Source organism: Eucalyptus grandis, chromosome 10, assembly GCF_016545825.1.
Source record: "Eucalyptus grandis isolate ANBG69807.140 chromosome 10, ASM1654582v1, whole genome shotgun sequence".
NCBI lineage: Eukaryota > Viridiplantae > Streptophyta > Magnoliopsida > Myrtales > Myrtaceae > Eucalyptus > Eucalyptus grandis.
In genome coordinates this window covers 22,530,382-22,672,255 of record NC_052621.1, presented here as the reverse complement: position 1 = coordinate 22,672,255, position 141,874 = coordinate 22,530,382, and the positions used below count along the sequence as shown (strand labels likewise).

General features: G+C 39.0%; 10 protein-coding genes, 1 long non-coding RNA gene and 1 pseudogene across 18 annotated transcripts; 5 read left to right on the top strand and 7 right to left on the bottom strand.

The window, feature by feature from the left end:
• Positions 1-23,490: 23,490 nt before the first annotated feature.
• LOC104423783 (protein BPS1, chloroplastic-like) lies at positions 23,491-24,495 on the bottom strand. The gene has a single exon (XM_010036232.2). The coding sequence runs from the start codon at positions 24,493-24,495 to the stop codon at positions 23,491-23,493; it is 1,005 nt and encodes a 334-aa protein (XP_010034534.2).
• Positions 24,496-26,390: 1,895 nt separating this feature from the next.
• Positions 26,391-26,871, top strand: LOC104416473 (annotated as a pseudogene).
• Positions 26,872-33,773: 6,902 nt separating this feature from the next.
• On the bottom strand, positions 33,774-34,784 carry LOC108955588 (UPF0496 protein 4-like). The gene has a single exon (XM_018863602.2). It carries the CDS (start codon positions 34,782-34,784, stop codon positions 33,774-33,776), a length of 1,011 nt encoding a protein of 336 aa, XP_018719147.2.
• Positions 34,785-41,878: 7,094 nt separating this feature from the next.
• Positions 41,879-51,849, top strand: LOC104422290 (importin-5). The gene is made up of 21 exons (XM_010034568.3): positions 41,879-42,780; positions 43,399-43,957; positions 44,830-45,033; positions 45,904-46,008; positions 46,097-46,162; positions 46,236-46,400; positions 47,039-47,113; positions 47,208-47,362; positions 47,637-47,772; positions 47,851-47,920; positions 48,009-48,136; positions 48,245-48,301; positions 48,976-49,161; positions 49,261-49,353; positions 49,439-49,524; positions 49,609-49,675; positions 49,754-49,820; positions 49,901-50,037; positions 50,402-50,493; positions 50,565-50,631; positions 51,214-51,849. Exons 1-21 carry the CDS (start codon positions 42,110-42,112, stop codon positions 51,373-51,375), a joined length of 3,348 nt encoding a protein of 1,115 aa, XP_010032870.2. The 5' UTR covers positions 41,879-42,109; the 3' UTR covers positions 51,376-51,849.
• A 3,272-nt stretch (positions 51,850-55,121) lies between these two features.
• LOC104422289 (mitochondrial dicarboxylate/tricarboxylate transporter DTC) lies at positions 55,122-57,796 on the top strand. The gene is made up of 6 exons (XM_010034567.3): positions 55,122-55,377; positions 55,605-55,688; positions 56,092-56,153; positions 56,405-56,766; positions 57,091-57,305; positions 57,450-57,796. Exons 1-6 carry the CDS (start codon positions 55,258-55,260, stop codon positions 57,504-57,506), a joined length of 900 nt encoding a protein of 299 aa, XP_010032869.2. The 5' UTR covers positions 55,122-55,257; the 3' UTR covers positions 57,507-57,796.
• A 2,272-nt stretch (positions 57,797-60,068) lies between these two features.
• LOC104422288 (elongation factor P) lies at positions 60,069-67,254 on the bottom strand. 2 transcript variants are annotated; one of them, XM_010034565.3, is made up of 11 exons: positions 66,957-67,253; positions 66,075-66,105; positions 65,960-65,973; positions 65,823-65,873; positions 64,065-64,134; positions 62,866-62,932; positions 62,691-62,758; positions 62,190-62,313; positions 61,345-61,384; positions 60,563-60,630; positions 60,069-60,419 (listed from the first exon to the last, which is right to left on the bottom strand). In XM_010034565.3, exons 1-11 carry the CDS (start codon positions 67,191-67,193, stop codon positions 60,407-60,409), a joined length of 783 nt encoding a protein of 260 aa, XP_010032867.2. In that variant the 5' UTR covers positions 67,194-67,253; the 3' UTR covers positions 60,069-60,406. The 2 variants fall into 2 exon arrangements, with proteins under 2 accessions (XP_010032867.2, XP_039159920.1); XM_039303986.1 differs by lacking the exons at positions 62,691-62,758; positions 62,866-62,932 and having other exon boundaries at positions 66,957-67,254.
• A 1,651-nt stretch (positions 67,255-68,905) lies between these two features.
• On the top strand, positions 68,906-89,911 carry LOC104422286 (mediator of RNA polymerase II transcription subunit 13). Of its 4 annotated transcripts, none has more exons than XM_039303764.1 (22): positions 68,906-69,335; positions 71,346-71,419; positions 71,547-71,686; positions 72,420-72,506; positions 72,752-72,839; positions 72,974-73,054; positions 73,211-73,288; positions 73,371-73,450; positions 76,512-76,590; positions 76,694-77,002; positions 77,372-77,431; positions 78,841-79,054; positions 79,770-80,033; positions 80,533-81,867; positions 82,889-83,192; positions 83,369-83,513; positions 84,309-84,396; positions 84,720-84,798; positions 85,624-85,919; positions 86,116-87,202; positions 87,544-87,915; positions 88,950-89,911. In XM_039303764.1, the coding sequence occupies exons 1-22, from the start codon at positions 69,312-69,314 to the stop codon at positions 89,552-89,554; spliced, it is 5,889 nt and encodes a 1,962-aa protein (XP_039159698.1). In that variant the 5' UTR covers positions 68,906-69,311; the 3' UTR covers positions 89,555-89,911. The 4 variants fall into 4 exon arrangements, with proteins under 4 accessions (XP_039159698.1, XP_010032866.1, XP_010032862.1 ...); XM_010034564.3 differs by having other exon boundaries at positions 68,907-69,335; positions 79,839-80,033; positions 82,883-83,192; XM_010034560.3 differs by having other exon boundaries at positions 68,907-69,335; positions 82,883-83,192.
• Positions 89,912-93,099: 3,188 nt separating this feature from the next.
• Positions 93,100-93,928, bottom strand: LOC104422285 (arabinogalactan protein 13-like). Its single transcript, XM_010034559.3, has one exon. The coding sequence runs from the start codon at positions 93,788-93,790 to the stop codon at positions 93,611-93,613; it is 180 nt and encodes a 59-aa protein (XP_010032861.1). The 5' UTR covers positions 93,791-93,928; the 3' UTR covers positions 93,100-93,610.
• Positions 93,929-99,967: 6,039 nt separating this feature from the next.
• LOC104422283 lies at positions 99,968-102,463 on the bottom strand. 2 transcript variants are annotated; one of them, XM_010034558.3, is made up of 5 exons: positions 101,940-102,463; positions 101,544-101,800; positions 100,764-101,034; positions 100,592-100,669; positions 99,968-100,271 (listed from the first exon to the last, which is right to left on the bottom strand). In XM_010034558.3, the coding sequence occupies exons 2-5, from the start codon at positions 101,798-101,800 to the stop codon at positions 100,221-100,223; spliced, it is 657 nt and encodes a 218-aa protein (XP_010032860.1). In that variant the 5' UTR covers positions 101,940-102,463; the 3' UTR covers positions 99,968-100,220. The 2 variants fall into 2 exon arrangements, with proteins under 2 accessions (XP_010032860.1, XP_010032859.1); XM_010034557.3 differs by having other exon boundaries at positions 100,764-101,031.
• On the top strand, positions 100,271-101,228 carry LOC120289046. Its single transcript, XR_005546989.1, has 2 exons — positions 100,271-100,407; positions 100,513-101,228. It is a non-coding gene; the product is annotated as an uncharacterized LOC120289046 (long non-coding RNA).
• An 878-nt stretch (positions 102,464-103,341) lies between the features above and the next one.
• Positions 103,342-123,146, bottom strand: LOC104422282 (calpain-type cysteine protease DEK1). Of its 3 annotated transcripts, none has more exons than XM_010034555.3 (32): positions 122,801-123,146; positions 122,447-122,587; positions 120,185-120,435; positions 117,201-117,383; positions 116,924-117,059; positions 116,355-116,485; positions 116,130-116,244; positions 115,031-116,036; positions 114,736-114,846; positions 114,331-114,389; positions 113,592-113,754; positions 112,807-113,080; positions 112,537-112,687; positions 112,292-112,403; positions 112,047-112,212; positions 111,857-111,927; positions 111,654-111,745; positions 111,387-111,549; positions 111,090-111,161; positions 109,737-110,111; positions 109,529-109,644; positions 109,143-109,440; positions 107,513-107,829; positions 107,021-107,372; positions 106,622-106,942; positions 106,412-106,516; positions 106,136-106,264; positions 105,202-105,582; positions 104,981-105,118; positions 104,582-104,818; positions 104,056-104,494; positions 103,342-103,846 (listed from the first exon to the last, which is right to left on the bottom strand). In XM_010034555.3, the coding sequence occupies exons 2-31, from the start codon at positions 122,569-122,571 to the stop codon at positions 104,189-104,191; spliced, it is 6,456 nt and encodes a 2,151-aa protein (XP_010032857.2). In that variant the 5' UTR covers positions 122,572-122,587; positions 122,801-123,146; the 3' UTR covers positions 103,342-103,846; positions 104,056-104,188. The 3 variants fall into 3 exon arrangements, with proteins under 3 accessions (XP_010032857.2, XP_039159414.1, XP_018719570.2); XM_039303480.1 differs by having other exon boundaries at positions 103,342-103,840; XM_018864025.2 differs by having other exon boundaries at positions 103,342-103,837.
• A 9,118-nt stretch (positions 123,147-132,264) lies between these two features.
• LOC104422281 lies at positions 132,265-135,826 on the bottom strand. The gene is made up of 7 exons (XM_010034554.3): positions 135,299-135,826; positions 134,496-134,582; positions 134,087-134,344; positions 133,742-133,906; positions 133,595-133,648; positions 133,365-133,511; positions 132,265-133,017 (listed from the first exon to the last, which is right to left on the bottom strand). Exons 1-7 carry the CDS (start codon positions 135,452-135,454, stop codon positions 132,640-132,642), a joined length of 1,245 nt encoding a protein of 414 aa, XP_010032856.1. The 5' UTR covers positions 135,455-135,826; the 3' UTR covers positions 132,265-132,639.
• Positions 135,827-141,874: the final 6,048 nt, after the last annotated feature.

Here is a 141,874-nt window from a genome sequence, read left to right as displayed (position 1 = left end):
GGGCAACGGAGGCAACTTGTGGAGGTGAAGGCGAAGGCAGAGGCATCGGAGTCAGGGGCGACAGAGGCAACCGGCAGAGGGGCATCGGCTTCGCGGTTCACTTGAAGAGAGGCACGATTTTGAGGAGGAAAGAGAGAAAGAGTGGATTAGAGGTCGCAAGAGGAAGGCAGGGGTGTCGGTGTCAGCGTCGCGTTGAGAGGTGGAGGCCGAGGTGGAGGCGTCGGCGGTGTCAGCAGCGTCGGCATCGCCGTTGGAGTCGGGGGCGACGGAGGCAACCTGTGGAGACAAAGGCAAAGGCGGAGGGGCGTCGGCATTATTCGGAGGAGCATCGGCAATGTCAGCGTCAAGGTGGGGGGGAAAATGGAAGCGACCATAGGGGAAGAGCATATGGAAGTAGATCTGAACAAAGAGAGAGAGAGAGAGAGAGAGAGAGAGAGAGAGAGAGAGAGAGAGAGAGAGAGGAAGAGGAGGAAGACCGTCTGCAGAGGAGAGACAAATAGAGAGAGAGAGAGAGAGAGAGAGAGGAGGAGGAAGACCGTCTGCATAGGAGATCAGAGGAGAGACAGCCTTGTAGAGGAGAGCTCTACAAGAGGTTGCGAGAGGGAGGCAAGGGCGTCAGCGTCAGCGTCGGGTTCGGGGGCGTAGGCGGAGGCGAAGGCAAAGGTGGAGGGTCGGTGGCGTCGGTGGCATCGGCGTCACCGTTGGAGTCAGGGGCGACGGAGGCAACCTGTGGAGGCGAAGGCGGAGGCGGAGGTGGAGGGGCGTTGGCGTCATGCGGAGGAGCGTCGGCAGCGTGGGCATCAGGGTGGGGGGAAATGGAAGTGACCAGCAGAGGAGAGAGAGCAGAGGAGGGGGGGAAGAGCATATGGAAGCAAATCTGTTATTTTTATTCTCACCGCAACAGAATGAAGAACGGGGGAGAGAGAGAGAGAGAGAGAGAGAGAGAGAGAGAGGAGGAGGAAGATCGTCTACATAAGAGATCAGAGGAGAGAGAGCGTCGCGGAGGAGAACAGAGGTGGGCCAGGACTATCGGAGAGAGAGCAGAGGCGAGGCGAGGGAAGCAAATTTTTAAATCGTTTACACGTGGTAACACGTGTCGATTTTTCAATGGTTTTACTCTTCGCCTACATGGAGTGTAAAACCCACCCACTATTTTCTCACAACGGAGACGAGAAAGTGGTGGAAAGTTTTGATAGGTACATGCTGTGAGCACAGCACATGCGGCATTTATATAGGGCGTTTATTCTCTTAGAAATGAAAGAAATATGTCATATGGAAAGAAAAACTCATAAAGACAATTCTTGGAAAGTAATTAAAAGATACACCCCCAATAAGGTGTTTTTCTGGATGCTAGAAATGCAAGAAAAATTCAAGAGAATTCTTGAGAAGTACTTGAAGACATGCTCTAATAACGTGTTTTTTTAGATGATAGGAATGCAAGAAAAATGTAATATGAAAAGAAAAATTCATAAGAGGATTCTTGAAAAGTAATTAAAAGACACGCCCCCAATAAAGTGCTTTTCTAGATGCTAGAAACACAAGAAAAATGTAATTTGAAAAGAAAAATTCATAAGAGAATTCTTGGAAAGTAATTAAAAGACATGCCTCAGTAAAGTGTTTTTTCTGGATGCTAGAAATGCAAGAAAAAACTAATATGGAAAGAAAAATTCACAAGAGACTTATTTTTTTCTTTTAGACGACACAAGAGACTTATTGAAAAGTAATTAAAAGACACGCTCCAATAAGGTTTTTTGTACCGGATGCTTTTCCAGCATCCTCGTAGACAAACTTGCAATTATTTCCTCTTTAAACTTTTATTTTATTTGACTTGCAATACCAAAGCGGCCCGTCACTGCCGCGTATAATTAAAAAAGTACCAATGTGATCAAAAAGTATTAGTGTGATCCCAGTAAGTTACACGTGGATGAAGGCGCTACAAACACTTTCCTTTTACTATTAGAACATTATTGACTTTCGCTATGTGCGGTGACACAAATGTGAGTGAATTTGTCAGTGACCGAATTAGATTTATAGGTACTAGCAATATGTTTAAAAAGCTAATATGCCGATGTGTTTAGTATTTATATTAACATTCCCAGCAAGTTGAGGCGATGAAAATAGCAGGTAATTATCGTGTGGAGTGTGACGTTGTGAAATCATTAATCAATAAGAGATTTCTTGGAATGTGGAAAAAAAAATTATTCATTAATTTGTACGAGAGTTCTTGGAAAGTAATTAAAAGGCATGGCTGAGTAAAGTGTCTCTCCTCATGTTTTTGACCTCTTCAAATCATTTGACGGGGTTCAAGATATACTTACCTTTTATTTCCTAAATAACCTTTACTTTTATTTGATTTACAGCAGTAAAAGCAAAACAGCAATTGCAGGCTGTCATATATGACAAAAAGTTAGGGTAAATTACATATAGTTATAGTTGAATGTAGTTGTTGAATGTAGCGCTGCCAACTTCCATTATATTTTTGGAACAATTACTTTCCTTCGCTTTGCATGGTGGCTAGTGGCGCAAATGATAGCGAATTTATTAAGGACAGAATTAGGAAAATAGACACTAGCAACATGTAAAAAGATTAAAATATATTTATAGCAACAAAGAAGAGTATCTGCTTATCTACTACTTTCATGGAAATTTTTTCTTAAAGTTGAGGGATTTTGGTTATATTAGGTAACAAATCAGAATGGCTAATTTCCATTTGGGAGGTAATTAGAAGCTGGGCCAAGGGGGAAGATTTCTCGTTATACTCTTTACGGCCCTTTTCAGCTATTGTAGGCGGTCTCCCAGGCCTTTTAGGTAGTAAGGCACTATGTAGCACAGACACGGTGACACGGACACGCGATACGACACGACACGCGACACGTCATTTTTCAAAAAGTACAGAATTTCAACACGTTCCGACACATTAAATATTAATTTTTATTTTTAATTAATTTGATTCAAATTCACAAATAAATAAATAAATAGTCTATAATGAATTTATACTAATAATATTAATAAATCTTACACTTTTTTATTTCATTATCCCAAATTTATATTTATTTTTCGAAATCCCCCCCTCTCCCTAAATTTAGTTTTATTTTTTAATCTCATTTATTTATTTTTCTGATTAAAAAAATTCCCATTAGAGTCCACCCAACTCTCTTCTTTTGCTTATCTATTTCCCCCATCCCCAAATTTATTTTCCTTTCCCTCCCCAGTCCCCACCATCGTCCACTCCCCCACCCAAATTTATTTTTTCCTTTCCCTCCCACAATCGTCCATTTCCCCCCATCTGTCCGTCACTTTCCCTCCCCCCAAAATAGGTACCCATAGACCCCCACTTTTTTAATTACTTTTGAGTTTCTCAGAAACCCTAGCTCCTTTACTCCTCCTCATCGCCGCTCGCGACCCTTCCTCTTCTCCTCCTCCCTCCTTGCCGCTCACCACACGACCTCCTTCCTCGCCGGTCGCCGCTCCTCGCCGCACGCACAACCCCCTTCCTCGCCGCTCGCTACTCCTTGCTGCATGCACAACCCCCTTCCTCACCGCTCACCACACGACTGCCATCGTCTCCTCTTCCTCTCACCTTTGGTCCTTTCTCCCTCGCAGCTGCAGCCTCATCGAATTTGTCGCAGCATCATAGGGTCGACCCTCACCTCAGTCTATGCTCGGCCGTCTCTTGCCGTCTACTCCCTCCCGGACACGCGTGTCAAAACGTGTCGGGCAAAGGTTGACCACGTGTCGGAAAACCCGACACGCGTTGACCGCGTGTCCAACCGTGTCCGAGCGTGTCGACGTGTCCGACACGCTCCGACACGTGTCGGACATGACACGGAAGTATGACAACGTGTCCATGCTTCATAGGTAAGGCAAGCTGTCTCCCATACAATTTCCTTTTGTTTCTAATGATAAATATCTGCACGTTGCCACAAATGGCAAAAAAACCATTTAACCTGAAATCCTTTATATTTTCTCAAAGACTTTCAATAGTAGCTTAACCGAACCAAACCTTAGACTTGACATTGATTTTTTTTTTTACTTTATTTGGAGTTATTTTGGTAATATTAGGTAAAAAAAAAAAAAAAAAACCCAATGGCTAATCACACCTTGAGAGGTAATTAAAAACATAGCTAAGTGGGAAGGATTCTCGTGTACTTGAGTTCTAAAACTTTCAAACAGTGCAATTAAGTCCTAAAGTTTATCACAAAATCTGACAACTTTCAAAAAGTGTAATCAAATCACCAAACTTATCAAATTAATCAAACTAAGTCATTTCAAAGAATTTGCAAAGTGATGGGAGAGCATCATCAAGAGGGCCCTGCCATTTCATTTGTCACGCCCCGACCCTTGGACGTGCGGCAACCCTTCTTCTTTGGTCATTTATTTGTGACATCTCAAGAAGTGTCATTAACCCATTCATTTTATCTTTTAATTATATGCAAAGGAGAGCAAAGAATTTACACCACCTAATCATTCATATTAATAGGAATAGCATAAAACACATCAACAAACACCTTCATACATACATTCCTAGCATAAAACACATCAACAAACACCTTCATACATACATACATACATACATACATACATACATACATACATACATACATATATATATATATATATATATTTACACCTTAGCTTAACAAAACAAAAGCTTCACATTTACATATCCGCAACACGGATTCCTTTCAGTCCGTTAAAAGGGGGGTTGAAATTAGCCTAGCACCTCTATACTATAAGGGCGACCTCAAAAAGTGATATCCCCTATGCGTCTAGTACATGTCTAGGTTATAGTACCGCAGCTCTAGCTTGGCATCCAAGTCCATCTCCGAGTCTGTGATGACACCATTGGGGACATCCACGTCCATAGGGTCCCAACTGGCTCCCTAGGTCCCTCACTTGGCGACTTGTCAAGACCCTGGAGAGGGTTGAAGAGCTCATCCCTGAACCATACACACCAGGCCAAGAACCAATGGGGTACTAGGTTTGTCAATCACTCATCCACTCAGATGGTGGTCAAATACTTCTTATATCTAACATCAGACCCCTCAATCAAGTAGCAGGTCACCTCAATGTCCTGATCAACAGGCACTCCAAAATGAACATGACGAAACGAGCTAGTCGTGCTTAGGGCTTGAAACATTTGAACAATAACGAGTGAGATATACTTAGTAAGTAAACTTCTTAAATCTCATGTAGGAGAGTACTTCACCTCAGAGATGCCCTATACATGCAGCTTAATTTTCAATGGTAGATCAATAGCAAAATAGAAAAGCCTAAGCTTTGCCTTAACTATAACATGAAGGGATCTAACTTCAACCTAAATTCATAAAGAGGGTTGCTCAAAGCATGCACACGCCACATTAGTCATTACAATAACATTAATTCATACATGTGTCTCATGCAACTCATAAATCCAGGCCATACATGGCACGCCATGACACCGCTCTCAAAGTATGCATTTAGCACTAATACATTTTGCACACGTTCAGCGCCGTAAGAATCACATAGTATCACATACTACGATGCTATTCTCAAGACCATAATTCCATATTATTACGACCACTCTCGGTGACAACTAACACTCCCATCAGTGGTCTTTCGGCATAACTAAGCATCGTCTTACCCCCATCGAACACAGCAATGTCTCAACCTAACCCGATGACGGCATTCCATTTAAGGAGCTTTGTTCCAAATCCTTTCGCGAATGGTATCTCGATGAGGGGACATTTTAAATCTATCAGGTATTGTCCCTCATAATCATACAAATACAAAACCATTTATATGATCACATAAGCACATCAACCACTCAAGCTAATTTTTATCTTTCTCATTAGCCAATATAAGAATGTTTAGTGCTCACACGCTTACACACTAGCAATCGTTGCACACAAAAATGCCATAAAATAAGTCCACGTGATCACTAATTTATTATTTACCCACCAAAATGATCATGCATTAACCCCATAGCATATAATATCACACCATAAGTTCACTTATCAACTTAGCACATCACCTTTTGAAATAATATTTCACAAGTACTTATCATTTATAAAAATAGGATTTCATAAGCACTTATCACTTTTAAATTTAGAATATCATAAGCACTTATCACTTTTAAATTTAGAATATCATAAGCACTTATCACGACTAAAATTAGAATTTAATAAGCACTTATCACTTTAAAAACTATAATATAATAAGCACTTATCACTTTTAAACTTAGAATATAATAAACACTCATCACATTTAAATTTGGGATTTAATAAGCACTTATCACATTTTCAATAAGTCATCACATGCACCATTCACTATTCACGATAACCTATCACTAGTACTTATCACTACTCACGATAACCTATCACATGGGCTTATCACCTGTCAATGATAACCTATCATATTAATCCACTTATCACATAATCTAACTATCATTAACCTTAATCTAACCCTAATTCTAAGCATAACTACCCCTCTAAATAAGGGTTAGGAAGTTACTCACAGTACGGTTCTTCAAAGTTGATAGCGACAACGGCAGCAAGGCTCACGGCTCATGGCAGTTTAGCACAGTTGTGACTTTGTGAGCATGTGAGGGTGCGGCGGTGAAGGCAACAAGTGGCTGCAGTGCTTGGCAAGATGCGTTGATGGTTCGGTGGCTTGCTGCGACTCCCAGTCGCTCACAGTGGAGGCAGCACAACGTGGGATCTCACGACAAGGAAAAAGCGTGAGGATGGCTTAGCAACGGCATGCGGACTCACGAAAAAGGTGCGGGGATGGCGGCTCAGCGAGCAGCGATGGACGGTGACTTGGCAACGGCGACGACAAGGGCGGCGAACAGTGGATGGCGATTCAATCGAGAGAAAAAAGGGAGAGATGAGGGGATGGGTGAGCTTCGTTGGTGAAGGGAAAAGAGAGAGAGTGCCGAGTGATAGAGAGATTGGGAGAGAAAGCGTGAGAGAAATGAGAGAATGAGAGAGAAGAATGAGCTCAATCAAGATTTTTCCTGTTCAACCATTAATGACCCTATGCACAACCTCCTTAATTTGCCATGGCCAGGCTTTTACATAGCCAATATTGCTTCGTGAAGCCTCCCCTATCCAAGCTCAATTAATACAAGATATTGGCATGTGCTCAAAATTGGAATTGAACTAGATGAGCAAACCAAGTTAGTTTTCTTCTCTATCCTCCTCCCTTTGGGCGCCACTTCCCCCTTGCACACCCACAAATTTTGTCTCATTACCCTAATTATCTTCTACAAGGGACAAATTGGGAATTAGAATAAACTATAGTCCAATCACTACTCATGCACATGGGCTTTAATGTGCATACTTCCAAAATTCATCAATGGGTTTGGATGACTTGGTGGGCCCCCATGGGCTGAACAAGGTGGACATGAGGCCCAATGGGCCTATCCATGGCTCAGGTCTTCATGACTCCTCGTTCACGGCCTATTTTCATTTTTTCGAAATTTCATGATTCGCTTATGAAAATTTGAGTTTTCATCCTAAGATGACCATCTCTAAATTTTCTATGGTTTTTGATTACTGTTGAAATTTTATTCCGTAGATAGGGGTTGGATTGAAGACGCCACATCCTTGATCAATAATGATATTACTGAGGAGGATCGAGGATGGATTTCATCATTTAAATTTGAGCTCATCCGCTATTTTTGGTTCTCTAATTTTTATTTCAATCAATCAGAACGCCTTCTTACTTTCTTCTTCTTCTTCTTTTGTTGGATCCGTGCGATTTGATTGTCTAAGTTTGATTTCGTACGATTAAGTCTATTCTTCTCGATTTGTGCAATAAGTCCTTTGGTCGGCCTGTCTAACTGGACCATCGAGTTAATTGATGACGCGACTTTATTTGTGTGATAACAAATGACATACAATGTTTTTTTTTTTTTTTTTTGGTGATTTGAAGAAATCAGAGACTTGATCTTTAGTTGATTTTACATTAAAAATAAATCGATGCGTAGTGTCTAGATCAAAATTAGATCCAACGCACTTTAGTTTAAAACTTACAAATGTTTTTTTCATTAATAACACAATGTAGTTTTTTCATATATTTATTTCAATTTGAACTCTATCATTGTATAATTTGATAGCAGTTTTTGAAGATTCAATTGCAATGCCGTAAGGCATGTTAGCTTTGCAGTGGACATTTCACCCACCTTCACTCACTTTAAGCGTGGGTGGCTATTATACCAGCCTACACAGTAGTAACTAAGGCATGCAAGTATACCATAACGTGGAGTCTACCTTCCCTACCATGAGGCCTCTTAATTTCTCGTCTATTTTTCTCTTCCCGACCGAGAGGAAATATAGAGGACAGCGCAGGGTCTCCCACTCTTGGGCGATTCTCCCGCCTGTTTCATCTTTAAGCCTTTTAAGGATCTGCTCAGGTCCGAAGAAAACAATATGTCGAGACGAAGCATAAGGAATCCATTAATTTTCACTTACTTTGGAATTTGGATCATATGGGCCATCATAGCTGTTCTCAAAATCCGATTTGCAATCAGGAAAGATAGGGTTTTCAGTCGTTATTGGTACTTCCTATTATTTTGTCTCAAAATAAACTATTTTACTATAAATTAACTTCTTTATCCGTATAAAATGATAGAGGATCACGTGTCATGTGGTCATGTGAGTCTTCTTAATCAACCAAACATTTGAGCTATATCAACTAAAGTTTGTATAGAAGTCAATCAAACGTCTTTTTTTTCTTCCAAACTTTAGCTTTATCTTGTAATGTTTTACGCCCTTGCATATCTTCATCTATGAGATTTGAATCAAAAGGGAATATCTTTCCTCTACTAATTCATTATTCATATTATAATCTTGTCTTTAATTCATCAGATATTATACAGAATAGATATTTCTTGACTTGATTTTAGGTCATCGAAGAATTCTTCGAGCCCAATTTGATTTGATTATAAATTATGAGGAGCCATTCAATGCACAATGATTTTGTTATAATTTAAAGTCAACATTTCAACTGTTTTTCATTTTTGAATTTTAATAGATCTCTCTTTAATGATTTCCTTCTAGTTAGTTTAATATTTCTCTACAAGTGATTAGCTATATTGCGGTATTTTTTTTATATTCAAGAAATTTCATTTACTGGATTCATGGAGTTCCTTTTTATGGTACATAAAAACAACAAAGAAAAATTGAACAGTAAGTCCAAAACCTCATGTACGGTATCCAATTAAGTGTTAAACTTTTTCAATAAACAATACCATAAATTACCCTCTTGTGACTCAAAAAGCGCTTATTTTACATCTTTGAATTGCACTTTTCAATATAATTTTAGGACTTGATTACATTTTTCGAACATGGTATAGGACATGATTGAACCAATTGAAAGGTTTAAACCTCGATTGCACTTTTGGTAAATGTTTAGTACTTGATTGAACAACTTAAAAGATTTAAGACTCAATTGCATTCCATATATAAGATTTAGGACTTGTAACACGATTTTTTCTAACAGCTCCTACATATTTTTCCTTGTGCTCAAATCATAGGCATCACCCTCTCCTATTTTTTTTATTTTATCAAAAGAAATTTTTATTCATTGTTCAAAATGATACATTAAAAATACATAAACTTCATGACAAAGTAAATTGAAAAAAAAAAAGGAACAAAGCCTAGATTACTACAAAACAAAATCAAATCCAAAAAACAAGATGGATCAAGGAAGCACTAGAGGCTCCAACACACACTTGTTCCACAAAAACGGATTTGTTAAGCAACATAATTGGTGGCCACCAATCAATGAATCTTGTATCTTCGTTAATGATGAGAACACACCGGAAATTCCTTCTCTAATAACTACGGCATTGCCCATAGGCGGTGCATGCCTATGTTTGATTTCATTTATACCATCAACATACAGGGACCACCGAAACAAGTTGAATAAACATAGATATAGCATTTGGAAGAACAAATTATCGTGGTTTAGCGAGATGCCAAAGCTCCTATGATTCCCATTGAAGCTGAAGGTAGAGGACCTGTACACAGACAAAACAAAGGGGTATCAAATTCCCAATAGCATATTTATTGAACTTTTAGATCTAGATCAAGAGATGCTAAATCTTGGATCTACAACTAGATCAAGAGAATTCAAAATCTCATATCTAGAACTAAACCGAAATAATAGAGCTCACAGATCTAAATTGTAAGAGAATAAATAATAAGAAAAAAACAATAAAACACAAACAAAATCAACAAGAGAGGGAGGGGGTGAGAGTAGCGCAAATCCTCCCCATAGCTGAAGGTTTAAGAAAATGATGGAGACAGAGACTTTTCAACTTTGGACGGAGGGTTGACAACAGAATTGAATGTGTTTTCTCGCCTGGCTTCAATAGCTTCCCTATGAATGGCCTTTTTCGTGCTCTTGCTCTGAATCACCCACTATTTTTCTCTTTATCCCAATCACTATCAAGAACAACCCGTTCAGCCCCTCCCCCAATCAGTCCATCCATTCGATATCGCCTCGGTCGCCTTCTCCAGCACAATTGCCTCCTCCCTCAACCTTGCGACCCTCTCTCCACCGCCTCTTGATGTTGTCGTCTGGTTGATCGCTTCAAGCACGTGCTTCACGCACACCTCTCTCCTAGTCTTTTTCTTCACCGGATCCCCTAGGGTGACTTTATCCAATTGAGTCAACGATTATCACAGAGTCAGGATGCGGCAAGGAAAGAGACAAGAAGACATGAGTCTCAAAGGAGCTCAATGACATGGAGGCATGCACAAGGCACGTGCTTGAGGCAATCAAGGAGATGGCAGCATGGGAGGTAGCGGAGAGAGGGTAGGGAGGCTAAAGGAGGTGGTGATTACGCTGGAGAAGGTGACCGAGCCGAGTGAATGGGTTATTACAGACAGTAGGGATAAGGAAAAGGAGGGTGGATGAGTTCAGAGCGAGGGCACGGAAAAAGGCCACCGCTCACTCGATCGCATGAAGTCGCACCAGGGGAACTTGTCGGGATGCAGATGCCAACGACCTTGAGGAATGTGCAATGGTGAAAATATGATTCTGGCGATGAGCGGGTAGCACTTATATAGGGTGTGTGTATTTTCCTAGGAGTGCCAAAAAAGTAACTATACAAAAAAAATCTGAAGCATTATTAATTAAGGAGAGACTTCTTGGAAAGTAATTATAAGACGCGGTCTGATGAAGTGTCTCATTTCATACTTTTCCGAACCCATCATGTCTCGGACGCGGTTCAAGATACACTTGACTTTTATTTCCTAACTAAACTTTCCTTTTAATTAACTTGCAGTATGAAAAACAATAGCAATACAAGGCCACGTCTATTATTATTGATAATATTATCAATTTTGGGCATATTATTTTGGGTGATGTTTGGTAACCATCTCAACAGTGACTGATTCTAATTTTTTGTTCTCGAGAGCAGTTTGGGAACAGAATCGCGTTTGGTAAAATTTTTGTTCTCGGAAACAAATTTGGAGTAAAATCAAAAATTAAAAAAAAAAAGTTAATTCTTGTTCCAGGAACAAATCTGAGAATTAAATCTTCTTCCATTTTCTCTTCTTCTTCTTCTCTTTTCTTCTTCTTCATCTACCGCCATCCCACGATTGCTGTCCGCCACCGCCGTCTACTGTCCACCGCCACCGTCCGCCACCACCGCCATTCGCTGGTCGCCGGCAACTAGTCCGACGAGCTCGCCGAAGGCTCGCCAAGCCAAGGCGAGGTCCGGTGAGCTCACCAAGGCTTGCCCAGCCCCGCTGAGTGGCCAGGTGGGGCTAGGCGACTCTTGCCAGTGGCCAAGTGGGCCTTGCCCAGCCCCAGTGAGGCCAACAGGGCTGGCCCTCATCCGGCCGGCTACCGCCACAAAGGAAAAAAAAGAAAAGAAAAAAAGTAAAAAAATTATTTAAAAATTAAAAATTGATTTGGAACATAATCAATGAGCACAATACCAAACGCAATTCTATTCCAGAATCAGAAATTTTGGACAGTTACCAAACGGCTTAAAATGCTTAGAAATTGTTCTCAGGAAAAAAATAAAAAAGAATCATTTCTGATCAGAATCTGTTCCCAAGAATATAATCGTTACTAAAAGCGCCCTTATTGCCCGATCCCAAAGCCCGTGAATCTAATACACATGCATTGTTGAATTATGTGTTTCCACCTCATTCAATAATCATGTGAACCTACATATATGAGTGGTCATCGTCATCGTTCAACCTCTCAACTCCCTATAATTCTTTCTGCAATGAAACTCAATCTCCTTTCCTTTATCCCATTATTTTAGTACATAACCACCCTTTTTGCTTGCACTCAAGTCTCAGGCATCACCTCCACTTTGTTGTGTTCTATGGCAAAAAAAAACCTTCGATGGCATCTTCAACATGGCCGTTTCAGTGAGCTCGCTCTCAACCATATTTTCTAGCAACATCAATGTGACGTAAAAGAGAGAAATTAATAAATAAATAAATAAATAACCACGTCAATATTTTTTATTAATCAAGTTAGACAAAATTAATGGAAAGACTTGCATCAATTTGACAAGTTTTATGATTTAAGTGTACTTTTTAAAAAAATTTGACAAAATTAAGTGTACTCGCATCAATTTGACAAGTTTTATGATTTAAGTTTACTTTTTAAAAAATTTAAGACTTAATTACATTCTGTGACAAGTTTTAGGACTTCCAGTGTACCTATCCCTTAAATTTACAAAAAAAAAAAAAGATCCATGTACATTGTCAACTTAGGAAGGAAAACAATTCATAATGTTTAACTACCACTTGGATTCTTGCATCATGGTTGTGTTGGGAAAACATTCCCACGGAATTCTGATGATTTCAAGATTATCTTTGGTACTGATATTTGTCATGTTGAATGCAAATGGTAAATTAGTATTACAAATATCTATGTCTCTTTCATATTTGCAAAGATGAGAAACAAAGCTATAATAGTTAAGGTGAACAAGCACCCATGTGAGTGTTGTCTCATGGTTAGAGGTACTTGTGTCAGGTTAGAGTTCTTGTAAATCATTGATTACTGGTAAAAATGAAAGGAAAAATTATCAAAAATGTCATAAACTTATTGTGATTTTTCTAATTCAATCTTAAACGCCCCCCCATTTTGGCCAATATAGTCCTAAACATTTTGTAATTGTGTCAATTCAATCCATCCAGTCAAATTTTGCCGACTGGCTCTAACGTAGACGCCAGCTAGCACCAACAATAATCTTTTAATTTTTTTTTGAATTTTTTTTCTTTTTTTTTCTTTTTTCCTTCTCCATACTTCTTCCTCTTTGCCAACGACCGGCCAAAGGAGAAGGCTAGTCATCTGGAATGAGGTGTCCCTCCTTCTTTCTCTTTGCCAACGACTAGCTAAAGGAGAAGGCTGGTCATCTGGACTGAGGTGATTGGCCAATGGCAAGCTCGCCTCTTTGTCACCGGGCGAGAATGAGGTTGCCCAGCCACTAGCTAGGGCTCATCTCAATAATGGCCGAGTAAGGCCAATCTCGCCCAAATTTGGTGAGGCAAGCCCTCACCAATGGATCGGCAAGCTTGACCTTGCCCAGCCCATGGCAAGGCTTACCTCATTGATCCATTTGTCAAGGCTTGCCCTCATCGGATCTAAGCAAGGTTAGCCTTGCCAATGGTCGAGCAAGCCCGCCTTCACCCGGTGATGATGAGATGAGCTTGCCACTAGCCAATCGCCTTAGTCCCATGATTACCCCCCCCCCCCTCTGGCAGGTCACCAAAGAAGAGGAAGAAGGAGGGAGGAGGAAAAAAAAGAGAGAGAGAGAGAGAGAGAGAGAGAGAGAGAGAGAGAGAGGGGGAGGGAGAGAAAGGAAAAATAAAATTAAAATATTATAAAAAATTGTCTATCGCATCGACTTGCCAAATTTGGTAGCTGGACTAAATTTGCACAATTGAAAAATATTTAGGACTAAATTGACCAAAAAAAAAAAGTTTGGGATTGAATTGGAAAAATTACAATAAGTTTAAGACTTTTTTATCATTTTCTCAAAAATGAAAAGATCATTGATCCTATCATCATGCATCATTTCATTGGTACTGTCATTAAATATTGTCATACAACTCACTTCTAACCTGCAAGTGATGAATTTTGGATCGTGCTACTAAGGACTTAACACTAATGATAGGGAGATACGCATCTAAGGGCGCGTTTGGTAACGATTCTGTTCCCGGAAACTGATTCTGACCAGAAATGATTATTTCTGATTCTGTTCCCGGAAACTGATTCTGAGTAAAAAAACGCATTTGGTAACAAATAAAATTTCTGATTCTGGAATAGAAAAAGAATAGAAACGCGTTTTGTAACTATATAAAATTTCTATTCCAATTCTTTTTTAATTACCTTTTTAGATTAAAATAAATTTGATATTGAATTTTCATAAACCATTCACTGATTAATTATATTTTTATACTAAGTAATAAAAATATTAACTAATCAATTTTTATTATATAGTAAATAATAAACCATAGTATAAACTATACTAATATCCCTACAATATGTAATAAATAAAAATACTAAATTATAACATAAAATTAAATATGTATTCTATATACAACAAATATATATTTCATACTAGGAAGAAATAAAAATAAAATATAGAAATAAATTTTTTTTTTTATTCGGCACTTTTGATTCTCTTTTTTGATTCTCGGACGGAGAATCATATTTTTTCTGATTCTGAATTCTTGTCCAAAACTGATTCCGGGAGTAAATTTATTCCCGAATCGTTTGGACAAAAAATTTACCAAACGCGATTATGTTCCCAAACGATTGGGAACAAAAATCAGAATCGAGCCTTTGTTTGGATGGTTGCCAAACAGGGCCTAAAGATAATCAACTACAGAAAAGAGTCGTTACAAGTGTTGGGTTCTGTAGCTAAAAAATGGAGAAAGATATCTGAAAAGCAATTGCCAGCTTTCAATTCTCAGGTGGTGGGACAAGAGTAGCAAACACCATTTTAAAACTTACGAAAATTTAAGGAATGCCACTAAATTAGCAATCTTAATTCTAGCATAGGTCTCCAGTGACTCTCAAGCAGCCAATTGTGCATCCTCAAAGGACTCCAACTGCTAGATAATCCTCTATGTTGATATCTCTCTACAAAGGTTTTGCTTGTGCCATAGTACATAGTCAAGCATACAAATTTTAGTGCAGTGATTATACCTAGGTAGTGTGATCTATCTTGTGAAAGGAAGACAATTATCAGTTATGACTTTCATTGCTAAATATTAGTAAAATCCAATTGTTGTTAAACTATTAGCTATAGAGTGAATGTAGGCTTGGCTATAAAGTTGAATCTCTATAAATTTGTCATATGATTGACTTTCAGTTTCCATTATCTGTACTCTTAGTACACTATTATCACACACTAGTTTACATACTTCACAATATGTTTTGCTGATTGTTGTGTTATTCCATAGAAATCTATTAATATCTCCACTCGGCCTATTTAACCCTCCTTTCTAGGTTTTATTTTAGCCTAATAGGTTGGTCACTAATTAAATTTTGTCGACTTATCAAATGAACTTCTCTAAGGTTACTTAATCTAAATTTTCTCCGTAGCATCTTAGTTAGCATTTTGATCTGCGCACTCATTGCAGTGGAATACGTTTCATTTCTTGCTGCTAATTGGCTGAATAGATTGCTTATAAACCCATTCAATCTTCCACTCACCACAATTATCATTTTATTGTGGCATAACCCACTCTTGCATCGCGTTTTTTTTTTTAAGTTAATAGTTATGTTATTCAAATCTTTTTTAAGAGCAACCCCATGCTAACTTTAAATTTTTGGATTGACTGGCGTATTTTGCCTTAAACCTCACTACAATTGGGAGTGGGCTTAGAAGCAATGTCAAGTGGGGAGGAAAAATCCTCATACTTGAGGTGCATGCCCTCGTTTGACTCAAGTTTTCCCAAACCTTAGCTCTCGCAATTTTTAGAAATTTCTAGTGATTCAAACCATTAAGTTTTATCTCATTTGGAGTTGCTACTAATCTATTAGGGCCGATTAAGAGCCAAGTGGACATCAATTTAGGAACATACTTCCAATAAGCCTAAATTACTAAATGCACTATATACACAACATATATATATATATATATATATATATATATATGTTGTGTTTCATTGATAAAATTATCCTTATAACTCCATTCATCAACCTTTCAACATCTTTACTTATGATTTGAAAAATAATGGTTCTTTTTTGTTCTTGATGTTTGTCCATTGAATTTCACTTCATAGCTTTATTAAAAGAGTTTTAGATTGTGTTTGGCAACAACTTTCCCAAAGACCTTTAAGCCTCTAAAGGCCCTTGGCTAAATGCTATGGCATTAAGCAAATTTTTTTGGAGAGCTTCGGGGAGATGTATTGCATTTGATAAGTCCTATAAAGTCCTTTAACCCAAGGCAAGTCCACAGGAATTTTGAGTTTTTGGCATTTCTAGAATGCTAATGCATTATTTTCTTCCAATTTTTCCCTCACTAAATTTTTGAAATTCAAAAAATGCCCTCACCATTTTCTACCTCTCCCAACATCACCAGCAGCCCTAGATCTAACCGCCAGCAAGCCTTGCTTGAAGTCATGTGACCCAAGGTAGCCCTCGCCAGAGGTCGATGGGAAGAGTGCAAACTCAAGCAACCAACCATCTCAAGTATCAAATCTAAGTTGCTGACGACCTAAGCCTCTCGTTGGCAGTCAATGAAGGTGTGAGGTTCATTTTTTTAATTAAAAAAACAAAATTCATTTACAAGTGTGCTTTTTTTTTTAAACACCATTTTACCAAAATTGCTTCCCAATACACTTTTATATTGCACATTCACAAACACTTTCGAAAAAAAAAAACTTTTTAACATAAAATCATTTACATTTCCCCAAAAGTCGAACTAAACATAGCATTAGACTTACATTGATACTTTTACTTTACCAAGATGTTTCGGTAATAGTGGGTAATAAATCACAATGGCTAATCACCCATTGGGATGTAATTAAAAGTTGAGCTAAGTGGGAAGGTTTCTCCTTATGCTTTTTATGGCCTTTCAGCGGATGTAGGTGGTCTCACAGGGCTTTCAGTAGTAAATTAAGCTTTCCCCAATATACTTTCCTTTTATTTTTACAATGATATTTTTGCTCTAATAAGAAATATACATACGTTGAGATTGTTGCTAATAGAATGATGCAAAGAATACCATTAACATTATTAAAAATTAAATTTATATATTAAGATTATATGTGATATCCCAGATTTTCAGTTGTATTTTCTATTAAATAAATTGGGTATTTCATCGACGTGCCTATAGGGTTGTTCTCAGAGATGATCACTCTTGAGATAACTAGACTATCCAGGGAAGCCATTAAGGAATTTTAATGCAATAGACTTGAGAATTCGACCAAGAATTGGCTACTCGACTGTGCTCATCTGCCAAAATCATTACGGCACAGTTAAAAATCAATTAGAAATCAGAGATAGGTCGGTTCGACTGAGATGTGTGGCCAAACATAGGTGACTCCACTAAATTGGAAAATTCTCATCGACCGGCACTAGTTTGATTTTTCAATCGTTTTGGTACCATGTGTCCGTATTTGAATCCTCGAGATTTTCACAATAACCAAGAGTCGCCAATGTGTCGAGTGGGTTTATTGTGGCTCGAAGAAAATCGACCACAGATCATTTGCACTAAAAATTTCTAATAATTATCCGGTAGCCTAGCTCATGCTAAAAATGCGCCTAAGTGAAATTAACCGCAAATTTAAATTCGATTTCAAAAATTGAAGATTTTTTCATGTCACAATAAATTCTAGAAAAGTCGACTCGTTCTCAAAAGATTTTTCTGCAACCCGAGACTTTTTGGGAAAAAGTCGTCCGAGGGTTGCCTTTGCTCAGAAAAAGGCAGGAATCGCTTTTGATCACAAAATTGGGAAGCAAGTGGGTTGAATTAGTGAGGAAAAATATCGATTTGATCGAAGACTCAACAATGGGATTTATTGAGACCGAATTGGATTGAATCAAGTGAGAATAAGAGTCCAATTGAGGGAGAAACTTAGCAAATTCGTAGCTCCCCCTTTTGGCTATGGTTTTGGATCATTTCAAGTGTCCAAGATGAGCATTGTTGGATGAATGAGGGCCAAGGAACCAGCTGTGGCTGAGGATGGTCAAGGAGACAAAGGATTGGAAAATTTGACCAAAGAGATCCCATAAAAGCTAAAGCTTGTCCCTCTCTCCTTCTTCTCTCCTCTGACCGGTCGGCCAGCCTCCTCATTATGCCTTGTGAGCGTCAAGTGCCCCGGAAGATCGAGCAGCCACTGTCCGAGCCTCCCATCACCGTTGCACACCCTCGTCTTCACGCTGAATCGCCACTCACTGCCTGCCAAAGTCACGCGTAAGCCTGCGAGAGCTACACCCTCCTCCGCCGCCCCATCTGTTCCATCCAACCTTGCTCGCCACCCTTCAAAGCCCTGGACCACCGCCGGAGCTCCTGCCACCACCGTGAGTCGCCGTCTCCCCTGTCCAAGACCAGTGTTATCCCCACCGGTCTTGCCTCGCCAAACTAGCCTTGTTTCCTCTCTTTTGTAGCTCAAAACAGAGGCTGAGGAAGTGGATATTCCAGCAGCTTCAAGGCTCGTTTTGAGGTGGTTTCTGATCCTGAAACCTAGGCCCGCTTTGGAGAGAATCGTCCCCCATCGCGTCTCCATCAATTTGAACCAACCGGCTCGCCAAACAAGTGAGTTTAACTCACTAATCCTCGCTTAGTAGGTTAATTATACTTAAGGGTTAATTAGATTTAATTAAGTGTGATAAGGTGGATATATTATATTAGAGTAATTAATTTAGTACCAATGCATGTTAGGTGGTTAGTTAGTATAGTTAACGAGTAGACACATTCTAATATTTATTGAACGAGTCTTGAAAATTTTTCGAATCCATTTCAATGACCAATTAGACATTACGGGCCTAAATTGGATTTATTGACATTATATTATTATTTTCCATAATTATTTAATTAATTAATTATTTCCGAAAATTAGACCAGGATAGCCGATGACCAAAATTTCGTGCTAATTGTAGTGGTGCTCTCTATTTATTTAATTGAGTACTGGAATGTGTAAATTGATTGTGATTTCTGTTGTGGGTATTTATTTCCAAAAATGGACAATTTTGGTAATTAACTAGAAAGTTATCGGGCATCGATCTATAACGCCAAAAATCTATTTTGGGACTGCTGAAAATAGTGAAAGGTTCAAAAGTGAAAACCTTATATTTTGACTAAGGCGGATTGTGTACCCACACATGTGTATTTTTATCAGGTATGATAAAAAAGAGAAATTGATTGTATGATTCGAGATGGTATATTATATCAGCCTACGGGCGATATGTCAACTTAAATTGAGAGTAGTATACCGGTATACTATATCAACCTACGGGCTCTGATATGTCAACTTAGCGAGAGCAGTATACATAATCAGTTTAGCGAGAGCATTATTAGTGTGCTATATCAACTTAAGGGATTGATATGTCAGCTTAGCGAGAGTAGTACACTATTTATCAGCTTAGTGAGAGCTATACTATCTATTTATCAGCTTAGAGCAAGTAGTCCTATTATGGGTGGACTTATAGATAGTATTGAATGGTCGACCATGAGATGGTCGTGATGACATGTAATCAACTGAGTCGATTGATTGATGATTCGATCTGTGGTAATTGATTGGATGTCTATTTGAATTGTATTGACATGTAGGAAGGAACAGAGGCCAAGGTAAGTCATCTGACCCATGTTGTGCTTAGGCAGCCCTAGGGTATATTGGCTTCCTAATCGGGTCTTATGGGGTAAAACTTACTAAGACATAGTCTCACCCTGTCGTGGAACAACATTTCAGGTCTGTAGATGGCAACACCCCCAACTCTTCCTGAGCATTTTGGTATACTTGAGGAAGTTACAGAAGTAAGTTATCATATTCCAATACACCCCCACCATGAAGGATTGGAGTACATCATGGTGAAATCCACTGTCTGGGTTGACATGGGTAAACCTGAAAAGGTACCCCATGAGTACCGGTCATGGTATCGTCACTACCATGATGGATGAAGGGAGGGTCTGGTACTAGAATCTGATGTGCCTTAGTATGTTTTGGAGGTTGCGTTTGGGAAGGATACAACCGATCCTAAAGGTGGATCAGTGGTGGATGCGAAAGATCCCAAGCTCGAAGGCGATTCTGACTCTCCGATGTACTCAACCGAAGGCGCGAATTGGAGAGAGGAAGAAGGAGAGGTCGACAAGGAGATGGAACAAGAGGAATTTAGCGATGATGAATAGTTGTGGTTGTTAGACCCCCGCCCCTATTCAAGAACCTGCTATGGTGTATATGTTTTTATATACCTAGACCAACTGGTATAATATATGACATGGTTTACTATGTATATATGTATATAAGTGTGGTTGGTGTGGTTTGAAATTTTATGGCCCTGCTTTCCTATCCTATTGTTTTATTGTATGGAGATTTATATCTGCTTCCGCTTGCATACATTAAAATCAACGGGTCAGCGATGCGTCCTAGGACATCGCTATTATATCGACCAAGCAGGATGGGCACGTACTCACCGGGTCGGGGCATGACAATATATAAATGTATTTAATGTACTTAGGATTGAAAAATAGTGCCTATCACCACTTGGGTTCTTCCATCATGCTTTGTTGCTTGTCAAATGGAAAAGACTAAATATCAAACTAATGTATAAAATTTTCGTAAGTTAGCTAATGCCATCTAAATTATGATAATTATCTGTAGTATCTTAGTTGGCATTTTGTACGGATTTATTAGGCAACCATATGCTAGTGAAATACTCTCAGACGATGGAAGCTTTGATGTTTAATTTCTTGCAGCTATTTGGTTTAAGGGATAACTTATAAACCAATTTAATTTTCCACTCACCACAATTATAGATTTAACCGCGCCAAAATCCACTCCGTTACATTTTTTTTTTTTTTTCCAGTTGTTAGTTACGTTATTCACGTTTTTCCAAGGGTAACTCCATCCTAACTTTAAATTCTAGGATTGTCCGGTGTATCTTCTATATTCTTGTTTTTAATGGCTAACTCGACAAATAATTAGTCCCTCTAAATGATCCATTTAATTTAAATTCCGATTAAATCCGCTCTATAGACATGCACTTTGCCATTGAGGAAAAAAAAACTTGCATTTACTTAACTATATTTTCATTTAGTCGGGGTTTAAGATTCAGGACTTGATTACACAAATATAATGTCTTAGGAATTGATTGTATTTTGAAAATTTTATGACTTAATCACTCTATCGCAATAAGATTTAAGATTGTTAGTCCGATTATCCTTTGAATTAATGAAGAGGCATAGCATCCCCCCCCTCCCAATGAATAAATCCACCCAAATTTTCACCAAAATTACAAAATTACCCTCTATCATTTTAATAGCAATTTAAATTGGTGGTCCCAAATTTATTTACTTTCCTTTTTAAGCTTTTCTATATCTATGTAAGATCTAGCCATTGTAATTATGAATTTTATATGTTTAATTTTTGTTTATTGTAGAATTTCCATGTAAATTAAATGCACGTCTTTTTTTATTGTTAGATATTACTTTCATAAAAATTTGTTTGGTCGAAAAGAGAGATTTCCAAGAAATCTACTTCTTTTCTAGATTGTTTATTAAAATTGTGGATAAATTGTTAAGTAAATGAAATTTAATTAAATAAAAAAATTACATAAAGTAAGAATTTCTTTTTTTGAAAATTCCAATGAAATTTCATTATTTTGGATTGACAAAAATTAATATCGTCGACAAACTGTGTACGAAAAAATATTAAGACACCTCATTGTACATAATGTTTTTAGTGTATTCTTAGATATTTCTCTAACTTTTTACATGCTCTGTATAAAAGTACTCGCCAATATAGTAAGGATAAAATAAAAGTTCTTTGATATAGTAAATAAAGAGAGTTGATATATATTTAGACTAATGAAATTAATAAAAAGTTCACCAAAAAATGTGAGCTTTTGACATAAGAGAAACGAAAAATAGATAAATTGTTAATAAAATTAATAATGAAAAAGGGACTTTTCAGTTTTATACTATATAAAAAATGTTTTTTTTGTTTACTATTAGCAAGATAATTTTACATGGAGCATGTAAAACGTTATAGGAATATTAAAGCTAATGAAACAAAAAATGTGAAATTCTTAAATATGACAACTGTCCTCAATAGAAAAAGGACAAAAATTGAAAAAAGAAGGATTGGGCCATTATCTAAAATTGCAATTGAAAGATTGAGGGTAATTTTTGTCTTTGAAGTATAAATGGGGGTGGATTTAGTCATGTAAGGGGTCGAAATAGCACCGCCCTAATGAAAAAGGAGAAAAGAAATGATAGTAAAACAGAGAAGATGAATAAGGAGAAAGAAGCTAGCAATGGATGAACCTTGGTCAATGGTCAATGTCTGGCCTAGATTTTACTTTCACTCAATTGAGCCCTCGAACTTTTTTGAAATTGTTCATCCTCGTACTTTTATGAGATGCGACTAGATGTTACGTGGCTGCGTGTATTTTCTCATTTTCTTGGAAGGGTGGATGACTCTATGCTGTGTTTGAGAGAAGGGCTGATGAAAATATGGGAAGAAAATACATAAACATAAACTTTTAAGCTCTTCCATTAAAATTTAAAAAAATTCCCGTGTCCTATTCAAAATGTCAATCCCCGTTTTTTTAGCTAGAAAATTTATGAAAACAATCATAAATATATTGTAATTATATCAATTCAATTGCAAACCTTTTTAATTAATTAAATTATAAATCTTTTGTGCTTATACAAATTAAATCCAACCAACTAATTTTGGTTGACCAGCGTTTGACATGAACACTAGCCATCCTGCATAGCGCAACTGGCACTAATATGGATACTTTTCAATAATATTTCAAAAATTTAACATTTCATTTTTTTTTCTTTTGATTTTTATCGCTCTTTCTTTTTTTTCTTCCCTTCATCTTCTTCCTCTTGCCGGTTACTACAACTCGGGAGTTGGCCATTGACAAGGCTTGCTAGGTGAGCTGGTGATTGGCCAAGGCCAAAGGTGAGGCCTTGTGAGAGCGAGCCTCACTAGATCTGTTACAAATCCGTTGCAAATAGATTTACAAAATCATTATAAAACTTACAAAACCGTTATAGATTAATGACAGATAAAAATCATTACAAATTGATGACAGTAAAAAGACCATTACAGAAACAATAGCTTTCAATACTGCAAAAGTCATTGAAATATACGACAGATACAACATTAAACTGGATAGTTCAAGAACACCATCGTCATCTCTATTCCCAGTTAATTTAGATCACTCTATTCATTTATTCCATTTTTTCAGTACATAACTATTACTCTGCATCCTTGTGCTTGTCGCTCCAATCGCAGGCATCACCTTCACTTTGTTGCATTCCATTTCAAAGTCACCTTTTCCTTAGTCGTTCTTGCCAATCTTTGATGGCTTCTTCGGCAATGGTCCTTCCCACAGGCTCGCTCTGAACTCATCTACCATTTCCTTCCTGATTTTCGTCACTCTCAGGAACAACTCCGTCAGCCCATCCCGCAGCTGGTACAACCCCTTCAACATCTCGTTAGTGGCCTTCTCCAGCCCAGCCGCCACCTCCCTCAGCCTCTCCACGACCTCTCCACCGCCTCCTGATGCCACCACCTCGTCAATTGCCTCCAGCACATGCCTCCTGCGTGCCTCCACGTCATCAAGCTCCCTCAAAACCCGCATCCTCCTGTCCGTTTCCTCGCCACGTCTCGACTCCACGATCATTTTCCACTCAATTGCGCGAACAGCGTCACCCCAGGGGAACTCCTCTGGGACACAGACGACCATCCCCAAGGAAGAGCGCAAGGCCGAAGATATGACCCCGGCAATGAATGCCGTCAAGAAATTGACAGCTTGGACCGCACGGCGAACAACTCTATCGACCGGCAAGACCTTCCCCCTCAGAGCCGCCATTCCAATGCTCGAGGCCAAGTCTCTAATTAGCTTCTCGATGTCACCAACGCTCTCGCCCTCCGAAGCTGCGAGCAAATCCCGTGCCTGGTGAATCTCCTCCTCCGATGGGCTGCCCTCTGAGCAGATGAGCTTCATCGCCATCCTCCGGTCCAGGTGGTGGAGACACAGTCGCTCGATCTCGGAGGACATGCAGTTGCAGACATCCAGGACCTTCACGCTATTGTCCAGATACCACGAAAAGAGGCTGTCATCACCGTCCGATTTCAGCTCATAGATCAAGGATCTCACCGCCGAGTGAGCAGTGGCGAGCACGTCGACAGCGGAGAAGAGCCAGGGCAGGCTGGCAGAGGCAGGGCTCAGGCCCCAGAGGGGAGAGCGGACGGACTCGTCGAAGGAACTGGAGATAGACTCTAGCTCCTCGGCAGTGAGCCTCGCTCCTTTGTCGCCTGGAGAGGAGAGGCGCGTATACATTTTCTGGAAGAATATGTAAAGGACAGAATATATTTTCTGTTTTTTTTTTTTTTTTTCTCAGGAAAACTGAGACGAGAAAGTGGTGGAAAGTTTTGATGGGTATGGGATGTGAGTTCATGCGGCATTTATATAGGGCGTGGCTTCTCTTAGGAAGGCAAGAAGTATGTAACATGGAAAGAAAAATTCATAAGAGAATTCCTGGAATGTAATTAAAAGGCATGCTCCAATAAGATGTTTTCTGGATGCTAGAATGCAAGAAGATTGTAATGTGGAAAGAAAAAGAAAATTCATAAGAGAATTCTTGGAAAGTAACTGAAAGACATGCCCAAATAAGGTGTTTTTCAGAATGTTAGAGATACAAGAAAGATATAAAATGGAAAAAAAAAATCATTAGAGAATTCCAGAAAAGTAATTCAAAGGCACGCCCCAATAAGGTGGATGCTAGGAATGCAAGAAAAATGTAAAATATTGAAAGAAAAATTCATAAGAAAATTCTTGGAAAGTTATTAAAAGACAAGCCCCAATAAAGTGTTTTTCTAGATGTTAGGAATGCAAGAAAAATGTAATATGGAAAGAAAAGTTCATTAGAGAATTCTTGGAAAGTAATTCAAAGACACCCTAATAAGATGATTTTCTGGATACGGGGAATGAAAGAAACATGTAAATATTGAAAAATAAATTCATAAGAAAATTCTTGGAAAGTAATTAAAAGACAAGCCCCAATAAGATGTTTTTCTAGATGCTAGGAATACAAGAAAAATATAATATGCAAAGAAAATTCATAAGAGGATTCTTGGAAAGTAATTAAAAGACACGATTCAATAAGGTGTTTTTTCTGGATGCTAGAGCATCCTCATAGACATACTTGCATTTTATTTCCTATTTAAACTTTCTTTCTATTCAGTTTGCAATACCAAAGCAGTGCAATGCTGCCACAGATAATAAAAAAGCATCGGTGATTGGAATGATCCAAATAAGTTACATATGGATGAATGTAGTCGAATGTGGCACTACAAACACTTTCCTTATACTTTCAGAACATATATTTACTTTCATTTTGCATGGCAGCGTGGCAGACAAAATTAGGAATATAAACACTAGCAATATGCTTAAAAAGCTAATGTGTAAACGTGCTTATTATTTATATTAACGTCCCTAGGAATTTTTTTTTTTTTTTTTTTTTGGTCGGTAACGTTCCTAGTTAGTTTAGGCTATGAAAGAAGCGGGTAATTATCATTTGGAGAGTTAGTTCATGAAATCATTTATTAATAAGGGATTTCTTGGAATGTGAAATAAAAATAACAAGCGAATCTTTAATTGATAAGAGATTTATTGGAAAGCTATCAAAAGACATGGGTAAAAAAAGTGTCCATCTTCATATTTTGACCTCCTCAAATCATTGGACGCAATTCAAGACATACTTACCTTTTATTTCCTAACTAACCTTTCCTATTGTCTGATTTGCAGCAGTAAAAATAAAACAGCAATAGCGTTGCCACATATAACAAAAAGTTTTGATAATTCAAATGATCCAAATGAGTTATATGTAGATGAATGTGATCGACTGTAGTTGTTGAATATGGTGCTACCAGCTTTCATTATATTTTTGGAACAGTTATCTCCTTTCGCTTTGCATGGCAGCCAGTGGTGCAAATGAGAGCGAATTTAATGAGGATGGAACTAGGTAATTAGATACTAGCGACTAGGGGTGTCAAAAATCGAATCGAAAACCGAACCGAACCGAAAAATTCAATTTTTTCAGTTCAGTTCGGTTCTCATTAAAAACCAATATTTTTTTATCAATTCGGTTTTTATCCGTTAACCGAACCGAACCGAACCACCAACCGATAAAATCTTCCTCTCCCGTTTCTCTCTCTCTTCTCTCTCTCTCAGGTTTGAACAACAGAGGAGCGAAGATGATGCACATGACGCTGTACTGGAGCAGGTATGTGACCCTCCTCTTCGATTCATGGCGGACCGACTCCTGGCCCAGCTACTTCCTCTCCCTCGCTGCCTGCTTCCTCGTCTCCGCCTTCTACCAGTACATGGAGGACTACCGCATCCACTTCAGATCCCTCGCCTCCTCCTCCGTCACCGCCATGGCGTCCCCCGCGCCAGCCGCCACCGCCGCCGCATCCCCACTCCTCCTGAAGGCCAACGCGTCCCGGCTGGCCAGATCCGCGAGGCTCAGGGCGGCGCTACTCTTCAGGCTCAACTCGGCGATCAGCTACCTCCTGATGCTGGCAATCATGTCGTTCAACGGGGGCGTGCTCCTGGCGATCGTCGGTGGGCTGACAGTGGGTTACTACGTGTTCAGGTTCGAGGATAAGGGGGTGGCCGTCGTGGTGTTGGACAAACCCGTGCGCTTGCGCTTGAGGTTTCCGCCGCCGCCGCTCCTCCTCAAAATTCTCCGGTTTCGACGTCTTTCTATTCCGTCTTCTCTGTTCCCTCATCGTGTAATTTCCATCTCTGAGGCATAGAGGGGGGTGTTTGAGGTCGGGCTTAGGTTCAGGTCGAAGAAGGGAAAATGGGTCAGGCGGAGGAGAGAGAGAAAGACGTGCAGAGAGAGAAGAGAGGGTGAGGGAACGAGGGCACAAAAAGCCGAAAACCAAAAGTTGAAAACCAAAAACCGAACCGAACCAAACCGAAAACCAAAATTTCGATTCGGTTTTGGTTCGGTTTCAAAAGATTTTTCTAACGGTTCGGTTCGGTTTGGTTTTGAAAAACCGAACTGAACCGAACCGTTGACCGCCCTACTAGCAACTTGTTTAAAGATTAACATAATGATGCAATTAGTATTTATAGCGAGTATTTATAGTGATAAACATGAGTATTTGCTTTTCTACTATTTTCATGGACATTTTTACTTTTTGTGAGATGTTTCGGTCATATTAAATAATAAATCACATTGGCTAATTTCCATTTGGGAGGCAATTAAAAGATGGGTCAAGTAGGAAGATTTCTCCATATACCCTTTCTGGCCCTTTCATAATTGTCGTCCGCAGTTTCACAAGCCTTTTCGTAGTGACTTAACTTTCCCCAATACACTTTCCTTTTATTCTGATAAGATATTCTTGTTCTAGTGATAAATGTCCACGGGTTACCGTAATTGGCAAAAAGAACCATTTAATCCCAAATCCTTTACGTTTCCCTGAAGGCTTTTCCCAATGGCCGATTCAAATGCAGTCTTAAACTTGACATTGATATTCTTACTTTATATCGGGACATTTTGGTTGGTAAAATTGGGTAATAAAAATCCCAATGGCTAGTCACCCCTTGGAAGGTAATTAAAAGCGGAGCTAAGCGGGAAGGATTCTCCTTATACTTCTTTGTGCCCTTTTGTCCTTGTGGTACACGATCTCGCACCCCTTTCAGTAGTAACGGAAGCTTTCTCCAATACACGTTCCTTTAATTTTTGCCATAATAAGAAATATCCACGCGTTGCAACGAATGAGAGATAATTTATTGCCAATAGATGATGAAAAAATGCTACTAACATTATTAACAATTAAATTTATATAATTAGATTATAGGTGAATGTATTTTATAAACTTAGGAATGAAAGATAGTGTCTAACAAGTAATTACCACTTGGGTTCGCACATCATGACTCGGTTGCTACTTAGAATTTGTCGAGTTGTCAAATATAAAAGAGTAAATATCAAACTAATATATAAGCTTTTCTAAGATTATTTGATGACATCTAAATTACAAAATTCTCTGTAGAATCTTAATTGGCATTTCGATCTGTGCAATCAGTGCCGCGGATTCATTTGCATGGATTTATTAGGTAACCATATGCAAGCGGGATATTCTCGGAGCATCGAAGCCTTAATGTTTAATTTGTTTGCAGCTATGTGGTTGATTGGATAACTTAGAAACCAATGAAATCTTCCATTCACCACAATTATCGATTTAATTGAGTGGCAAAACCCACTCTCGTCGTTAGATTTTTTCCAGTTATTAGTTACGTTATTCACATTTTCTCTAGAGCAGAGCCCCCGTGCTAACTTTAAATTCTTTCCAATCAGGTGTATCTTTCATATCCTTGTTTTTATGTTCTGATTGGATAAATAATTAGCTATCTATGATATAGTCAGGTTTAAATAATTAACTTTAAATGATCCACATAGTTTTAATTCCTATTAACTTCAAAGACGCGCTCTGCCATTGACAATGTAGTTCAGGTTTGAGATTTAGAGTTTAATTATACCAATTTAATAAGTTTTAAAATTTAAATGTACTTTCCCAACAAGTTTTAAGACTTTTGATCTAATTATTCCATCAATTAATGAACTAAAAGAACAGGATCGGTAGCAAAAGAAAAAAGAAAAGAAGGAGGAGGAAAGAAGCCAGTAATGAATAAACCTTTATCAATGGTCAATGTCGGTGCTGAATTTTACTTTGATTCGATTGAGCCCTTGAACTTTTTGAAATTGTAAGATTGATTATCTAAGGTGTGCAAACACCAATCTTAATAATAATTCCGCTTTTTGAAGTACGAAACTCAGTGCAATAAGTTCTAATAGCTATACTTCCAAGGTACTGTATACCATCTTCTTTATTATACACAGAATAATAGAAGGAACAAGAACAACGTTTTGTGTACAACCAAATAAAGAAAGGAAAGATAAGTAAAGAGAAGAAAGAATATTTTTATTTTGATATATTTATATTACCTTTTAATTATATTTGAAGTTACAATTTGTAGGTAAAAGAAAGAGATGACCATTTTCAATCTTCAATCCTTGCATTTATTAAAAAAACATTACAAATCCATTGCAAATTGATAGAAGTCAAAACCATTACAAAACTAGTACTGAACCATTATAAAACGTTACAGATAATGGCAAACAAAACCCGTTACAAATTAATGATAGTAAAAAAAAAAAATCAATAGTGCAAAACTTATTGAAATATATAAACTTCCCTAACATATTTCAAAAGGTTTTAAAAAGAAATGAAAGAATAACGATGGGTTATTAGAGTATAATGCACAGAAAGTTCAAAACTAGTGTTTGTTAGGCTATGAATTGGACCTAGAAAAAATGAAATATAATTCTAAAATTATTTGTGAAATTTGAAACTTCAATGAATCAAGAATCTCTTTTTGCGAATGATAATTTTCACCGCCCACATTACAGTCCCACATATTTTATTCTTCAACGCAATTCTATGTTAATAGGCCATGTGTACTTGGTTTATTCATAAGTGCTCTAGAGACTATTGCCGATGATTCTCATAGGAGCAACCCCCACTCCACACTTATATAGGTGATCCCATCAAATGTATTCTAAAATTTAATATCACATATAATGGCTCTTAGTAGGGACAAAAAATTTTAATAGTGTATTATTAGATCAACAAGTGACTTGTCATTACCCATACGAACGTAATTTATGGGATTCCCAATCACATAGGTTGGGTTACCATCACTGTTGATTTTCTTCAACTAACTTAAGTCCTATTCCCCTCAATGTGTAGTTATAGGATCGATCAAATTCACTGCTGAATTTACATAATAGGTGAACAAAGTTCCATCTTTAAGCAATTGATTTACTACATCATGTCTAAATCGGATTTGTCTATTTTTACCATTGAACACTTCATTCTTTGCAATGGCGCCTCTTGGCAATCACAATGTTTAGACATAGAAGGTGTCGTTCTTCCCAAAAGAACATCTACTAAGAAGTTCCTCAACCACTCAGCCTCCTTTTCAAACGTGAATAAGAGAAGAATTTTCTCTTTTTCAAGAACTTTAGCAGTCCTCAAATCACCAAGGTAAGTATTTTCTTCTCCTTCCCTACTAGAGTGCAAGAGGATAAAGCATTCTATTTTTACTTATATACCCGGTAACACCAAAGCCTACCACCCATTCTTTCACATTGGCCCAATATGGCTTGGGAAATTACCTCAACAATTATATCATCAGAATCATTTTGGTAAGACTATCACTTCCCTCACAAATTTTTTTCTCACTAATTTCCAAATTACAACACCTTCACCAAGAATGAGCACATATCCACTATTTGAAATTTTTTTTTTTCAAGTAACATCTCCATATAATGCTCTTGAGTATGTATCATGCCACTATCACTTCTAGTCAACCGCGTTATGTGTATCAGACTACTGATAATGTAAAAAGGGGCTTAAAAACTAGTTTGTACCTATGAAGCACCGACACTCTTCAAGAGCCTTCGTGTCATATCGAACACTTCGACACATGTTTAACACTCTTGGACACTCTCGGACACTCTCCGACACTCGGTCAACACGTGTCAGAAAATTCGACACCTAGTCAACTTTCTCAACACTCGAGTTGGAATTATGACATACGTGATTCCGATATCGATGTCAATTTTAAAAATTCAATAAATGAGAGGTTAAAATATATATATATGTGAAAAAATAAAACACAATAATAAGAATAATAAATGGAGAAAGAAGAAAAACCTAATCTTCTCTTCTCTTTTGACTCCTACTTCCTATGATATACAATTCATCTCTTAAGTGTTTTTTCTCCTCTTCAAGCATACCTAACATGCGAGTCCAAAATATAGATTGCTTGTTTTTTCTCCAAATTTTATAAATTATTGAAATAGAGTTGAATTTGTCAAATTGAAATAATGAATTATATTAATAAATGGCGGATTAGGGTGCGTTTGTTTGCGTTTCTGTTTAAAAATTGTTCCGGGAACAAAAATAAAAAAAAAAGTGTTTCTGTTCTGGAACAATTTCTGAACAAAAAAAAACGCGTTTGGTAAACTTGTTTGGGAACAAAAAATAAATAGAAACACGTTTGGTAAATTTGTATAATTTTTTTTTTTTTTTTTTTTTTTTTTTTTTTTTTTTTCCTTTTTTTCTTTTTTTTTCCTTTTTTTTTTTTTTCTTTTTTTTTTTTTTTTTTTTCTTTTGGCCGGTCGCCGGCCTCGGCCATGGCCGGCGACCGACCGACGAGGGCCGGCGGCTTCGCCCGAGGCACGGCGAGGCTCGCCGGCCTGGCGAGGCCGAGCCTCGCCGTAGCTAGGCGAGGGTCGGCCTCGCCTTGGGCTGGGGGCGAGCTCGAGCTCGCCCGGATCCGGAGGCCGAGCTCGCCCGGCGGCCGGCGAGGCTCGGCCTCGCCGGCCACCACCGGCGACGCCGACTGGCGGTGGCTCGGCGAGGCCGAGCCTCGCCGCCGCCGGGCGAGCTCGGCCTCGCCGGATCTGGGCGAGATCAAGCTCGCCCGGCCGACGCGCCGACATCTCGCCAAGGCCGGGCGAGGCCGCCGGCCCTCGTCGGCCGGTCGCGGCCATGGCCGAGGCCGGCGACCGACGAAAGAAAAAGAAAGAAAATAAGAAGAAAAAGAAAAAAAAATAAAAAAGTGTTTCTAAGTTTTGTTTTTGTTTTTTTTGTTCGCTGGGAACAAAAAAGAACAAAAAGGAAAGTAAATGCACCCAAACGCGTTTTGTTCCTTTTTGTTCCCAGAACAGAAATTTCTGTTCCCTGAGGAGCAATAGGGTGCAGCCAAACGCACCCTTAATGTTTTTAGTATATATTCATTCTAGGCTTTTTTTAAATATTTATTATTTATGAATTTGATTTAAATTAATTTGATTGAAATAATTATAAAAATAAAAATTATATATATAAAAATATATTTAATATACAACGTGTCTTAATGTGTTGGAATTTTTATTTTTTGAGAAATGACGTGTTAACATATCGTGTCGTGTTATATCGTGTCGTGTGTCATGTGTTAGTGTCGGTGTTACTTGGGTTTGTACTGCAAAAACTTGCACAACTCAAGAACAAGCATTTCTTAGTAAACAATCTATCAACGTACCATCCCGTCCACACAATTTCCCCAAGAATAGTACTTGAACTACCCCAAACAAGCACTTCTCGGTCAACATATTTCAAGCTTGCGATCTATTTTCTTAGTCAACTAATCAAATTACAATGAATCTCACAATACAACGATTTTCTTACGATCTATTTTCTCAAAGAAGGCAACATATTTTCTCACAAATCAAAACACTTCACAGCCACAGAAAAAGGGTTTATTTCAAGCTTGCCAATGAAAGAGGAGGAGCACATACCCGGTTCATCAACGATCACGACGAGCTTATTGTACTCTTTGCCATAGTTGATGAGAGCGACTCGAGAAAGCCTTTGTGCTCGATGCAAGAACTAATTGTGGGTTGGGATGAAATGTCAACAGCAATGGTACAACTTAGTCTACCTGCTAAAGACCATAAGCAAGGACCAAATATGAGGAAGGTGTATGGTGCTTCCTACTAGTTTTCAAACACCTCTGCGAATTAAAAATGTACATATGTAAACTAGAAATACAAACGCATAAGGTTACCAAAAATCAAAAGAACCAAATGTTGGACTTAGCATATTCGTTGGAATTGGAATCCTCTAATCGAGATGTGCGAGTTCCAACAATCCTCAATAGGAGAATCATAGTAGCTACCTCGAACATCATTCCGCAAGCCCTCAGAATCTACCGCTCGCACGCTATTGTTCCGCCTGACCTTCACCTCACTCATATTGATGTTCAAGCTTATCGCATCGCTTTCCCATTGCGACATCACCAAATAATGTTGGAGCTTAGGTCGTAATGCACAGTAGAAAAATTACCCTCAAAATTGTCGGAAATATATTGGATTATATGAAAATAAGAATTGTTGGAAATCTCTTAAAAAATACGAGAAAATAAGATTAATTGTCCGTATGCAAGCACTATCCTTCAAATTAATTCCACCTCTCAGAGTATGAAACTCAGTACTAGGCTTTAGTGACTATTCTCCCGAGATACAATAGACCTCCTCCTTTTTTCATAATGTTTTTTCCATATTACTATATATCTAGAGTTAATAATTTTATATAAGGAAATACTTATCTTAGGTCGGAACAAGTTGATAGATCTCTCAGGTCACCTGAATTCAAAGTATCCTACTTTCATGCAATCCACAGGGCTGACAGCAAGATTTTGAATTAACTTATTAGTCTTATGGTATATCTCAATTTGTAGTTAAAAGAAAGAGAGAGCCGTTTTCCATCATCATTTCTTGCATTCAATTGAAAGGCTTTACAAACCCAGACCATCGACAAACAATAACTAAATCGCTATAAAACTTACAAAACACGACGACAAAAACCGTTACACATTGCCGAAGCCGTTATGAAGCCATGAAACTAGATTGCTCAACATCACCATCATCATCTCTATACCCTACTCTGCCATTAAAGGTGACTTTGTCGTCCTCCATTTCATCGTCACCTTCTCCCTCAGTCGCTCTTGGTTGACGTGGACGGTCGTTTCCGAGCGCTCGCTGTGAACTCGTCCATCACCTCCTTCCTCATCCCCGTCACTGTCAGGACCAGCTCGTTTACCCCCTCCGTTAGCCGATACAACCACTCGGACATCGCCTCGGTTGCCTTGTCCAGCTCGATCGCAGCCTCCCTCAGACTCCCCGCAATCTCTCCGCCGCCTCCGAACGCCGCCACATCTTCGATGGTCTCGAGCGCGCTCCACACCCTCACCTCCACGTCGTAAAGCTCCCTCACTCTTCCCTCCAAGTCGTGGATCTCCTTTAGGATCTGTGCCAGCATGCCTGTTCCGTAGCTGAAATCCGAATCCACGCCCACTGCTGCCTGGATCGCGAGGACAGCGTCGCTCCAGGGAAAGTCCTCTGGGACAGGCATGTTGACGATTTCCCTTGACGAGGAGCGCAGGGCCGAAGTTATGACTCCGGCGAGGAATGCCGTCACGAAGCTGACAGCATGGATCGCACGGCCAACAACTCTCGCAGCCGGCGAGATCTTCCCCTGTGGCTCCGACATTCCCTTGCTCGCAGCCAAGTCTCTGATCAGCCCCTCGACGTCGCCCGCGGACGTCGCACGCCCATCACCACCCTCGCCCGCCCAACTTGCGAGCAAATCCCTCGCCTGGTGAATCTCCTCCTCCGAAGGGTTACCGTCCAGGCGGAGGAGGAGCTTGATGGCGTTCCTCAGTTTCGGGGGGCAAAGACACAGCCGCTCGACCTCGGCGGAGATGCAGCTGCAGATGTCCAGGACCTTCAGGCTGTCGCCCGAGTACCACGACGAGAGGCTGTCGCCGTCGTCCAGTCCCACCTGGTAGATCAAGGACCTCGCCGCGGAGTGGGCAAAGGCGATCGCCTTGACGGCGAAGGAGAACCAGCGCAAGCTGATAGAGGCGGGGCCCAGGCCCCAGAGGCGAGAGTCGAGGGACTCGTGAAAGGATTTGGAGATGGATTCTAGCTCCGGGGCGGTCAGCATCGCTGCCATCGAAGAAAAATGAGAACGAAAGAATTTTCGCTTCTGCTTTTCTTTTCTTTTCTTTTCTTTTCTTTTCTTTTCCCGGGAAAGTGAGGCGAGAAAGTGGTGGGAGGTTTTTGGTGAATTACGATCTGGGAGCACGTGCTGTATTTATACAGGGCGGCTTTTCTCCGAGGGTTGCAAGAAAAATGTGATTGTGGAAAGAAAATCCAGCGTTGATTTTCTTGTGCATTTCTGGCGTATTCATAATCTAGAACCCTATTTAAGATATACTTGCCTCTTATTTTCTATCTTAATCTTATCTCAATTTGACTTGTATCAATTATAGAAATAAACCAAATAAGAATTGTGTCAAATATTTCTAACTTAATCTTACTTCGATTTGACTCGAATCAATCATTGAAATGAACCGAATAAAAACGGTTTCAAACTTGACGCTACAAACACTTTTTCTCATACTTTCTCGGAGCAGTCATTGCTTTTGGCTTTGCACAGCGGCATGTCGGCGCAAACGAGAGGAAACTTGCTAGTGACAAGATTAGCAAGCTAGATACTAATAGATACTGATTACTGACAATACATTAAGAATTCGATACGTGGACATCTAGAAAGTTTGCCGAGGTGAATTAGAGTGCGTTTAGTTCGGCATTTTGAAAGCCCATTGAGAAAATGCAAAGCAGTTTAGCCTAAAAGACTTTAGGTAAATGCAAAGACCGTTTGGTAAACTATACTTTGAGAAGCGGCTTTGAAAGAAATGTCGTTTCGTAGAAAACACGTTTGAAAAGCTCTTTGGGCAATTAATATTGGTTTTTAATTTTATTTATTTAAAATTGAAAAAAAAAAAATAATGTATACAACTTTTTAAATATAAATTTTGACAATAATACTAAAAAAATCAAATACAAATATATATATATATATATATTTTTAAAAAAGACCAAATCCTTCGTCAAAATTTTTAATTTTTATTTTTTAAAATTTGAAAAAATAATGTATGCAACTTTTTGAATAAAAATTTGAAAATAATGCTAAGAAATCAAATACATATATATAATTTTATTTTTTTAAAAAGACCACACCCTTTGTCGGAATTTTTTAACTTTTATTTTGTTTAAATTAAAAAAATAATGTTATGCAACTTTTTAAATATAAATTTTGACAATAATGCTAAAAAAATCAAATATATAAATAATTTTTTTAAGAAAGACCAAAATATATTTAATTTTTTTAGCATTATTTTGGCATTTAAAAAAATAATAACGAGGGCAAAATCATAAATTTGAAGAATGAACGATGATAGTTTTAGAAGAAAAAAATAAGTTTCGGCATTTGGCCAAATGCTAAAAACTCAAAACTAGTCTTTATTAGCATTGGGTTTTCAGCCTTCCCAATACTGACTTTCATTTTAAAGCTATTTCAAAATGGTTGTCAAATAGTCCAATATTTCCTCAATGAGCTTTGGAAGCTGAAAGCCCATTAGGAATGCTGAACCAAACGCACCCTTAATGACTTCAAAATTATGGAATTCTTGTTGGCATTAGCAATCTATTTACATCCGTTATAATTCATTGATCCTTTAAAAAAAAAATCTACCGTCAACCTTAATGCTTTAAATAAAGATCTTGATGAATTCAAGGTAACCACTACTAGACCAAAAAATGGAAAAACTGACCACTGTAAGTTTAATACTAATGAAGGAGTATTTACTTATCTACTATTTTCCTTGATATTTCTCACTTTATATTGAGGTACTTTGGTTATATTAGGTAATAAATCACATTGACTAATTACTATTTGGGAGGTAATTAAAAGTTGGGCCAAGTGGGAAGGGTTTCTCATTATATTCTCTGTGGCCCGTTTTAGCTGTTGTACGCGGTCTCCAGGCCTTTTAGATAGTAAGGCCGGCTTTTCCCTAATACACTTTCCTTCTAATTTTTTTTAAAATAAATTTTTCTCTAAGAAATATCCATGCCCACAAACGAGAGAAAGTTTATTGCTAATAGCATGATGGAAAAAAAAAGCTAGTAACATCTTAGAAGATTAAGTGTATGCACTTAGTAAACTTAGGAATGAAAGAGCCTAATTAGTGATTACCATTTGACTTCCCATATCACGCCATGATTGTTACGTAAAATTTGTCGAGTTTTCAAATGGGTAAACTACTTTGATAAAACTACTTTTCAAACTAAAATATTGACATTCCGATGCTAGTTAATATCTATATGATGACAGTAACATCTTAGTTGGCATTTCTACCTCCGCGTTCATTGTGGCAGATTCATCAGCATGGATCTATTAGGCAACCATGTGCTAACGAAACATTCCCGAACCATAGAAGGCTTAATGTTCAACTTCTTGCTACTATTTGGCTAAATGAATAACTTATAGACCAATATAACAATCGTCTATTCATCACGAATATCGATTTTAATGTAGCAGAACTCACTCTCTTCATTGCAATTTTTTTCCAATAAATAGTTATGTTATTCACTTTTTAAAGAGCAATCCCGTTTTAACTTTAAATTCTTGGATTTGGGAGGCGTATTTTCTGTATCCTTATTTTTAATGTTCTGATTGGATAATTAATCGGCCCTACTAAATGAACCATTTATTTTTTTATCTTATTAACTCTACGCTAAAAACCCGCTTTGTCATCGGGAAAAAAATATTCCTAATTTACTATCATATACTTGGGGATTAAGATTTAAGGAATGCTAATATGAGATATTTATGATACTGCCCCTGGTGAGAGAGGTTTAGAGGAAAGTGATGAATATGGGCTCTACTTGCTTGTTCTGTCCCCCCTGCACGGGCCAAATCTCGAAGAACCTTTTCTTTTAATTCATTTTTTGTGGAATTAGTTGGGGATCTAGGTAATTCAACTAGTTCGACAAAAAAAAAAGTAATTCAACTAGTATCGTGATCTGTCTTGGGCCAAGAATGTCTCCATCGAGAAAAAGAGAAAAAAAAAATCTTATGGATTGAGAAATTGAATGTAAATTTCTAATGTAGTCTATTTCGAACATAGATGTTCTCATACTATACAATTTTGTATTAAAATTACAGGATATTACATCACATATCAAGATTGAAAATAAAATTGAGCATCATGATCATAGATTCTGCATAAAAAGATGGACCTATCGTCAGTAAAGTCTATACCGGTGTCTTGTAAAAGGTCTATTGGAGCCATGAAAGGACTGGCGAGTTTATAGATCAATTAAGATCCATGTGTTTCGAAAAGTGTGCAATACCGGGCTTGATTTTTTGTTTACGAGCTCTTGAACCTCATGAGGTATGGAGATGTTCTGGGAACACTCGGTAATAGCACACAAAGCCTAATAATCATTTGGGAGGAAATCAAAAGCTGGGCCAAGTGGGGAGGTTTCTCGTTATGCTTTTTTATGGCCCATTTAGTAGTAATGTAAACTTTGCCTGATACACTCTCCTTCTATTTCAGCAAAACATTTTTTTGGCTGTAATTCCCACAAATGAGAGAAAATACATTTCTAATATAGCGATGCAAATAATGCACGTGATATCTTTAAATATTTAAATTCATATATTTAGAATATAGATCTATATATTAGAAAATTAGGAATGAGAAATGGTGTGTGATTGGTAATGAACACTCAACTTCTTATGTCATGCCCCAATTGCTATTTAAAATTTGTCGAGTTGTTGAATGGGTAAGACTATTTTGCAGACTAATTTATTGAAGTTTCTAAGACTAGTTGGTAACTTATAAATTACGAAATTCATTGTAGCATCTGGTTGGCATTTTTACCTCCACGTTTGTCGTGGCAAATTCATTAGCAACGATTAATTAGGCAACAAATATGCCAGCGAGATCCGACCACATAAGGCTTAATGTTTTGTTTCTTATTACTATTTGGCCAATTGGGTAACTTATAAACCAATTAAATTCCCATTCATCGCAATTATTGATTTTACTATTGCAAACTCATTCTCTTCGCAATATTTTCCCTAATAAATAGTTGTGTTATCTATTATTTTGAGAGTAACCCCATCATAACTTTAAATTCTTCAATTTTCAGTTTTGTTTTCCATTTCTATTTGTCAAAAAGGTGTCAACGAAATACCTTTCCAAACATGGATCAATGAACCTATCAACAGGTGATGCGAGGGGTCCTCTGTTTATTTACCAACAAATAAAGCAATCACAAGCAAATTAAAATCATGGAGACGGGAGACTATCATGGCCAGTCATGGAAAAGAGTATTGATTTGTAAAGACAAACTTGAAGTAAAATTGAACCCCTGATATTTATTGATTAGTTGGTAGTCTATCGATAGTTATAAACTAAGACTCCATTACTCGACCATTATGTCGACGATGATATGAGTTCACTGCTTAACGATTACATCAATGGTTATATGACTACATTACTCGACAGTTACATCATCTCCACTACTCAACGATTTCATGACTCCATTACAGTTACAAAACTAAATTACTTAATGGTTACATGGACTCCACTACTTAACGATTATATCAATGGTCACATATCGACCTTTAAACAAATTTCTGTCGACCAAACTGAGTTATAACCCTTGGACATTTTTCGGTGCCAATAACATCCTTGTTTAAAATGTTCTGATTAGATAACGAATTGTGCCCGTCCAAATGACCCATTTATCCCTATTTCTTATTAAACTTTACAGGCACGCGCATGTGCCGTGTAATTCCCGGCATTGCCCCTGGTGGGCAGGGGCTTAGAGGGAAAGTAATGAATGTTGGGCTCAACTTTCCTTATCGTGTCCCTATATGGGCCAAATCTCGAACTCTTTCCTTTAATTTCTAATTTTTTAGTTCGCTTTTGCGGAATTAGTTGGGGATTAAAGGCGATTCAACTAGCATCATGAGCTGTCTTGGGCCAAGATTGCCTCCATTGAGAGCTACAAAAATCAGGGGTTATTACATTACATATCAAGTTCGAAAATAGAACGGGGTGTGATAATCATGGACTTTCCGTCAATGGTGGACCAATTCTTAGTACGTCAAAATGGGCATTTCATAAAAGGCTTATCGTTGCCATGCGAGGATCGGCGAGTCAATAAAGCAATTAATTGCAAACTCCTGGACCCCATTAGGTAATTTCTCATGAATCTTCGGTCTTGGTGTAGGTGGTTCATATTTTCATCCGATTGAAAATTAATTTCATTTTGTGTACATGTACAGGTCAATCGAAAATATCGCGTGGGAGAATGTGAAAACGGAAAGACATGTAGGGAAAAAAAGGTCATTTGATAGAGAAAGAAAGTATCATGCTAACTAAGATTGTGGATGATGTTGCTGTCGTGCACGAATTGTTCTTCCGAGGGATAAGAACATGGTACATCTAGAAGCGATCAGATATTGACCAGCTATGCATTAGACATTGAATTTGGTCAATCGAGTCCCCTTCTCGTTGAAGAATGTGCCATCGACTTTTACAATTGCGTTTCGGCCGTGACGCACGTGGATTGTTTTTAAGGTGTCCCAGGTTTTCCGATGTTATGTTCCGCGTGTGGTCACTAAAGTATTCAAAAAGAAAAGATTTTGGACTTAATTGCACAATAACTTAAACTTTAGGACTATTAAAAGAAATTTGATGTTTAGCTTTTGCAATTACTTACGGAATAATTTCTCGATTTTATAAATAAATTCACAATTTTACCACAAGATTTATTGGTTTCAAAACACTTATAATTCCCTTAGATGTAACTCCCAATCACGTGCACGCAATTGATTGTTGAGATCAAAAGCTCTTCTACTCTCTAAAGGGTAAAAACTAAAACATGCCTCTTACGTAGATTATATTTGGATTGAGAAAGGAAATTCCTTTTCAAGATAATCTATTCAAATTAGGAAATAACTCGAATTAAGAAATATGCTCAAATCATAAAATTTGCTTCGTTAGAGTTTGAGACCAACTCTGAACAAAATATAATTTGAGAATGATGCAAAAGGCTTGTGAAAGAAAAAAGAAAAATCTGGGTAACCCAAAAATCAATATCGGCCTCCAAAATAACATTTAGGAGTTATCCGGTTTGTTATAAGCCTCTTTTAATTTCCTTTTCGGTGGAAATTGAAAAGAAAAAAAAACGCGTCTTTAGGGCGTGGGCAAAAACAACAACGTGTGACCATAATTTAAGGAACAAAAGTTTAAGGAACAAAAGAGAGAGCTAACTACTCCTATAAAAGAATAATAATAATAATAATAATAATAATAATAATAATAATAAATAATATCTTTTCAGACCTGAAATTAAGAAAGAAAAGGTGGCGGCTGACGAGCGTGGGTTTTTGAATGGGAGTAGGGCATCGTCCTCCCGCACCTGCTGCAATGACAAATTCCATTTCCCTCCCAAAAAAATAAAAAAAATTAATTATTAATGCGCAAAAAGAAACCAAAGGACGCCACCAATCATGACTCGCATTTCACAGCTAAGCACCCATTTATCCCCTTGATTTGCCCTAATTAGCCCCCACCCCTCCACTTTTTGTTTTCTTATCCCCTAAAAAAATACAAAATAAAAGAAAAACTATCTTTTTATCTGAAAATGAAATAAATGATTAATACCATGAAAATTTTCAAAATGATAAATCCGAAACAAATTTGCTTCAAATTAATCTTCTAGCCACCAAACATCATAAATTGCTGTCAAATTAAATAAATATCATGAAAAATCACAAATCAGTACATCCAAATCGATATATTCATTAATCATCACAATTCGGCTAATTTAATAATTTAATAGTAAAATTTAATAAAAATTAACAAAGAATAAAATAAGCGTACTCGTTCAAGAGTTTTCAAGTACCCATCTATGATTTTTTTATAATATTAATCCTAAAAGTAAAACTCGAAAGATATTGCTAAAAATTCAAAACCTCAATGAAATAAAATAAAAATTAAATCAAAACCCAAAAGAAAAATCCCACTAAAAATCAAAACCCCACTAAAAATCAAAACCCAAAAGAAAAATTCCACTAAAAATCAAAACCCCACCTCTCGTTCTCTCTCTCTCTCTCTCTCTCTCTCTATAATTCCAACCCCTTTTGGCGATCGTATTGTTAGCACGATTAGGAGAGAGAGAGAGTTAGAGAGAGAGAGAGAGAGGCTCCTCCAATCTCAATAGTTTCTCTCTCTATAACCCTCACTCTCCTCGCCCCCCTTCGCCTCCCTCCCCTTCTCCCTCTCGTCTCCCTCGTCCCGCCACCGCAGCCGATAGAGGGAAGCGAAAACCCTAATCCGCCGCCGCCGCCGCCGCCCCCGCCGTCGCCGCCGTCGCCGCCGCTCCCGCTCCCCGCCGTCCGCCATGGATCCCCAATCGGCGCAGCTCCAGCAGGCGCAGCTCGCGATGGCGCTGGGGCCCGACCCGTCCCACTTCGAAACCCTAATCACGCACCTCATGTCCTCCTCCAACGAGCTCCGATCCCAGGCGGAGTCGCTGTTCAACCTGGCGAAGCAGACGGATCCCAACTCCCTCTCCCTGAAGCTGGCCCACATCCTCCACAACTGCCCCCGCCTGGAGCTCCGCGCCATGTCCGCCATCCTCCTCCGCAAGCTCCTCACCCGCGACGACTCCTACATCTACCCCCGCCTCACCCCGCAGACCCAGGCCTCCCTCAAGTCCGTCCTCCTCACCTCGATTCAGCGCGAGGAGGCCAAGACCATCACCAAGAAGCTCTGCGACACCGTCTCCGAGCTCGCCTCCGGCATCCTCCCCGACAACGGCTGGCCCGAGCTCCTCCCCTTCATGTTCCAGTGCGTCTCCTCCGACGTCCCCAAGCTCCAGGAGGCCGCCTTCCTCATCTTCGCCCAGCTCGCCCAGTACATCGGCGACTCGTTGACCCCCTACATCAAGGAGCTCCACGGCGTCTTCCTCCAGTGCCTCAGTTCCTCCAAGAACCCCGACGTCAAGATCGCCGCCCTCAACGCCGTCATCAATTTTATCCAGTGTTTGTCCAATTCCTCCGATCGCGACAGGTTTGCTTCGTTTCGTTTTATATATTGTCCGATTGGATATGTTGAATTCAATTTGGTCCTGCTTTACCGTAATCAGTTCGATTTTGTTCATCTCGTTATCACAATATCTAACTAGTTAGACCTATCAACACAAATTGTATTTTCGTCGTTACTGCCTGAAGAGAGCAGCGTTTGCTTTATTTAAACATTGTCCGATTGTATGTTCAATTCAATTAGGTGTGCTTTACTGTAATCGTTTTGATTTTATTCATCTCATTGTCATAATATCTCTTTGGTTAGACCTATTGACACAGATTGTATTTTGGTAGTCACTGCCTGAAGAGAGTAATGTCCACTGTTTACACATGGTATTGCTCAGCTGTCGGCAGCACCCTTTGGTCAACTTGAAGTATTAGTTTGTGTTTTTCTTTCATATACTATCATTTTTTAAAATGGCTCTTTGAAGTCACGACATCTGTTTGGACGATGCAATTAACGTTTTAGTCAGCATTTGCATTCAATGTTGGCTATGGGGGAAAACAATTTAATCTATGTGCACATCAATCATAGACTGTCAAAAACATTAGAATGTGTTATGGTTATACACCTTTTCTTGATGTTCAAAGGAAATTTGGGCAGATTTCAGGATTTGTTGCCTGTGATGATGCACACCTTGACTGAGGCACTAAATAATGGGAACGAGCCAACCGCACAAGAAGCGCTTGAACTGCTAATTGAATTAGCTGGAACAGAGCCCCGGTTCTTGAGGAGGCAATTAGTGGAAGTGGTTGGTTCTATGCTGCAGATTGCAGAGGCTGAATCATTAGAAGAAGGCACAAGACACTTGGCGATTGAGTTTGTGATTACCCTTGCGGAGGCTAGGGAGCGGGCACCTGGAATGATGAGGAAATTGCCGCAATTCATAAGTAGACTTTTTGCAATCCTGATGAAGATGCTTTTGGATATTGAAGATGACCCGGTTTGGCATAGCGCAGAGAGTGAAGATGAGGATGCAGGGGAGAGCAGCAATTATAGTGTGGGGCAGGAATGCTTGGATCGACTGTCCATCTCACTTGGTGGAAACACCATTATTCCCGTTGCTTCTGAACAGTTGCCTGCATACTTGGCCGCTCCTGAGTGGGAGAAGCATCACGCTGCTTTGATAGCAATTGCCCAGATTGCAGAGGGTTGTGCAAAGGTATTGCTTGACAAATTGTTGGATCACCTTCTGTTCTTGACATTTTTTTTTGCCTCAAATTTTGATTATCCATCCAGATATGGTGTTAAAATTGTGATTCCATGCAGAACTATTGTCTGCATATACCTTTTGGTATAAATGTCTAACTTATATCAATAGTCCATTTAAGAGCGCTCTTGCTCAATTGAAGGTCGAGTACTAAATCTAAGCAATATTGTAAAGGTGGGTGGGTGCCATAAATTACATGTGTCCTGTGAGTTTCTGATGCTGTGCTTTATGATACTTTCGTCTGTGCAATCAAAAAGTCAATCGGACCACTCATGCCGGGCAAGCACCGGCTGTTTGGAGACTGTAGGGCATAAGTTCTTCTTTTTTATTTTTTAAATTCAACATAGATAATATCCTGATATTATTTTGTCTGTCTGGCAGATTTCTCAGTGTTTATTATATATCAGCCAACCTTGACAGCTTTAAGGCTTGTTTCTTTGAGTACCTTTTTAGAGTAGTCGAAAGAATTATTAAGGATTTCAAACCTGAACTAGCGGTGTTGGTTTTCAATCCTTCGACAGAATTTGCCACCTGGCCGGGTACTGTACTTCTTTCATTGGTGATTCCTCAAATGCTTAGGTGAATGCCTTAGAATACTTGGGGCTTCTTGTTCACTACTCTTTGAGGCATTGTCACCTCAAGTAGCTCAAAGCTATTTTGTTTGATGGTTTTTTCCCCCCTTCCACAATGACGTGATAGTGTTGGTAACTTGGCATGAAGCATGCTGCTGAAGTTTTTAGCTTTTCTATTGTCAGAATAGCACGATATTCCTTCTGCTTGGCCTGATAATTTTTAATTCGTTAACCTCCTTGGTCTTGTTTTAGGTAATGGTAAAGAATTTGGAGAGAGTTGTTTCAATGGTTTTAACTTCATTTCAAGATCCACACCCTCGTGTAAGATGGGCAGCAATCAATGCGATTGGGCAGTTGTCCACCGATCTAGGCCCAGACCTGCAGGAGCAATACCATCAACAGGTCCTGCCAGCACTTGCTGGTGCTATGGACGACTTTCCGAATCCTCGTGTACAGGTTCGTTGCAGTTATGGATAATTTTATTTTTATTGGGTATCATTGTTTTGAGTAGGTGCACACAACTGTCTTGCATTGGTGTTTATGAGATTTGAACTTAAGTTCATTTAAACTACAAAAAAGAAATTTTAAGTTCAGTAGGTCAGCACATATGGTTTAGGAAAGGACTTTGTATGAGAAGCCACTTTATGTGTGGTAGTCCTACTAATTTGGCATAGAAGAACGTCAGAAGGGATGTTGGTCACTTTGAGGAAAACATATTTTTAAATTGATGAAATGGCCACTTTGTCAAGAAATTTTTCTCTAGGATCTTTCCTTCGCAGAGTCTTTTCTAGGTAGTCTTAGCTCTATATGTAATACCGAAGCGCACAATACCTGCAGAAACTGGAACTTCAGTTAGTTTACAGATCAGATGATTTCAAATCACTTCAGATGGCAGAGGGAGTTGAATATATGAATAGAGTAGATGTGATATTTGTTAAGCCTGGAATCTTTTATAGAACTAAAAGCACTGGATCTTTTGATGAATGCACTTCAAAATGGAGTCGCTACTACTTGCAGAGCCTTTAATATAACAATATGAATTCTGCCTTCTCTTATTTGCTCTTTTCAGTTTATTTTATATTTTAGTTTCTGGCAATTGGATGCCATCATCGATTGTGTGCACATTATTAAATTTTTTGTCGTTGAAACAGCCACATATATGTTGTGCTTGGTTTAGAGGACACTATGTAGCCTCTCCAAGTTGTCTGAATTGTTATATAGTAGGAAAAGTTCCTCCATAAGTCTTATCAAGGGCTAATAGTGTTGTTTTATATTTGAACATCTGTTTTGATTATCACCTTCTCACGTGTGATGTGTCCTTTCCAGGCTCATGCTGCGTCTGCTATTCTTAACTTCAGCGAGAACTGTACAGCTGTGATATTGATGCCCTACTTGGATGGAATTGTGAGCAAACTGCTTGTGCTTCTACAGGTACTTCATGATAAAAAGTAACACCTTGGCTTTCCTTAGTTTATGACTTACACTCATTTCCGCTGACTATTTGATGTTCATGATCTAGAATGGGAAACAAATGGTGCAAGAGGGCGCATTGACCGCATTGGCTTCTGTTGCTGATTCCTCTCAGGTATGAACATTCAAATCTTTATTGTTCTCTTCATCTTTATGCACTCGATTGCTTACTTGTCTTTGCACTGTAGGAGCAATTCCAAAAGTACTATGATGCGGTCATGCCTTATTTGAAAAATATCTTGGTCAATGCAACTGACAAGTCTAACCGAATGCTTCGTGCCAAAGCAATGGAATGCATTAGTTTGGTTGGGATGGCTGTTGGAAAAGAGAAATTCAGGGATGACGCTATACAGGTAATTGTCTACTCTCAAAATTTGAAGCAGATTTAAAGAAGCTAGCTTTTCCCCATGCTATGTGATTATTGAGATCATACAAGTGAATTTTAATAGGCCTTAGAAATCATCTAACATCGGTGAGATTGTGAGTTGTCTTGTTCACAAAAGCTGTCAGTTGTAGATGAACATTTTTTCATGTTCTATCTTTTTTATTTGGATATGTATATATCACAAATGCTTACCGAACAGTTCAATTTTTGTTGCCTGACAAGTAAAATTTTTGCAGTTAGAATTTTGCAATTTCAACTATCATAACTTTCTCTCGATTGTATGCTTGCATGCATACTATATTTTCCTGGATCATTTCATTAGTAGACAAATGTAAAAATTAGTGAGAATGGTAAATTTTTAGCCATAGTGTATGATTTGGAGATGGATTGGTCTATAGAATTTAGAAAGTTTTGGCAATTATTTGGTAATGAAGAGTTCTTGTGCTCCATCATTGTATATATCTGTTTCCACGGTACCAGGGTAGGCAGTGAGACCTTATATTACTTCCAACCATATTGGGGGGGCCCATGTCTGTTTTATTGTGGAATTTTTTAATTCCACTCAGCCTTTTGAATGAGTTTGATTTCTCTTGCTTTTATTTTAAGGTTATGGATGTGCTTATGGCATTGCAAAGATCACAGATGGAAACAGATGATCCGACGACAAGCTATATGCTGCAAGTAAGTTTTATCATTGACTTTAATGGATGGTTGTTACTGGAGACTGTTCCTTTTTTTATTTTATTAACTGTCTCATGTTATCCTTATTTTGTAGGCTTGGGCTAGGCTTTGCAAATGCTTGGGGCAAGATTTTCTTCCTTACATGAAAGTCGTCATGCCCCCTTTGCTTCAGTCTGCTCAACTCAAGCCTGATGTGACAATCACGTCCGCAGATTCTGATAATGATATTGATGAATCTGATGATGAGGGGTAATGCTTTTGTGCCTGTCTTATAATATGTGATTTGGCAGTCTTATTTCTATGTGTATGGGGAATAGTTTTCATATAAATGGAATTAATATTTCATGAATCTGCCTATGTTCATGTGGGAATTGGTGGGCTGGTGGGGGTGGTGATAGCAGTTTTCTAATCCACTTGTTTTTTTGTGCTTTATGATGACCAAATGGAACAATTATTAGTGTCAACAGTTTGTCTGGATTGTGTTAATCTATTTGGCATCTGATTAGATTGTGTAATGATGCAGAATGGAGACCATAACACTTGGAGATAAAAGAATAGGAATAAAAACCAGTGTCTTGGAAGAGAAGGCAACAGCTTGCAACATGTTGTGTTGCTATGCGGATGAGTTAAAGGAAGGGTTTTTTCCATGGATCGAGCAGGTTGGTTTATTTGAAACTTCTGTTGTTCTTTTGACATATGTTATGCGCCATTTTGATGAGGCCTCATAACTGTTGCAGGTTGCTCCAACTTTAGTTCCACTTCTCAAATTTTATTTTCATGAAGACGTCAGGAAAGCAGCTGTTTCTGGTAATAAGCTTCTCTTGATCCTTCAATCCTTCTTGTCTGATTGATTCTTGATGGAATTTCTCACATAAGTGAATCTCCCACTTTGTAGCAATGCCGGAGTTACTTCGTTCTGCAAAATTAGCTGTTGAGAAAGGGTTAGCACAAGGTCATAATGAAACCTACGTGAAGCAACTAACTGATTACATCATTCCAGCTTTGGTGGAAGCTATACCTAAGGTAATTGTTGATGATAAAAAGTTAACTTTCTGGACTGCTATTTGCTTTTTCAAGTAATTGTGATGGATTTTTGGTATCTAAGATTGCTAAACTGCATTTCACTTTCAGGAACCCGACACAGAGATCTGTGCTAGTATGTTGGATGCACTAAATGAGTGTTTACAGGTTCGTGATTCTATTTTGGAGTTATAACAAATAAGCTTCTTCCTTGTGAACTGGCGTTCACAGGCTTACACAATATCTTTCTGCAAACGGAGGAGCTACTTGCCAGAATTTATAAATGACTTACTTTCATTATGACATTATCAATATTAATTTTATTCCAGGCTGACTTGCTTGTTCTTTGGGAAATATATAGCCATCACATCTTATGTGCCAAACTTTTGTTTTCCCCCCCTTCCCGTACAAACTACTTCCGTTTTCTATGATCCTACTTAATTTATTTGCCAATAATTGGAAATTCAGAGGGAGCATGTTACCAAAAACGCGACAGCGCTTTTGATGATTAAGCAGTCATTATTTAACTTTGTCCTCAGTCAGTATATTGTCTATTTTTCTAGTTACCTCTAAAGTGGCATCTTGTAAAATTCATGATATACATAAGGTCCATATAAGAAGTACATTCTTGAATTTACTATTTGTATCTTTAGAAAGATTAACTTCTAATTGAAAATTTGGTGCCCTTTCCTTATCTGCAAATGCAATCTGGATCTAACTAGTAGCTATCCATTAGATCATGTAGAGATTCACTCAGAGGCAGCATTTATTCCACTAATTACTCTGAACAGTTTTAAGTAGGCATTGGTGAACGGCTCATGAGATGCAATTGTTGATTTCAGATTTCAGGCCCACTCTTGGACGAAAATCAAGTCAGATCGATTGTTGATGAGATTAAACAAGTGATTACTGCTAGCTCAAGTAGAAAAAGAGAGAGAGCAGAGCGTGCTAAAGCCGAAGATTTTGACGCAGAAGAAGGCGAGCTGCTTAAAGAGGAGAATGAGGCGGAGGAGGAAGTTTTTGAGCAAGTCTGTCTTCTGAAAAACTATGCTTCAAGGAAAAAAATGGCATAATAGCTTCAAGGGGGATTTAACTTATCCTTTGTGGTTGAATTTTTCTTGTTTTAGGTTGGTGAGATTTTGGGCACTATGGTTAAAACATTCAAAGCATCTTTCTTGCCTTTCTTCGATGAGCTGTCATCTTACCTAACGCCCATGTGGGTAAGTTCAGCAACTTCTCTATGTTTTTCTGCTTCTATACAGTTTCATCTTCTGTTGGTTGATCGGAATTTGTTTTTGCTTGTAGGGCAAAGATAAGACTTCTGAAGAGAGGAGAATTGCCATATGCATTTTTGATGACGTTGCTGAACAGTGTCGCGAAACAGCTCTTAAGTAAAGCTCGTTTTAGAATGCTTTTTGAGTGACTTAATTTTATGATTTCTGGACTTAATGGTTGTTAAAACTTGGGTGGAACAGATATTACGATACCTATCTCCCTTTCCTTTTGGAGGCTTGCAACGATGAGAATCCAGATGTCCGACAGGTCTGTACTCAGTGATTGTGGTTGTTTATGTTCTTGGTTGCGTTCACGCAATTGAGTTCAGGAGTGTTTTCTTTTCAGGCTGCTGTCTATGGATTGGGGGTTTGTGCAGAGTTTGGCGGTTCTGTTTTCAAACCACTTGTTGGAGGTGATTATATGTCAGTGCTCTTTATGGCTGTAGTCTATCTACCATTTATTTTACTAATACTCATGAGTGGCTATCTTCAGAGGCTCTTTCAAGGCTGAATGTTGTGATACGTGATCCCAACGCTCTGCAACCTGATAATGTAATGGCATATGATAATGCTGTCTCTGCTCTGGGAAAAATATGCCAATTTCACCGTGATAGCATAGATTCTTCTCAGGTATCTACATTGATTTCTTTTGTATCTTGACAATGCATGATATTTGCTGGGATGCACCAATATAAAGAAAAAGACTTAAACTTGGAGTTCAATGTTGCGTTCATTTAATTATCTGTTAAATTTGTGGTTTGCTGGAAGGACTGAATAAAAAGAAACAAGAGATAGAGTACTGTGAATTTAAGAACAAAAAAGAAACCAAAAAAGAAAAAAAAAAGGATCATTGACATGTGAAGTTTGTCTCTGAAATTGTGGTCCTGAGATTGAGAATTGGGTCTTGGCCTTGGTTAAGTAGAACAGTCATTGAGATTTGCTAGTAGCCAAGTCTGCAGGTCCCTTCACTAATATTTTACTATCATTTCTATAGGTTGTTCCAGCATGGTTAAATTGCTTGCCCATAAAAGGCGATGTAATAGAGGCCAAAGTTGTCCATGATATGCTTTGTTCAATGGTGGAAAGGTAATGACATCTCAATCGTGGTTTATAATTTTTGTCCTCATAACAATCATACTAATAAAATCTGTTTACAGATCTGATAGGGAACTATTGGGCCCTAACAATCAGTATCTTCCTAAGATTGTTACAGTGTTTGTGGAGGTAAGTAAATAAACTTTCTTTTGCTTATTTATTCTTTTACTTTTCAGTGTATAAGGGAATTGATTTGGTTCTCAAGTGTCATGTATCCCCAGCTGTCTTGTCCATAACGCCATGAGGATTTTGTAGTTGCTCAACTGATGTTTAACTAGAGTAAATAAATTTCCTGGACGGTATTTAAATAATGCTCAAAAGTAGTTTCTGGAAAATATATATATGTAACATCATTGGGTGGGCTTCTGTTTTGTTGGGTGTTCTATCATATGGGAATGCTGGCAATGAACTTATCCTGTTCTTAACAACCCCCAAACTCCCCCGCCCCAAAAAAAACAAAACCAAAAAAAAAAAAAAAAAAAAAAAGGCAGAAAGATGAATTATATTGTTCCTGTCTAAATCATTGGCAAGACTTTATGTTGATGCGTTTTTGTCCGCTCCCCTGCAGTTGTCTCGCTAGTGATGTGCATTTCTGCTTGTAATCATCACCTTATATCTGCTGAACATGTAGTTATGTCTCTCTGAGAATTGCATATGCGAAAAAAAGTGGCCACATTTGCACGAACTGAGAATGAGGCATCTTTTTGTTAGGTTTTGTGTGGTAAGGATCTAGCTACTGAGCAAACTGTAAACCGGATGACCAGTCTGTTGAGGCAACTACAACAAACTTTGCCACCATCTGCTTTGGCCTCAACATGGTCATCTTTGCAGCCCCAACAACAGCTTGCTTTGCAATCAATCCTCTCCTCGTAGATCCGGCAAAAAGAGGTTGACAAGTTGCTCTTCTCAAGGATTGCTGTCCAGTCGGTGTGTCGAATATATGCATTTGTTACCCATTCTTTTCCATAAATGGTTGCCATTCCTGCGTGATGAGTGTGGGAGTCACATCTACGAGTGGACTTTTTTTCTGTAGCATGTGTATAGTGCAAGCATTAAGTCTATACTTCAGTTTTGAGTCCCCTACTGTGCCATGAGAAGGATCAACATCCCTTCGGTGCATGCGGTTTGAGGATTGTCTGGCAGGCAATTCTTGTGGCAGTTTTGGTCCCATCTTTGTGTCGTCCGTTTTTTGTTTCAGCTCATACTTGCTGGCATAATGTATCGACTGAAATCATGCATTGTAATTCTTTCATTGGGTCTGCACCTTGTATTTGAACTGGGCTGGTGGGGCTGGTCTTGCTTCTTGAAATTTTGTGAAGAATTAAATTATATTCTTAAGGTTTTTGAGTTTTGGTATACAATGTGGAGTTCCACTAAAATTTTCTCGCAGTTGTCCATTTCGTTGCCAATGCTCTAAGCAGTAGGACTTTCGAAAATTTTGGCAGTCAATTAGTCAATTGCGTGGAAGACCTGAGGTCCTCTTCTGCATTGCTTCAATCAAAATTATTTCAAGCCTCATACCTTTAACTATGTTTTTGTGTAGACAGATAGATAGACTGATACCCCTGAAACGCAATTATGGATACACCTTTAAGTGCCTACTGTAGATTGGTTTGAGCGCGTGGGGATCGAATCTACGGTCTTGCTGCAAACTCATCAGCTTCACCGTTTGCTGTTGAGCCCTGTTTGTCTCTTACTTTTTGGCCTTGATTCGTGTGAAAACAACACCTAATGGCAGTAAGGTGCCAAGTAGCGGTTGTGAATCCTGATACATGTCTGGAAGCCTGGCGAGGGAATCTGCTGGACAAAATAAGTCAATTGCACTCCCGAATATCTCTGTTAATTCCAAGGCAGCATAATTATGATGAAATGGATAAAAATGGACGACCCCTTGGATTTTGACTGAGCGCGATGTGATGGCCGAGGGCATCCTTTAATGCTTGTGTGGTGTGAAGAGTTACCGCTACCTTCAATGAGTTTCAAATTTGGCTCTTGCAATTGACAATTGTTAAAACTGGGTGCTATATTAGTCACGGGGGCCAATGGAGTCAATGCGAGCTTGGCAAACTTGACTGGCCGGAGAGGGGAGAGAGGCGATCGTGGTGGTTACTTGGAGGGACGCTTCATGGCTTGTTCTCGGTGACGATGGTGGTGGGAAAAGTATAAAAAATATCTTAAACCTATTGCATTGGTATTGATTTAGTTTTAAACCTTTCAATTAAATTAATTCAATCATAAATCTTTTTACATTTGTACCAATTTAATCCATCTGGCCAGCTGACGTTGACGTGGACGCTAGTCGGTGGTGGGACACTGACATGAATGCCATCGGGTGGTCAGACGTTGATGTGGTAATTTTTTTAATACTTCTTAATTTTTTCAAATTTTTTTTTTCCTTTTTCTTTCCTCTCTTCTTCCTCCTTAAATTGTCCTCATGGCCCTTACTTGATTGTCGACGGGGCCGCGCCCTCACTCGGCCTCACCTAGGGCCCCTACGGCTTGGGTGAAGGCCGCCATGGCCTCACCAGTAGCAAACAAGGCCACCTTGGCTTGTGGCAAGGCTAGGGCAAAGTAGGCCTTGCCTAGATTTGGGCAAAGTCATCTTATCGATGGCCCTTGGCCAGTGGCCAACGAGCCTTCCACAAGGACAGTTCAAGACAATTCGAGGAGGAAGAAAAGTGAAAAGGGAAGGAAAAGAAAAGAAAATATTAATAAAAAAATAAAAAATATTAAAAAATTCACGTTAGCGTTTAGCCATTGATTGGTGTCCACATTAGCGCCAGCTAACCAAAATTAGCTAGATGAATTAAATTGATATTGATATGAAAATGTTTAGAATTAAATTGGTTCAATTAAAAAGTTTATGACTAAATTGGTAGCAATGCAATAAGTTCATGATTTTTTTCCCGCAACAAAGGTAACGAAAAACAATCCGTGCACTGTCAATATAGAGGAAGTTTTACAAGAGACTTCATCTGCGGTTGAATTTGAGGATTAACGTGGATAAAGTTGCTTATGCAAAATTTATATTACTCGTGAAAAAAAATGTGTAGCAGGAGACAATAATTTTGTCTTTCTGAGTTCTAGACCGAACTCTAAAGACATCTGGAAGTGTGATCGTTACTTATGGCGGCGAATAGAAAAATCTTGTCATAGCATCGTTTTGTTGCGAAAGTCATTGAACTTGAATCGGACAATTAGTCTATTGATAATGTCACAATGATCATTAGTATAGAAAAAGATTAAAATCGAATTGAAAACTAAAGTTTTACCACAGTTAAAATATATGAGACATTTACTTTGCTGGATGTGATAAAACTGGAAGGGAGGATTCTTTCCTATGCAATCATGCCGTTCAAGTTCATAGCCACAACAACTAGGGTTATGCAATAGGTTCGGTTCTCAGTGGAAGGAACTCGATACGATCATGCCATTCAAGTTCATAGCCATAATGGCTAGGACTATGCAACAATTCCAGTTCTACCCTTAAATTGGATTAAATTGGTTGCAAAAACATGTCCGATTTCCAATTCCAAAGAAAATACGTTTGGATTGGTAGTGTGCAAGTTGGTTCTAGGTACTACTTATTGAACCCACCCTCTCGAAAATCAATAGTTAGGACCTATTTATGAAGTTGGAAGAAGATAATTTATATTTGTTAACTGAACTTAACTTTTATTTATTTAATTTTTTAATATTTTACTTTGAGCCCTTCGTTCTTCATTCTATTTTGTTGAAACTACTATTTTTTTTTTTCTTAAATGAAGCAAAAAAAAAAAAATAAGAAACCAATATCTAAGTAGACCCTACAATCGAACTTGAAAAAAGGGTAGCTTCCAAGGCAAATAAGATAAGTGTCAAAGTCTAAAAACTACAAACTAGTTCTAATAGGATATATTTTAGGTTCCAGATCCCCTTGTCCTGAAACCAATCGCCCCTAAAAACAGTTATGAAATTAAGGTTTCTCATTTGTTCCAAAATAGATTGGCTCAGTTGAAAATGATAGATGCTTCGCACGATGCCTCGGTTCAATTCCCGTTGCTAATAGTCCTTTTTGATAGAGAATATGCAAAGTCACCATAAAACCTTTTAGGCCTGCAGCATCTCTGGTCTTGGCATGGGTAACCTCCCCTCCATCTAAACCATTTTCATACCAGAAAGAAAAAGATTTCTCAGAGATAAAGAAGCCGAAAGAAAACTACTTAAGAATCATCCTTTCAAGGGAAAAGATTGTGATGGCCGTAGAACTACGGTGTCCACATTGCCACATGGTTATTCAGCTAAAAGCATAAAGTCGTAACCATCCGTGGTACAATTTCGATAAGAAAATATCAAGATAACCCCGAGTTGGAGGAGATTCAAAAATAAAGATTTTCAATCAAGCCAATTCTCAAAAAAAAAAAAAAAAAAAATCGTGAACCGACGATTTGTACGTAGTTTCAATAAAGGAAGCTCACGCATGTTATTTTGACGATAGAATATTATAAAGATACATGTTAAAACAGCGCCACTTTACAAGCAAAAAATAGTAATAAAAGTCCATAGATTTGCAAGCGTGTCACTGCAACTCAAGCGACGTGTCCATAACTCTCTCCCATGTTCAATAAGGTGACGGCAGCATTGCGGGAGATTCTGTCTCGTACTTGAAGTTTTGCCACTCTTCTCCCTCTCTCTGCCACTCCGTCAGCACAGCTCTCTCTCTCTCTCTCTCTCTGTGTCGGGCGCCGGGCCTTCTTCACCATCAGCGAGAGAGAAATGGGAGACCAGAAGAAGCCCAAACCAGCCGGCGCGTGGTCCGCCGTCAAGCCTTTCGTCAACGGAGGCGCCTCCGGCATGCTCGCCACCTGCGTCGTCCAACCCATCGACATGGTCAAGGTAAAATTCGCTCTAGCTCTCTCTCTCTGTTTCTAGGTCGCTCCTCAGTTAGCTCAGGACGCGTTCGGCTCCGACCGGTCACTTCATTTTTCGTCCCTCTCCGGTCCCTTTTGATTTCGTGCAAGGCTTTCTCCTTGTTCGGCCGAAATTGGGTTCTGGGTTTTGATGGTCTAGAGTCGGGATTCGTGGTTCTGGGTTTTGATGGCACGTTGCGTCGTGGAGTGTAGGTGAGGATACAGTTGGGTCAGGGATCAGCTACTCAGGTGACCAAAAACATGCTTAAGGAGGAGGGTCTTGGTGCTTTCTATAAGGTAACGTTTCTCCTTACTTTTTGAAGCTTCAACATGCCATTTTTAAATGATGGATCTTTATGAGAAAAATCTATGCTTCCGTGATCGAACTTCATGCAATCTTCACGGTGTTTTCTTTCTTCCAGGAAAGAAAAAAATGGGCTAGATTAATAAGTAGAGATGTCAAAGAAATACTAAATCCGTTGGTTAGCTTCGAGGAATGACCGGTTAAGATAACCAGTGAGTATATTGTTGGTTGTTGCCATTGAGAGTCAGCCCATGTTGAGCATGATCATAATGCATGCAGCTTAACTTTTGCAATGATATATTCAGCTAAAGATGCAGTTGGGAATCCTCCACTGGACGGAACAAGTAGCCATTTCTCTTTGGGTTTGTCTAATGTCTAATATCTGAATTTGATCAGGGACTGTCCGCAGGGCTGCTCAGGCAAGCAACATACACCACAGCTCGACTTGGATCATTCAAGTGAGTGTCTTTGACATGTTGAGTGGTTAAGTGAAATGCATTTTTGGTTGAGGTGCTTTTAGAATTCTTTGTTTTATATGGCTTGTTCTTTAGCTGCCTCTTGCTTGTTAAGAGAATTAAATTACAGACTTTCAGCTTTTCTTTTTACATGAACATGTGGTTAAGTGAAATGCATATTTTAGGCTCTGCATGAAAGACTTTGAAATTATGTTCTTCAGGATGAAAATTTTCCACTTTAAAATTTTCTACAGAATTTTGACGGCCAAAGCAATTGAAGCCAATGACGGGAAGCCCCTACCCCTATATCAGAAGGCCTTGTGTGGGTTAACGGCTGGTGCTATTGGAGCTTGTGTTGGCAACCCTGCAGATTTAGCTCTTATCCGCATGCAAGCTGATGCAACTTTGCCACCTGCTCAGCGCCGAAATTACAAAAACGCTTTCCATGCCCTCTACAGAATAATTGCTGACGAGGGAGTCCTGGCACTCTGGAAAGGTGCTGGCCCCACTGTTGTAAGAGCAATGGCATTGAACATGGGAATGCTTGCGTCTTATGACCAAAGTGTTGAGCTTTTCAGGGATTCTCTTGGTTTCGGCGAAGCTGCAACTGTGTTAGGTGAGATCAATTTGTGACCTGCGTTTTTTTGCTCAATGCCAAATGCATTTAATGTCAACCTCTGTTGGACATGAATTATGTGGAGATGTGAGTATGTTGGAGTCTATGTCTCAAAAACATAAGTATTTGCTCTGCATTTCTTGGACATGATTTATGACACTTCTGTGTTCTATCTCTGAATTGGTACTGTAGAATGGTAGACCTATTTGGCTGAATGCTGAGTTTCTCAAGTCATGTGCGATTATCACTGGTTACTTTTACTACTATTATTTGTGTTACTGCTTCCTTTGGTGTATGATTTGGCCTCCTTGAATGCGGTTGCAGGGGCGAGTACTGTTTCAGGGTTCTTTGCCTCAGCTTGTAGTTTACCTTTCGATTATGTAAAAACTCAAATTCAGAAAATGCAACCTGATGCTGAAGGGAAGTATCCATACACTGGCTCTCTCGATTGCGCTCTGAAAACCCTGAAATCGGGTGGACTACTGAAATTTTACACTGGATTTCCCATTTACTGTGTCAGAATTGCACCTCATGTCATGGTATGCCCTTCCTCCCTCTTTCACCCAACAAAAAATAAAATATCAAGATAGAGACAATAAGAGCAAAGGAATGGTTACCAGTGATACTATAATGAGAGACTTAAATTTTAGCCAAATGTGACGACTGAATTTTCCTTACTGCAGATGACATGGATATTCCTAAATCAGATTCAAAAGCTGGAAAAGAAGGTAGGGCTGTAGCCTGTAGCAGTGTTGTCTGGGGGAGTGGGGATGGAATTTTTGATGGATTTCATACATGGAGGATCATGTCAACCGGCTTGTTCTGAAACATTTGCAGCGCGACCCGAGTTTTGGTCGTTTATTCTCTTTCATATTGATCATACTAGTAATCTTAGGGTGCGATAGAAACAGGAGGAACTTGATTTTGTAATAGCGATGTCGAGATATTTAAGAAGTTGCGGAAGGATTGTCAAAGGCAAATAATACGTGTACTCTCTGTTTCGGCTGGAATGTGGAATTGGCTTTCCTTCTGGTTTTTTGGGACTAATGTACTTGCCTTTGCTGTTAATTGGATAACCAAGCAAATATTTTGGAAAAGTTACCGAGATAAGCCTTTTAAGAATGGTGAAATCGATGATTAATCTTGATGTCGCAAACATATGGCCGTACTAAAGTTAGAATCCTTCAGGTTTTCACAACAGTGAAGCACAAGATCGATGGGCAAATTGTGGATTTGATTTTGGTTTGACTGATGGTGTTTGTCAATTGAAGAAAACGTAACCAAGCGATCTCTTCGAACTACATTGCTTTCAGCTGGCCGTCAAGTAACCAAAGTTGAACTAGTTGGACAACCTCAATAACAAGAGCATAATGTCAGCTTAGTAATTCTAATATTGTGCACGCAAATAACAAGATCTCACCCTAACTCATATTCACCTTTTGTTTTGATCTTTCCCAGAAGCAACTCTGCTGATTTAGATATTACCAATTAAACAAACATATTCTGTCTTGAATTAAGAAAAGGAACTAAAAGATTCTTTTTTATCGGGTTAATATCATGAAAAATTCTAGACTTATACATTTATGACAAATTTATTTTAAATTAATTTTTTGATCACCAAAAACCCCAACTGATACATTTATGATAAATTTATCCATAACAAATTTTTTTACCATTAAAAAATCCAAATTATTACATTTGCAATAATTTTACCCTTCATTAGTTTTCATTAAATTAAATTAATATTACGAAAAACTATAAATTGGTACACTTATGACAAATAAATAGTAAAATCTTGAACTGATATACTCATCAATTGCCATGTGTTATCCAATTTAGCAATTTGATAATAAAATTTAACGGAAACTAAAAGAGGGTAAATATATCACAAATATACTGATTTTGAGATTTTTTTGTGATAAAAAAATTAGATTAGAGTAAATTTATTATAAGTATATCAATTTAGGGTTTTTTTATGGTATTAATCCTTTTTCTGGCTATCTCTATAGAAGGCTAGACCCACACAACAACTCTCAGTCCCATCTCTTTCTGTATGTTTTTGTTTTATAACAGTGTTAAGTGTTCTTGCAAGGGAGGACTCTGCTGGTGAACAAACGACCTGGCTTGTGGCGGCAGTCTAATGAGCTAATTAGAGATATGATCGTGTGTGGGAATTGTCTATTCATCTCAACATGTTACACACAACCAATGACAAGAAGAAACTTACCAAAACATGCTGACTTTGCTCAAAAACCATGATGAAAGAAATCCAATTGCTTGTGAAGTTCCAGGCAACTACGAAGTGATTTACAAGTCCCCTTAAATGAAAACTTTTAGATGAAAAGAATTGCACTTAATTTCGTTTTGAACGATATTACTTCGGTGAAAAAGATTATTTAGTTAAATGAATTAATGTAATTAAGTTCAAAGCACGCAAAAATAAATCCAATTATTAGGCTAAGGATATATATTTAAATACTTGATATAGACATTGTTACAAGCTTTAACTCAGTCATAGATACTTCAATCTAACCAAGGATGGAAAAATTATGCCTAACATGCTCCCTCTATGTAGCATTGAGGATTTCAATAGATTTGAAACCTTTTGGAGAAGAAATTGAAGTTAATCAGAAAGAAAATTAGGCAAATTTATTATATCATTAATTTTCTTGCATTTTACCAAGGTGAATATAACCCATACTAAACAGATTTTTATTAGGTTAACCATCGGTATAATAATTGATTTACACATTCACTATTGGATAATTGACGTGTTGGATAATTGACGTGTGAAAGAATTCGGTTGTATTATTATTTTCAAGTACACATGTCAAACATCCAATGGTTCACATGTAGAAAACTTTGCTACATTGGCATTGGCAATGGACCTAACAATTATCTACACTAGAAACATGATTTCACCCGCATATAAAGCATACTAATATGGCTTATTTTCTGCCCATGTTAACCGTACGTCTCCCAAAATTGTAATTGTTTAACTAAGTTGTAAATATTATCATTCAATAGATATTAACTTCTCTTATATTTTATCACATATCATATAATTAACGTTACTAATGATCTCAAAACTTTGATTACTAATGATAAGTAATCAAAACTATATTTGTGAATGTGACCATAAAGATTGAAACTCCCTAGAAAAGAAGAATATCTTCTTAATTCCCGACTAGGACTATGCAACTTTGATGCTTTGTATTGGTTATTCATGTTTATAACAAATCAGTTTTGCTGCGCAAAGCACTGAATGTTAAATACTAGTAATAATAAACAGTAAAGATCACTTCATGTAATGCAGTAGCACACCTTTTCACTATTTGGATCTCATAAAGATCATGTTTCGCGCTCTCCAGGTAAATATTTCGAGCATAAGTTATTGTTCAGAAAAGCAGCATTCCTCAACTTGAAAAACTCTGGATACATTCAAGACCAAGGTTAATTCAACAAACAATATAAATTCATAAGACTGCGTCGTGAACTCTGAACCATCACCATGTCGATAGAGAAGTTCATCCTCAGAATATATTTGTCGGCCTTCTAACTTTCAAAATCTCAAAAAGAGTTTGCTTGCTTTAAACTTTATTTGGAGACAGCCAAGAACGTAACCTCCAATATCCTCCACTCATTCCTTTGCCCTGTAAATAAACCACACATCAACATTTCTAGCGACTGTGTGGTTGTATATATTTGAACCAGGAGGTTGTTTCTAATCAAGCAAAACATAAGTGGTGAAAGTGATTTCAAGTTTCAAATTACAACAACGAATATCTAGACTTACCTGCTCATATAAGCATCCTCCTCTGTATTGACAAGTATAGCTTCACCACTTTCAATGAAAGGTGGTACCTGTAAATGTGCACAAAATTGTCCCAGTACACAGCAATCAGTCTCTGCATTCTTAAAGTACCTCAGCAGCATTCATACAAATTCCCAGGAAGATAACAGACAATAGCTTGAACAGATGATGGCTAACTCAAGAATTGATGCTGGAAAGCTCAGAAACTCAATTTCATGAAAAATGAAGGCTTTGGAAATATTCAGGGAGCCTACAGAACCAATTATGTTTGGTTTGATCAATGAGCATAACAGGATACTTGCAATCAATGACACCTTTCAGCAGCTGCATGCCAGGAATTTCCCTGCTTTGGTTGCTCCCCATTCCTTTGGATGCCAGAACAATTTCTTTTGAAGTTTAGACATGTATTTCCTACTTTGATGAAATTGTCAAGCCATCCCCGATGACCATAACCATCATCTTCCTTTCATAGAATCAGTATTTTATTCTCTTGGCACTGCAGTGTAATAGTTCGGTTTAGGTAATTGCTTATCTAGAGTTTGTCAAAATTTCCAGGTGCATGTGCAGTGAGCACTATTTACTGCTCACACAAATTTGTTGCCATGCAAGCAAATAATTACCACATTGGATAGGATATTTATCAATTTAAAAGCATCGAAACAGAATACTTTACATCATGAACGTACTACAGGAAATTAAAAATAGAACCATCTTGTGTAGCTCATTTGTTGAAAAGAATACAAGAAGAAGGTTATCTCACTCACTTTCACCGTCAGACCATTGTCCAGTAAAGCCCTTTTCTCCCTGCATATGAAAACATTTTTATACTCAGCCAGAGCCATTATCAACAGGGCAAAAAACCAATGATAGAAAGAATATATGCCATTAAAAAGTCTTGAAAGAATGGATCAGCATAAACTCTACAAAATCCAAGTCACCAAGCACCCAATGAGTGTTGGAATTAAAAAAACTGAAGCATGCTGGTCAGGTGGCACTTGCCAGAATTCTTTTTATAGTTCTCATGAAGGAAAAATTGACAATTCAGCACTACCACATGTGTCATAAGCAAAGCTAGCAAGAGTCACCATTACGAAATGAAGAAATAAATAGTCAACAGCATGAATGTAATTTTATAGGATGTTCTGAAGAGAAGATTGTAACTTGCAGTGAGATGCATGGCACACAAGCCACGCAACCCAATCAAAGTAACACTGACCTAAAACTTGACATCTGCATAATAGAAAAGGATAACCTTGGAAGACATTGTTGCTGAAAGGCAATATTTGTTAATTTTCCTCAGATTTCATAAATGGATGTAACATTTAAACATAATCATTCTATTTCCCTCAGTTCTTGACACACTCATTGGACTGTTCTTTTCCACTGGTCATCTTTCTTAAATATAACCTAGTCAGGGTTTTTCTTTTTTGTAATTAACATAAAAAGATCACAGTCTCAAAGCCACTAGCAGCATATACATGTAGTAGTGTTTCCAGGATATGCATGAGAAAAATCTTGTCCAAGACTGAAACAAGTTACATAGTTAATATAGCATATACAAGACAACAAGGAACAAAAGTAAAGGATAGAGCTGTTAAACCGAACGTACGCAGGTGTAGCTGAAACCCCTTTCAAAGGAGGTGGAGTATCCACAACAGTGCATATCACACGCTTGGGAACTGATCCTGATAATGGTGTATCGTCAAAGAACCGCAACATGACCTTCATTTCCTCTGTCAGTGAAACATATCACGCCAACATCAGTTATAAATTAAGTAGCATGGAATAAAAAGAAGTGAATAGAAACTGTAATTTCCCCATCTTGTTTGAGTATATTTGAAGACGTGGAGGGAAATAAAGTAAGAAAATGGACTAAGCAAGGCTCTACCAATTCACGTGTGTAGACAACATAAGAGGTAGTTGGCAGAATTTTCCTTTCATTTCCTCCTATTTTGGGAGACCAAGGGCCCAGGGGAATTGGTTATCCCCCATTTTTCCTCTTTCCCACCAACTTTATTGAGAAAGCAAGGGAAAAAATTCCCTATGTTATCATTAATTTGATTCCTTCCAATATTCTCAAAGCAAACAGAGAAGGTAATATTCTACATACCTTTCAGGTAAACACCAGCTTTTCCAAACAAATCCCTTTTCACATCCACTTGCTCAAATGTCTGAGGGCTGATAATAAATGAAATTACATGCGGCATATACAAGGTGAAAACCTAGCCTTTTACTGGAAAGAAAGGAGGGGGAGAGGGGTGGTTGTTGGGGGTTGTGTTGCTTACTCTATTAAGGCGACTTCATCCCCCATCGTGCACATGCATGTAAAGGACTTCTCCTCGACAAATACCTCTGGGTCGGATGAAAGATAGAGAGAAAATTACTTCATATTATTATAAGTGCATTCAACAATAAGAGTTCATTCTTCTCCTTTTGTATATTTAGAGTTTTCTGAGAAGGTAAAATTAAAACGGCTTGCAATCAGCCGATTAAGACTAATCTTGGTGATCACGTCTATCTCTTGATGGCAAAGTACTCTAAAGAGATTCAGTCACATGATTAACTATGGAAAAGAATCCTCATATAGGTCAAACTGTTCAACAATGAAACAACTCCAGGGTTCCAAATGCATGTTCAAATGTAAGATCAGAGTTATGGCTGACGAACAGCTTAGGTGATTGATAATTTGATCATTTCTCCATTTGAAGTGATCTGACAAGGCAAGACTAAAATGATTTGCGATCAGCCCAACTAGGACAAATGTGATGGCATCATACTCTAATAGATTTGATTTCGTGGTTTTAACTATGAAAAAGAATCCTCCCATAACTCAATCTGTTCAACAATGGAACAACTACGGGGGAACAAATCCATCTTCAAATGCAAGATCAGAGTTGAGGCTGATGAATAACATAGGTGATTAAGTAGATTTAAAGCTTTCTTGGGTTTGCTCTAACATTTAGCGGTGGAGTTATTGGGCTTTACAGCATTGTGTACTCGTGAGGTAGTTGTAAAGGGCATTTTGTTAGAAAATCCTAAAGATGCTGCACTGAAGGTGTTCAATAAAGTGTTTGAAAAGTAATGCCATTAGGTGCTTATCTTTTAGGAGTACAATAGAACACAATATAATTTTTTCAAGACTAAATTTGTTTCTCCAATACTAAAAACAATTTTTTTATTAATAGGCTTTTAAGGTTAAAAACCACTGAGGTCTGAAGAAACTTTCATATATGAAGAAGAGAAGTGAGTATAGGCTGCAAAAGCACCCAAAGGTCGCTTCTTAATCAGAACTTCTGCAGTAGAACATCCTTATAAAAGCACTGTCAAATTCACTCAAGACTCCACAAGACCACAAAACGGAAGCTAAAACAATAGATTGATGTGATCCACATCAAAACCCAAACATTTCTACGTTAAAAACTTCTGTAATCTCTCAAAGTTAGGCTCATAGGTGTATGAAAGGAAGGGGAAGATGGATGCGTACTTTCAACAGATTCATCTGTATTAAACCGTGCATTCACTTTATTTCCACTCTCAACATCACGGAGCTCCACCTAGGACAAGCAATCGATATAGTGCAAACTCAAAAACAACAAAGAAGAAAATGACATAAACTGACTTGTAGAGAATGAACATAAAGATATTATACTGAAACCAGGCATTCAGGATCTTCAAAATAGCAACAAAAAAGAGTACACTACTTTCATTCAAGCAGGTAAAGATATTGTGGAAACAACAATGGTTATTGCAAAATTGGTTGATCGGTATAATATCTACCATAAAGAGTTTAAGACTGAAAAGTAGAAAGCCTTGGGCACCAGAGAGAAGGGAAATAAGGTTTTAAACTAAACACGAGGGGAAAAGACAGAGTCTTCTCAAAGTTACATACAAGAATATACATCCACCTAATAGTTCTCCAACTTGAAGCTAGCTCTAACAATCCTTGTCTAATTTTCCCTTGGGTTAATCAACTTGCACCAAACAACAGCAGCATTTTTGGCACATACTGTCAAATGATGTCAACTTTCTTTGCAAAACAGAATAATCCAGTACAAGTCTTCTTCCAGGTGATTCTCAGTGTCCATGTGACAACGAAATTCTTTGTTGCAACCTAGATCTGTCCTAGCTCAATGGTGAAGATGTAGCCATGCTAATTTCTCCTTCCCCACCAAAATCCACTCAAGATACACGCGTGTTTGTTCATTTGCTTAAGCAACTTTAAATGAAAGTCAGGGTTTTAGGATTGCAAAACCAATAACCCAATGGTCCTGCATCACTAGCAAGCACAATATAACATCAATCTGACCTATAAGTTCTATGCCACTTGATCAAATGTTCCACGTACCCCAAGTCATTAATGGCAAAACAATTTTAAACTAATTTTGGATAAAATTCTCAGAACAAAATCTCAAACATTTCACTAACAGTAATTTTTCCCTCTTGTAGAGCAACCTTAATAAGCAACTGAGCTAATCAAGTATTGCCCTTTGTTATGGAGTGCTTTAGTCAACCTCTACATTTTAAAAGGTCACAGTCGACCTCCTGAAGTTGTATTTTTTCCTCAATTTGGCTCAGAGTCATAGTTCCCCACCCACTCGAAGCCCGTGGCATATAACGAGCAAATTTGACTTATGGGTAAGGCTAGAATACTTTGTATACTCCTTTTCTCTCGCTTCTGGCACTCAAAAATCACAAGCTATCTTTCTATCACTTTAAGTTAGACGAAGAGGAGACATGTAATTCACTTTTGAACTTCTGTTATAGAGAAAAGATGTTGTAAACCCACAGTCCTCAGAATGTCAGATTAGAAGCCAGAGCTAGAATTTTCGACCAAACTTGGACGAAATAAAATAATTGGTTGACCAAGACAAATTAAATCATAAGGGGTTGAGATGGCCATGGAAGAACAGAGGTAAAATGTAAACAGTGCGTTTGTTTCATATTTGTTAATATATTTCCTAAAATCGATTTTCTATATCATTTAGAAATACTATTCAAAGGAAAAAACATTCTTTATAAAAAACAAAGTTATGCCTAAAATTTTTGTTGATGATGAAGATATTATTCATTAATTTTTGTAAGAGATACAAGTGATCAATATTAGAAAAGTATTTTCCAAATTGTTGATTCAATGTGAAATGAAAACACCCTAACTTAAAACAATTGATGCCAGAAAAACGCCACAATAGTCCAAATCAATTGTCAAAGCATGTTGCAGAAGCATAGACATTTGTTATAATACCTGTATCATGGCAGATCCTCGGCCCTGTTGGTTATGATCAGCTTTCACAACCTAAAAAATGCATGTAACAATTTTAGAGAAGTTATCATGTTTAGACATGTTTAGCGGGCAATATACAATGAATAACCTGAACCAACCTCGTAGAGACGACCTGAAATACACATCAATGTACAGAGATGAGTGAGGTCCATCAGTAAGTAAAAGCTAAACAAAAAGTGAAGCTAGAATAGTTCCACACAATCACGATGCAACCTTTTCTGTCAACAACATTGCCAGGTCTTACCTGCAATATTTAAGATGCGAGAAATTAATAAATATATGACTGTATGAAAAATACCAAACTGAACAATCCGATAAACACACTCAATGTGCAATCCTCATTAACTACTTTATAGTCAAGTCCAATTATGAGACAGCTGATACTCATCAAACTGGCTGCCCTGTATGCCGTTTAATGTTTGCTGAATATCCGTATCCTAATATTTGGCAGAATCTCTTACAGTCACACCAAACTTATCCTGCCGTATCTCGAATCTAATTATCTCAAATTTCGAGACGTGAAATGTCAAGTTCAGCAACCAGAGACTCACCCTCTAAAGCAAAACCTACGAACCCATTTAAAGAGACGGTCGACTCACTAATCTTGTTAGTAAGCATATCCAGAGCACGAAATTCGACCAATGACCACAGTGCAGCCAGCACAGAGAAATCCTTGAGAACAAGAACAATTTATCCACAGAAGAATTATCCAAACAGCAAGGCCGTACACGTAACTACCCAGGAACCTCTATCCGCATCTCCACTGGATGGAGCATAAAATCAAACACATCACACACTCTCCCACCTCTTATCCCCACAACTCACGGCCGCACATTTCAAAGAATGAAAAGCTGAAAGCAAGACGCCCCGAGCATTACAAGACCTCAATTAGGCTTTCACGCAACCAAAAAAAAAAAAAAAAAAAACCATTGCGCGAAACTCTTCGTGCATCGAATGAACCGAAAGTATCGCGAATTCCGACGCCGACCCAGCAGGACGGGAACTACGCAAGCCGAGCTAGCGCGTCAAGTCATCTGCCGAACGAGTGTTCTCGCTAGCGTGCGCAATGCGCGTGGGAGAAAAAGGGGAACTTACGTCGGATCCGCGGACCTTGACGCCGCGTTGCTGGAGGACGGACCACGGGGAGCGAAAGAGAGACCTGGCTGTGCCGTCGATCTCGGAAGATGACGAAGGCAGCGGGTGCGAAAGCGACGGCGCGGGAGTCATCGCCGCCGCCGCCGCCGCCGCCGCCGCCGACGAGCGGGGAGCGGAGGAGGATGCGGCGGCGAGCAGAGCTCGAGAGAGCCTCTTGCTCGCGAACGATGCGTTCATGGAGCGCGCTTACAGCAGAGACACACTCTCTTTCGATGCCCGGGGTCCTTGCGGGAGCCGTTGTATTTTACCGAAATAATGTGAGCAAACGTGTCGCACTCAACTATACCATACTCCAAAAAAAAAAAAAAAAAACTCTCTCTCTCTTTTTGACCAAAAAAAAACTCCCTCTTTTCGTTATTGCTTAGTAATATACCAAAAAAAAAATATATATATATATATATTTATTATTACGTTGATCCTACGATTGAAAACATTGATAAAATACTGATGCGGCAGTTAAGCACGACAGCGGATTTTTATAGAGAAATACTTATGTGATTATCCATAATATACTGTAAAATAACAATTTGTTTTTTATCACAAAAAATAAATAACAAATAATTAGAAATTATCGTGAGGTCCACCCCTTAAAAAATTTGTAATCCACACAATATTATTTTAAAGATAGCTCAAAAAAACTGTTATGCAAGGAAAATTCATTTTTTTATTTCGTGAGCCATGGTGCTTGCGTGGCTTAAAAAGTTGAACGACAATCACATTAACATTATTTGCAAAGAAATTTAAGAAGAGAAAATAATAATGCACAAATAGAGGACCGCGATGTCACCTCCCTTATCACTAATAAGGTCAATCACCTTGGTGGTTCTATTGAACTTAATTTGGTGTCCAAATTTGTGCGGGAAAAACCAATCCCGCGATCATTTTCGAGCTTGGGTAGGTCTGCGTCGTGCCCAGTGGGGTTAGGCCAGGGCTAATACTCCTTCGTAAGAAGGAAAACGCCTATGCTCCTGCCTGGCTCTGATTGGCTGGAATGGTGCTGTGGTCCGATAAAATGCCATCCTTTGCGACGGATCCGTTGACTATCCCAACCGCATTCAAAACAATGTAAGATCATATGAAACAGCCCATCTTGAGTACTCTGCATCTTTTGTTGCTGAGACAATCTTGAAGTATGAAATGAAAATAGTCCCACAGATGCTGCTCATATGCTGATGCAATCATTAGTATTTTGGCCATGGGAAACCGATGAGTCTCTGGGACTTTGACATGCTCTATAGGACTTGGGGTTAGATCCAAACCTAAATAAGTTATACAAAATAGAATGGGTGCCTCTCACCTCGGAATGAGCAGCAGCTGGTTGGCACCGAAGTTCAAGTTAGTCCCCTTGTTGATTGACAGAAGTCGGAGCGTTGACCCATCATCGGCTTTTTGTCCTTATTGTTCTTTATCCAACATACCACGTAAGGAATGTTACCTCAGTTTCGCCACGATCATCGCCCGAACACCTGGGGTTTAGGTGATATTCTTGCATCACCCAGCCGGTCCCTTCGCCGTGAGGCACGCGGCCTTTGTGGAACACTAGTATCCTCTTCTACCTATCCGCACACCCAGTGTCCTCCCTCTTGATGGGGGCGTCCCTTGCCAGTCGGTTTCCCATAAACCAGCTTTGGTTGTCAGGTTGTAGCGGCTGCTGCTCGGGTACTTGGGCTTCAACCGACAGAAGAAAAACAGCTTCTCACTGCTGAACATGTGACTGAGCCGGGAGCGCAAAGTTTGGGGTTTTGGTGGTTTTTTCCGGGAGGGACGGGGCGGAATGCCTGTAGAAGATCCGACCCGTATTGGATCGGGGACGAACCGGACCCGGTCCATCTCGAACATCCCCAATTGGGCCTGAAATCCACCCGCCCGTTTCCCTCCGGTTATTTTTGCGTCTTCGCACTTCTGCGATTCCGCATCCCACCGAGCGACGCCCAAAAAAAATTCGCCCGGAATCGAGTTCTCTCGGCGGCAATTCCACTCGAATTCTCGCCGTCGCCGTCCTCCTCCTTCCCCCGCGGCGGACGGGGCCGGCTGTTAGGGTTCAGCGGCCACCGCGCTCCTCGTCCTATAGCTCGAGGCCTCTCCCCGACGCTCGCTTCCTCAAACTCCCGTCGGGAAGCTGATTTCGCGCTCGCCGCGGGGCCTCAATTCTTCGTGAGCTGTGGTCCCGGAGCATTGCTCGGAGCTCCCCGCGATGCCCGCGCCTTAGTAGTCCATTTTTTTGTCTGGTGGTGTCGCCGGAGCTTGGGGGCCTAGCGTTGCCGGAGGAGCTTCGTCGTTTGCTGGAGTGGAGTGATGTGGACCAACGTCTTCAAACTGGTCTGTACCTCTGATGCTCCGGTTGCTTCGGTTTTCGTCGTTGTTTCAATGCCGGAGCCTTCGTGAAAATCGATTCTTCGCGTTCGTTTCTTATGGTTTTAGTGATGTCGGGCTGGGATTCGGTCGCGGGCAACTCTTCATTCCGTTGTGCGCGATTCGATTTTTACCAAGTTGCGGAACAGAATGTCGCGTGCCTTAGGGTGGAGAGTTTGTGTTGTTATATATGTCTACTTTTGAAGTCATTTCTTCGAGTCAGTGCAGTGGGAAGCTCCGAAGCTTAGTTTGCTACTTCTGGTATAGATGTAACTAAAGCTGCATGATTACTGACTGAATTCAGCAACGCCCTGTCTACGTATGATAGTGCAAAAAGCTTTCCTTTTTTGGTTTTGTTGGGTTGGATCTTACTCCGTTTTATTTTCTTTCGTTTTGTTCTTGGGGGGTGGGGGAGAGCCCTCGAAACTTGATCTGCACCACACTGATTAATACTTGTATAATGTAAAACTTGATTGTTGGGTTCTGAGATGCCAAAAGCTAAGAATTTGGCAATTACTTTCTACATATTAAGTCCGTGTATTTACTTCCAGTTAATAGTTGAATCTAAACAGGGTTCACAGCTTCTTTACTTGAAGGAATTCGAGAAATTTAGTCACCCATGCCATGCCTCTGATGCTTACACCCCCCTAACCCTTTTCATTTCATCTTTATGATGTCTGTGATGTATACTAAGTCAAAAAGAGTGAAGTTAAAAAATTAGGCAACATGGAGAGGTTTCTCAGTAAATTTGCCTTCAATCTTTTGCGGATGAATGGGAACACATAAAGGATTATGAGGAAAGAAGATTCCTACTTTTAGGTCCTAGATGTGTAGAACATACAGTAATTTCGCAGATTCAGTTTGGAGATTTTAATTGCCGGCTCTCTCTTACTTCTCTCTGGTAACACTTGCTAATTTGTCGAAATTGTCAACACTTGCAGCCTAATGCTCATTGTCATGTATTCCACCAGCAACCCATCCACTTGCCTGCGCAATAAGAAATAAGTTTGAAAATTATCACGCTTCTTTTCTTCATCTTCTCCAGTTACTTACCTTGAATAAGTTTGCTGCTACCTGAGAATGCTTTCTCATATTTGATCTCCTGGCAGGAATAGAAATTCTGTTCAGGAAGTGGCCAGTGCTGCTAGTGCTCTTCCTGCCATCCTGGCTGGCTTCTTTGGTTGCCTGTCTCTTATGCCTTTATCTCCATCAATTTGCTTGGGAAGATATCTCAAGAAATGTAGTTGCATAATGCAATGCATTTTTATGATGAGTTGTTGTTGATTCTCAAATAGGTCTTGTCTTGTTTAGATGAGATGAACCATTAGCCCTAGTGGACCCATCCGAGGGTAGCTGCGTTGGTTGAGAGTCCCTCCCTCATTCCAGAGGTTGAGAGTTCGAAACCGCAATTGCTAGCGATTTAAGTGGGGGGCCCTGGCGGTAGGTTGCTAGGCTAGTCTCCTTCGAGGTATAGGGGCCTGGCCCTCAGGAGCCGTTTGAGCACGGGGGGTCCATGCTGGAATCCTCGGCTACCAAAAAAAAAAACCATTAGCCCTAGTGGTACTAAATTGTGCTATTACCTGAGTAGTTATTTTTAGAACCTTTTTCTATAGGTATTATTACCTCAGTATTTTAACATTTGTCTTGCAACATGACATGGTGAAAAATTGACTCGACTTGCGATTCTTTTTGTGTAGAGGATAAGTCAATTTCCTTCTCCATGAAGAGGGCATCAAAGGATCTATCACATCTTCTAGGAATCTATTTTTCTTTTTTTTTACAGCATAGCCTAACAGATACCGGGAGTCAAAACATTTCTTGTAATCTAATAGCCACTCCATAAGTGGTTTGAGTAGTTCATTTAGTCTCAATATATGATGCTAGTGCATTTGTCTTTGTTTCTGCCTGGCTTCATGTTACTTCTTCATAATGTGTCCCTTCCGTACATAGATTTCATTTTCACATTGATTAATACAGGTTGGTCTCCATCAAATATCCTGGTTCCAGTTTCTGCCTCTTGAATCAGATTTAAACCCTTTACCGGACAGAAGGTTAGACTCAGGCTGTCTCACGCACTCTTTCAAAATGCCAATAGAATGATGTTAATCTAGATGTGCAAGTGCTTTACTAAAACCTTTTCTGATATTTCTAATATACGATTTTCTTTATATTGGATAGTGTCAAGTCAGAGACAAAGGATTCTGCTACTTTCTTGGTTCTTTCATCTCATCTTCAGTTGCAGAAGAAAAACTTTCTTAGCACATGGACTAATTCATTTGTGGGACCCTGGGACCCATCTCAGGGTTTGCACAATCCAGGTGAGAATGCAGATGCTTTGAGATGGTGGTTTTCAGGTTATTCCTGGTTATATAAATGAAAATGGGGAATGAACTTTTTGCTCTGTTGCTTCTCAAAGAGTACAGAGAAGGCTGCCATCTTGCTTTCGTAATTTCTTTTCTTCAGATGGACTCTCTGAAAAACAAAGGCAAACTCTTTCTTTGGGCAATTCTCTTGTGCCTATTAAATCTGGAATTTTCTCTATGAAGTATCTTGAGCCTTAAAAAATGATGCCCAACTTGAGAAATATGGAAAAGTAATCCTAGATTAGTCGACTGTGATTTGAGATGGCAGTTTTCAGGTTGACCTGGTTTTAGTTTGAAGTTCTTGAGGTGCAACCTTCCCAATATGCTTTTAGAGTGAAGGCATTTGCCTTATTTGTAGCAGCTTCTCTTCTCACAGGAAGGATTGATTTTTTTCTCATGGGCAGTCTATAGGTAGTAGGCATTGTTTGTTACTGTTTGATCACTTGGTATAGTTTATCGCACAACTATACATATTTTGCTCGAGGTTGAAAAAAGTTGCAAATTAAATACTAAAAGGATTTTAGCCAGAAGATCATCTCACCCCTCTCTTCCCCCCCCCGAGGGGTGCCAGGGGGTGGGGGGAGTGGTCCAACCCTCCATTCCTCCTCTCTTTTTTTTCGGTCGAACTCCATTCCTCCTTTGTTCTTGCAGTTTTGTAATTGCTCTAACAGCTTAAAAAAATGCATAGATGAAAAAATCAAGCTCTGGCTTTTCCTTCCTGGGCGCCACTTATCTGTTGTTGAGACTGCACAAGCAGCGGTATCTGGACTAAGAGGTAACTTGAGTTCTCCATAAACATTTATATATTGGTTTTAGCTGTATGACTTTCTTTTCATTGACCTGCATAACTTCAGATTCATTTTGTGATGTTTGTGTTTACACTTTAACTTTACTCATGTACTTGCCTGTTCTATCTGTTTATATATTTGTTTCTAGGAATTAGGATGTTGGCAGATATAGTATTTCTTAATTTTTTTTTGTATGAAGGATTTTATAGTTTCTTTTGTTTTTTGATGGAAGTTGTTGCATCTGGACTATGGTTGGCTCCTGGGGACTCGGAAGAGGTTGCAGCAGCTCTGTCTCAAGCTTTACGGAATTGTATAGAGAGGTTACTCTCTTTCTAGTTAACTGTAACAATTTAAATGCATACCTATGTATGTACACGCACGTGTGTGTGGACGCATGCACCTACATTTGCTTGTGAAGGTTAGAACTTGACACTTACCTGGGTGAATTTGGCAGGGCACTAAGTGGACTTTCTTACATGAGATATGGAGATGTATTTTCAAAGTACAATCCATTTCAGAGTGAAGGAATTTTCAGGTATTCTACTTTCTTCCCCAGTGAGCCTTTGCTTCCCCTTTTCATTGTACTCCCGTTCCATCCTGTTCTTCTGCTCTTTCTGCTCCTTTTCTGCTATGTTTTTGGTAGGACCACTGGAACTTGATCTATCATTGAACCGTCGGTTGGTTATTGCAGGAGAGGTCAACCAACTGTAGAATTTGTCTTTGCCGCCACAGAAGAGGCGATATTTATACATGCAATAGTTTCAGCAAAGTATGTACACTCATGCCTTGATTTTCATTTCTCATTGCTCTTTAAATACACATGTATGTGTGATTGTTTTTATCTGTATCAGGCATATACGTGCCCTTTCAAGCGATGACTTAGAGAGAGCATTAAGGCATGCTTCTCGCAATTCTAGCCATAGACATCCAGGTTGGAACTTATGGGATTTGAATATCTCTTATGATTTTGGATCTTTCTCTGGCATATATTTCAATTCCTTTTATCTGCCTGGTCTTAATTACATAAAATATGTGTTCCAGTACTGATAAGAATGAGAAATAATAGCATCTAGAGATCTTTTTATTTGTAATTAATCAAGAGCCCATTTATGAAGTGATGCTTGCACCAGATATTTAATGCACTGTCTGTTTTTAATAGTTTGCTGGCCCTCGCTACTTATTGATGAGCACAAGCATTAACAGATGGAATTTATGAAGCTTGATGATCAATCACTAGGATCCAAGCATTTAACAGATAAATCGATGGTGATATAAAAAGCTATGCTTTTAGAATCAGACAGAACCAATTGGATGAGCTGCTGTACAGGAAATTGTCTGCACTTATGTCTTGTTTTGCTCATAGATTCATCTTTGTAGAAAACCAGACTTAATCAAATTTGACCTTGTCAAACTAGTCACGGTCACTACCCAGTTTTTTCTGGTTTGCGCCAGCGTTACTAGGATCATTGCCCCCCCTCTTTTTCTTCCAAACCACACAACAAAACACCCACCCACCCACCCACAAAAAGAAAACAACAATCTGGTATGAGAGACCCCAAAAGTGGTGCATTCACATCTTAGTCTCTACCTTTGGAAATTCTATTGCAAGTAACAAAACTTTGGACTCTTGGAAACAAAATCATAACATCTCCATGCCCCTCCAGCACGGCGACATGGGGGCTAAAAAGGGAAAGAGGGGGGAGGGGTTTCTCTCGCTTTTGACATTGCAGGCCCCAGCAGGAGGACCACATGACGAGCTATCAGCTCAATGGTAGATCTCTTCCCCAGGGATCCTAGATGAGGGAACCCTAAGAGAGTTGCCGGCTTCAACTATCATCCATGTACGATCCATACTAGACCCAACCACCTGCCCATCCTACCTCTTCTACATTCTTGACAGCCAAACTTTGTCTCAATAGTCTTTCAGTAGCATGTTTTGGTCTTCTTTCCCTATGCTCATCAGAAAACATTTTAAAATCCCAATACACCCAGTGCCAGATATAGCAAGCCAACCAGTCTTGAGGTGGTGAGCAGGAAGATGCCAGGGGGTGGTGGGTTGGGGGGAGGGAGGGGGAGGGAGGGGGCAGAGAGAGAGAGAGAGAGCTCTGCTTCTCCTGGCCTCGAGCCATCTGCAGTACTTTTAGATTAGACATTTAATCCTTTTCTATTGATGAGACAAATGGAACAAAAGAAGGGCTCGTGGGCTCCTCATTTCTCTTTATTTAAGTTCTTTCATTAATATAAAATCCTCAAGCCCAAAGCAATTGAAGTGTGAAATCAAATAGAAAGATGGGGCATAAAAGTCGAGTCTGCATTAAAATTTAGTTCAGCCCGTTCATACTCAGTACATGAAACTTAATAAGGGGAAGGGTACTATATAAAAGAAAATGCACAATGATTTTATGAGCAACACGCCTTGAACTTACTGTAATCCCAACTAGCGGACTGTCTAAGCAATACCTCTGCGTTTCGTAAACTGAGGAAACTAGCATTCCGCAGACCCGAATATTGTACTGTGGACAAGGCAAAATTCGTTTGCATGCCAGGAGAAAGAATTAGCAATTGGTGAAAAGGGATTTGAAGCCTTCCCTTCAAGAACTAGTGTTTAAATCTTTTTATTGTGTTATTATCTGAGAGATAATTCAATATACCCTTTCTTTTGATGGAATGTTGTATATAAATTCTCATGCATAGTTCATAGCGTTTGCTTGTTAGTTAGAAATATCTGCATTAGGACATTGTTAACAAGTTTCCTTAGGAAACTTGTTAAATCAGCCGTATACAATGAGTTGATATGAATAATAGGGAAGTCATTGGAGAAGAGTAAAGTAAGTGGATGTACACATCCTGTTGCTTTTTCTGTACAGCTTAAGCAATTTTCTAAGGCACTGATTATCAAAATCCCTTGTAGCTATACTTTCATTTATGACGTTGACAAGTAGAATTGGTGGTTGGACCAATTGATTGCCATCCATCTCTATCATTGATTTTGTGCTGATCCAGTCCTATAAGCAGTGATATGGTGAATTAAATCAGCGTTAGTTGCCTTGTGATGATGCAAGATCATGTAATGCCTAACATATGTTAGACGAGACATAAAAGAACGTGCTGCTGGTTAATGATGTACATGTATTTGCAATCTTCTTGCTTAAACTGGCAGCATTTAATTTTTAAAATCTTCACTGCATTTTTACCCTGTTAATCAATCTTTCATATAAGCTTCAATCATGAGAATTTCTTTCTTTTCCTTCTGTTCAAAAATTAGATTAGCATGATCATTCGGAGTTCCTGTGAAGGTGTGGAAACTATGTTTTCTTGAGAAGGTTCACCTTTGTTAAGACATCCCTTGTTGCTTGTCTGTGGGATTTCAATGGCCCTTGTCTATGTAACTCCCTCCACCTATCACCTTAGACTATTGGGTTGGATGTTCTAATATGGTATCAAAGTCAGGTTTTGTCCTGAATTTATCTTTTATACTAGGCTTGTTGGTCAATTCCATGTGCAATTAATGGTTTGTACGTGGGAGGAGGTGCTAAATATCCGGCATTATTTGTCTATGCGTCTTCAAAGGACGCTATCCGTCCACCTATCAGCATAAGTTTTTTTGGGCTGGATGTTTAAACAATCATCCATAATTGTGCTTTTGACATGATTTTAAGTTTGACAACGTTTGTTCTTCACTTCAAAAGTAGGCACAATGATTTGATGGCTTATGTGATAATCTATGTTAAGTGCAAGTATCATCGTAAGGCCCCTGTTTAATTAGTGAGACATCAAGCAAGAATAATATTGATTGTGTTACTGTGATGTTTATTGGTGATGTCTTGGAGGATGGACGGTTATTGAAAAGCTAAACAAATTAATAATTCCTTAAAATGACAAAATGGGAAATGATCATCATAGACTTTGGTTGAGTGATACTTGAGAAATATCCAAGTAGGCTTCTGCAATAACTGTCGCAATGCGTTTTACCCGTAAGATCATTTTTGCAGTGATTGTATCTCCTAATGGCATGCGCGGAAGGCTAATTGGTGGATGTCCAAGTGATCTTGTCAAGGAAGTATACCTCGGGTAGACTAATTGGAGTTGCATCTAGTTCACATTCTTGTTTCTTTGATTTGATGACAATAGTCCTTGGCGCCAGTTCTCAACATCTTCTGTTACTTTTGGACAGCTCTGGCAAGTCGAAGGCCTCAAGTGGGTTAATAGGTTTGCCGTCTCATGTTTCTCAAGGTTTTGTCTGCCAACTGAGGGGACAAGCTTGTTATGCTGAAGTAACTGTTGGCTGCCCAATTACTGAAACTGACAAGGCATTAGCTCAACGCTCAAATACTCTTAGAAGTGAATGCCTTTCTGCAGGAAGATGCGATCAAAAGGTCTCTCAGGATCATTCATCAACTTACGAGAAGACATTTATATACCCAAATGAGGCAGTGCTTGTCCCAGTCCTGAACGCATCTCTTACCAGATCTTCATTGAGAAGGTGCACAATCATTTGCCTAAATGTTCCTAGCCTCCTAGGTTTATTATTATTATTTTTATTTTTTTTATGTTTCTAATGTTAAATAGCCAAATATATATGATCTAGCAATCAGTTTCAGTTGGACTGGTCTAATCATTTGTATGGCTACATATCCATTTGTATCTTTTTCTGACGACCTGGAATTTCACCATGTGTGGAGTTTGCTCTCCTGCACCAATTGCTTAGTGCACAGCTTTCCTTGCATGTGTTAGATGGCCTTAGAATGGTCTGTGAGATAAATGAAGATATCTGCTAGCTTGAACCCATGTTGGTCATTGTCTTTGCATCAATTGAGTCACTTTATGTTTCTGTGATTTTTTTATGTTGCAGATTTTGGCTGCAGAATTGGTTAGGGCCATCACTGATGGGTTCATCTTACTTTATGCATTGGTGAGTCTATAATTCGTATATTGAGTTTGAGCTTCAATACATCACCAAACACAAACTTGAACTTGTTCACTATTAGCTCCGCTAAGTTTTTCTAGTTAAGATAAGGACACAACTTATTGCAATATATGTATGTAAATATATTGCTTTGGACTGTGATTTATTCGTTTTATCATATCACAAAGGACATTTCATGAACTCAGGCACCTAAGGGGTGCCAAACCATCAGTAAAACATAGATTTGTTTCTTTTGGCATTTTTATCTTGTATTAGTATCTAGGAGCGTGCAAAAGAACTGGGACCCACTTAGACCGCCTAGAACCGGACCGAAACCACCCGAAACCGATGGTTCTTGAGGGAATTGGTCCAGTTCCCGGTTCCATGGGTGGATCCGTTCACCCGGACCGGACTGATTATATTATAATAATATATTATAAAATAAATTTCGAAATTACTAATTAGTAAACCTAAATTTTATGGCTCCATCTCCTCTCACGGTTTCCATGTTTTTATAAGAATTTAGTAAAGTGTGTAAGCTACCTTTTAGCAACTCAACAAATGACTCATTCAAATGATATTTTCGGGACTCACATAAGATATTGTTTTCAAGAATATGTGGAATACCGATGGAATTGGTTTTTTTTTTTTTTTTTTGGTGAACGGTAATTGAATTAAGCTAAGCCAATATATACAAGCAATGGCACCGGCTTACACTCAATACCGGTGGAATTGTTTCTACATAAAGAATTCAATAGCGCAAAGGTTGTAAGAGATTGAGCACTGTTAGGGGATAAAGGAAAATATGATCTACATGTGACAATCATCCAAAACCTTGAACTTAAAGAATATATTAGATTTCAACTGAAATGATTCAAAAATAGGAAAAAAAACCTATTTCTCTTCTTTGGTAGTGTTTTCCAATAAAATAAAGGAAAATGGTACCCTCAATTAAGCCGGTTCGATTTGAAGAAGAATATTACTCAATATGAAGAGAACTCACAGTGGGATTTGAAAAACGATATTATTATTGTTGAAACTGGTTCCATGGATCCACCCAGGAATCGGAATGGACTGGCGGTCCGATTCTCGGGTGGATCCATGCAACTAATGGGTGGTTCCCGGTTCCAATTTTTGGGAACCGGTTCTTAGCGAGCGGTTCCCGGTTCTAGGCTAGGAACCGCCCACCCGGACCATGCACACCCCTATTAGTATCTTAGTCAAAGTCGGTTCATCTTATAGAAAGAAGCTTAGATGCAGATAACAAATGTGCTTTACCTCTCTCATCACTGTCATGTCTTTCATGCACACCCCTATTAGTATCTTAGTCAAAGTCGGTTCATCTTATAGAAAGAAGCTTAGATGCAGATAACAAATGTGCTTTACCTCTCTCATCACTGTCATGTCTTTTGCAGTGGACCACAAATGGACACTCTCGAGGATAGCAATGGATTATGCACTCAGAAAAGTTATTATAGTAGTAGCAATAGTAATTCTAGTAGCTTAAGCAGCCTAAGCAGTAGCTCAAGTGAAAGCGACTACAATATGACTTCTGCAGCAGGGGATCTTGAAGCTGATGCAGACTCGTTGATATCTTCTGCTGAATTGCAGAATGACCGCCTGAAAATGGTATAAGTTCTGTGTCCTTACTTTTCAGATTGTCATTTATGGCTTGAGACCTGAATCCTGTCATCTCAAATTGTCTAAGTGTGGACATGCGACCGCTTATCCTAATATGTTGAGCCATCTAGCATTTTCTCTACATTCATATCTGTGGGGCCATTTGTGGACCATATGTACATTTGCACGTGTTTATTTCGCTTCCTTCTTTTTGGCCAGACGTTATGGGTATGCATGTGTATGTGCACGTCTCTTTTAATTTGAGGTGCGGAGTGGGTTTCGCATGGCTTGCTCGAGAACTTTAAGATTTTTGCATCCAACTTATTTTGCTGCTTATCTATCCAATTGTACATTCTGTCAGAGGACATAAAATAAAGACGAAACCCAGTTTATCTTGTTATTCGAATTATGTGCACGTGCAGACGAAAAGCTATTTTTTTACTGTGGCAGTGACGGGACATATATAAGTTTGCTACTGCAACTTGTTCATGATAGCACAATATTAAAGGATGAAATAGATTGTAAACTTTTGCTAAGATTTTAGTGCATGTTTATTTTTCTTATTTTTGTGAATCTCAATTGGAGAGGAGGTTTTTTGGTTGTCCAAGTAAGGGAAATGATAGGATGTCAATGATTTTTAAAGTAATGCTCTTGTCTATTCTTGTCTATTCCGTCATTGATATTTTGGATGACAGCCAAGTAATTATCATTTATTTTAAACTAGGGCACAAAGCGTCCTCGATCAATAATGACAGATATGTATGGTCAAGTGGACGCTGCCGTTCCTATGCAGGAAGCATACAAATCCGATTTTGGATCTTCAGAAGTTAACACTTCAGCAATTACTGGAGTTGCAAATGAGCAGATAGGATCTCACTGGGATTGGGACGACGATGAGAGAGGTGTGGACATGGATATTCAAGCTCTATTATCTGAGTTTGGTGACTTTGGGGACTTCTTCGAAACTGAAGCTTTGCCTTTTGGAGAGGTACATATTAATTTCTGTAAATTCCTTTTCAACTTTGTCAAATTCATGGGGTAGTTAAGAGTTGCTTATTCTCATATGCTTGAGCATTCTAGAAGGTCTCGTTCTCTGGAATCTACTTATTTCTTTAGTGAGTATGTAAATTTTCTGCATTTTCAGAAAGAAAAAATTTCACTGTCATGGTTACAATCCCATTACCTTTACAATTGAGTAATTTTTGTTTTTTTTTTTTTTGCTTTTACTTGATATGCAGTCTATTTTCAATCAATGTTGTGAAAATGAAGGTAGATTTTGTGCTTTTCTGAATGAATCTATTTATAGTCTTACAAGTATTATGAGTATTACTTTTCAACTCTGATAGGAGAAAAGAGTATTACTGTTCAATGCCATTTTGGTGTTAGTTTCTAGGTAGCAGCGGCTAGATGTGTTGCCCTTTGTCTTTGTATACTCACTGAATCATCACGTCAATTTGATTAAGTATCTTTGAATTTTTGTTGTGAAGCCCCCGGGAACTGCAGAGTCGCAGACTCTTATGTTTTCTGGTTCAGATTTGGTAGTTGGCAGCAGTCCTGTTGGCATGATGGATGTTTCCGAAAGTATGCTTTTGCCTGTTGGTTTTCCATCTTTAGAGGGCTTTAACCCTCCAGCGGTGTCAGAAGAATTTCTCAGCAAAAATCAAGAGATTACCCTGCCATCTGGGCCAATTGTTGACACTCCAGCATCTAATATTGGCGAGTTTGATCATATTATCAAAGCTGAAGCCTTGATGACATTTGCCCAGGAATATGGAGCAGTTGAGGCACCTACTAGTGACTTCTCTTCGTCAATTTTCAAAAACCCATATTTGCCAAAATCTTGTAATGTGGAGAGTGCAAATTCTAGCACTAATAATTATAAGTATGGTGCTACACCTCCATCTTCTCCTTGTCTGGATGGATCAGATGAGAAGAATGGTGTGGCTTTGACCTCAAAAACGTATCAGGGGAATGATGCTCGGTTAAAGAATTATTACACTCATGTGGAGGCTGGTAAAGTAAAAGATGGGACATTGTCTAAATGTAACGATAGTAGTGCTATTTCTATGGAGGCTGCTCCATCTTCAGTCTCATTCTCTAATGTAGGTCCTGCAAATGTTGTAAAGCCTGGCCAGAAGAAAGTGATTGAAGGTGCCATGGACCATTTAGTTCTTTCTATGAAGACTGTGCTTGCAACAGAAGTGGAGTGCCTTGCATTCCAAGCATCCATGTGCAAGATACGTCATACATTATTATCTTCCACTGTCCAGGCCCCAGTTACTTCAAGCAGGTTAAGTGGGAGTGCTATTTTAAATCATCTGCCTGGTGATCAAAGCACAATGACAGATAACATATCTAGCATGTTCGATGTGAAAAAGAAAGAAACTATACCTGTCAGAATAGCTGGTGATGTTGATGGAGGACTATTAGATGGAAACCTTAATGCTTCTGTACGTGTTTGGCGCACTGTTGGAGTACCTAAAGTTCCAAAAGCCAGTAGTTCACCCGGTATTGAAGTATGTCCATCCCCACTTAACTCATTTAGTGAGGAAGGTGGGCTCTCTTATGGGCAAAGGCAACCACTTCAGGAGCTTCTAGATGGAATGCAATTTCTTGTCCAGCAAGCTACTTCCTTTGTTGATGTGACTTTGGATGCAGACTGCGGTGATGGGCCTTATGGTTGGCTTGCATTGGAAGAGCAATGGCGGCGTGGGTTTTCTTGTGGCCCTTCTATGGTTCATGCAGGTTGTGGAGGGACTTTAGCCTCCTGTCATGCCCTGGACGTTGCTGGTGTGGAGTTAGTAGATCCACTTTCTGCAGACGTAAGGATTTTCTTTCTTTATCTCATACCATTTGCTGCTCCTTTTATTTTTTGTTCTTGAGGTGAGAATTGCAGGCTACCTTTTAATGACATTGATTTCTGTCCTACAATAAATTTGTTTATCGTGAGCTGACAAGTAATTAATTTCCATCCAATAACTTGCTGCTGATGTTAATTATGCACAGCTTCTGATGTTTGTGTGGCACCATTTTGGTGCCTGAATTTCCTCATGTGGATTATTTTATTGTGTTTCTTTTCTCAACTTAACCACAAGAATTGTGTCTTCGTACAAATATAGTAAAATTGCTTTAGTACCAATATCAGATTGTTGAGTAGCTAATATCTATGTTCTTACTAGTCTTGTGAATAGATATGTGGCCTTTCAAGCTGTGGTATGACAGGGTTGAGATGTGAGTGATATTATACTTTGCAGTAACAATATCTTTACTCATGAAATTGTTTATGGGGCCGTGAAACATGTTTTCTTCTGGTCTATACACCTATTCAATCTGAGAATCCTGCAGTTTTCATTATGACTCATCTGGATGCAATCTATTAATGGTTTTTGGAACAATGTAAAGATGTCGCCACTTTCTAGTAATGGCATAAACTTATCGTCAATATGTTGGCAACATAATGAGACCATTGAGACAATATTGTCCATACGGGGAGAGCCCTCACTTTGATCGTATGACAATGGATTGTATATGCTGTCACGGACACCAAAGATGCAAAGTTGAACTAATATCTCGGAGTAGCTTCCAGACATGAGAGGAAGTATCATCATCTGACTAATATGTGAAAGAACCTTTTGGTAGGTAAAATAACCTAACTATTTGCCACCAAATAGAATCAATTTCCCCATATGAAGTTTTCATCCAGACCTTTTGTTCCTAAATTGCCTGTTCTTTGTAATTCTTTCTATTGGAGACATACTTTGGAAGTGTCATAATCTTAAATATTGACATTGCATGCATTGTGAGCACCTAGATCCTTATGTGGTGAATGCATCCCAGGTCCAGGTGGCATCTGTGATTAGCTTGCTACAGTCAGATATAAAATCAGCCTTAAAAGCTGCATTTGGTAATTTGGATGGTCCTTTATCCGTCACTGAGTGGTGCAAGGGACGCAACCAGCTAGGTGACGTTGGAAACATGGCAGATGGATTTTCGGCAGAGTCCACTGTAGGTGAGTGTAGAGATCCTTCAAATACTCCAACATTTTCAGGTGGAGAAGCATCAAGCCCATCCCAATCCACTGCAGTTGGTTCATCCAATATAAGAGGTAATGGAAAGCTAGACAAGACAGAAGTTGCAATTCGATTAGGTATTATTTTGGAGATATATCAAGAGGTTATTTTTTTCTGCCAGTATCATAACAGGAATTTTCTGCAATGCCTCAATTGTTTTAACTTTGTAATATCCCCAAAGAGGTGCTCATTTTGTTGTCAAATTATGCTAAAAGTTTTTGGTATTTATATTACATGGTTTTGCTATGGACAGTTACTAGTGGCCTGGATGGATCTAAACTGGATGAATCGTTCCAAAGGAGATTAAGCCAAGATAACAGTTCAGAGTCTGGACAGCAGTTCTCCTCCCGGCTAAGGCCCACACTTTATGTCCTTCCTTTACCTGCGATACTTGTTGGGTACTTCTCTTTTTAAGTTTAATGTTTTCTTTGCTTTTGTCATGTATTCAAGGACCAAATAGCATCAGGTTGCCCAATAGGAAAACCCAAAAAAAAAAAAAAAAAAAAGGAAGAAAGAGAAGAAAATAATCCATATATTTGCTTTGAATCTCCTGATGAGATGAAATGCCTCTAGTCTAGTCTATTAATGCAGTATTTGTTCAACGTTTTGTAACAAACTAGGCAAGTTGATAGTCTTAGTTGGGGTTCCAACTGTAAATGTGCTCTTGAGTATTTGCATCCTCATGTGATGACTCATCCATGTGCTTATCAGAGGTTCAGTTATCTGCACCCATTTGTCTTCCTCATCAATAGATGTCTTGATGGTTATGGAATGAAATAACAGAAAGTTAGACCTATAATAAATTGACTGATTCTTGTAAGGATTGTGGAGAGCATATCGTCTACATATTGTGCTTGTCATTTGTTTAGGTATGTAGCAGTTTATGATCAGCCACGTTTATGTTTTACTGGTTTTCAGTAGTGAGGCTGATCCTTGACCATGTGAAATATGGACATACAGACATAGAGGACTGATCCGGAGTTTTTAACATGTGCTAATCATCTCTAATACCTATAGTATACCCAGCTAGCATTTATCTGTATTTTTATATGACTGTGGAAGCTCTGGCCATCATGCTTAGGATTCTAGGGTATTCGCTGTGGCTCTTTTGATTAAACATATTACTCCCATAAGTAGTACAATCTTTCACCAGGGATTTGTTTTGAAGTTTAAATAGGAAATGATTTTTGCAGGTATCAGGACGATTGGCTTAAAACATCGGCTGGCTCTCTACAAGTATGGGAGAAGGCTCCTCTTGAACCTTATGCACTCGCAAAACCTGTGAGCATTGTCTAACCCACTCATTTTTCTGACATAGGGGCCGTCCGGATTGACTTTTACATTTTACTTTTTTGCTTAATCAACTCTCGTGGCCCACTCACTGCCTTTTGTTGTTTTAAAATCTGAAACAGTTGAAACTTTCGCAAAATGCAAACATTGACACTTTCACATATAACTTTTCGTATGTTTCTAAAATTTGAATAATATTTTAAATTTTGGTGGGAAAGCAAATAAGCGCTTTTGCTTAACTGAAACAGAAAGGCCCTAATGAAACTTTACTAGCAGCATTCTTTAGTCTTATTTTATTGTCATGACTAATGCAGGTCAGTTACTATGTTCTATGCCCAAACATTGATCCCTTAACTTCTGCTGCTACTGATTTTTTCCAACAACTTGGTACTGGTGAGTTTGTACTTCATAGATTGTATTTCTTATACACAGTGTTGTGGATTTAAGTTGGCCTTCCGATGAACATTTTCCTTATTTTGTGTATGCTCTGCAACTGCTGGTAAGGATGACCTATTTGTCAAGATCCCACTCCTTTAGAGTGTCTTTATGAGAATTGAAGTAATAGGCATCACTGGGTATGGGCAGCCTTGTTTTTCCAGAATGCACGAACATGATGGTTTTTTTGCATGGAAAGACCCTCCTTTTTGCTGTTTGTATCCATTGTTTTGTAGCTTAACTCCCTTGAAAAATCTGTAACCATAGTTAACCACTTTTCAGTGAGGAAAACTATCTATATGCTGTTTAAGTCTCTAAACTCAAGCCTTGACCAAGGCGGTGGTTATGGAAAAGTGAGGGTTCCTGCCCTTGATTTTTAGCTGAAAGGGGAAATAGTCTTCCTCTGGACAAGAATTGCCATGCAGTAACATTCCTGTGTCATTGTTTGAGGAAACTTAGAGGCTCTTTTCTCATGATTGTTGCATATTTTGTTGCAATAGTTGCTTGACCACCGGTTTGTTGGTGATTGGAACACTTGTCGGCTGTCCTTTTACATAGGTGCATTTTGTGTGAGGACGTTGAGTCCTGGATCTTCATGATCAAAGGGTATTCATGCCTTTTTGATTATCAACAATAGTTTGATCCTTTGGAATCAAATGTGTCTTAGTTCCAACGACCCACGTAAGAGCCCTATATACAGGATAGGGTGGTTTGCTTGAAGATAATCTTTTCTATTTGCCACTAAGAGGAATTATCCCTCATTTTCCTTGTTTTCTTCCTCAGTTTATGAGACTTGCAAACTGGGGACTCATCTACCCCAGACTATGGGAAACCAAATGGAGACTGATTCTGGAAAAGCATCAACTTCTGGTTTTGTCCTTCTGGATTGCCCTCAGTCAATGAAAATGGTCGGCAGTAATGCATCTCTTGTGGGATCAATGAGCGATTTCTTTCTGTCCCTATCCAATGGCTGGGACTTGACAAGCTATCTCAAGTCTCTGTCAAAGGCTCTCAAAGGATTGAAATATGTTCCATGTTCAACTACAAACCCTAAAGAAGGAAATAGCAGTTCTTGTTTGGTAAGCAAGAATGTGAAATGTCCTTCAATGCGTCTCTTGCATTGATTGGAGCAGCTGAAAATTTGCCGCCTTCATATGTTTGAACTTGATGATAACTGTAGAATAATCGTCACTTATCTTTTTCGTATTGTCCGTTATTTCTCCGTTTTTTGGCTATTTCTACAAGCTTCTTCACCTTTTGTTGGTCATTCTGTAGGTGATCTATGTAGTTTGCCCCTTCCCTGAGCCAAATGCTGTTCTAAAAACAGTGATTGAGTCTTCTGTCGCAATGGGATCAGTCATTCTCCCAGCAGAGAGACGAGGGACATTGAGCAATCAGGTTGGAAAGGCAATGAGCTGCTCGGCAGCTGTCGATGAAGCATCAACAACAAATATCTTGGTGCTTTCAGGATTTAGTATTTCAAAAATAGTGCTGCACATTGTGACAGTTGATGCCATATTTAGGGTAACCAGTCCAACTCTCAGTGAGCTTACCATCCTTAAGGAGACTGCTTTTACTGTCTATAACAAAGCTCGACGGATTTCACGAGGATCTTGTGATGTTCAGTCCTCATCACTTTCAGGTAGATCCCAGTTGGCCATGACCCAAATGACCTCTTCCATGTCTCCTATGTGGAAAGAGTGTGTTGGTCCTCGAATTTCAGGGCCATCCCTTACCAGAGAGGGTGAAATGGATGCCAGCTTGAGGACTGCTGCGTGGGATAATTCATGGCAAACGAGGACTGCGGGACTAAGTAGCGATACTAGTAGAGCTGGGGATTTTCTCTCGCAAGAGGAAGCACGTTGTATGTTTGAACCTCTTTTTATATTGGCCGAACCTGGTTCTCTAGAACATGGTGTTTCACCTACGTTTTCTGCTAGTTTAGTTAACGAATTGTCAAAAGGACAATCAGATGATGGTGGTGGAGGCTTCATGCAAAGTGCGAGCTCAGTGCGAAGTGCAGATTCTGCATCTAGCTCACCAGTCGACGGATCTGAGTCAGACAGCTATGGGTCTGGCCATAAAAAGTTACCAACCATACATTGTTGCTATGGATGGACAGAGGATTGGCGTTGGTTGGTATGCATATGGACAGATGCTCGGGGGGAATTACTTGACAGCCATATATTTCCCTTTGGTGGAATTAGTAGTCGGCAGGACACAAAGGGGTTGCAGTGTCTATTTGCACAAGTTCTACACCAGGGCTGTCAAATTCTTCAGATCTGTTCAGATAATGCTGCTGTCAAGCCCAGAGATTTTGTGATTACCCGCATTGGAAGTTTCTATGAACTTGAATACCTAGGTATGCGAGCTTTTTCCTCGTTTCATATTTCAGTTCTTTCAAGTTTATTATCTCATTGTCACTTAAGTTACTTCCCCTCATTTATTGATTTTGAGTCTAAATCTATTGCCTTAGAATTTTTGGTCCCACAACAGCTTAGATATTTGAAATAATCAATACTGGGGAATAGTTTTTCAATGATATATAGATATCTGAAGGTCATCTCTTTTGCTCTTTAGCTCTTAATTGTAAAGGACAATGGGAATAAATGACAGAAATATATCTAGATGAAAGACTCTTTTAGCTCTTCCATGTTTTCCTTTGTTGACTTTGGAACTCCGTTGTCCCTTCATGGTGGTTAGAGTGGCAAAAAGCCATTTATTCAGTTGGAGGAGCTGAGATGAAGAGTTGGACACTGCAACTACGGCGATCATTGAGTGAGGGGATGTCCGTGGGAGCCAACGGGGCTTCCTTGCAACAACAGGAGATGAATTTGATTCAAGAGAGACCCCTGCCTTCCTCACCCAGTCCATTGTACAGTCCTCACTCCAAAACCTCAGGCTATATGAAGGGTGGTTTAGGACCTTCAACTGCTAGAAAGCAGGTCATGGGTGGACATGCAGGGGTTGAAAGCCCAAGGGGTCTGCTTCAGTGGGTTCAGACCATCAGCTTTGTTACTGTTTCTGTCGATCATTCCTTGAATTTGGTTTATCCTGTGGATGTTCCATCTCCCGGTAAGCCTCCTGTCTACTTTTCAAATCCCACCCCCTCTCTCCTCCTCCTCCTCCTCTTCTTTCTCTTCTTTTCTTTATGGTTGAAAGATAATGCTATTAAAAAAAAAAAAAAAAATTCTTGCTGGAGCCCCTATTAAATACTTTAAGAACATTGCTGGCTGACTCCTTGACCGACGTGTTTGTTATGGATGTGATTATTTATTTGTCTCCACTTAAATCTGGATGGAGCGAGAGGTCCAACCATTCACAGTTTCTTGTCTAGTGTTGCATCAATTCTAGTGCTGGTGGCTGTGAGTACATTTCAGACAATTTTTTGGTTGTGATCTGATCTATTATTTGGCCTTCTCAAAGCCATGTTCAACAACCAATTTGGGATCATTTTGAGGGAAGGTGCAGATACATGGTGGATGCCTATTTGGTTGTCAATCTTTCATAATGATTACCCATCTTTTCATAGCCATAGGCAGGAGTGAACTCCAAGTTGGGCATTTGTTCCAACCTCCCTTTCAGCTTTTCCCCCTTGAAGTTTGTAGTTTACTATACATCTACACACCATTATCTAAAAGGAAAGAATATAAGGAGTCCATGTGTTATCCAGCATCTTTATCCATCCCTCTTGATCAAGTGTCTTTTTTTTTTTTTTTTTTTTTGGGGGGTCGTCATCTTGGTCAAGTTAAATGGAATTCTTTTGGTTTATAAAGTTAAATGGAATGCTTTTGGTTTTATAAAGGTTGTGTTTCATAAAGACACCTTCTTTGTGCAGCAAGGAGTTGTTTGCACTAGGTAGTTCATTCTCCCATTGGAAAAAAAGCATTTTTCCCAGGATAAGAAAATGGCTGGACTAAGAAGGAAAACCAAAAGAGGTTAAACTAAGTGATAGAAGATTGTCACTTCTGATGCCGTGTTTGGGGGACACTTGTTAAATATTCTTTTTGTGTGTGCTTTTTATTGTTTCGTTTATTGGTGGATACGATGCATGCCAATGTTATGTGCTTTGGTAGTTGGCTACCCTAAAAAGAAGATATTTTGTGCAGGAGGAGCTCAAAGTGGGAGCACTATGGGTCCATCCGGTTATCTGGAAGGTTTCACACCTGTGAAGTCTCTTGGTTCTACATCCGCATCTTTTCTGCTAATCCCATCACCCAGCATGCGCTTCCTCCCTCCGACACCTCTTCAGCTTCCTACATGTCTCACTGCTGAGTCCCCGCCACTGGCCCACCTCCTTCACAGCAAGGGCGCAGCGCTCCCTCTTTCTACTGCTTTTGTGGCCTCAAAAGCTGTTCCTACCATGAGGAAGGATTTCAGGGGCAACCTAAAGGAAGATTGGCCTAGCGTTCTGTCAGTTGGGCTCATTGATTATTATGGAGGCACTAATGTTAACCAAGACAAAGTCAGCCGAGGCATCACGAAGCAGGGAGGAAGAACTTTGAGCTCAGAAGCCAAGGATCTTGAGGTCGAGATGCATATAGTTCTCGAGTCTATTGCAGCAGAGCTTCAGGCCCTGTCATGGATGACGGTGAGTCCTGCATATATAGATCGAAGGACCGCATTGCCTTTTCACTGTGACATGGTGTTAAGATTGAGAAGGCTTCTTCATTTTGCGGAGAAGGAGCTATCTCGGCAACCAGAAAAATTATAGGGTGCAGTTGGAGAAAGAAAACATTTGATATCACTTTCTTACTAACATATTTGTTGGGATTGGCAAACCAGTAGGATCTCTAATGAGTCTGTATAGTGTAGAGTAGATAATGGAAAATCCGATTGTACATGTAGCATCGCAGCTCATCCGGAGTCATCTTCTTCCGTCCGTTTCACCTTCCCCTAGTAAATTTTCTTGGTAAGTGCAAGGTGGGATGGACAGGTGTAGTTTCAACTGAAGTTGCAGAAATTGTGTACCCTTTAGAACAGCTCATCTAACTAAAAGCATGTATAATTGACAGTTTTGTTTGATAATGTAGCCCGGACGCTTCGTCCATTGTCAATCCCTTTATTCTGATTCCTGGTTTGCCCTTTTTGAGCTTTAAGAAAAACTGCCACCGGCTTGTTGAAATATCAGTTTTTCTCCGTTGGGTATTCCCCGGTTTTGGAAAAATTCTCTTTCGTCCTCATCATAACTTTGCTGATGCTCGGTTGTCAAAGGCTTATCTCGACTTGCGTTGTGGCTGCAATAAATCCATTCATTACGCAGTGACGGAATACCGTCGAAATTCCAGGCTTGAGCGACTTTATGGAGTCGTTGAAGCAGGAAATCATGTTGAGACTGATTGACCTATTCTAGGTCTACTCAAGAAAGCTACCATGACCCGTCTAACCATTTTCTGAACATTTTACATTGGAAAAAACAATGTCACGGGAGATTGTTTCTTTTTCTTCTTATGGGATGATGGTTGCTTATAGAAATACCTTCGAAACATGACCAACCAAGAGAGACTTTCAACCAACCAAGAAGTAGGTTGACCGTGAGCTTGAGCATTAGTTTACTAACATAAGCATCGCCAAATGCTACTTAAGAATATCGACCACGGCGTTCTAATTAGACCATCATAGAGGATTAGCTAAAGTTAATTTATGCTACCAACCTTTTCATTAGCATAACAGGATGTAACAACTAGTTCTGAAAAGTTCTTGGGAACAGTTCCTTATTGTTCCTCAGTTATTTTCCAGTACTTGCTTATGAACCTTAATAGATTCATGCCTTCTATGGGATAAACTTATCTAAATTGGCACATTGGAACGTTTTTCAGCGCATTGCATTTTGTAAAGGAAGACTAGAAGTTACTGCGAATAATATTATTGAATGGGTTACTTATCTTCTAAATTTCAAATATTGGTGATATGTAATCTTTTTCCCTTCGAATTTTATACAATTAGACTTAATTCAAATTGTCTTGACCATGTCTTGGGGATGGGAATCCCATAAAGGAAGAATCTTTGCACATAGCATTGTGAAATAAAAATTAAAAATTAAAAAGAAATCTCATTCGTCGAGAATTATTAAAAGAAAGAGTAAGAAGGTAAAGTAACATGGGTGCCACTCATTTTTTGGGGGGGCCTACTAATCTTAGCTTACATCCAAAGCTTGCTTGCACCAACCAAAGGCCCCTTTGTGGTTCCTGTCTTCTTCCTTTTTTGCCGACTCCCATGTGCTTCCCAAAATGATAGGGCATGCCACACGTCATCTTCTTCTACAATTTCCATACCAAAAAAAATCCCTTTTGTCTTCTTAGCAGGTTTCCATTATACAAAATGAGAGAACTAAAGGGAAAATTTTGGGATGGGAAAAAAAAGATCTTTTTCTTCCCTACTCTTGATTGATACATGTGGCCGTTGGAGAAGACTAGGCCCCTCTCCCATAAAATACTGATTTTTATTTCATAAAAATATCGAAAATATTGTAACATGCCAACTTTTACTAATATACAACTATGGTATAACACCAATTTATTTATATTTTCACGAGAAATTACAGTTTCGAAAAATACTCTTGTGGCATGTTTGGATGAAAAAGGAGCTCTCATTCCAAATAATTAATTTATTGTATTTCAATTAATAACAAGCAGAAATTTATTATTAATTATTATTTTGACGTATTAAAGCAAATAACAAATTTATTTAATAAAGTAGGCTTATGTCTATGCATATTTTTGTTTATTCCTTTGTGAAATTTATTAGATTATCTAATGTAATTAATAATTTTTGGTAAATAAAAAATATATATTTAATGGTATCAATAGGGTTTTTAATTATTTTTATGTTCCGGATTAATTAATGCTATAAAATAATTTGACTACATTAAATGTCTTTGAAATTTTCATTGCATTCAATTCCATCATTTTCTTCGTTTACAACAAACCAAATCGATGCTTGTTGCACTCCATTTTTACTTAAACCAAACAAAAGAATTAAGATCCCCTTTTCCATTCCATCCCTTCCACTCCATTCTTTTTTAATTCTATTCCATTATGTTGCACCCAAAGTAACCTTGATCCTCAATCACTAAGCAAAGCCTACTGAGATTTAAATTAGGCAAAAATCATATATGTCGATCTTGATTAAACCCTCAAATCAATTTCACGGAGATCAACGAAATTGAGCCGCCTTGTCTGTGAAAAAATGGGAATCAAATCAAACGAGCAGAGGCGGGATTGATTTTTTTTTCCCATCTCCTTACCATTTTCAAACCCCTAATAGGTTTCAACCCAACTCTTTTGCTATTTGGCCAACTCATAAATGAGATGATATTGATTTAATAAAGCCCCGTTATCTATTTTTTTATTCTTGTCAATTTTGGATGTAATGTCTACAATTATTCACAATGACACATGACCTTCCTTCGGAAGACCTCCTTGCAAACATAATTAAATCCCTTTGACGTCAAGAGCAACATGCGTCAACTTTTTAGCATAAAAGAAAAAAACAACAGAGCTCACTGATAAGAACAAAGATTACTGTCAAAGCTCTCTCCTCTTGCAGATTCTGTGATTTTTATGGATGTCTCTGGAGTTACTCTCACTAGATCAGAAATGGAGCAAAATAGAATCTTTTCATCTGGCACAATGCTTCATTCATGTGCTTGACGGTAGGTTGGCCAAGTTACATGTGTTCATGATGGAAATTTGAGCCAGAAAGAATGGTCAATCATAGTGTCTGGGCTGAGTCTTCTTTCTCCAACCACCCATTGCCTTCCAACCTTCCCACATAATCAAACCTAACCACATGTCAAGTTTCACACCCCCTCTTTCCTCTTTGAATGATTCCTTACATGAATAGTATTTCCCAGTTTCACATTCCTTCATCAGCGGCACCATCAATTCTCCAAAGTTCACTACTATTTGATAATATATATAAAGTGAAGTCTGCACAGTAACTGGTTCTTTGCATATTGGCAATTTTTAGCAAATTTTGCACAATGTTCAAATTGGCTTGATTGCCAGCCCCGCGACTCCATTTGCAACAGTCCTATCTTAAAGAATAAATTGATTCAATTTATTTCTATAAAGGACTTCCCTTAGATATGATAGAGCGAAATGAGGGAGTAATTTGAAAGGAAAATGAATATATATATTCATGAAACTCCCCCAACACTTTCTTTTGAAAGAGGAGCACAACTGTATTAGCCCCCGGCAATTATACATGTGCTGGTGAAATTATATAGGGAGGACATCCAAATTGCTAGAGAAAACATAAATACAAAATGAAAGAATTTTATTACAACGACAAATGAATCCTCCAAGATACACAAATGAGAAGAACATGAGGAACATATTACAAGAAGAAAGACGAGAATGGGATTGTGTCTACAGACACCCTCACATCACATGTCTCTCCATAATCTCCTTATTAATCTAAAGACAAATATACTCACATTCCCTATGCAAAATGATCACAATAGAATTCTTATACTCATCAATGCTTAGTATAATACAAAGTCCCCTCCAAACACACCAAACTAAAAGCAGATCTCAGCAATCACATCATGAACACCAAATCATCAGAAACCTGTGACAACCCCAAGACTCTCATGCGTGTATACAAAAGAATAAATGAGAAAGAGATGTGAGCCCAGGGAGAATACATATCATAAATCAAAATAAATAAAAATGAGGGTGCAGGGTGAAATGTGCAACCATTCTATGATCTAAGTGGCCATTGCTTTTTCTGCTCGGTCGGATGAGTGCATGAATTTGGAGACACTTCAAAGAAGCAACCCAAAAGCAAGAGCGGCAATGGATGCAAAGAGGGTGGGGACAAAGACGGCCGCATCAGAGGCGGGGCTCGGCGCCGGGGCCTCAGCGGCGGCTGCCTTCTGCACGGTGGCAGCGGCCATCAGCACCACCATCATTGCCACGAAGAGCTTCATCTTCATTGCCTCCATTTCTTTTCTTGATTATTGCTTGTTGAACAAACACGGAGAGAGAGAGTAAATTCAAGAATTGAGAGTCTCTCTACTATGGACGCAGAGAGAGATAGAGGCAAGGTGATCCAATGGCATTGGTGCTGGGTGACAAAGATCACTTTATATAGTCAGCAAAAGAGGGGAGAGAGAGATTGACAGGGTGGATCTTGGTGGTGTTGCCAGACAGCTGGCTCTATGCCAATGTGAGGGTCCCCACCTTTTGCTGTCTTCTTAACTACTGTTTTGGAAGATTATGGTTATTTTCAGTTAGTTTTTGTTTAGATGTCTCTTCTTTTTCTTCTTTTCTATTTCCCCTGTGAGGGTTTCACATGCGTCAGGTGTGAATGACTGAGGCGTGAGTGAATGAAATTCTTCCATTGGGAGTTTGTTTTGAAGGAATGGACGCGTTTTATTCCATTCTGAGGATTAGGTAAGCTGTGACAGAAATTACACCAAATGTAGTTTTCAAAGAAAAGTCTTTGTCTATTGAGTGCAATATGTACACAGGAAAATCAATCCCTTCCCTTCTCCTTCCGATATTGCAGATTCATTTGTTGGGCATGTACATCTACGATATCTCATGTGTTTTATATAATATTTCGATGTACAACCACAATCAAGTGGAAGATAATTGGAAAGAAAACGTGGATACGATGCACTGATATATGATAAAAATTTCCATTGAGAGATGTTGCTCAATTTCATATTTTGGTGATGCCCAAAGGAAAAATAAAATTGAATAAAACAAATAAGATTTCAGAGAATCGGTCATTGGTAGAATGTCAATAGAAAATGACAAATAATGCATTAAATAAAGACGTTACAACCTATCGAATAAATTTTTGAACATTTCTGGGTGATGAAAATCTAGAAAAATCACAGAATAATCTCATGAACTTTTAAGATCACAGTTAGGTCCTTGCATTTCAGTCACTGCTTTAATGTGGTATAATTTTTTTTGAAAAACAATTCCATTAGCCTTATGAAATTGACCCATCACCAGAAACCTGCAGTCGTGCATTTTGAATGTTTATAGCTGCTATAAATCATCTTGGTACGATTCACGAATAGTAAGGTACGAATTAAATTTAATATCCTGTGTGAATATAAATAAATCTTGTTAGAATGTACCTTATTTCATAAATTTCAAGCCATGATTAAAATGGGAGGTTACTGTAGGACCAATGATAAGATTGGAGACATCTGACGTGAGCAATATGGAAACCTAAAGCCTACATGAAAGGGAAATCGCAACAGATTGGTAGGTGCTTGTGAATGAATTTGTATGGAGCAAAAGTACCCTAGTTCACACGAGACTTCGAGTTTGTTGTAGGGTCTCTATATTTTGCTATTTATCCCCGAGCCCGATTAAGACGAAAGTCGTGCACAAAAGATACGCAAAAAAAAAAAAAATTACTCGATTTAATCTAAAGAGCCTACTCTAAATTAGAATCCCATATCGAATATCGAATTCCTTCGACGCGTAAAATCCCAACATTCTACAAGAAAGATCTCTTGTCACAATTGCAAATTCTGGTAAGCTTGGGAAGGAGGGGCGATCCGAACGACCAGTGAACGTATCCAAAAGGGCCAGTTCAGCCAGGGATTAGAGGTTCGAAAAATTTCAAATGTGTACTCAAAATTTTTTTCAGACTTTCCGACAGCAAAAGAGCCTATGACCCACGAGCATTCTCGACATCCTCGAGAACCTGCGAGTGGGGACAGGCCCTTTCGCATGTGAAAGGGCGGCCAAGAAACCTTTTTTCCGAACCACCCGATGGACCGTTGGCGAAATTTCGAACCCGCAAGAATCATTTTGCTTTTCCTCTCTTTTCCGCTTTGAACAGTGCCCGGTTTCTCGTCCCTCGTTAACGTGTGAAATGATGAAAGAAAAGATGGGTTGATGAGCAGGATGGGCTGGAGCAATGATGATCAAGAATCAACGGCGGTTGTTCATCTGCCACGAATCCAAGATCCACGCCACGGTTCAAATTTCCTCACCATTTCAAAACCGAAACCCCTCGTGAACGGGTGGTCATCGTGGCCCCAACGTCCAGACAAATTGACTTTGATGTTTGCAGGGTTGCTGGACGCTTCAGGATGACAGAAGTTGGGATCTTTTCCGAACATGCAAGTCACCTTGTAAGGTTCCTCGAAGAAGGTTTCCCCTTTGTCTTCGCTCCTCAAATAATTTTATTAATTCCCAACTTTGGCTTGGTCCGCTGCTGATTTTGTTGAATATGTAAGCGGGCATATACAAATGCTGGTTTTTTGGTCGAACATACCATGCGCACTATTTTCTTTCATATCTTTTGGTATAGCAGCCGGATGGTGTACGGGTCGGTTTTCTCCCGTCTCGAATGGTCCACCTCCCTGAGCGATCTTAAAAGCTTACTCCTCCATATCGACCTAGTGTGTTTGGAATTTGCTGTTGGAGTGTTTTTGACGAGGCTTGAACTCAAGATTATGAGAAGATGAGCAACTTCATTGCCATAGAAGCCAACACCCCCTTGTTCATTCATAGTATATGCTATAGACCTCTCCATAATACAAGCTGAGCCCCAAAGCATAATTTCAACCTCAAACTTTGTCCGAGAATTTCGGCAAAAGCAAATGTATGTCATAAGGTGAATTATGTCAGTATATAACTAAGGCAAGAGATTCGACTTCCCCTTGGGTAGGGTACTATGAAAGGAAAATTAGTAATTACTGTAATGATGCCCATTTAAAAGGTTTAAAAAATATAATATTGAAAAAACATTTGAATAACTTTCATTTAAATCCCAAAAATCTCTTATAAGATCTAAATATATAAATTAAATCTTTATAATCACGCAATATTTTTGAAGTAATTCAAACCTTACATTGTTCTTCTTTATTCAGTATCTACCTTTTCATTTCTCTTTTGCATACAAAGCTAGTAAGTAGGGATGAGCATGATTCTAAGGTAGAACTTGGATCCTAAGAACCGAACCAATGAAAATCTAAATGATCTAGGTTTTAAGGTATGCAGGGTAAGTTCTAAATTCAAAAAAATGAATAAACCTATTTTGACAAGTAGGTTTTAGGTGCTTAGCTAAAAGAACCTAGAACCTGAAACCTTGAATCGGTAATAAGTTTTAATGTTTTCTTGGTTCATGTTTTCGTGTAATCTTGTAATATTCTATATTGTTCGATGATGAGTATATCATCCGAAAGAATTTCCATTTTATGATTGACACTTTTACTTTATTAATATTCATATTTTTCATGTGCTTTATGGTTAATAAATTGTAATATCAAGTTGCGGTCTTTATAATCGTTCAATTAATAATATAGATGAAATTTGAGTAAACGCTGTAACTGTTTCTAGAATTTATGACAATGTAGGTTTTAGGTTCTATAGTATGTAAGATAGGTCCTAGATTTAAAAAAAAAAATTAGGAATCTATTTCAATAAGTAGGTGTCAAATTTCAAGTGGAACCTATATGGAATTTAAAACTGCTCACCCCTACTAATAAATTAGAGTGTTTGAAAGTAAATTCTAATACTCAGATCAGTTGAAGCTCCTACATATAAGCTCAGTATTTCATTCAAGTAGGAAATTTCTAGCAAGAAAATGATCGACGTAATTTGAGTTTTGAGATTTGCTTTTGATTAATTTCTTGTAGTTGTTTGGACGGAATTGATTTTTCTTAATTTGTGAACCCGTCTTAATTGTTGTACCATAAATTATAAGTGCTCGACATTTATAGTCCTGAACTTCTTTTGCTTTATTCAACATAATAGTCCTGAACTTCTTTTGCTTTATTCAACATAGATCTTGTACTTATCAAAATAGCACTCAATTTCGTCAGCGTTGAAGAATTCGGAACATTTCGTGGAAGCAAGCAGGTTTGGACTCAAGATTTAGTGTGGAAGGGGCTAGCATAAATAGTTTGCCGCTACTAGGTCAAGATCAAAAGGTCAAATGGCGCTTTACGATTTGATTACTTTTGTAATGTGCAGAAAGATTGAGTACATAACTCAAATTTACTTCTACGCGACAAGTTACGTGACAACAAAAATAGCAAAATTAGTGGTTAATTGGACATACTAGGCACACAAGAGACGAAAGCACCAGCCAATCGAAAGAAATTCGACCCAAAAGAAACCGCCCTCGATGTCCCGAGAAGAATTGTTGCAACTCGTCATGATAAGCTGGGGGCAATCGACTCTCCTCCTCAAATGCCATGGCAAAGACCATCCTAACAATGTCGACTCGCTGCTCGAGCAGTCTCGCGTTCGAGCCGATCCGACCATTTGCGATCGACATTCCGACGGTCGTTCATCTTCTCATCGTTGGTCGCATCCTTAGCTCTGTTCATACGTACTTGGACTCGTCCTAACTTCTGATTTGGGGGCGCGTTATTAAAGAAGTCAAAGATTGAATAAACGTCGGTTTCCTAGTGGGGCGCGTTATCATTTTCGCTAGTGTTGTTGTAATTTATCTTAAATTTTATTTTGCTTTGAAACCTCCGGTGATTTTGATGTTCGATTTTGCATCTCCTCAGACTTTAAGCATGTCCATCAATAAATATTACTCGCAGGGCCTATCCCGTGGAATAGCAGCGAGACCCCGTATTTATTTTGCCTGATACACCTCGTGTTATTTTTTATATTTGCTTCAATTACGTGTTTATTGCTATTGAGTGATTTTTATTCCGTGCCCCCCGATGCATGGCCATAGAGATTTGCTTGTTTAGGAATAGAAACTCAGAAAAGATCGCATGAAATGAAAAAATTTTACCAAAAAGAAAAGACGCCGGTTACAGGCGTTAGGTAAAACCTAGCGTCACCAATTCAACAAACCCAAAATCTCCGGTTCCCAACATTGATCACGGGTCTTCCACGAAGGTGGCCAAGGTTTTAGTTCCCCAAAATTCGGGGCTTGACGTCATCAATGGACACAAACCCCATCGACCACCCGTTAACGTCAATGATCTTTTAGCCACTGTGTGTGCACGCACGCGCATGTGGGGCTAGGTTAAGGGTGATTCTAAAGGATTAGGGTTCTTTAGATTACATGAAACTTCGGGGATTTCTCTAGTCCTATCGACTCAAAGTGGTAGATTCTTATAATTCAGAGCATCCCCCTCATCATTCAAGATCCTGATGACACATGCAGATAAGAGCCGTTTTGACTATCTACATGTATGGCCAATTGAAGAATAAATTCCACACGAAAATTCAAGGCAAAAAGAAAAAGAACACCTCACCCACCCTTTTTCCTTAAAAGAGAGCAGAGAGAGAAAGGAAAACCACACCACTTGCATTACTGATTTATGCAAACTCCTTTGGAACCACAACAAGAGTTGCATGACTTCAGATGCCCCAACAGTGGAAAGACAGGAAAAGAGATGAAAGCCACTCCTTTTGAGGCCTTTGCATTTTACTGGGTTCTCAGCTATAATTTTCAAAATGGACAGGGACAAAATAGAAAGAGATGGACCGAGCAGCGTGCACCAGATACCGACCCCCACCCACCTCCTCTTTTCTGGGTATTTCTTATTTCCTGCTTCTGGCACCAAACCAATCTTTTGTTAAATCTTTTTGCTCTCTGAGACGGGGCAGACACATGATTTCTAATACTGTGCCATTTCCAAACACATGTTTTGTGTCTGTTTATGGTGGAGCAAATGTTTAGATTGGGACAGCTCAGCGATCTTTCCTCTGCTATTTCCCTGTTTATGGAAGGGCAGGAGGGAGGATGAAAAGTGGAGCAGCCGTCTTGATTAGAGGAAAGGGCAGGAAAAAGAAAATGACCCACGTGAAATGTTTGCGCCTCGTTAAGGGGGGGAAAAAGAGAGAACGAAAGATTTCATTTTTACCGCTAATTCGCGCTAATTTTAGATGCATCCTGATTCCAGGCAATGATTGAGACGATCCCGTCGCCCAGGACACGCGGATTCAAAAATTGAATTGAAAAAAGGCAAGCAAAGATATGAGGCTCCTTTGAGTTTTGCTTTTAAAATATATACATTTTTTTTTTCAAATCTTGTGGTTTTAATAACTTTGACTTTTCTTTAATACAAAACACCATAAAACTTATCAAAAATATGCAGATATTAATATAGAGATGAACATGAATATTTCACCAGTTTTTGGAAATGGGAAAAAAAAAAAAAAGTCAAAACTTCTGGTGAAACATCATATGAGTAACGATAATGACGAAGTGCAACAAAGACCTTAGAACACGAAACTACAATGGAAAGAGAAAAACTCAAAATCAACTTAAATTTCCAATGAATCCTCTACAATAGAACAAACAAACCAAAAGGACACCTATCTCCCTCCCTCTCCCCCTCTCTCTCTCTCTCTCTCTCTCTCTCTGTTGTTTCTATCTCTTGAAGCTATCACACCTTTCTGGGTAATCATCTTCTCCATCTCTCATTCTGAATCACTCTCCATGCTTCCCATTGCCTTCAACCCTCTGGGCTTCTGCATCGACAAACACCACCATACATTTTCACATTTCAATAGATCAAGATCCAATCAAATTCTAATCACCATGAACAACCCTCCTCCTCCCTCTCCTCCCCCAATGAGGGAGAGAGGGAAAAGATCTCTTAAAAGGGTACATTTTGATTACATATTTTCTGTTTGCAGAATCTTTTTATCGCTCTTTAGAGAAATCCCAGTCATTACTCAATTTTCACTCACTTTCCTTGATTGATGACAGAAATTGGATTTTGAGGCAGTGAGACAATACCATCTGACATTCAGGTAAACGAAAGACAGAAGACAGAACGCGAGCGTACCTTCTTTGAAGCCTTCTTCTCTCGAACCTCGTATCTCTCCTGGGACAAGTCAGAGAGCCAAACACCAGGACTCACCAGCTGCATACAAAACAGAGAGTCAAATACAGACTCAATCAACAACTCATTTGAGAAAGAATAGGATCTTCTACATTCCTATGATAAAACAACTTACAAGCACACTCCTTTGGATCAATTTAGCCCTTTTCTTAGGCCTCTGAGGAAGCTTACACCCTTTCATCGCCATGAAATCCTCTTCCTTCTCCTTGTTGGATAAGGAGAGGAACAATTTGGGCCAGACAACCACCCCTTTGTCGTTCTTCATGTTGTGATCCAACAACACCTTCCCATTCTCATCTGCACCCAACGATCCCCTCGTTGTGTAGAACCGGTCTTCCTTCTCCGGCGACGCCTTGCGTTTATTCATGTGCGCCTCCGAGTTCCTACTGATCAATCAGCGTATACCACGAAAAATCACCAGTGCGTTGAATTTTGCTCTCTTGCTTTTTAATCAAATCTTTACTTGAAAGTTAAAGAGATTTGGACCGATGGAGTAAATTCAGGGTCAAACAGTGTGTAACTGCCAATGTATGGCAAACAGTGGTAGTAGATCAAAGGCATCTGCCAAGTGATTCATAAACTTCTGCATCTTCTCACCATTAATTAACAACCTAACACCGTGCCCTAATAGTATTCCCCATAAATACTCATATCAAAAACCAAATAAATAAAAAAAGGTAAAAAAAGGAAAATGGAGATATCCCTCACAATCTTTACAGAAGAAAGACAACAGAACGGCAAGGAGAAACAATGCAAAGGGAAAAACTTTAACAAATTCCAATAAAGCAACAACAACGCACCCAGATTTTGGATTTTTTTCCCCTTGTTCTGTTCATTGTTTTTTTTTTTTTCTTTTAATGTTTTTCCGTTTTCCCAGGAGTTATTTTGGCCCTACCTGCTGAGACCTCGGTGAGGTGAGTGGTGGGACGAATCCCTCTTGGTATTGACGACGCCGTTCATGATCTTCTTCTTCCCAAAGGAATCAGAAGACAATTTGCTGGTGCTGCTGTTATTGTTAGGGGCGTTGTTGGTGGAGGAGAAATTGTGGTCTTTGTTCTTGACCTTCACACATCTGTGCCTCTTCCTATTCCCCCACTGCAACACAAAATCCGGCTCCTTGGCTCTCTGATTCTTCGCTTCCTTCTCCATCATCTGAACAACAGAAAAAAAAGAAAGAAAGAAAGAAAGAAAGAAGAAAAGAGATTTAGAGAGATCCAATATACTCAGACTTCGGAATATCTCCACCGGAAGCCGGAAAAAAAGAGAGGAAATTGCAGCAGCAACCACCGACCTCAAGATCTACAGTCCAGGACCCATCAATGAGATCTCCTGAACATTCACCAGAAGCTGGAACGGGACCGCGGGAGGATCAGGAATGCAGTGGGCAAGAAAATGTCACTCCAAGAGTCCCAACTGGCGCGCGAGTCAAAGTACCGAAATTGCTGGCCGAACCCCACTGATTTTCCTCACGAACCCAAGAGAGTACACCCTCTGGAAGGGAAAATAACACGGACCAGGAAGAAGAAGGAGAAGCAGAACAAGGAAAAGCTAGAAGCTTTCGTTGCCCGGCTCCAATGGGTGAAAAATTCAAGATTTTTCCAGGAAAAAGAAGAGATAGAGAGAGAGGGAGGGAGGCGGCAGGGGAAAGAGCAGAGATCAATGCGAGTAGGTTTACTGGGTGGGGGATGGTTTTTTGTGGGGGAGAGAGATCAGCGCTTCAGCGGTCTCTCCTTTGTATTATCTATAAATCTTTCACACTCCCTCCTGTTTCTCTCTCTTTCTCTTTCTCTTTCTCTTTCTCTCTCTTGCTCGCTCGCTGTGTTTTTTTTTTTTATGGTTTCGCGGCCCTATTGCGCTTTTTTTCCCCTTGGCGACTGTTCATTATTAATGTTATACCTCTTTAATTCGCATCGTTTTTGCTATTCGCCCGGGTAGATACCTGAACTGAAACCAGGTCCGGGCCGTCCGATGAGGGATGGACGGCCCGATTCGTTTCCCTCCAATTGGTCGAAGGTGGGGGAGGCCCTCTCTCTCTCTCTCTCTCTCTCTCTCTTTCTCTCTCTGTGGGTTCTTTCTTGGAATTTGGGCAGGAAGGGGAGAGGACCCAAGGGCACGTGATGCGGGCTTAGGTCACGTGACTCTGTGTCATCCATCTTTGCCTGAGCGGCATCTGAAAGTGGAGAGAGACGGAGAGAGAGGGCAAGAATCCCAGGGGACCGGAGTGGATGAATCTTTGGTTGTGCTTCTGATTGCAGTTTTGAGCACCAACAAGACTAGAAACAAGACCCAAGCGATAGTCATTGCATGATGAACACCCTTTCTTGCCCTCGTTGTCGAGGAGACGGGGCCGAAAATAGAGATTGCAAAACTGGAAATCGTGGGACGGCATCGATCCGATTACTTTCCCAGAGTTAGGATCGCGCACTTCATTGTTATCATCATCGAATGATAACAGTATGAAACAGTTTCCTAAAATAGGGTTACCATCTTCGCTAGTTGGAAGAACTCCAGATGAGGAAGCATCGGGGGACCGATTTTAACAAAATCGGGCTCACCGGAGTTTGTAAGAATCTCAGGACACTCTCTCTTTGATTCAAGATTCGAAGTATCAATCCTGGAAGGAAGAAGCAGATTATTTATAGACGGCGTCCTGGATGGTGGAAAAAGAAGTCGGTAATTGAACACAGACGATGTGAAGTAGGAAAACGATAGAATTCCTGCATTATATTGCAAACTGAGCACTATACAATATCCACCTCTCTCCTACGAGTACAAAACAAACTGCAGCACATCTTTACATTTTTCTAGCTACAGCATTTTCTCAATCTTTTCCCCTTGTGAGGGAAGCGATTTGTGTGAACTATTTGTCATATGCTTTTCGATATTTCCGCCCTTTACAAAATAAATAATCATATTCTCATCTTGAAAAATACTCATTTACAGGGGGACCACGAGAACCCTCGTTGATGCTGGCATGGAGCCAAAAAACTCAAGCGAGATCAGGCTGAGATGGCCTCTGAATTCCAGCTGCACAAGATCAAGTCGACATGTCTTCATAATGGAACTCGAGCTCTACACGAATGACATCTTCCATGGCTGCAATCCTCCAAAATAGTATATCATCTGAGGTTCGAGAAGCCCTTGGGTGATCTTCAAAGCCATTAAGCTTTCTCAAGGTATCTGCTAGACCTGCTGGCACTAAAGACCATAATTTCAGAGGCCGCGTTGTCAAAGTAGAGAACAAGTTAAGCTGGCCTAAAACAACCATCTTGCATATTCTTTTGGTAGTCAAGCTTTGTATTTTCTAATGATGGTGAAATTGAAATCAATGTATTAAGAAGCAAAGAGATTAGTCTAAAAGAGCAGAGAGTTTGAACAAGAAAGGTAGTCAAAAAAATAAGATAAACCTGAAAATTCGAGCACGGCTCGTGGTCCCAAAATCTACTTGCAGGTGCAGGCGTTCAAGCCAAGCACACATGCTTGCAGGGGCTTGTCCTCAGCTCAGGGATGAAGCGGCTATGGAAAAGCCACTGATGCAAATTACAAAGCCTCCAGGGTTATTGATGCTTTGGTGAAAACAGATAGAACAAATGGCGCTTCTTCACCAGGATGTATAGTTGTAGGCACAATCGTGTAACCCTTGGGATCAGGATCCAGTACCATCTCACATGAAATCTCTCGTGAATTTACATAATCTGTCCCCCCAACTGATTCATGTAGGTATATGTTATAAGCAGCACGACGACCACGAGTTTTGAGTATCCTCATCCCAATATAAAACATCAATGAATCATGACTAGATTGATAATTTCTGAAACCAGCAGTAGTCCTTGAGAAACTCACACCCTACAAGTCCATGACATCTAAAAGTCAGGTGAAAGACACAAATTGTTAAGAGATGGAAGCTAGTCTCACAATAATCAGCAGGGATACCTGAGTCAAGGTAATGAACACATGCATTGGCGATGATGCATCTGGACCATTCGCCCTCAAGCGGAACTGAGGATTTTGATGCCAAGTGTCATAATCCTGGCATCCACCAGCACTGAAACCATGCCACTGGCCATGGACTGAGTAGCGCATCTCTGGAGGATAGACGCGACAGACATAGATGGATCGGAAGTGTATTTGAAAATCTTGCCAAGACATCCAGAAAATTCCTTCTTTTGACTGCTCAAATACAATAATCAGAGACACGGCATGAGAGTTACAGAAAAGAAACTATGAGATGCCAAACAATGAAAAGCACTCATCAATCGATCATGTCATGCAGTTTTGGAGTTGATAAGCAGATAGAGACAAAGGTAAGAGGGACTCCAGTGAAAGTTTAACCTGCGGAACATGTTTCAGCTTGTGTCTCATCCTATCAGTCCACTCAGGTGACGAATCAGACCAAGGTCCATTCCACTCAACTTCATTGGCCCATGGATTACGAATTTGAACAAGCTTATGACCATCCACCTCTCTTACCTGGACAGCAATACAAGCAGGCTATTAACTTAAAAAACAACTCTTAGACATCACAGCAATGCCAACCAAGTAACAGAAGATACCTGCAACAATGAGTAAGCATGCCCTTGCACAATGCCACTGGAAGAAATATGAACATCGGAACCTGAAGGACTGCCAGCACCAAGCAAAAATCCTTCTTGTTTAAACCGCAGCAGCTGAGACCACAGCCTACCACTTGCAAGATCAATCTGAGCCTGAGCACTTCTCATGTCAATCTCCTCACCAGCTCCGCCTGTAAGGTCTACCAGCGCATCTTGAACAAGCCCACCTTCAAGTGCCTCATAGGAACCATGCAATTTCGCATATGCCTTCTCTAGTATAGATACCCATAGCTCATTGCCCTTCTTACTGGTGGCAAATGCAGGTTTACCCGGAGATTCACAAGGAATCCAATCATCAACAACAACTGGGACCCACTCACCCTAAATGAGATTAAGAAAAGAAAGAGTTATACCCACTAGAACTTCATTTTCCTACTAGAACTTCATTCAGTAACATCCCCCCACAAAAATAAATAAATAAATAGTGAAACAGCCCATGGAGGATTTCAAAAGGGTAAACCCTACATTAACAGATATAAACATTGAAAAAGATAAAACCAGACCAAAATATTATACATAAGAAAGATAGAACGGGGAATGATCACTCCTGCGCAAGCACTGTCTCCAAGGTGCAAACATTTAAGTGAGTAATGCTTCTTTAACAGTTTAAAGGGCACCTTCTAGTATCATGACAACAAGCAGCCCTACATAACTAGGTCAAAGCCTACTTCCCTCTAGCCACACAGTGCTACAGTAAACCAAAAACATGAGCATAATATTTCTTTTACCCCCAAATAGACCCTCTCATATGACAAGCAAGCATCAAATATAAAACCAGTAGCACAGTCAGCCCCATAAAGATATCAACCGATAGAATGTTTCAGCACAGCCAGCAGGAAAAGCAATATCGTTATGATAATAAAAAACTCAGTACCTGGATACAGAAGCGAACAGTGTAGATTCCTTCTTCATTATATTCTGGAGTAATAATAACTTCTGATATACGTGAAACTTCGGTTAGGACCGCAACAGCACTCAAGAACCAACAGTCTCCCAACCGGCCCTGTTGAATATTAACCAACATGGTTGAGGAGGAAACTATAAAGTCATAGTTCATCAAAGAGAAACAACTTTCAAGAAAGTAAACAGGACAAAAATTTCTAGGAACCGAGTATTCTAAACTTGCGTGTTATTTGCAAAAACGAAATACCTGACAAACATCAGATGGATTAGCAGTGCCACAAAACAAGCATGGATGAGAATCCAAGCAGGTCTCTCTCAACATTTCAGTGGGTCTCATCCACTCAGAAACAACCTATTTAGAAGTCAAAATTAGTGTACTATCTGACAGTAACAGAACCATAACTGAACAGTAGCTAATGATGCAATGTCAAAGGAACCTGTCAAATGGAAAAGATACCTGCAACTTTGGAGGGGGATTTCCTGGATCAACAAATAGAGAATTATCATTTGGAGGAAACTCCTGATCAGTAAAATGAGTTTCACCTCTTGCAGCAAGGGCTTCTTTGACAGCCAACTCAACTGACAACATCCGTTGATTAATCTCTTCTTGAGTTTCCATCCTAGGTTTCCTGAACCTCCTAGTAAAAGAATCGACATCGACCACCACCCCATCACGTTCTGGTCGTCTTCTCCTGCCACTTGAATACTGTCCATCCCAGTCTACATCATCCCTATCATACAAATCAACATCGGCCGGGTCGCTTTCCCATCCATCAATCTACGTAGATCATAAGGGGAAGTTAAGACTTACTTCTTTACTAAAATAAGATAACACGCCAATGCAAGTAGAACTTACTCTGGAAGGTGAATCTGCCCAATGCCAATTATCTTCGATAAAATCAATTGTGCTCAGTTCAGTAGAGCCAATGGCAGTATGAAGAGATGCCACCTCATCTTCAGTTAAGCACCTTCCCCAAAGAAAAATGTCCATGATATGCATCTTAGATTCAGCTCCCTCACTGTCTGACCTCCCAATTGCATCCAAACCTATGGGTGGTTTAACCCCAATCCAAACCTCAGTCCCTTGCTCCCATATATCGTTTCCCACAGGCAATGGCAAACCAGTCTCGTAACCATCAAAGCCACCATCCAAATAGCAAGTTGCCTCACCAATTTCAGCATCAATTGTCACGGTTACAATATGCCACCTGAAAAGCAGTTATGAGAAGCAGCTTAGGAAGCAGGAAATGCAGAACTAGTCCAATAATGAAATAAAAATAATTCAAAGTCCTAAATCCAGAAGGGTGGAAACGATTAAAAAAAATTTCAGTATTTAATGACAAACAACCTTCCATCGGTAATACTCGTTGCACCGATACTCCACTCCTTCACCGCTGTATGTCTATCACCTTTGGTTATCAATCTTAGTCCGACTTGTCCAGCTTCAATACCTTGTTCAGATCCAGCCACTAGGATTTCCCAACAAACCTTCTTCTGAAACTCAGTTCCCAGAAGACAAACTGGGCCAGACTCAGGTTGAACCATGGCAGCAACAGAAAAGCTAACTTTACGACTTTGACAGACACTACCGTCAATAGGACCACAGTGTCTTCCACTGGATGTTGGTTCGTCGTCAAGTACACATATGGCACCAGCAATCCCTGTCTGTCAGCCCCAAGAGTGGAATATGAGTGAGACTAGTCGTGCTTAACACATAATAATGCTCAAAATTTAAAGATTTACATAAGATAACAATCATGGAAAAGACACAACACAGAGCATCTATTTCACTTTCTGTAGATGTCTGTTTACAATCCAATTGATTATTTTCAACAGAATAAACTTCTAGTCAGAGAAATAAGGCAGTAACCTCTATTTTGTCAACAGAGAGGCACGGCAAAATGCATTTTCAATTAAATGGGCATGGGGAGGTGATGAAACATGATTGTGTCAGAAAAAGCAAACACTTATCCCAGCCATAAATTAAATGTCAATATGAAGACAGCCTCGAGTATGTGTGAAAATGAACATCTCTGGGCAGCTAAATTTTCTTTTCAGGTGGCAATCGACTTCTGTTAGACAGGAAATATATAGAAAACCATATTTACTACTTTATAGGCTGCCCATAAATCTCGATCACGATTCAGATGAATTTTAATATTATTGCTTCCTTAAGAAGAATGGAAAGCTGCCATAAGTGACTGAGACAAAACAAGATGCTAGTACCTCTAGTATGCATAAAAAAAATTGAAGAGAAGTATTTGTAGGGGACAAATAAATCACAGACAATGAATAAGTAATGCTGCAAAAGGAATTGAATAGTCCACAAGATCTTCAAAGGATGCTGGTGTTCTAAGCAATCAACTAAATAGATGAACTGATGGTAAATGAAATAGATAGAATTGGAGCCAGCATAGACTAATGGTACACCTTCTTTTATTTTTAGTGTCTAAGTAATATAAACCCACAGGCAACAGGCTATCTAAGATATTACTGCATCATAGTAATCACCACATGGAATGAATATAATGGACTAGAAAGGTGGGAAATATGAATCAGGAAGCTGATGAGCCACACCAAAGGCAAAGACTAGATCGGGTGATTTCTACATAAGTAACAACACAGCATGAGACACCTTTAATTCTTTGCATACACCTCGAACAGTTCTATTACTGAGTGAAATGTCCAAGTAACAATAAGGAAACAAACAAATCAAGAAAAACGAGTAACTGATAATCAAAATATGCATGGGACACCTTCAATTCGATGGATTGGTTTCCTGTGTTACTAACTGTTCCTCGACTATGAATATAATATATGCAGCCGGTGTCTTCGTCTGACCATTTTGTCCCTAAATGCCAACTATGTAATGACATTCTCTTCAAAAGCTTCAATTTTGAGCATCTCTACTGTAAAATAGAAGACGATGCGGAAACTACAGCATGTCAAAAAAGGCAAATAAAAGAAATCATTACAACCTGGAGTGCTCGTTTAGCCAACTGAGCATTGTGTATCCTACGTGCAATGCTTGCAACCCTTTCTCGTGCAAAAGAATCATCAAGAACAGAATCACCACCAACAGCACGCACAGCTGCAGCCATTGCTGCTGCCTCCCTGCTACCAGCATTAGGAATAGAAGATATGAGAGAAGCTTCTATCTCCTTCCACTTGCGTTCTTCCTTTTCCAAGAGAGCCTTTCTTCTTTCCTTACCCCTCCCCTCCTCTTCACGTCTCTGCATCAAGATTTCCTCTTCCATTTCCTTTTCCCGAATATAACTAAATCCACAAAAATATGATAAGGAAATGTGGTACATGCACCAAAAGAAAGCAGAAAAAAACTAAAAACAACAAGCATCTAAGCTACCTCTCTTGAATAATTTCAAACTGCCGACGGTCTTCTGGCATCCATTTCTTAATTTTCTTCGCACTGAGGTCAGAAAACCCAATGCTGTCCAGGAAGAGCCTTAAACGAACCTCATCCTACACCACAAATACAAAAAATAATTTCACCATTCTTTAAGAGAGAGAAAATACATGTAAGAAACGCAGAAAGTAAGTTAAATTTCAATTACCTGCACTCGTTCTGCCTTTGCAGTCAAACCAAGCAAAAGAAGTAAATAACCACCAAATTTGTCCCACATGTACACCCATTCAGTATCAATAGCCTCTTCCAAAGCCAAAATTCGTGCATGAGCACACATTTCTCTTCTGTGATCAACATCACTAGCCCTGTCATGGCAACAAGTCCTATATCTCATCCTATAGAAGAATGACCCGACAACTTGCTCCTCATTTCTTAGACGATCGCGCAACTTCATAACATCAGCTCTGGGAAGCACAAAATTTCCAGCCCTATCGCGCATAACTGTTGGATCACCAACTAAAAGTGCAGCAGAACTGGCAGATCTTTGTGGAGCTGAGTATGTTCCAGATAGAGCATTTCGAGTCTGCAAAATACTCAAAGTAAACAAGACATTCAAAGACAAAACTATACTTGAGACAAAGCACCACTTCACAAAAGTTCCCAAAATCACAACAGAATTTCAAGATGAAAATGAGGAATTAACTAACCCACCGATTGAAAAGGATAAGATGACATCTCTCTTCCCACCCCCCCATAACCCCTCTCTTCACACCAACAAAAAAATAAAAATAAAAATAAGAGACCCAGCGAGACAGACATGCAAAACCAGTCTTCGAATCAGACAAAAGAAGCAATTACCCCAATTAGGAAAAGACAGCATGCAGCAAAGAGTAAGAATAAGGAACTTTGAACTCCCTGGCCATCACACACCAACAAGCCATTCCTAACTCGTCGCATGTGAGTAACAGAACAACACAGCTGGTCCACACACTAGTCTAGTTTGGGAACATTTGCAACCACGCAAACATGTTCACGTACAGGCATATCACCACTTAGACATGCACAAGTACATACCCCACTGCCCACCCATGCTATGCAGGTGTCTCCATTGTATACATGAATGCAGACACTGCAACTATGAGACAGCTAAAATTTATCTATTATCTAGAATCAGGATGTCATTCCATCCCCCGGCAAAGAAACATCAGTCATGAAAGCACACAGTCTATGTGCACTAGAAAATCGTCAAATACATGTTATATACAATTATGGTGATGCATCATCCTGAACACACAAACTGCAGCACATGACTGCAGTGGGGACACTGCCCTCTAGTTAATTGCAGAGTTACAGAGAAAGAACTCATCAGACACACAGCAAAAGCAAGCAATCAACAAAAATAAATTACAAGATCAACTTTTAGAGTGGAAAAGAAAAAGAAGCAAATTGTTAAACTTTTGTCTGCAAATATGGTGCACATGCGTGACAAGCAAAAGAACTTGAATTTTAACCAGAAGACATAACTGAAAGCCTGTGAATCGAAGATCCCATCCTTACATACCTTAGTAGCAGATCTAGCAATTGCTTGAACAACTGTTTCCTTACTCAGGAAGTGCACTGCATCTTCCATCATCTGAACATGGAAGTAAAAAAGTGGATGATCAATCAAAGATTTGTAGAAGGCAGTGGAAGCAATAATACACATTATTGACAAATGAAAGACCTTGTTCAGTACCAATGACATCCAAAGTTCTAATGCAAAATGACGATAAGGAAAAGTAATTGAATTATAGCATGCAAGTTATAGTCAGAAATAAATTGTAGTACAGCTATTACCAGACAAGACAAATGGACAAACCTCGAGAGTTAAGCATGGACGAGAAACGGCAAAACCAAAGGCAATTACGAGGGTAATTGCCGAAACAGCAGCACCAGCAAATGGAGGATAAATTTTCAAACTAGCAACAACACCCCATCCTTCAATTGCCAATGCAACCCCATAAAGCACAAGAAATGCAGCACTGCAATATTTTGTACATCAAAATAGACATTAAGAAACCAATTAATACATGTTAGGAACATGGGATACAGAAGTAAACTGTGAACCATTAAATGACAGACAAACCTGACATTCTTTCCACAGTCTGCATGAGCGTCATAAACATACACTGGCAGCACTCTAGGGGAGTACACTACAATGGGCGGTGAAAGAAGAACCTGCCAAAAAGCTCATTTTGTATTTAAGGAGAAAGGGAATCCAAGATACTAAAGGTCTGGATTGGGATATGGTGAAATGTAAATAAGCATAAGATTACAAGACCAACTCACTGTGAGTGCTCTTCCACCAAGAAGAAAGAGAAACGAGAAGTAACCCACAGATGCTCCAACAAATGGTTTATCTGATAATACATAGAAATTTCACTAGCATCATTATACACGACCAGATTTGACAATAAAAAGAAACCTCTTAACCAAAACCAAGTATTATGGGGACAAGATAAATCAGTTCTGTGCTCACCATTAAACCAGCCAACGAGGAAAGCAGCCAAAGCCAAAAGGAAAGCGAGGAAACACACAATTAACATCTGCATCCTAGTCAAGTAGAAGTTGTTCGAAGCCCAGTGATGGATAACACCAATGGCCAGTACAACAAGCAGGAGAACTAACAGAAATGCCACCCCAATCTGTCCAATTCCACAAAAATACAGGATGATAAATCAATCTTACACCCAAAAGAGTAAAAGCAAAAGGAGATGAACTTACCATCCAAGGTGTGATTACAATTATGACAGCTGATATTGCACCAAGCAGGAGGAGGAGTCCAATACTAACAAACACATATACACCACGAGAAAGCTTCCAGCCATCATCTTTCCTGGAAATTGTACAAATCTAGTTGAGCATACTGCGGCAACCCATCATAAAATCTAGTATTGCCAATGGTTACAAGCAATTTAAAATTTTGAATTGAGTTAGCTACCAGATAGAAGACCGCAAAGCTAACTCACCATTTGTACAATCCTGAAGAAAGCGATAGCAGAGCAGGAAAGCACACCAAAGGAAGTAAAGCAGCAAGAAAATCCCCCTTCCTTGGAACTTGGTCGCCTCTGGATTTAATTACCTCAAAGTAGGAGACACCACAGAAGGCCACCAGGACAGCTGCAAGTTTGAGAGGACAAAAGCAATAATTAAGTTTAGAGCATCCCTGACTATAAAGCCACCATAAATGCACCTGTGGCTGCATGCTAAGCACAAAGTTAAAGGAAGGGGGGAAATACCTTTGAATATCCCAACACATATAGCGGAGAAAAGGGTGAAACGATATGTAGCAAACCATGAAACAATGGGCAGCACACCAGTAACAACTAAAGCAATTGCAGATGCCATGGCCCATCCAAGGTAATAAGATGAGGCATAAGGAGAACTGAAGCTTTTCTCATCATGAGTCAAACTCTTGTACCCTAAATCCTCCAATGGCTTTGCAGACACAATTGCACCAAGAGCGACCACAGCCAGTGAAAACAACGATGCACAAATAACAAGAACCACTCCCTGTGAATGGCAACAGCTGAGGAACTTAGATTGAGAATTTTACCACTAAAATCCAGATATAAATAATGTAAGAGCATGTATATACATTTAATCCAAAACAGATTAGCATCTGGTCTCCAGCAAAAAAATAAAAATTGAGACAGAAGTGAATTACTTGTCCTTGAAAGGTAGCTAGCAACTTAATATAGCAGCAAACAGAGAGCAGAAATTCAGAATAGCAACTTCACATAGCTGATAACAAAGAGCAGAAACAAGAAATTGTAGGAACATAAAGAAACTGAACAAAACAATACCACCCCCACCCAACAAATTCAACATAATATGAATATGCTAATCTTGCCATACTTTAACCATTTCAAGCTCAGTGATACAAGCACTGACAGGTATGAGATTGGATTGGACATGTATTACGAAAGAGTTAAAAGGATATTATAACACGGTAAAATTAACAACTTCTAGACAGATAATTCAACTATAAGTAGAGATATAGAAACCAAGCCCAAGTACACACCTCCTTCTTCCCACGAGTAATGTTGCTTTCAGGGTGATCTGCAGAGTGGACTCGTGGTACGCAAAACTGGTAGCCGTTAAGTATCCATAAGGGAATTCCAATAGAAAGGCATGCTACCATAAGAGGTACGGTCAAGGACAATCCAAGAAGAACTGACGACTTGCTGCAACCATACAAAACGTCTAAAATGTATTAGCAGCCATTAAGATCACTCAGTTACTGAAAACTAGCAAGAAGTAATAACAACATTACAAAATGCACACATGGATAAGGAAACATGGTCGATAGTCATCTGATTCATGTCTAGTTATTTGGCAAGCACTCTATAACTTGTGTGACCTTTCCATATGATCTCACTTTTAGCATTAATGTATCACACATACTAGTAAGTCAAAAATCCTACACAAACAGGCCATTACATACTTCCTAAAATAAGTTCAGATTATTCCCAATTAAGAAGCTTGAATCAGATAACTGTCGTGGAATCTAGATTACAAATTAAAAATAACAGCACCCTGTCCATAACCGCAACCTGTCCATAACCACGATACATACATGGCAAACAACAGAGACCAATACATCACTTCTTCTAGGATGAAAGTTTCTTGTTATATGTAATACCTTGAACTATACATTCATTTCCATGAAAGAGAGGTGAACTATCATTTCTAGCTAGCAAATATTGACAGTGTGTAGAAAGTCAAACACAAAGATGACTGCTGTAGTACCAGGTGCATACCTCAGAAATGAAAGCAGCAACCCAACGCAAGTACTGAGGAGCCAGGCAATAAAACCATACTGGGGAAAAACAAATGTCCATGAGAAAAAACCAGCAATTATTGTAAAGTATTGAAGAGATACATGCAGAAAATTCATAGACCAACAACCGACATTAACATAAAAGTAGCGCAAAACACTGTAAGTATGCCAGTCAACAGAATCAATCTCTAGTTCAGCACTCAATAACAAGCTAAAGTACATGGATACAGAAAATTCTAGAGACAATATGCAGTAGATAAAAAGCACTATAGCAATAATCAAGTCAAAACCAGTCAGAGATAAAGCAAAAGTCATTCACAATAGTCCACATGCCCAAATTCAACCGAACATGATTCAGTAATAATTCAACATCTTGGACATGTACCTTCCGAGGTTTAGATGTCATAGCCATATCTTCTGCTTTAAGGGAGCGAAGGAAAGCCATTATAGAACAGACAACGAGAGACAAAAGCAAAACAGCAATCCCAAACTCGAACTGCAAAGCAGAAGCAAGATTAGATAATCATGATTTAGAGTAATGCAGAGATAGAATGTCAGGCTTTTTGAGTTATTATCCAGAATCAGAATCCTTAATTAGTATTTTGAGTCAGACACGTGTGCATATACATCTGCATGGACAGCATATATTTTGAACAAATATAAGTCCTTCCCCTTCCTACCTGCTGGTGTGAGGTATCTATCATCGTGATAGTCTTTGGACGAAAGACTGCAACCACAATAGTCTCAAGGATGAAGATAAAACTAAATATGAGCCATGCCCTCTGAGGAGTGCCAGCTACATGATGCAAAAGTAAGCGAGAAAGCTGAAGCCATTTTTCAAGCCCACGAAGCCTTAGTTCTTCTGACAAAGAAACGCGATTTGGCAAAACATTGTCAACACTATTTGAGTCAACGACGTCTGTATTATCACGGTGATCTCTATCTGCATCCAGACTACTCCTCTGTAATAATGCCAAGATTGTCGGATCCAACTTTTCCTTTAACATCACTGCAAAATTAGGATCCAATCCTTTATCCTGCAATAAGCTAGTTAATTCTATATCACCTTGTCGTCCACACTTTTTTAACATTGAGGTGATCCTAGGGTCATTTAATCTTTCCTGGAGTGCAAAAGCTATATTCAAATCCAGAGTTCGTTGATTTGCAGAAGACGTGCTGGATTCACAACCTTGGCTGTCAAGACCACCACTCGAACAAACCATCAGGGAGCTGTTATGGTCAAGATGCTTATCAGCAAAACAAGTTACTGTCTCTGGCTCTTGAATGACTGAGCGGCAAGAGCTACTCCTCAACGCAACACTAGGTCTTCCACTATCCATGCTCTTGTCACTCACAATACCCTCCCGAGAGCTAGTAGTGCGACACAAGAAGGGGTTATTCCAGCTGCTTGCATCAACGGTACTTTGACCTAAAACCCTGGAATTGGGTTCAAGATGTCCTGCTTCGGCGCTACTACTGCGTTTGATGCTGGAACCACATCCTTCTGACGAACTGGATGAACTGTTCTGCTCCTTCCTTCGAAAGCCCTCCCTCAAGCGAATTACCGTGCTCTGCAATGCATCTCTGCGTGCTGCTGATGGATTTGCTACTGATAGATGTCGAGAAACAAAAGCACCTAACAGCATAGAAGCTACGACAGCATAACTGATACAGTGTCCTATGTACCTGAAATGAGGAATCATTGACAGCTATAAGAAAAATGTCACCCACAAACTAAAGGACTAATAAGAATTGCTTAATCCCATTACTCAAACTAACCAGAAATGAACTCCAAAACAAATAAGGAAAACTCGAGATGCGCCGGCAATTAAAAGAACCAAAACACGGCTCTCCAGAAGCTGAAACACATACAAGCAAGCCCCAATGTTCCAATCTGAAAAAAACAAAGATGTACATAAGACTGAATTTGCCGAATAGACAATCAAGCAAGTGAGAATAACTGGACTGCACTCAGCTACAAAAAAGAAGAGTCAGACAGAATACCAAGGATTATTACAGCTGCTGATGTAATTACTCCAAGCCAACGCGCGTCTTTTGCAGTCAAACCATACAGGACAGAGTACACAATCAATACGATTATAGAGCCAGCATAAAGAAATCCAAGATGTGAAGCCCTACAAGAATGCAGCAACATAAGAAAACAATTGGAAACAAGTTAGAATAAGGTAAAAGATCAGGTTAGTATCAATCATTTCACCACCTGATAAGAAAGTGCATCTGATTTAAAAACAGAAGGAACCCCGAAAGCAACTGAATCCTCTATACAGAAAAAGGGAGAGCAAGTTTAACAAGCTCTTTGAAAAACGATAATATTGACAACCACTCCAAAATAAATATCCAAATCATCATATTGAAATCCAAGTTCATGAAAAATGTGCCTTAGTGCTCACAATGAAGTGAGCAGATATTCCCACAAAGGATGGCAAGGAGATAGTGAGCATAGTTCTTCACCATGCAGGGAAAATGCTATATAGTTTTTAGTTGAATCTTGAAAAAACCTATAAAGGTGTGAAATGAAACACAAATAACAGCAGAAGATATCATTAACTTGCCTCCTAGACTGCCGAAAGTACAACTCATTAGGATCAGGTGGGTCTGGTAAACATGTAACAGGGCCCACTTCAATGCAATCTGAATACGCAAATCTATAAGCTTTACGTACATACTCGTCCACATTTAAGCCATTTCCTGCAGGTAATGATTGCCAGAACGTTACAATATAAAACATATATTGCAAACAACTGCCTCATTTGATGACATTACACTATCAGTGAGTTAACAACTCCAGATTCTTAACTATTTTAGCAAAAAAGAATTTGCAAAGCTCACCATTGAACACTATTCGGCATACAAAAAGCATGTTGATTGCCAAGGCAACTGCCGATACACCAAAAAAGAAACCCGATGGTGAATACTGCTCCGATGCCCTTGAACTAGCTGTAACATAGACAGCACAAAGCTCATATGCGCAAAGTAGGGAAACCGCCAAAAGGAGAAGAATAGCAACAGCCCCTGTAATTAGAGAAATAAGAACATCAATATGGCATCAAAATTTATCATTAATCATTTCTACCGTTTTTTCACTTCAGTTTCTTAATACGCAATGTCTTAATGCTAAAATTAATAAACAGAAACTATAATTCCAAAGAGAATGCAATCATAAACACAGAGCAAAAGTTTTAATCATCTCCAATCAATCAGTAGGGCATCCTCCAGTTCCAATCTTTTAAGGTCCTATTTCTAACAGAAAATCCTAGCGCTTTCCCTTGAATGTGATGGACGCTACCTTCATGGAAACTTCATTCAGCTATTTAAAAGATCAGGCTATAAACAATTAAGAAATATTCAACATACTAATCGGTTGTGTACTTGGAAGAAGAAAAAATGAATCCTTTGCATCATCAATTATATGTCTACATTTCGGTATCTCCTTCCGATTGCAACAGCATTTCTTTCTATCCTTGTTTCTATCCCTATGTATCTTCCTTGTCTTGATATTTTCATAAACTTCAAAGATTTTCTTCTAACTTCAAAGATTTTCTTCTAAACAGCAAATCAGTTCGATGGCTTTACAAATGCCCCCAACAATCCCAGTTTTATTTCAATCATATTGTTAATTTAGGCTACTTTCACACAATTACCACATACATCTCTCCCAATGCAGCATTTTTTGAACTTTATATGAATGGTATCCTAAGCCAGTAAAACATTTAAATCGACAAAGCATAGCCGAATGGCAGTTCACAAAGTCCCGCTCTGTGTTATATGGCTGGCCAAAAACTACTACACTGAAGCATAGAGTTTAAGCCAAACCATCCATCTGACTCGTATTAATAAAGGAGTCTCTCATCAAAACCCCTTTGTGCTCTACTGCTTCAAGACAAGGGAAATATGGAAAACAGCAAAACAAATCCACTCTCGCTAAGAGGAATCTTATTTCATGCCACGCCCAAATCTCCTAGCTCAATTCAGCACTCTAGAAGCATATGGAGTAGTATAATCAGTGACATCCCAGAGCAACTTAGCAGGATACGAGAAGTCTATCCTCTTTCTTCGTGCAAGAAGAAAAAGAAATATATGTATCCTGAATCTATACGTGATCTGCATGCAAATAGCTGAAAAAAAGAGAAGGTAGTTGTTCAAATAGTTTAGAGATAGGCATCAACACACTCAAGGCCCTGTCATTAACTCAGATTTGAACAATTGGGAGGTCTGTGGTAAGTTTTATCTATTTGAATAGTTTCTTCTGGAAGTGAAAAGAATGAGATACTATGTTATGGAAGTGTCTAAAAACTTCAATGTGCAATTATTTCTAACGTACAGATTGCAAAGTGGAGACAACTTTGGGGTAAGCTAGCAATTAACATTTCCTTCTTAACCTAGACAACATGCTTGGGTGAGAATCCTGTGAATGAAAACCTGATTCTTCAAAATTCACCATGGGATCCTGGAGCTGCTTCATAGAGAAGTCGGTCTACTTTTTTCCTTTTAAAGATGGCCTATGCAGTGCTATACCGACAAATTGCAAAGACCCCTACTTTATAGATTAATTGGCAACAGAAATATCGATATTAGGAGAGTTATGGGGTACCCTTCCTCCAAGTGATCTGTAGAATTTATGGGTAGAGGAAATAAGAGCAGCTTCAAAGATTAAGAATCAACAGTTTCTAGTCTATTGGCTGCTATTCACAGATCACAAAAATCATGCATTTGTTATCGCTAAATAAAACATCTACTTCTTGTCAAATTGTAGTTGTTGTAGAAAGGTTTAAATCTTCCCTGTACCATCCCTTTTTTTAACTTAGCAAGGAAACTCGAGGGAGTCTTACTTCCAACACAAGTCAACAATAATTGTCAAAGCTCATCAAAAAGATTCCCTATAAAGACGTGTCTTCACGAATTATCCAGAAAAAGAGTTGTCCACTACCTTTCTCCAAAAAAAGAGAAATCCTCTCTTTCACCAATCAGATGACTCCCATCAAACTAGAAAAAGAACAAGCCCTATTTTAGATCAGCTTTGAAAAATCAACATACCATCTACCATCTTACCCTCTCCCCACACCACGCTAATTCCCCTTGCTAAATCCTCCTTTATCATAGCAGCATCAAAGAACATTCAATTATGTTGCAACATTCTGTTAATTGAAATCAGTCGATTCTCTCTCTCTCCGCTCATTGTCAAGTTCAATTATTCCAAGGTTTACCTGTTTCAAAACCTAAAATGATTGTGTCATGATAGACTATAAATCAAACGACTAACAAGCATGGTAATTTTTGGAATTGCACTATGTTTTGGAAAAGGAGGAGGAACATGGGGGAAATAAAAATCTGGGTGAGAAATGAGGAAATTTTAAAATTTGTGAGAAGAAATGGAGGAAAAATTTAAATTATGTCCCCCCAAAAGAAAAAAAATAAATAAATAAATAAATAAATATATATATATATATATATTTTCTTCCCCTCCATCTCCCAAACATAGGATTAAAGTCCTGAACTATACTTCAAACATGTAATGAAAAATTATAGATGCGAAAAGTCGTAACAGGATAGCAGTCTCCAATCTAGTAGAGATTCTTGAATTGGACTCACCACATATCTACCCACTTATCAAATAATCTCACATAATGAGGCCTTCTCTTGGCACAAAAAGAGCATCAAGACCCTTACAAAAGCTTAGGAAACCAACCCACCAAAGAACCAAGTATATGATACAATCACAGTAGACAGTTGAAATTTTAAAACACCAATCCCTAGAAGGCCTAACTTTATCAGTGGTATAATTTGAGAAAGCAATACAAAGTGAGGGAACATACTCGAACTTTGCCACTGTGTTCTCCACCAAAGCATGATCGAATAAAATGCCAACAGGAGGGCAGTGCCAGCCATAATTATGGCAAGACCAATCAAATCTTGTCCCAGTATCCAAATCAACCAGCATCCCCATGTGATAAGCACAGCCACCGGAGAAATGACAATCACCCAAGCAGAGATGGAAAGAAAATCGCATAGCCTGCCCAGCTGAGGTCCTTGTAGAACAGCAGGCCATTTCCTGGCAAATATCCAGCTGAAAAAGGGGCCAAACCAACTGATGTAAGTGCAAACACAAAGATAATATAGGAGAGCCTTTGAAAACACGGAAACACCTTTTAGTAATTAAATAAAGATGGCTTTCCACGCTAAACTTGGTGGTGCAGAAATATCATGGGTAGGGGACAGTATCTGATGAACCTTATTGACAATACAAGTTTTACTTATTGGTTGGTTAAATCAGTTCGCGCCCTGTTGGTGCCATTTTGCAATATTAACTCGTTTACTTATAGAAGACCAATAAGTACAATAAAACACCAATATGTACCATTACTCTGAAAGAGTTTGACAAATAATGTAAAGAGTTACATGCAAAAACCAATCCTACCCAAAACCGATCCTACCCAAAATATATTTGGTGCTCCTAAAATAGTGAACAACATGACATTCACGTATGAGGGGTACAACCGATCAAAGCTTGCAAACGTTTCTCCAGAAGCAAATAAATAGGACAACTATGCTCCGTAACAAGTAGAGGGGAACAAATTGAGTTCTTCAGTTGCTTCTGCATTTGATGCATCTTAAATTGTCTAAGCATTAAATTCATCTCTTCAATGCACGTCTCCTAGATAATATCCTAGACTGAGCGGTATTCTATTTGTTAGAACATGTATGAAAGACCTCAAGTCCATTAAAGATTGAAAATCTACTCCTCTCAGTATCTTGCAGAATACTCATGGGAAAAACAGAAGATTACCGCACAGACAAGTCTCATTCTTTCTGCCCTAAAGCACAAAGTATCACTTTTTTTTTTTTAAGTGCATTCAGTCAAAAGATTAAGTTTCCCAACCTATCCTGTATGACGTGACCACCATTATAATCCTCCCAGTGCGCTCATTTGCTGATATTTTCCAGTAAGGTACTTAATGATCCAAAAACAGGGAGCAGCATCCAAAAGATATGATACAGAGTGTCAGGTTGCCTCTTTTTCGACTGCATACATTCCATCATTTGCTTGTTCAATATAAATAACACCAAATACAATGCTTTTTTGGGAAAAATGGCAAATGCAAAACCTGACCAACAATCTATTTCCAAATTTTCCTTGAAATGCCCCCCAAAAAAAAAAAAAAAAAAAAAACTTTCCTACACCAAGTCTTCCAACTCCCATCCATGGGGCAAGAGATGAAGATATGCCAAGGAAATGCAGGCAACATGGCATGCACTGTCCAGCCAATAAGTCAGCAAATGAGAGGGAAAAAAAATAGTCTCATAGGAAATGGGACAATGATATCGAGTCTTCAGAAAAATTTTGGTAAAACTTGTTCTCAAATCACGTTGTAATCTAACAGAAACCAAAGCCCAGGTTGTCACCTTCATTACATTCCATAAGGATTAGGAGTAGGCACAATCGAAATAGTTTAGATCTCCTATAAACATTCTGCACATTCCTGCTTGTTTTTCTCCTTGAGTCTCAATTCTTTCACAAGTGTCATTTTCAAGTGGCCAGCAGATTTTTTGTGTGATCTGGGTTTGAATAACAAAGTTTAAGATGTTACCCAGTCATTAGATCCCCACCTATCTAGTGAATGTAAATGCAAACCTCCATGGTAACTCACAGACACAAACACAAGTGTACGTAAATGCACAACGGGGAGTACATATCTGCACATGCAACATGAAAAGGAAGAACCTGCCTTTTCAGGTTCACTCATAACCATCAAAAGTCGATACATATCAGATTCATTCATCGAAATGGCCGGGTGCTAACTAAATCAGAATCAAAGGCAGCGATTTAAAGCCTCAGAATTCTCAATCGATTATGCTACGGAACATGATTATAAACATTAGACTAACATAACAAGGACAATGATGGCAGGACTAGGCTCATTTCCAAGAAAAGCCAGCTCATTAACTAACGCATAAGAAGAACAACGATGCAGGACTAGGCTCATTTCCAAGAAAAGCAGGCGCCAATGGCATACTCAAAGATTACCAAAATCATCAATCCACCAAAGAAAAAGACCATAAAAAACGATCGAGCTCACCTGTATATCCGCCAGGGCCGCCAATTGACAGACCATAGTATCGAAAAAGAACCCGAACCCAAAACCGCGAAAAGGGTTCCGCAAATCACGCAGGGCAACAGCAACTCCCGCTCGTCCCCCTCCATGGCTTCACTACCTCAACTGCTCCAAAAAAAAAAAAGACCCACCTCCATCAGAAACGCGGCAGCACCATCGCAATCGACCAAACTCTCAAAACGAAAATCCAAGCTCCAAACCCTAGCGAAGCAAACCGCCGACCCGGCCCGCCACGCTCGAAACGGCCCGGATTCTTTTCGCTCGGGTTTCACTTTACCAGCAGCTCAAGCGAAGCGGGGAGTAGGAATGCGAGCATACCATTACGGCGACATCCCGGCCCGGGTCCCCGCGCGCCCGGATTCTGGAAGCGGAAGCGGCTAACCCGACCCGAATCCGGGCACTCAAGATGGGGGTAAAGTCCCGGCGGTGGGGGTGGGGGTCGGGGAGCGCGAGGTTCCTCCGGGAAAGCCTGCGAGTCCCCGACGCCGAGGAGGGAGGAGGGGCGGGGCGGGGCGGGGCGGGGCGGGGAGCTAGGGTTTGGGGATTGAGCGAGGCGGGGGCCTTCGTCAACAATGGCTTCCTTCTCCGATGGTGCGGTTCAGCTAAAGGAGGAGAGGAGAGAAGGTAGAGAGAGAAGAAGATCAAAACCCTACTCTCTCTGTGTGAACTGTGCAAAGTAAAAAAGACAACTTTTTTTTTTTTTTTCCAGAGAGAGAGAGAGAGAATGTCTTTGCGAAGGAGGAGGAGGAAAATGAAAAAGAAAATGATGATGATAATAATAATAATAAAATATTTAAAAAAAAGGGGTGAGAATGCGACCGTGGAAAAAGTAAATAAATAAAAAAAATTTGTAAAAGCCATTTCTGGACGTCCGGTAAGGGAATAGAGCCCCGCCCCCCGCCCCAGTCGCGGATGGCGCGCGTGGGACGCACGGGCCAATCGGCGTCCCCCGGGATCAATCAGTAGCTTCCAGGGGGGCAGGACTGGAGGAGTGTCAGTGAAAATGATGTGTAAAATTGTTGTTTACCTGCGGTTTGATTGGATCAAGCTTCTTCTTTTCTTGCTTTTTTTACCTGAAATTGAATCGAGTCTTTCTTTAAACTAATTTACTAATCCTTGAAATTAGAGTCAAAATAGAGAGTGTTGTTTATGGTAAGGGATTGACCTTTTTCATGCACACTAATACATATTTACTTATTTTCTCGGCCGGTATTATATGCTCTTCGTTAACAATACATGTCGAAGACGACCACGAGACTGATTTGACTGAAGAATGATAGGTCCAACGTGAAAACCCCACGTGCTTTGAGTCGGATAACTAATCTTAAATATCTTTATAAGACAAAAATTAAATTTTAGGTAATTTGTTACGAGTTACCAAATTGGGAATTTCAGTAATAAGGAAAGTGAATTTTGGATAAATATGTCATGAGATATCTATTTAGGATTTTCAATGGCCTTTTACCTCAAAAAAGTATGGAAGCAAAGTCAAATAAAAGAATGCGACACTATTTCACCATCCCATTGATCTAACCACCGTGAGGACCGACCCCAGATAATTTTTGATGGCTTATGTGCATTTAAACCATCATAGCTCTAGAGAGGAAGACATTCTGTGCACGACGTAATTAATTGCAACGCATTTAAACTCAATAATTGAAATGGGGTTAAAGTACTTATCCAGATCCGGATCCGGCTGGAGGGAAGAACATGACCTAAATCAATGCCCAAACACATTTTCCTTTTTATTTAAATTCAAATTCAATTATGGGTCAAGTTGTCTTTTTCTCTTTCTCTTCCTTTTTTTAATGTTTCAAGGGGTGGTCAAATTGTCTTTTGCCTTTGGAAAGAGGGCAGTTTCTTGACTTTGGCTTGAGAGAATTTTGAAAAATGGGTCTATTTCTTTTCGTTTATTTTTTTTTTATTTCTCTCTCTGTATTTCCTGATTAGTCTAATCAGGAAGAATTTGTCACAAGACTAGTAATTCCCTTTTCCTTTTTTTTTTTTTTTTTGGGTGAGGTGGGGAGCATGGCATGATGGCAGGCTGCAGAGAAAATGGTGTCCTATTATGCAAACTTGACTAATCGGCAGGGGCTATAGTACCAAATGCATGGGGGCCAAAAGAAAACGGGCTGCAGAGGTTATGTAGTCCACTATCACTCATGGCAAAACTGAGGAAGATGTGATGTTGCAGCATGGGAATCAAGGTACTGCTGGAACTGTGTTTTTTTCTGTTTGAAATTGGTTGAATTTGTGGGACAATAATTCCGATGGTGAGTTGGAAGGAGGGAGCGAGAGAGTACCAATGTCAGTGCAGGTCAAAAAGAAAAAAGAAAAGAGAGAAAAGAGAAGAGAGAAAAAGATGCAATTGATATATCGGGATTTTGACTATCGCCCTATAATGTTGCACTGATTTGATGAGCCTATATAGATTAAGATTCTCTAGTCCCAGGGCTTTAGAGAGAAGAGCATTGTAACCAACATCCAAGTTAGGGATTAATTTTTTTTTTTTAAATTTGTGGAAACTATATATTGTGATATTGTACATGGAAGGGCCAAATTATACATCTTGGGTGGACTTGGAAAAAATTTAGCATCAAGTCCATAAGGCTGAGGTGCTTTCAAAAGGGGTCCTAGTTGACATCATGAGTTATGAACAGATATATCAAGAAGAATTAGATTTGTATCTTTTGTTAGATTATTATTCAATCAAATGGATTCCTTCTCAATAGTTAATTCTCATTTCAACACACACTTTCTCAAATAGGAAAAGGGTTCGAAATTATTCTGCTGAATAAAATGATTATGCTGGTATTCCAAAATGATTTTTGAGAGCAACGGCTATATCTTCTTCCTCAACCAAACACTTACCAAAAACCCTATTTCATAGTGGAATTCCCCTCCCCTTTTCTAGTTATGGAGAGGGTCCAGTAATCGCCCAATATATGATGAAGTTCTCTCCGGCTTTCATTACATGAAGGGTCTGTTCTATCTCAATCCCTTTTGTAAATTATTAAGAAAAAGGTAAGGTGTAAATATCATTGAGATGTTACTAAAAGAATGTTTTGTAACAACCTGAATTGACTAGAGTGGAGCATCAACAGGGTAAGAGGTTTCAAACAAGACGTGGCTCCTCGTAGACTTTCAAGATAGCAAGAGAACAAAAATGAACTGAATTACACCCTGAACATGGGAAAGAGTGCCCTGAATTATATATATGTTAAAATGAAATTAACTAATAAAACACATTTTAACTTCAAATGTTGAGCGTTATCAAGTGAGAACACTATCAAGATGAGTAACCCCCTATTTTCATGCATGTGTGTATGGCAAAGGACAAAACCATCACTTGGTATGAAACATGCTAAGATAACAATAGCTTGAGTGAATTAACCTAGATATATAAGAGCGGAACCCCTCTAGTAGGTGGATTCTTCAAGAACCAACCACATAGTAGCTCGTGGACCTATAACCGACTCTGACGAGAGTAAGGAATGATCTTTAGGGCAAGGGGGCTCAATAAAGGTGTAGCTCTTAACAAGCTTCGAGGAAACTGAAGGGAATGGGAATAAATCGAACTGCATACCGAGTAAGGGGAGAGCCTTTAGTGGGTTATATATGTGAAACTAAGATTTTTTTTTTTTTTGTGGAATAGAAATTGAAATTAATTCAAAAATTCTATCCTTTGGCATGACGATGGTTGTGTTTGGTTCGGCTCAGAGGAAATGCAAAGTCATTTCCCCGAAGCTCTTGGGCCCAAGTGCATTCTGCTCAAAAGAAGAGCGTTTGGTTAGTGACTTTTGATGTAATTCTTGGCAAAGTAATTTGAAATTTAAAAAAGAAAAAAAAAACAAAAGGCATTTTTTGTCTCCTTCATTGAAGAGAGGGCTAGGTTTGCAACATCTCTCTCCCATCCATTATTTCTCTGCAAATCCTCAATCCGAAAGCCCCGATCCATCAAAACCCTAACTCTTCCACGTTGGCTATCGTGCGGTACATGAGATTGATCATACCACACTAGACAATGGGCCACCAAGGTTGTGTGTCCTCGGGGCGACCTAGATCTAACCCTTTGATAATCGGCTCCATCTAAGCAAGAGCCACAAAGGATGCATGACACTAAGCGAGGCAACACCAAGGTCATGCAACCTTAGCGACTTCTATCAAAAGGTTATAGAAGATAGATGATGTTGCAGTCCATGTGAATTCAACGTCGATCCTTGACTTATGAAATCTCAACTTGGGTGACCAACAACCTCGACCTTGGTGATTGTCAACTTGACCTCAACTACTCAACAACTAGTGAACACAAAGACGGTGGGTTAAAGAAGTGAATAAAAACGATTGAAGAAGATGAACATTACTATTTTAGGGCAAAAGTGGAACATAGTATTATTAGTGTGGGTAATATTGAAAGGGAAAAAAAAGAAGTCATCAAACCCCATAATAGCATTCAAAAAATGTTAAAAGCCTGAACCAGGCCAGTATTTGGCTAAAGAGGTCCCAAAAAGATTTGCCAAACACCTTTGATATGTTCTAGCATCGAAGAAACTCCAATATTTAGCATGCTTGGATGAAAGTACATGGGACAAGCGATTTCATGGCAATGTGATTGGGTATGAATATCATTTTCTAATTTTATCTTTACACTAAGGTTGCGTTTGATCATTTAGATTTTTAACTAGGATTGGAATGGATAAAATAAAATATAAAATCCAAGGATTTTGTTATATCATATCCACTTGGAGAATTGCAATAATAAAATCGGTTATTTTCATGTTTTATCATTCCATTATTTGGTTTGAATAGCACGTCGATATAAATGAACATAAATTTACATCTTAATTAGAAAAGGAGCTCATTGCAGCATTCTAGAATTGCGGGTTCGATTATGACAAGAAATATAAATTCGCTTCAACAACATCGATGAGGCAGATCAGTCATCGAACCTTAAATCTAATAAAAGAGAGAAAACACGATTATTCACCTTCACGATTACAAAAAGTATAGTGCTTTGACTCTCTCGCCACTTTCATTCGGAATTACAGAAAATGAGGTGTTTTACTACTTTCGTGGAATTTTTACTTGAACTAGGGAGCTAGGAGGAGAAGAAGCTTCGACTTTGACTTTTCCGCCATTTTCGTGGAGTTTTGATGTAAATAAAAAACTATGGAGAAGTTGTGAAGTTTCAACATGAACTAGAGATACAAAAGGAGAATGAGACAAAGGGAATTAGAAAAGTGCGTTTTAAGTTGAATTTGCTCATTTAAAATTAAGGTTCTTCCATTTCATTTTTATTTACTTATTTTTTAATTATTTTTCCACTCTCTAATTTATTTCTTTTTTATTCCCTTCCATTATTCTTAATGAAAAATTATTATAAAATAAAATGTACAATAAATATATATGTATAAATGGGATATGTATTATAGAATAGAAAGAAAATGTATAAATAAAAATAGGAATAAGTAACAACAAAAATCGTCCATTTTTTTTGTATTTTTGTTCATTATTTTGGATTTTAGTTCTTATATTTGAATCCAAATTTATTTTATATTTAATTAATTATTTTAAATTTAAGAAGTTTGTTATTCAAGAAAAATGACATTTATACCATAAATACAAGAAATCTAATCCTGCGTTTAATTTCTACCCAACATAAGAGTTTGTGTTATGAATAAGACTTTGTGAGTTTACAAGTGATGATGAATAGATATTAAGTTTCCATTGTTAATATGGGAAATGCCAAAATATTAGTGTGGTATTATTTGTACTATTATTCTATAATTATACATGACAATTGTTAAGTTATAATGATTTACATATAAATGATGCCATGTGATGGGTACCTTTGCCACAACCAATTCGCTAAAAAATGAACTCGCTTATATAAGCATGTGTGTAAAACTCTAGGAAAATAGAGATGTTTACTGTTTAAGACGAGTATCTACAAAGTCGAAAGGACACGAACTCGTATGATTCCTACATGAGATAATATGGCCTTGTGTAGCCTAATACGGCTTGAGTAAATTGTTGTGAGAATGAGTATGAAATACCCATTATGATATGGCTTGAGGAGAATTTTTCATTACTGATGTAGGGGACACTTGTGATGGAAGAACTGAGACGTGGTAAAAATATGTTTATGATTTTGTCCCCCCATGAGTTAGTGGTGACGATATCTCGTTAGTCGATTCAGTCTAGAGTAGTGATGAGCATAAGATAAATGCTCACTTGTTTAAATTGGTGAGTTACTATGTAGTATTTGCACATCATGAGAATAGTACGTTTATTTGTGTACATTTGACTGTCAAACTAAATATTAGCTCATGGCATTTACTATTGCAACAAGATCATAGTCATTTATATATAACCAAAAAAATCACGTTAATTTAGATGAATGTGATATTACTCGATGATTGGTACGGTATTATTGTGCTCTCAGGTCAAGTGGGGAGTACATATCTTACTTTAGACTTAGGTTTCTCATTTATTGAGGTTAGGCTTGTCCAAAAATATTTAATAGATTGATCGAGTTCAGAATTTAGGAACATCTAGATTAGCATTTCCCAAAATCTCTTTAACGACTGGATCAGCAAGCGCAGCAAAAGTTTGGGTGTGTATTTTGTACTTGGGATTTCCATTATGCGCGGTAACAAAAAATTGTGTACATCATTTGTAGGACTAATCGGCTCCCAATCCAGTCCGATTCCGAGGTGGAACTGAGAACCCGACTGGGAGGACCAGTTTCCAAATTCCGAGATCAAGGACCCGATCAACCAATCTGGTCTGGTATGGTGGAATCAGTAAATTTCTGTTTTTGACCAAAAATATAATGAAAAATTGGAGAAATTTGAAAGAATTATGATTTTTTCTTAAGAAATTTAAAAATATATTATATATATAATTAACCAGTCTGGTCCAATCAGTCCGGTTCCCACCTTGGAACTAGGAACCGAACCGATCAACCATTGGTTCCAAAAGCGGGAATCGGGAACCGGGAATCGGACCGTCCTCTTTGGGAACCGCCCAAAATCGGCCGGTCCGGTCCAATTCGAGCGGTTCTCGGTGCACACCCCTAATCATATGGGGCTCAATTCTTAATTCATTTGAAACTTAAATTATATAAAAAATTGAGGTGCCTTGACAAGAAAATTCAATAATCCATATTCAAATCGGCCCGTGCCCGAAATAGCCCGATCTCGAAATATTAATCATTCGGTCATCTAAACCTAGCCTGACCAAAAACTAAGAAAATCGAATATTAAATGGTTCCAACCCAATGTTGGCTGAACTCATGCAAACCCAAATTTAAATCTAGGTTGTATTAGTTCAAATGACTTGTAAGTGAATCTGATCTGAAATCGCATTTAATCGAATTGAAAACAGTCCTTCTCATCCACTTGCCAGCTTTACTGAAACATAAGTGTAGATGTACTTATGTCTGATCTATTCAAAACTAGTAAGTGATAACCCAAAACAAGTAATGGTCCAAACGGAACCCAAAGCACTTTTTTTTTTTTTTTTTTTTTTTCTGTCGAACCACATTTGAAAAGCAGGCAAACAAGCAGAACCCGGATGTTCGGAATCCAACCTGACAAGACATCGATATTTTTGTAGGCCGGAATTACTTGTAGTCATAGGCAAGTCGAAACCAGAGTTAACCAACTAGAAACTGATTTGATCAATTCATTTGAGGTGCGCATGACAAAATTTTAGGAACAAAAATTAATTTATTGCCATAAATTGATTTCTCAATTTTTATTTTTGAAAGCGAGAAGTTAAAAATTTAGTTTATAATTTCTTTTTCAAATCTATTTCTAAAGTAGAATCTGTTCCAAAAATAGAAAAATCAAATTATGTTACTAAACGGTTTGCATCCAAACTTGTTTCGAGAAACAGAGAAACAAAAAAATAGATAAGTAGAAATTTTATCATGCGCGTCTTTGCTTGCTGCTAAAGGGTTTGCCGCCCTCTCCGCCACTACCTATTTTGCCCCTCACCCCTTCATCTCTCCGTTTATGCCCTTTTTCTTTTCTATTTTATCTTAATTCTTATATTAAGATTTTGGCATTTTTTTGTGCTACACCCGGCTGTGGCTACATCAACATTATATGTGGAAAAGACAAACGGAAAATCAACCAAAAAAGAAGGTCACGTCGATTATCCGTCCAAGAAAAGCTGATGGATTTAAGGAAGGACTAAAGCAGGAGACAGTGACAAATTTTGTGATCCGTGAAATGAGAGTTTCGAGATTCGAATGCACTCCTATGATAAGTTTTAGGGTTCCAGCTATAATTGTTCTAAAAAATTATTGAGAATAGATTTGTTTTTCACTTGTGATGTCAATTTCAGTCGAAAGGCATCCATATACAATAATAGAGACATTCAAAATTTAAAAATCGGAATGAAAATAGTCGGATCCATCGTCTCAATTGATTATGGAAAACAGTGAAAACCAAAAGCAAAGAAAACCATTTGCTTTCTCCCAGCAGCAGCCACTACTGAAGCAAGATAACACCAGAACACTTTCATAGAAAAAAACAGCCAACCAAATTGGCCAAAGCTAGAATTATTTATATTCTTAGAGTTAATCAAAGAACAAGATTAAACTTTAGGGATTAATATGTATGCCGTCTGGTTTATACCGGCAGACCAGCAGAGCGAACCGATTATCTCGCTAAATATCGAAATCAGGTACATAGTTTGACAGGTTTTTTAAGCATTCAGATTCATGCTTAAAGCACGAGGACAGTTCATAATGTCTAAAGAGGTACAGAGCATTATTTAGCTCCTCGCCCTCAATAACATCGACCCTCTACTGACGCTACCCATCATCAGCATCCGCATTGAAATTTTCACGTGTGTGGATCTTGGCTCAACGTGCTATGCATGGCACGGAGAAGCTCTTCTAGAGACACAAGCTGAGAGCCTATCACATTCACACTACCTCCTTATTTTCTAAATTTTTTATTTCATTATCTCGAGTCAAGTTTTACCGCGCTCGTGTTGTGACTGTAGTGGGATACATATATTTTTTTATTTATCAAATCCTAGAAAATACATTGGACAAGTAATCAAATCGAAGATCTTCATCGATCCCTCGGACAGTTAAGATTATTCATGCTCTAGCAAATCCCTTCTTCTAAAGGCTCATGCAATCATGAGCACTGGTGCTACCCGCTAGATGCATTGAACCAAATTAGTGAAGGCTCAATCAAGGGACTACATTATTAAGGCAAAATGGAGGCCAACTAAAGGTCAATTGCTACCATCTTCACACCCATATCCCGCACACCCTAGTATAGGCAGGTGGCTGAGAGTGACGTGAAGTGGACAAATTCATAAAAAGTCTTCGTACAAATCCATTCAACTTTAGGACACTTTGGGGCCAAGGAATCTTGGAGTTGGGCGCCTCCAGAACATCAACCGGAATAGTGGCATTTTAGCTTTGAGCATTTTGAAATCCATGGGGTGCTGTTTATTAATAAAGAAATGGCTAAAAAGAGATCTTTGGGTGCTGGGTTGATGTCTAAGTTGGTAGTTTTTGTTGTTTGCGACCGTGCGAGTGCTGTGCTTTTGAAAAGGAGATGCAATGGGGATAAGATCTGTCATCCACTCACGTCCAGCTTTCCTCCACACACTTTCCTTGAGAAGAATACGAACCTTCAAAAGAAAACAAAAGAAGACATCACAGATTTGATAGCTTTTTAGGAGATTTGGCAAATTGCGAGAGGAACATAGCATTCTTAAAAATTCACAAAATGGGAAAGGCTGGATCATGGAGCCAAATGAGAGAGGATGGTTCATTCCATTCATTCATTGACAAACCACTCCAAGGGAAGGAGCAAACAAACAAATAGAATACAAGGAGTATTCAAGGGCCTATTTCTCTTAAGGCTTTCAGAAACTTTTGGCCAACCCCTCTAAAAGACCCACTTACATGGAGAGAAAATATTCTAAGTGAAAATACAGTAGAGTCAAAACTTTCCCACTACAGAAAGGTGAAGACATGTTTCCTAGGAGACCCACCCTAAAAAAGGACCAAGAAAGGGGTATACAGAAGAGAGAGAGAGAGAGAAGGGACATTGATGACACTAAGGGTCGAATGATACATAGGGAAATAGAAAAAGGAGGATTTCGGGGACTTCTAATGGTCATGGACAATTAGGGTTTTTGCCAGGACCCCCGTAGTAAAAGTAGTGGCCCCAATCGCCGTTATCGCCGGTTTGGACGTCGTAGCAGTTGGATTGCTCGGTGAAGGTGCCAATCCCCTTAGGAGCCTTGAGGTTGTTGGAGCTGTCGACGACTTGAATGTTCCTGAAATAGCTGGCCTTCCCGAACCCTTCTTCAGGAAAATGGCCGCTTCCCATTTGAGTTGATGTGTGTTCGCCGTCAGGTTCCGAGTTCACGACCTCACCTCCCCACTCGATCATCGAAGCGCTTTCTGCCAAGTATGAGAAGAGGAAAGATGGCCAGTAACCAAGGACGTAGTCATTCCCAAACTGCATCCACCAGTGGCCCTCTTTTGGATCCTATTGGAAATTTCATGTAACTTCAATTACTAACGGAGGCTAAATAAACATGAAGAAAGTGTAGGTAAAGTTTCATACAGCAACTAGAATATGTTGATATGACTCATAATCCTGTACTATCTTTATTATAGTCCTTGCAAAAAGCTAGAATACTCCCTATAGGTAAATAAACAACACACCCGGCATGTGCTACTATGGCATCTAAAGTAGGTAAAGTTCTATAATCCATCTGGAGATCACATTTGGCGGTACTACCTCCATTTTCTTTTATGAAATTTCCGAGAAATTGACCTACAGTCAGTTGCAGCTATTTAATAGGTCAAAATCGTTGCCATTTTTGACTTTACCTTCCAGATGAGTATACTGATGTCATATTGAGAATTCCGGAAAGCAGAAACAGGGGAGATGCTCGCTCCCATTGCTATTTGATTGTTGATTTGAATGAAACCAGAGCAGAGGAGGTTATAGCAACCTGTGGCTTGATACGCATCGCTCTGTAAACCAATTGGAGTTGAGTAAGCTGAAGGTAATAAAAACACCAGATACAGCAAATGTACCAATGTCTGCAAAGGTTTACCGTCCAGTAGGTGAATAATCTCGTGTTGTTATCACCATATAGATCTGGACTGACCTGTACACATTAGTCAAGGTTTTAAGCAACTGCATAACCAAAAATTTCAGTTCCAACAAGCATCAAGGGAAAATCTATGGATTTTGACATTACCTGCCACCCAGCCTCGATGCTATTTAGATCTTCACCGAATGAACCTCCCAATAGCCAGAGCTGAGATAAGCTGAACTCATTGGACTGTTGAATTTTTGGTTCCCAAACATTTATGGTTGCTTTTGCTCCATAGTATTTGTCTCCCTCAACATAAGCTATTGCATGCTGAATGCTCCAAAGAGAAACAAACCAAAAAAGATTAATTAACAAGATTAGTGACAAATAATCCACATCAAAAGGCAAGAAAAGGAAAAAGGTTGAAAAGCTACTTCATTTTCTTTTCCACAGAGAGAGAGAGAGAGAGAGAGAGAGAGAGAGAGAGAGAGAGAAGAACAAATGCTTTACCTGATGACCGCTCTGATTGATGAGATTAGGGTCAGCGGACCTGGGTTTTGGGATGCTTCTGCGCTTCTTCCTTCCATATCTCTTAACAGAGCTTGCTCTCAGGACATCATCTTCCTTGGTCCTCCTTATGGGGATGGTGTTCTCAGGGCATTTCCCATTCACGTGCCACGGCTGATTAATGGGGTTTGCTCTTTCTTTGGTGCTTGTGGCCACTTTGTTCTCATCAAACAGGCCTTCAGGGTGATAGTTAGGTCTCATCTGGTGAAGCAAACAGAACCCAGAAAGACGGATCAAAAAGGGGTGATGGTAAAAATTAGGAAAGACAGAAGTAAAAAATAAAAGAAAAGACGCAAAAAAATATTTTTTTTTTAAAAAAGAGAGAGAAATCTGCAAGAAAATGTAAATGCACCTGGATTTTGTGGTCTTTGAGGTAAGGGTGATCAAAGGCCGGTTGATCAGATATGTGGACACAGTCTATAACATCCCCATCTGGACTCTGAAGCACATTACAAAATACATAAGATCAAAAACATGAAACCCCATGTCCATTAGAAAACAGTTGTAGAATAGAAGCATTTATCACAGCTTTAAAAGGCGGTACAAGTGAGTTAAATATTTGCAGTTCAGTCCTATCTAGAGAAACCAAGTACATTATTATTTCATCATGCTCATCCAAGCTTCTAAGAGGGCCAGATAGACATCATTTCCAGACTGTGCTTTCACATTCAGAAGACTCAGGAGTCAGGATATTATTGGAGCTCCAGCACCAGGATCCCAACTGACCCAGAAAAGCTTTTTAGCTATACGATGAAGAAGGCACCCATTTGCTTCATTCTTTAGTCTGCAGTCAATTTTAATTAGGTAACCGAAAAGAAAAGGACAATCTCTTTTAATAAGGATGTCATGATTTTGTCAGACCCAAGAAATAGGAGGTGAGCGTTCATACTCACTCAAAACCTCTTTCAAATCCAAGGAAAAGCATTTCTTATTCCAATCACTCAAATTTCATTTCTGAGAAAATATGAAGCCGCTGAATTTGTGCAACCAAAAACAAAGAGCTTGCGATTTCCCTTCCCTTTTTCTCACTGTCCCCCATTTTTTCCCGCAGCGACCAAATACTCAAAAGCAGTTAAAGCAAGACCTGAAAGAGACTTTACAAATGGGGGAAAACAAAAAAGAAAAGATAAAAGCAGAGAAGAAAGAGGCGAAAACCTGAATGCTTTTCACAGCAGGCTTGTTCAAGCGCCTCAAGTGCTTCTGAACCTCGAGCGTCTGCTTCGGACCAGAACCCAACCGGGCAGCTCCGGACAGAGAGATCAAGCTCCACAAGCACACAATCACCGCCAGAGCTCTTCTTCTCTCGCCCATTTTTTCTTGAACCGAACCTCTCCTCGAAAAGAAAAAAAAAAAAACCCAGAAAGAGAAGCACCCTGGAATCACCAAAGACACTACACCAAGGAGCTCAGCGTAGCTCAGAGCAGCTCAAGCTCGCACCACATCACCGGGCAAGAAGCAATGAGCTTGGCCACTCTCCCTCCCCAGCTAGCTCTCTCCCTCTCTCTCTCTCTCTGCTTATCCTGCGCACCCCCCCTCACCACGGGGCCTTAAGCCAAGAGTTTCTCTCAGTGGGGAAAGCCCTGCCTCCACAAAAATCCAATAAATATTTTTGCCCACTTCCCCTCTCTCTCTAAGAACGCTCCTTTCTCTCTCTTTCTATGTGGAAAAGCTCACTTTTTTCTTGTCATGTTCTCAGCCCTTTCTCTCTCCCCCCTTGCCTTTTCATTAATTAATAAATCTGCCCACCACCCCCCTCCCTCCCTCTCTGCCACTCCGGGGGCGTTGAAGTTCCTCTCTTTTTTATCCACGCTGTTACGCGACACGGGAAGGGGTAGAAACGGAAAAGAGGGAGGAGGAGGGGAAATGGCGGATGTGGGTTTTGGACGGAGTGCGTTTTTCGGTACAGCGGCCGAACGTGGGTGGGTGGGAAAGCGACTCGCTCGCCTCGCTCGGTGACTCTGCTGCTCGTTCCTCGTTCGTCGGGCGTCGTGCGGAGAGATTCAAGCAAGACAGGGACACAGCGTCGTCCCTTGTCGTTTAGGGGAAGCGGTCGCCAGTGTCCTCCTCCTCCCTTTCCAGAAACCCCAGACGACGCCCCGCTGCTTTTCCCATTCTGCCCCTCCCTCCTCGAGTTCAAAAATTGACCCCAGCTTTTCCGCTACTTCTCTAGTTTAGTCTAATTTGCACCCCCTTTTACTATTGATTTAATAGCACAAATGACCCCAAATTATGCTCATTATGATACAAATGCCTTAAACTTTTTCAGGTGTTATTAAAAATCTCAAACTATATCCATTGTAAAGCAGATGCCTCGAACCCTCAAACTCAATATACCTAAAATGGAATTGAAATAGTACATGTATAAGTTTGGGTAATTTCGTAGCATAGAAAAAGTTGAGGGTATTTGTGTTACGTTGGGAAAATTTACCCTTTTTTTGTAACATGAAAAAAATTTGAGATATTTATGAAATAGCTTGGATTTTTTATGATATTTCCCTTTACTTTTTTAACTTTACATCTTCTTCTTTTTTATTAAAAACTTTTCATCTTTTGACACTTAAAAGGGTGCACAATTTTAGCTTTGAAAACTTCAACTGACTTTTTTACTTTTTCGTGAAAACATTGAAAAATTATTTAACTTCAATGAAGTTATGAATAATCTAAAGTAAATTCACTTGTCAATATAAACATATATTAAAAAGCTCAAAGTGTATGAGTCGCCAAGTCCTTAAAAAACAAACGAAGCAAATAATAATCGCTCTAAATCACTTTCAAATTCGAGTATTTTTCGATATCAAACATCTTAAATCTTTAGAGATTCGAAGGCAAAATTAGAATGTAACTTTTTTTAATTAACAAAATGAAATCAATCTTGCCTGTAATCTCTCTCTCTTTATGTTATTGTAATGGGCATCTGTGAATCTCCACAAACATTTATTCTTTTCAGATCTTACAATGAGACAAAAAAAAAGTGAGTGAAATCATTTGCTATTACATAAGTTATAATAATACAAAGGGCGTTCTTCTTAATTATAATAGGATTTTTCTTTTCTAGTAAATTACTGGCAAATCAATTCAGATCGAAAGTTCGAGCAAACAGAGAAGTTCTTCGATTACAATTTTCTTTGCAATTTTTTTATTTTGGGGTGGCAGTTGAAGAAAAAATTGAAAGTGACTGACCCAGAGGGCAACTCATCATTAAATAGTTGATCTCCATGCAGAGTTTGGTGGGGCTTCTTATTCTATTTATGTATAATTACCTCCCGTTTCTCCCCATCAAATGAAGGAATCCCATGTAAAAATTTTCCCATCGACCAAACGAATTAAAAATAAATAAATAAAATAAAAAACAACTGACCAATTTCATATTTTTCAGCAGAGTAATCAATGGAACTGGGAGAATCGCTTAGACCATTCGGACAACGTGGAGTCTCTTCCACGATAATGTTTTTTTTCATGTCGCCCTAGACAAAGATTCTTCTGTTTTGATCGCATTATGCAGTTTTCTAAGCACCATTTTTTTTGTTTTTTGTTTTTTGGGTTCTGGGTTTTCTGTCATTTTTCAATATTTAAAAAAGGATGGCGAGTCGGGCTGACAAATTTCAGAATCTTACCATTATAATATTGAAGCATTATTAAAAAGTCGAAAAGACAACGGTCAAAATTCGCAATTTTCTACAGTCGGGGGGGACTCTGGAAGATCACAATTTCCCAAGCTGATTAAATAATTCGATTGGTTTACTACATCATTTAATAATTTTAATGAAACTACTGAATCTTTTTTATCAATTATGTATTTTTTTTCTTTTTTTCTCAGTTTTATTATTGGCGAGAGTGGATCCCATCATACTGCTGCCAACCGGCAGCAGGGGCACTACCGAGGGCTTCACAGGAGAGCACAGCATTCATATGCACCACATATAATGTGCAAATAATTAAATAATTTTTGGTTCAGCGTTCTATTATTGACCACATTGAGAGAGGAACTAATTATAAAAAAATCCGTGATCCCATTTGGAAAAAAGGCACTTTTTTTTCCTACCTTACATTGAAGATCTCTCCGATTCGGAGCATATCTTCGAGTCTGCTTTATTGCATTGAAAACTTGTCGCTGAAATATATTTTCGAAAAATTCATCAACCGAAAAGGTAAATCTTTGTACCGTCTTCGTTTCCAGATTTGAGTTGAATGATGATCGCTCCAAATATAACTTATTATTAGCATAGAAAAGTTTGAAAAGAGTGCGTGAGTAGACATTTTGTGAAGCTTTGGACTTAAGCAGGTCCTTAAAAGACTCACGGAGAAAATGAGCGGAAGAACCGCCCTGGGTTGAGAGATCCCGCGCTGTCCTCCTATTCTCTCTCTATCGGAAAGAAAAAGGTAAATAGAAAATTAGGGGCCTCGCGGTGGTAAAAATAGATACCATGTCAGAATTTTAGTTCTGGCTATTATGGAGTAAACAAGTATAATAACCTCTCACGCCTGGAGTGAATGAGAGTGGGTTAAATGTCCACAGCTGAGCTAACACAACTTAACGGCATTGTCCTCAACTACAAGTGAACTCAAATTCCTCGGTGAGAGTATGTGAGTAGACATTCTGTGAAGCTCAAGTCTTTTCCTTTATGGGGACATTAACCAAAACAAGCATTTGGCAATTTCAAAACAATAAATTTTGGGGTAGACAGTTTACGAAGCTCAGGTCTTTTCCTTTTTGGGGACATTAACCAAAGCAAGCATTTGGCAATTTCAGAACAATACATCTGGTGGTCTATGGAGAATTTCAGTCGTCTAGGACATCACTCTTGCTTTAGCTTTTCACTTTCTTGGCTAAAAAACGCAGTCTCGCGCGACTTCAAGTCCGGTTCAATTTTTACCCAGCATACAAAAATTATCTACACACTGTTACTTCCACTTTTCTTAAGAATCAAATACTATGCCTGCGGTTGGTTCCCGATTTTACCATGGATCCACACTTGTCCCTAGTACAAATGACACATAACCTTTAACAAACTAGAATCAATATATTATTTGTTCATTTTGTAATCCATTGAAATTGCAAAAATAATGAAGATAATAGAAAATAAATTTTGTAACCATATCCGTAACTTTTTAAGATACTATAAACGATTGCATTTTCCTTGAACACGAAGAATATTAGTAGTACCGAAGTATATTCAAGAAATTGCAAAGAACAGTTACGAAGAAAAAAATGGACGAGACTTATAAAAAATGAATTGGATGAGAAATAGATAATAGGGAATAAAAAAAAGGGAAAATGATTTTCTTCTTGTTAGAAAATAAAGTTTTTCCCCTAATCTAAGCTTATTATTTTCAATCTAGAAGAAACGTAATATGTCGATTGAGTAGTTTTCCATCATCATATATATAATGGAAAGTCTTAAAATGATTTTTTGAAAAATGATTTTTTGAAAAATGATTTTTTATTGAACAACTTGACCCTTGGAAATCCTATTCACTAAACTCGAGATCATTACACTGCAATCTCTTACAAGAACATTGATACTTTTTGGTACAAATTTGAGGATGGGCATTGAACTTCACAAGTCCATTTTTAAGGGTTGAATCGGGTAAGCACCCTACACATTAGAATGAAAAAAAATAAAAATTCTAGGTACTGTATAAAAACAATATATCATATGCTACACACAAGTTTGAATTTGTTGTATGCACAATAAATTTTGACCTGCATGAGAAATTGACCCCATTAATTTTTTGAAGTTTTGACATCGTTGATTTTCGAACAACAAATTAAATCCAAATGAAACTTGATAACTCCTATCAAATAAATGTAAAAATGCTACACATGCTCGACTATTTAAATGCTTAAAAGTAAACCACCGGGGGTTCGCCCTAGTGGTCACCCTTCCAACTTGGAAATGGGAGGTGAGGGGTTCAAATCCCCACATTCTCATAAGGGATTAGGATGGGGACGATTTCATTTCATGAGTGGGTTTTTCGACTCCCACGCTTTGCAAGGATGCAGGGCAAAAGTTTGAGAGCGAGTGTTAGAGTAGGATTATAGTAAGACCGAAAAAAATATATTTAAATGTAAGCAAAAAAATGCTCAAACTTTAATCTTTTGATCCAAAGATCTTTCATTTGTGCAATTATAGTGTCCACCTCTCAATTGCATTAAATTTGGAGGGCCATTCTCAAGAGTGACTCCAGAGATATTTTTTTAGTTACTTTTAGATTTATTCAGAAGACTGTTTACTCAAATAGTAAAAATTGCAAACCGCGATTAGTTCATCTTCTTAGTTCTCTAACAATTATCTATATTTAATTTAATTAAAGTGCCTGCACTCAGCCTAAAATTGGCGCTTTAATTATTATTATTATTATTATTATCATTATTATTATTATTATTATTATTTTTTGCTCAGTTATGAAATTATGAACAAAATAACATGGTCATGGAACAAATTGCATCGTCGAGATGATGGACGCAATTTGTCTTTCGTTAGTTCACGTTACACTTGCTCTTCATTGCCTGCCCTAGCTGGCATAAAGCTCTTTGAAAACCTAATTTAATTGGTCAATTAACAATTATTGGTCTATAAAGCTCTCTTTATTGCTCCCCGGCTGTATGGATGTCTCCCTAATAATTGTCACTCAGCAACTTGAAATGGGTTAGATCCCGCTATCAGAAAGTCAAATGATATCTTTTTTTACATAGTTCAACCAATGATATCTCTTTTTTACATAGTTCATTTCAAATTGAATATCGTGTTCAACCCATTCGTCTTTACTCTTTTTGCTTCGAGCTAGATTAAATGGACTCAATGAGTCACAGCATTTGATATCATGAGTTCCCACACAAGTCCTATATGTAGATCTCATGAGATCGACCATCGCCGTTCACTGAGTCCACAGGCTTGGGTCTAGGGAAATACATAGATCTAGAATTGTGCGGAACCATCTCATTTGTCACTATAAATATAATAAGATAATTTCAAAACATAATTAATGGAGACCTTGGAGCTGAAGAGAAAGAAAGTTAACCTTCATATCTGGAGTGGCTATGACTTTATCGGTGAAATAAAGAACCGCTCGTGAGATGGACTGTAAATTACACATCCCCCCCCAAAGCTTTTCAAGGTTTTTGCATGTCCACCGTCATTTCAATCTACACAATTTGCCCCGCGAATTTTATAAATCAATAACAATGCGCTTCCTTGCGTTTCCTCCTACCAACTTTTGTTTGAAGCATCTAACTACGTGGCTGACTACCAAGGTCAATTGCGACATAAGTACGTGCATATGCAGACTCGAAATAATAATTCAAAAATATATTGCATAAGAGAACATGCTAAAGTTCCGGCGAGAATTTTACTGGACCTATGTCAAATGCATATTGATATGTAGTTCTGAAATATTTATTCAAGTGGCCTTTGTTTTTTTTTTTTTCTCTCACGTATATAGATGATAGACAATCAGTATGCATTAAACAACCAATCATGTGCAATCATGTGATCAAATATGCGAAGAATATTGGCTGGAGCCAACCAAAGGGGGCGCGTTGCCGCCGATTTCAAAAAGTCAGGGGGCAAATTGCAAAAATCGAAACGACAGGGAGCAACTTGCTCCAATCCCAGAAACTCAGGGGGCGAAATATAATCCCGCCCTCCTGCAAGGACCGCTAAAGAAAGGAAGTGATAAAGCAAACTAGAAGCCATCGATTGCAAGACAGCGTGGCAGGACCGTAAATTC

Bases quoted from the DNA above. Each gene is read 5' to 3' on its own strand.
- LOC104423783 (XM_010036232.2), bottom strand. From the start codon at position 24,495: ATGTATACGCGCCTCTCCTCTCCAGGCGACAAAGGAGCGAGGCTCACT.
- LOC108955588 (XM_018863602.2), bottom strand. From the start codon at position 34,784: ATGCTGACCGCCCCGGAGCTAGAATCCATCTCCAAATCCTTTCACGAG.
- LOC104422290 (XM_010034568.3), top strand. From the start codon at position 42,110: ATGGATCCCCAATCGGCGCAGCTCCAGCAGGCGCAGCTCGCGATGGCG. The intron at 43,958-44,829 runs GTATTGCTTGAC...GTCTTGTTTTAG, and splicing joins TTGCAGAGGGTTGTGCAAAG to GTAATGGTAAAGAATTTGGA. The intron at 47,114-47,207 runs GTAAGTTTTATC...CTTATTTTGTAG, and splicing joins CGACAAGCTATATGCTGCAA to GCTTGGGCTAGGCTTTGCAA.
- LOC104422289 (XM_010034567.3), top strand. From the start codon at position 55,258: ATGGGAGACCAGAAGAAGCCCAAACCAGCCGGCGCGTGGTCCGCCGTC. The intron at 55,378-55,604 runs GTAAAATTCGCT...CGTGGAGTGTAG, and splicing joins AACCCATCGACATGGTCAAG to GTGAGGATACAGTTGGGTCA. The intron at 55,689-56,091 runs GTAACGTTTCTC...GAATTTGATCAG, and splicing joins GTCTTGGTGCTTTCTATAAG to GGACTGTCCGCAGGGCTGCT.
- LOC104422288 (XM_010034565.3), bottom strand. From the start codon at position 67,193: ATGAACGCATCGTTCGCGAGCAAGAGGCTCTCTCGAGCTCTGCTCGCC. The intron at 66,106-66,956 runs GTAAGTTCCCCT...TAAATATTGCAG, and splicing joins TCAAGGTCCGCGGATCCGAC to GTAAGACCTGGCAATGTTGT. The intron at 62,759-62,865 runs GTAAGCAACACA...ATTTATTATCAG, and splicing joins GATGAAGTCGCCTTAATAGA to CCCTCAGACATTTGAGCAAG.
- LOC104422286 (XM_010034560.3), top strand. From the start codon at position 69,312: ATGTGGACCAACGTCTTCAAACTG. The intron at 69,336-71,345 runs GTCTGTACCTCT...TGATTAATACAG, and splicing joins GGACCAACGTCTTCAAACTG to GTTGGTCTCCATCAAATATC. The intron at 71,420-71,546 runs GTTAGACTCAGG...TATATTGGATAG, and splicing joins AACCCTTTACCGGACAGAAG to TGTCAAGTCAGAGACAAAGG.
- LOC104422285 (XM_010034559.3), bottom strand. From the start codon at position 93,790: ATGGAGGCAATGAAGATGAAGCTCTTCGTGGCAATGATGGTGGTGCTG.
- LOC104422283 (XM_010034558.3), bottom strand. From the start codon at position 101,800: ATGATGGAGAAGGAAGCGAAGAATCAGAGAGCCAAGGAGCCGGATTTT. The intron at 101,035-101,543 runs GTAGGGCCAAAA...CTGATTGATCAG, and splicing joins CCTCACCGAGGTCTCAGCAG to TAGGAACTCGGAGGCGCACA. The intron at 100,670-100,763 runs GTAAGTTGTTTT...TTTTGTATGCAG, and splicing joins TGATCCAAAGGAGTGTGCTT to CTGGTGAGTCCTGGTGTTTG.
- LOC104422282 (XM_010034555.3), bottom strand. From the start codon at position 122,571: ATGGAGGGGGACGAGCGGGAGTTGCTGTTGCCCTGCGTGATTTGCGGA. The intron at 116,037-116,129 runs GTTAGTTTGAGT...TCCTCATTTCAG, and splicing joins TGTTTTGGAGTTCATTTCTG to GTACATAGGACACTGTATCA. The intron at 106,517-106,621 runs GTATCTTTTCCA...ACTTCTAAATAG, and splicing joins ATCCCCCTCCAAAGTTGCAG to GTTGTTTCTGAGTGGATGAG.
- LOC104422281 (XM_010034554.3), bottom strand. From the start codon at position 135,454: ATGGGCGAGAGAAGAAGAGCTCTGGCGGTGATTGTGTGCTTGTGGAGC. The intron at 134,583-135,298 runs GTTTTCGCCTCT...AATGTGCTTCAG, and splicing joins CTGCTGTGAAAAGCATTCAG to AGTCCAGATGGGGATGTTAT. The intron at 133,649-133,741 runs GTAATGTCAAAA...TAATGTGTACAG, and splicing joins GCATCGAGGCTGGGTGGCAG to GTCAGTCCAGATCTATATGG.